The sequence below is a fragment of the Cavia porcellus genome, unplaced genomic scaffold, assembly GCF_034190915.1.
Source record: "Cavia porcellus strain 051 isolate PalLab524CR breed Dunkin Hartley unplaced genomic scaffold, mCavPor4.1 scaffold_14, whole genome shotgun sequence".
Classification (NCBI taxonomy): domain Eukaryota; kingdom Metazoa; phylum Chordata; class Mammalia; order Rodentia; family Caviidae; genus Cavia; species Cavia porcellus.
In genome coordinates this window covers 68,491,939-68,636,117 of record NW_026947497.1, presented here as the reverse complement: position 1 = coordinate 68,636,117, position 144,179 = coordinate 68,491,939, and the positions used below count along the sequence as shown (strand labels likewise).

Sequence of the window (144,179 nt, the reverse complement as noted above, 5' to 3'; positions counted from 1 at the left end):
GTGATGTTTTTCAGGCAGGAGCAATACCCTTCCAAATTTCTACATTCTAGGTAGAAGCCAAATTACTGATGTATTTATGCATGTTGAATATGGACAAATGTAGTTCTTGAGATAGTGAGAAAACCATCTGGGAAAATATCTGTTTCTTCCTAACACAGCAGTGGAGGGGGTTTGTGAAATCTTCCCTAAGCAGTAGCAAAATGAGTTCAATCTCTTCTATTTTTTAGCAGCTGATCCATCCAATTACTTAAATGAGCTCTAGTGGAAGACGTAGCGCCATATCTACTGCTGAGGTTAGATTTGTGCTTTACTCTTACAGGTAACTCCTGGCGATTTTTGAGAAAAACTTTTCAAAAAATAGTGCTCTGTCTTACAGAAAAGAAAGAAAGCTGTGTGATGCAGTAAACATTCAGCAACAGGAACATAGTTGCACGCAAATCTTGCCGTCTACTATCTGGGGGCATATTTAATTTAGGTTTCCATACACGGCACATCCCATATTGTACTTTTTATTCCAGGCATCTGGGAGCTCCAACAGTCATCACTAGTGGCTATGAGGTAGGCAGCCCAAAGGTAATGTTCTGTGTGTTACACTCTGATGAAGGCTCCAACATTTCCTCACTTAATCCTTTGAATATCTCTCAGTGCGCATGTCAGATAGACCTTCTTGATGAGAGTGTAGGTTCCGTATGTTACATCTAGCCAAGTTTGATATAGTAGAAATTGAACCAAAATCTTAAGGATAAGAAGATCCACAATTTCAACAGGTGCAAGGTTTACATGGCTGCAGATAGAATGATAATGACTAAGATTTATATAGAGTTCATTATGTGACAACGACCAGCCTAAAATTTTTACATTCATTAAAATGTTGCGTTTTCACACATATAAGCTTCCTAACAATTCCACAGTGTTAAGTGTTATTAACCACATGGTGCAGACTATAAAGCTGAGGAAAGAAAGAAGTTAACAATGTGTTTGCGATCCTATCCTATAGCTTGTGGTAGCACTGGAACTCGAGACTTGTGTGGTCTGTTTCCAGAGTTCTTTTAACCACTCTGAAAAATGTCAAATGCACAGACAAGATAAGTATGTCAATTCTCAAAATGGTAGAGAGTAAGATTTGTGTAAGTGAATAGAAGTCTTTAAAATAACACTGTGCCTTTAGGTCATGTGCTACCCAGGGATCTACAGAAGGCCCAAAAAAAGCACGCTAAGGGAAAGGATTCAGAAGACAGAAACGATGCCTTGGACCCACACGTCAACAGAGAGTAGAAACCATACAGATAGGTGTCATCATGTGATCGTGTGACCTAAAATAACAGACATGCTACAAAAACAACTTGCAAGGAGATCTCTGGTTCTGTACATAAAATGCTGGAGTACTCAGGATTGAGGATACTCAGAGGCCACTTTATACAAAAGCAGGAAGTTGTCTTACATTCTTCTTATGACAAAGTAAGTGAAGAGAAAGCCAATGAATAGTATGCATAAAAATTAGTTTAAAGGAGATATATGGATGTACGAACTCATGTGAAGCTCCATAAGATTCACAACTGACTAGGATACCCCCACAAACCTCCAAACCATTTCTCATAACCCAGATATTATGAGTACATTTGCATTTTGGTCCAGTCTGTTGGCAGAAACTGGACTGAAAAAGTTGTCATCTTCAATGGTCTCATCTTACAGGAGAGCTCTGTGGTGGGGTTTTCAAGCCCAGTAAGTATTACGCCAAAGAATAATTTATAACTCTGTGCTGGGAAGTCTCCAAATCACCAAAATCCTCTCAGTTCCTACAGAGAGACCTAGACAGCTTTACCAGCCCTTATTAAGTGGTATTCATTTACACAGGAACCTGAAAGCCTAACTGAGGCAAAAAAAAAAAAAAATGTAATAGCTATATATGAGTAGAAGGAAAATGTCTGGATAGTGCTGAAAGATAGTAATGCAGAAGTTCTTTAGTTTCTTAAGGTTATAGATTGCTTTCACTGTCATTCGTGGGATAGAAAGAGGTAATATTGTAGTCTTTAATAAGAAGATGCTATTTCACGCCTTGGTATAGGATGCTTTTTCTCAAGACAAGTGAAAATGTCAACTTCAGCTGAGATTTGTTAATTTTGAACTTTCTACTGAACCGAATCAGGATGTTATGAGGAAAAAGAGGCGAAACACTCTCCTCGCTCTGTTCCAAGGCTATGGTTATGCTTTTAAAAAGATTATTCACTTCTAAACTGAAGTAATCCCGTAAACAGGTGGGTATGAAACTCGGTGAAGAGCATTCTGTGAGTAAAGAATACGGAGTTCAGTGCAGGTGCCTTCTCCATTCTCCCCAGCTCATCCCAGGAGATGTATTTAAACTGGTAATGCAGTGTTCTGCGTGCTCAAAATAAAGAGCTTCCAATCCTCTTATATCCTCAGGTAACCTGAACAACCCACAGTGTTTGCCAAGCCATCAGTTCTGTCTTGCCACATTGCCAGCAGTAATGTGGCAATGTTACTGCTGGCAACGTAGCAAAAACAGTAATTGTTAGACATCGCACACACAGTCATTTTGCAAAAGTGTAGTGAAAAGAAGGCTGTTGGAGCAGCTGGATTCAGCTCTCTGAACTGCCAAGAGGTATAATAGGGACTGATCCAAAGCAGGTCTGGCCAGGTCTCACCACATAAACAGGAAGGCATACATGGGGGTGTGCGTCATGATGCTTCTAAATACTCCAAAGCCCAACTGCAAAATTTTTTGCCATAGCCTCAGTCAATAGCTTGCTCAAGGAAAGAAGCACTACCCTGGGGACAATGTAGTTGTGGAATACCTATCGCATACATGAAAAGGCATAAGCAGCTACTGATAAATGATTAGAACCAAAACTATAATTAACACGTGTTATAGTTGCTCCCTCGCTGAATATAGGGGACAGATTGTATAATAGGATATGTTGGTATTATGAATCAAAAATTGCAAATGTTACTAGTTATTTTTAAGTTTATAGAAGAATGTAATTCCCAGGTGAAGCTTTTGTTTGTTTGTTTTTATTGGTACATTTTAGATATACATAACAATCACATTCATCGTGGGGAGTTTATACCTGAACATGATCCTTATATACATTTTTAGCTTCTCACACCAGAGAAATAATGCAGTATTTGTGGCTGTTTCCAAGGTTAAGCTATTACAGACTGTGCTTCTATAAACATGAGTGTGCAGATATCATTGTGGTATGATGTTTTTAATTCTTTTAGGAAGATATCAAAAAGGAGAATAGTTGAGTCAAGTAGAACATCTAGCTTTTGAGGAATCTCCACTCTGATTTCCACAGTGGTTGCACCAGTCTATATTCCCATTCCCAGTCTATCTTCCCATTCCCAGTCTATATTCCCATTCCCACCAGCATTTGCTTTTGTCTATATCTTGATAATAGCCATTCTCTCCAGAGTGAGATAGAATCTCAGCGTTGTTTTAATTTGCATCTCTCAAATGACAAGAGATGTTGAACATTTTTCATATATTTATTTGCCATTTCTACTTCTTCATCTGAGAAGTGTCTATTCACTTCAGATACCCATTTTGGGATTCAGTCTTTAAATTTGAGAAGTCTGAGTTTTTGAGTTCTTTATATATTCTAGGTGTTGATCTATTGTCTGAGAAACAACTGAAAATTTTTTCACACACCATGAATTGTCTAGAAGCTTATTTTGTTGAGAGAGAGAAAAACAAGTGTATACAACTCTGATTTTATAAATGATTTTCAAGGAGTTGTGAGATTTTAAAAGCACAATCTATTAAGTTATTATGCTATTAAATTTAATGTGGTAGTTTTAAACCTTTTTGCAATGCCTGTTTTCCTACAAAAGACTTTCTATATTTTCACAAATTTAAGGGCAGGTGATCAGTGTTTTCTATTAGCCATAGGGAAGAATTAGGTAAATAAGAGTAGGATCCTATGCTTAGATCTTAGATATTTCATTTTTAGATGTATTTGGAGAGAAACAGCATGTTTGGCTTTTTGGACTAGTAAGAGGAGACTGGTAAAAGGTAAGATTTTTTTCCTTCTTTTTCAACACTGAAAAAAAAACTAAGCCAGTAATTATTTACATTGAATATTTTTTGCTACAAATTTAAGATCTTTTATTTTCCTTATGTAGATATTTTTAAAATTGGAAGTAAGAGCTGTAGTGTAGCTGCGAGTTTTTAAACTTTCTATAAATGATTTTCAGAAACTTCAAATAAATTTTCTTTCTAACATTTAAGGTTAATTTGGTGATCTAATTGAATTAGGAACTGAAATGAAAAGATACACATACACTGGAACTTTATAAACTTTCACACTTTATACCTTAAGCATCAGTTATAGAAAATGAAGTCAGTAGGACAAAAGTAAATAGGATTAGTACAATAATATTTGACTTACATGACTGAGAGGGAAAGCAAAAATGGTTATCTTATTTATGTATTAAAAATCTAAGCATATAATTTAACACCAGTGTAATCACTACCATTGTCAATAGTAAATTGTCAGCCTTGCATGAAGTGTTTGTGCCTGACCTCCAAACAGCAGCCCTTCTCCTTCCCACAGGGTATCCCCTCCCTCACCTGTACAGCAATTCTTTTTTGGTATCAGTGGTTCCCAGTGTACTCTGGTATTTTATCATCTGAGAATTTGTTAGCAAGGAAAATTTTTGGATCTTTTCCCAGCTCTGCTAGATTTATGCTTCATGGAATGCATATTTATATGGTAAACATATAAAGCAGTGATTCTCAAACTTCAGCATATATATCAGAGTGACCTGAATTCATTATTAATACACAGATGCTGTGCTCTACACCTAGAGCTTCTGAGGGTCTCTTGACCATCAAACTTGAACTTTTGATTTGAATTTTCTCATATGCTGAATATATTTGTCCATATGATACTCACTGCTCTCAATATGTCCTGTTTCCATCCTTTAATATAATGGAATAAGGGCTAAACAGTATGTCCTTGACTGTGGATAAAAACATGGTTAATTGAAGGTGTGAGATTGTGTGATGGGTTGCCTTGAATATGGAGCTTGGCCTTGATGGTGTGTGGGTTCTATCTAGGCTGGTTGTCCAGGGTGCTGGGATGCATGGGGGTGGTTTTGTCTGTTCCTGTGGATAAGGAGCCTGTCTGCCATTCTGTCACACTGCACCAGTTATAGGGAGACATTATGTGTTAGGCTGTGGGTGGGACGGCATCATATGAATGCTTATGCAATTCATTGTCTTTGATTGGGTGGGGCAGTTCAGGTGGTTCCATAAGGGTGGTTGCTGGGCTTCTCAGGGTACAGGTGCTGGTGCAGGCTGAGGTCAGATAGACATTAATGCAGCCTGAGGCTCCTTTGTTAACACAAAAGAAGGTGACTTAGGGCTGCCACCTTCTATTCCACTCCAGATAATCTTGCCAGGATGTCTCAAAGCAAAGAGATGACTTTGTCTTGATTTTTATGGGTTAAAGTCTGGCCAGATTTTGGTCAAGGAGTATGTTCAACCTCATGGCATCAATGTCAATGGGTTGGGATTAGGTTTAGAGTTATAGTTACTTCTAATTGTTTTTGAGGTGCCAGAGAAGCCCCTTCAGAGCACTCAGGAAATGGTCCTGTTTCAAAGTCTGCCATCCTCACTTATAACAGATTTTGACTTGTATATGTACCATCTTCTCCGATTGCTCTCAGCTCTCCAGTGTTATTCATGGTGACCTCCTGACAGGCTTCTATGGATTGGAATGCTCTGGTAGCCTTGTGGCTTTGTTTCTCTTTCTGTCTGGCTTCCTTTGAGTCATCATGCTTGCAATGGAACACAAGATGATGGGAGTCCTGGAGACTTGATGGTTCAGCTGAAAGTCGATGTTTTACTGCTAGCATGTGCATGACCTGGTTGTCCACCACCATAATCACTTAAGCCAAAGATCCCCTGTGTTTGGCCTCTCTGGAGGCTACACAGCTTCACTGAGCTCTTCATCTCCAACATGCAGTGCTCCTTTGATGCTTTTAGTTTCCTTGGAATTCAGTGATCTTCTCTTAATGGGAGGTTTATTCGGTGCTGTCTCAATCTCATAATCAGGAATTCTAGAAGGCTGATCTTTGTTGGACTTCTCATCCTTAAATGTGAGATCCACTTTCCATTTGCCCATATTGGTAGCTTTGCACAATTTTTTTTTTTTATCTTTTTGGAATCAGGAATAGAACTCAAGACCTCACACTTGCCAGGCAGGCAATGTGCGACTGAGTTGCGTCCCCAGCCCTGACTTTGCACAAATCTGGAAAATGCACTTTTGCTAGGGATTCATGCCCAGGAGCACCTTAACAGATGGGAACACTGTGGTGTTGCTGCCCTTGTAATGCACTCTCAGTATCGACAAACTTCTTCACCTCTTGACCAGCTACAGGAGGTAAACAGATTTGAGCTACACCTTCACTTATAAGCAAATTCATAGTCAAGAATGATGCCATTTCTGCAAGGGTAGCAATGAGTTTTAGATGAGCTATGAATACCTCACTTGTGGCCCCAGCAATCAGGTTCTTCTCCAAGCTGAAGAAGGGCAAATGGTCTCCACCTCCATCCCAGTGCTCGAAATCAACAAGGCAGTTTCCTTTGCACTGAGGCTGGGTTTCAGATCCACTGATGGAGCAGTAGCCCCAGGCTTTACAGCTGCCTATAGTGCATTAAGTCACCTTTTAACCTGCCCCTGAGGGATTTTCTGAATTCCAAATGGTATATTGAAAAGAATGTGCTTTTGACAATCTGCTTCTTTAAAGTGTCATCTAGAAAAACTGGGAAACCATGAAGCTACCTGATTTTGGCAATCAGACAGCAGGTGATCATCCTAGATGTGTGTTTGGATTTTTTTGGACCTTATCATACAGCTGAGAAAAGACAGCTAGAGCGTGGCAACAGCCACAGATATACTCCTTACAAGGGGATCTACATAGGATTGAACACAGCTGCCACTGATGCCTGCCTCACGTTCTCCATTGGAGGAAAGACTACCTGTTTATCGCTGTCATTGCATAAGTCTAACGCAGATTTCATCCTGTCCCAATAGGTCATTTTGTAGGAATAAGTGTCAGGCCTGTAATGAAGATACTTTTCTGCAAAGAGTTTCCCTTTTGCTTCTGCCAGGCACCTGCAGACACTACAAGTTTGAGACCACTGGTTTACAGTACGTTGTTTTCTGAACACTTCAGAGACTCTTACCATGCCTTTGGAATTCCCTTCAGGTTAGTCCAGTTCTTGTTCACCTTCATTCTGCGATCTCGGACCCTACATTGTTGAAAGGCAGTGTCTCCTGTTAGACTTCTCACATTCCTGCACATAGATGGATAGTTTTGTTTTATTTCTCCTCTGTACCTGAAAGGCTCTCAAAACAAAGATTTTAATTATCTGGGGAAAAGTAGCCTCAGGCCTATTTATTCCTCTAAATTCTTGACTTCTCTTTACTTTTGATCTGATAATTACTTACTACTTTGTATTCTCTCTTATGCTTTTGAAACAATTAGCCAGTTTGTGTCGTTGTTTTGCACTAGAGGATTAGTCCAAATAACCTCAACCACTATTACTAGAAACAAGAAATGGTAAATAAATTTTAAATGCACAATATTTTTTCAAAGTTCTGGCATTAAAGACATTAAAAAGCACTGGATATTTACATTGCATCCATGGAAATTTTTCTGCTTTTATTCTATAATGTTAACCACACTTGGGACATGCCAAATGGGTTTGGTACAAAAATTCTATGGAAAGATCCCCAGGGATCTGTTCAAAGAACATTTAACCACTCCAGAGTATTCTGCTACTTAATTAGTGGGTTCCAAGGAATACCTCCCACAACTTCAGAAAGCCTCCCAAAATGCAGAGATGTGCCAAGTACAAGATTCATTTTATAATTTGTGCCACTATCTATGCTCTTAATCTTTCCAGAACTTTAATCAGATTGGAAAAAATCAAATTTATGAAGCATGGATAGTATGCACTCTTATCCTTGGAAAGTTTCTAAACATTACTTATCATCAGATTCTATGCATTTCATGGGTCATATTTTAAATATCTCCCTACCATCCTGAAAAGCTATCCCACATTATCTCCTCCTTCCCTCTTTCACTACTAAGTCAGGTTAATCTCTTGTATAGATGAGGCTCTCAGTGAAACAGTAGCCCTTCTCGTCCTGTTCCTGGCAAAGGAGTATACTTTCCTTTTGGGCAGGAGGAGGAGTCCGCAGTATTCTCTCAGATCTTTTGGAGGAAAGTGGAGATGGGCATACAGAAATGCTGCATGTGTCCATTTAAAGGGTAAACTGGAAGACTTTCCAGAGACGGGCAATGAGATACCTCATTTTGAATATTTGACGCTTAACAATTAGGGTTTCTAATAAGAGCTACAGGCAAGATCTCTGGAGGGAGAGCTGGTCTGCAGATCAGGCTCTGAGAGCTATGCATGGAATCCTTTCAGGATGCTTGACAGTCACTTAATAAATGTCAGGGTCCTCTGATGGCATTAATGTTGCCTCGTGGAGTCCATGGCCTCGTACACTTCTGAGTCAACATGCCAGAATTTAATAATGACTTCACCAAGTATTAGCTTATCTCAAAGGTTATCACCAACTAGTAAGGGCAGAGGATGCCCTAGGTAGTAGAGTAGTAATTCTGAATCTAAAGGTTAAATAGGATCAGTAAAAGACAAGACTCACCATAAATCAGAGACTCAACAATTTGTCAATTCAACGATTCTGTCATTTACATTGACACCAATAAATCTATATCCAAGTACCTTGCTACCGAATATAGAAACTCATTTCAGAGTTACAAATAATAGAGGGTGCTTTTTATATAATATAGGCACTCTCCAGGCATTTTCACCCATGAATAGGTCTGCTTCTTGAATCAAAATACCATAAAAGTTGTCACATGAAGCAAAAGTTACTTGCAGCAAATAAAGTGGGCCCAATAAATCTCTTCCAAAGCAGTGACTCCTGAAGCAAAAGCAAGCTGCCACTTACAGTCAGGAAGAGGAAAGGCATCGTTGCATGGACGGACAAGGATGATGCTGCCTGTGGGAAAGCGGACAACATCCTCCTTAGCCCTCATGGAATGGAAATGAGGCTTGAGATTGTCCTTGGGTGGGGATCTCAGTATCATAATGAAGTTTAAAATATGCCTGTCAGTCACTGGCACATACTCCTTAAGGGAGCTTCTGAAACATTACTCTCAATTTCACTAATTTCTACTCTGACATTTATAATGTCTTTCCTTCTGCTAGTTTGGACTTGCATTCATTTTCTAGGATCTAGAGATACATCACTAGGTTATTTATTTAGAATTGTTCTATTCTTTTAATGTGTGCATTCACAACTATAAACTTTCTTAGGACTGCTTTTATTGTGTCCCGTAAGCTTTGGTATCTTCTTTCTCTATTGTCATTTGGCTGTAAAAATTCTGTAATTTCTTCCTGATTCCTTCTGTGATCCACTGATTATTCAGCAATGTATCATTTACTCTCCACATGGTGTGTAGTTTCTGTAGTTCATTTTGTTGCCAATTTCTAGTTTCATTCCACAGCCATCCAATAGTATGCAAGGGATCAATTTTTGTACTAATTTAGACACACTTTATAGCCTGAAATAGAGTCTATTTGAGGAAAAGCTCTGTGTACTGATGAAAAACTGTGTTTATTGTTATTGTAAGAAACATCATATAGATACCTGCTAATTCATCTGTTCAGTGGTGTAGTTTGACTTTGATATTTCTTTGCTGATTTTTCTTTTTTTTGTCAAGTAGATCTATTTGTGAGCGTAGTCCAGTAGTCTCTGTGTTAGGAAGTTGGGTGTGATAATATGCAGTGTATATATGTTTAGAACGGCTAGCTCTTTCTTTGAATTGTTCCCTTTACCCTTATGTAGTGGTCGCCTTTGTGTCTTTTATCAGTTTTAACTTGGAGTCTGAAAATAAGATAGCTACTCCTGCTTGCTTCTGGGCTCAGATTGCACAGAATACCATTTTATCCTTTTTGTTTTGGTCTGTGCTTTCTTTTGGATAAGGTCTATCTCCTAAGCCAATATATGGTCGAAATTTACTTTCATCCAATTTTCCAGTTTTCATCTTTCAACTGGAAAGCTAAGACCACTGGCACTGAGTTGCTACTGGAAGCTACTTACTTGATCTTATCATTTTTCCAGTGCTGGTTTTTTGTTTTGTTTTGCTTTGTTTTATGTAAGTACTTTCTCTGTTAAATGTACATTTTTCTTTGCTCTCATCAGTGCTGCTGGCCTCCCATCTCTGTTTAGGATTCTTTGTTTCCTGCAGTGCTAGTTCAGTGGCTGTGTATTTCTTTAGGATTTATTCATTATGAAAACTCTATTATTTCATCAATTTTGAAGATTAATTTTGCAGGATATAAAATTATGGGTTGACAATGATTCTCTTTAGGGCTTAAAAAACTTTGCTTCCAGCTTTCTTGGCCCTTAAGCTTTGTATTAAGAAATCCACTGTTATTATAAAAGGCTTCCCTTCATCAGTTACTCGCTGTTTTTCTTTAATGGATTTTAATGTTCTCTTTTTTTGTAGAATTTCTAAAATTTTGTTTATGAAATGTCACGGAGATATTCATTTCTTGGCGTAGTTATTTGGGGTTTTAGACTTTTTTTGAGGCAGGTTCTCACTACACAATTCAGGTTGATCCCAAGCTCACATTGTAACCCAGACTTGTCTCTAACTTGCAACGATCCTCCTGCCTCAGCCTCCTGAGTACTGGGGTTACAGGCATGAGCCACAATGCCCAGCTTGTTACTTGAGGTTTTATATGCCTCTCGTACTATAATTCCATACATTTGAAACTTTTTCTGCTAGTAGTTTATTGAATAATTTTAAACCTTCTTACTTTTATTTTACTCCTGTAATTCTAAGGGGAAGTTTTCACTTATGTAGCAGCTGTTGAATCCGTCTTGAACTCAGCTTGGGTGTCGGACTTGGGTGTCTCCCACAGCTGTTCCTCACCCTGACCCTGGGAGCCGCGAGGTGGAGCCAACCTGCAGCTGCTCAGAGTTCTGAGTTCAACTGGCCCTTTTCCAAACTGTCAGCTGTCCAGTTTCCATCCTGGGGAACATCTGAGCCAGAATAACTCGCCAGGCACTGCAATCCATGGTGTCTACTGCTCCATTCCACCGACGCATGTCTCTGTGGAGGCCTCCAGGGTCACCTGTAGCTGTCATGCCTCTGGGTTTGAGCTAACTCTCCCACGCTGTGAGCCGGGACTCAGGAAGGATGCCCCACTTGCCAGTTTCCTCTTCCGCTTTGAGGTCCCTCTCCTCATACTCCCTGTGGGCTCCAGTTCTTGCTTCCGATCTTTGCTGGGTCCTGGACCTCCACTTCCCTCCTTCTCTTCTTCATGTTGCTATATTCCAGTGTCTGGACTCCAAATCTCTCAGAGGCTCCCTTTGCCAGAAGACTGCAGCTGAGAGATGGTAGCATCAAGTGAGGAGAAATAGAAGAAAAAAGATTCCTCGAAGTTGCTGATCCCGCAGAGTGTCCTGGGGCTATTCATGACCTTCTCCTGAGATGCTTGTGGGATCCAGAAAAGGAAAGAGCCCTGGCTGTCACACTGCAGATGCTTTCTCATCTGCTTCCATTTCCTCATGTTACCTTACCCTAGCCTATTTAAATAATCTCTCCCTGCTCTGACCCTTAAAACTGCACCTTAGTTCATTCAATAAATGTCATAATCTGTGTATCATGCCAACTCTCCTGAGTAGTGCTAAAGATACACTGTGAGCCAATGAATTAAAATCCTTAAGAGAGAAATGGCTGCTCATCAGATCACACAGATGCATGTAGTGGAACAGAAAGGGACAAAGACCCTAAAGGAAATACAGCACAAAGAGGCTGAGTTCCTGGGCAAGCGCAGAGACCCAAGTCTGTGCACTCAGTACGTGCTCACAACTCAAGTAAAGCTGAGAGCTGCAGAATGCGAGAGTATGTGAAGATTTTTGTGGCTAGAATAAGTATTTTAGGGAGAGGAAAAAGCATGTCTGAAGACACCAAGCAGCAATGAACCTTAGTATACACTAAGGAAATGGAAGCACCCTGACTAAAGCATAAAAAGCAAAGAGAGTAACTCTAGACGAGTTGTAGGGATTAGGCATAAATCAAATTACATAGGTCGTGTACATCATAATAGGACCGGTATCTTTTTCTCCTAAGTAGTCAACAACTACTAAAAGCTTTTGGCCTGAAAAATACTTCAGTTAAGTTAGTTTTCACAGTGGCTGCAGTACAGAAAATAGATTGTCAGGAGAGACAAAAGAAGCATTAGAAGAAACAGGACACTATTAATCAAGTACAAATACCACAATAATAGCTAATAAAGGGCTAGTCACGGAGCTTGTTGTTTATATTACCTAGCCCCATTAACTAGTGGCAACGATTGCTCAGAATTTGCAATGCTGCTGCCTATTAGAGTTTGTACTTCCTACTTTTAAAATCACTAGCTTTCTTCTCTCTTTTTTCCCACCTGTGTTTCTGCATTTGCCAAAGATAAACTTCTGAATTATGGTCATGCCTGAAAATCGCAAGTTGAAAATTATAATCTTTTTGTTCTTCCCAAAGTATTGAAGCCCAGATTATGAAAAGGTTTGAGCAGGTAAGGGTGCATTATTAGATCCTCAGGTCCTCTAGTAGGTACTAACAAAAATGCTGCCCCTACCTTCACGGAACTCATTAAACTAGGAGCAAATATTAAATCTTACAAGTTTCTTGTTACAGACTGTGAGATGACCGTGCCTGTTCACCTTCCCAGCCACTAACACATGTTTGAAGGAATTAATCTCCGTGAATCCAAACCTAGAACCACAGCTGTGTGTATACCTTGGGTGTTACACCAAGATGCTTGGTAAAGTTACTTAGTGGGGACTAAAGCCTTCCAAAATCTTCTTGTGCAAGGCTACCTTTTGCAAGGCACTAAAGCACCATGCAGATCAGCACCATGTTGGCCTCTGATATTGGAACAGAATTCCCTATTCTGATATTAGAATAGAATTTTCCAATTACCTTGTGAATCTGCAGCTTGTATGCTTAAATAAAAGAATGGAGTAGAAAGAAGGCCTAGAATATGGGTATTTTTAGGGCATAGAAAACTTTTTTAATGAAACCTTCATCTGCAGGAATTAGGTCAGTGTAATAAACCAAAAAAGAGAAAAGTTCCAGTTGTGGGACAACAGAGGAAAATCCTGGGCATCCCACTGCTATGTAGTCAGACTAGAGGGTAGAATATCAAGGAAATTCTACCAGGGAAGACAGGATCCATATATAAGTCAGGTGAGTATTAATTTCTATGTCTTCAGTCTGGTTTATGGTACAAAGCTTTCTGATTTGGGGGGTGAGGTGGGGAATGGTTCCACAGACAGGAAGAATCCTGCCACTATAATCCAAAACCAAAAAGCAAAAGACTAACATTCATGTAGCTTGAATCCTGTTCTTCCTGACAGTTAATATGATGTCAGGCAACCTCTGAGTCTTAATTATTTCACCTGAAAAAGGGGGTGCTCACTTCCTCACTGAATTATGAAGCATGAATGAGAATTTGTTTTAAAAGCCTTTTTAAGCCATGAAGCAGTAAACATGTAAGTGTTCCATGAAATGTTTAGTTTCAAAGTTTCAGTGGTCTGACTGAGTTGAGTTGGACTGCTAGAGTCAGCTAAACCTCTGCACCTTAGCATGGTCACTTACTAACTGGGCATCAGGGCTGGTTTGTCTTCAGGCTGCATCAAGAACCGTGCCAACACTCTAGCAGTGAGAACTGGAAATATCTTAACGATTTGCCGTGGAGACCCAAGACAATTGATAGTTTCCTGTCTTCAAGTGGCTATGTTTTGAGCCGAAGCCAGTCATATACTAAAGGCCATAGCACTTGAATCATAAGAGCCCTGCCTCCACATTCATCATGATGGAAAAGCACTGTCTCCCAGGAAAGTGCTTCCAAAAGCACCCGGTGCTCTTGCTTTGCCTAGGTGATAACCTCACGTTTCCACAGATGGGTGGCTCAGTGCATTTGTCAGGAAGTGGCAAGCATGATGTGATTAGTGTACTCCAAGCAACGGGGAGTTATTTTGAGGGTGATCAATAGCAATGTATCTCTTACTGCAATAGAGATTTTTTAAAAAATTAAACAGACCATATTCTTCCATTAGACTCCATTTCTTCCTTGATCATCAGTGAAACCTGTATAGGTATGGTGGAGAGTGGAAAGGTGAAAACTCCCCCTAAAAAACTAAATACCACGTCTACTTGCATGCTGGGAAAGTGACTTTGTTTGAGAGTGGGTTTTTGAGGATGTAACTAAGTGATTTGACATAACATCACCCTAGATTACCCGGGCTATCCTAATTCCAAGAGCCAGTCACCTTACTAGATAAGTGAAGGAGAAAGTCAGACAGAAAAGAAAGCAATGAGATGAGCATCTATGCACAAACCAAAGAACACCGAGGGCTGCTGGGAGCCATCAGAACTGAGAAGAGGGGGCCCGAAGGGGCTGAAACGCTGCAGACACTCTGATTGCAGATCTCCAGCTCCAGATGGTGAGAGGATACATTGCTATTGTTTCATATCATGACTTGTGGAAATTTGCTAAGATAGTCCTAGGAAACTAACGAAGTAGATACCTTTTATTCTTAACTTTTTAGTTCTAGAATGATTTTTAATTTTTTTCTGACTTTTTTTCTTGAGTTCAAGAAGTTCTCTTTTAATGTCTTCCTTTTTCTTTTTCTAGGGGCATTCAGATTTTAACGTGTGATTAAAGGCGATTTTTCATTCTAAGTACCTGTTTGAGGTTACTTGATTCAGTCTGGAGGGTCATGTTTATTTATCTTTCTTGAGGTAGTCAAGGATCTCCATCACTTCAAGTGCATCGAATCTGTTTCATTCTTTTAAGTAGCTGCGAATCAACTTGCTCCATTTCTCCCGTCATATATTTTTGTAGATTTAGAATGATTTGCAGATTCTTAGTTTGATAGCGCCCCCTTCTGTCAACATGGCAAAGTACAGCTTCTTTAATGATGGTGTTTTGGTGCCCTGAGAGAGACTGTGTTCTCCATATGGATGCAATCCAAGTCCATTATATATTGAAGAACTTGACGCCCCATCTTAAGGTCCTTCCTCTGCAGTAGTTCTAATGGAAAATTAGTCCCTTCCCGGGAAGAGCTTCCAAAAGCACGCAGCGTCCTTGCTTGACCTAAGGAGTAACTTACATTTCCACTATGAATTGCTTTCTCTGACCTTCACCCTTTTTTTTTTCTCAGGTGCTCCCCTGGAAACGACTGCTTTGGAACGACCTCACAAAGCCAAGGAGGTGAAAACGAAGAAAAAGGAGTGTGTGGTGGGGAAAGAAAATTCCTGAGGTGGTGGTGACGTGAGATTGTGGAGAATAGTTTTTTAGTATAGACTAGAGATCACCAGTAGTACAGATGAGCCAGCTTCTCCATAGACCTTCTTCAGCAAGAGGGAAGCTGGCAGGATAGCTACGATTTATTAATAAATGTACTGAGAAAAAAGTTACAACCCTGTCAGAGTTTGTGGGCAACTAGTTACATTACAAAAGCACACTAAGCAAATAAAAAATAATAATTTTTAACTTGACAGTGAGGTGGGGGGGGTAAAACAGAGGAAAAACAACCACAAAATATTCATAGTGTGGCTATAAATAACATACTTAACTAACTATGTAATTGCTGAATATTGCTTTAACCAAACGACACTATTATAAATACACTAAGAGGAATTCCAATAAGGGCAATTGTGTGAATTACAACATGAACAATTTTTAAAACTGAAAATAAAATGTGGTTTTAGGCCACCTTGTGGTAATTCTCTAAGACAGCCCTCGTTACTGCAGATGTAACTTCTTAGTATTGCTGAATGTCTGAGCTATCAAAAACCGAAGCTAACACAGAATCCCAAACACGACCACTCCCGGCCCCCAGCCCTGAAGCGGCCTGAGCTGTGGCTTCTGGCCCTAACGCACCTCTTGTAAGTTTCCCCACAGAATTTCAACTGCTCAACTAAAATTTTCAAGAAGCTGCAATGAAGTAGTGAGCTTGAAGTAAGAGAAGCAAGGTCATCTGTAAGGTGTAAGATGCCGCAGACCCCCGAACCCTCCCGATCTTCTCACACCTCCTTTGGAAATTCTGTGCTTCTATTCACTTTGCTGAAAACAACTTAAACATGAAATAGTAACAGAATAGCCTCTGGGTATTGGTGCTGCCTACCTGTTCTGCTTCTGGATTGCACGTTCCTCCAACTGCAGGGAAGATCATTAGCCAACTGGGGCAGCTCAGAAGGTCAGTCTGCTGGCTCTGGGCAGGACATGTATAAAGTGTAATTTATACTCCAGTGCTCCCCAGTCTCTGCTGAGGCTGCCGCTTCACCCGATACTGCTTCTTTGCTGGCATCTTTCCCTTTGCTATCTTGACTCCATTTCTTTCTGATTTCTCTCAAGAGTACCTCCTTATCATTCCCACCCAAATCCTTAACTGAACACGGGCTTCGGGGGGAACCGAGCCTATATCATGCTCTTTGTTCTATGTGAAACATTTGGATGCATTTATCTGCAGGCTTGTGTTGATACTCAGACCTTTGGTGCAACATAAAAATTTGATATCTTACCATTCCCTATAAACTCCTTTGAAAACAGGAATTTTCTTTACTGATGTCAGCTTCCTCATCTGAATAGCAGTAATGAGATTATCATCTTATTTAATTCAGCGACTTCTTTTGGGAAGTTCAACAACTTCTCAATAGTTGCTACAAGAATTAACTGGTGATACATTAAAAGCATAAAGTGTTCCTGTACACACCAAGTTCTAAACAATGGTTTGTCATTAATGTTACGCTTGCAATTCTATCATGTAGCACCAGGACTGGGCACAATATGTATACAACAATATTTACTAGTTTAATGAACAAATAAACAGAAAGATGGGTAAGTGAGTGGATACATGAATGAGCCAATTTAGTAATTTTTAAAATTCCTCTGCCAAAGAAATGCCTGCAGTTCCGTGGTGTCTTATAACATTATTTAAAATTATAAGATATGAAAACAGCCTAGGTACTCACCAAGAAATGAAGAGGTAAAGAATATTTAGTGTATATATGCAATGAAATATTCATCTATAAAGAAAAATGAAATTGTGGCATTTACAGCAAAACTGATGAAACCAAAGGCCATCGTATTAAATGAATTAGACCAGACACAGAAAGACAAGAAATGTTTTTTCCTCTTTCACACATGGAAGCTTTAAAAAGCGATTATTAGAGGTTGCGACAGAAGGAGGGGACATGGAGATTAGATTAGATCAGTATAGTGTACCCCATTAATATACACAACTAATAGTTGTGATCAAAAATAATTTTAAAAATTCTAAGAGAGAGCTGGCAGTACGAGGAACAACAAATTCAAAGAGTCCCAAAGGTAGTTTAGATCCGGACCAGAGAAACTCATAGAAAGTTGCAGAAAGTTGCTGAGTTAGGCAATAATAAAATCTTCAGTGTAAGAACAAATTTGGAAAGCGTCACCAGTCTTGAGCCGTAGACTGGCAGCGTTGGTGTTCTTTTCATCTGGGAAACATGAAACACTGCTGTGTGGTTTCTGATCCAATTTTCCATGGTCTGGTGAGAAATAACTCACATAAGTGAGACTGATGGGTAAAAAGTAGAGATTGCTAGTTGCTGGCCAAGAGCAGCAGACAGTGAAGTCAGAGTGCTTCTTCCAGGCCAGACCTGTCCCTTCCTCTGCTTGAGGATTGCCTGGGGCTTCACAATCCACCACTGCTGGGTTATTTTATGGGGAAAGTGGCTACTCAAGTTTCTCTGTAGTTTTGCTTTCTCCTACAACCTCTAGTTAAATACACTTTATTACTCCATGCCTCCCAGAGTCCCATGCTTTCTCTGTGCAGTATGTTCCAAGAAAAGGATTGAAAAAGTACTCATACACGGTCCACACGAGTCATTTCTCTTTTGATCGCCTTCCACAGCCATTCACCAATTTGTCCTAGCTTTCTTTGTCTCCACCTGGGCTGCTGAGCTTGCTCATTTCCAGCCACTTTCTGAGGAGTGCACCCGTGTCTGAACACTGGTTCTTTCCCATTTCTGGAACCTGGTCTCCAGATATACACGCCAAGTGGTTTTCAGAGCTTCCTGATGCAGACCTTTACGTAACTTTTTTCCACGTGTGTTAAGGCTTCTGTAAGCTTTCTTTGGCACAAGTTTAGAAAGGACCCCTGGAGAAACAGCAGTGAGAGCTTTGGAAACGCCAGGTCTTGAGGTTTCAGCCCTGCCTCTGTTTATTCAGCTGGGCTGTGGGCTTCCACACAACACAGGTGTGGCAAATAGAGAAAGAAGCAAGTCCTCATCCTCACAAAAAGACAACGCAGGCTTAGTCTGATCTAATGTCTGGAAAGCTACAGTCGCTTCTTCTTACGCCCTTGTCCCAATCCTGGCTGAGCTATGTGCTTGCATGTACACACATGCGCCATGCAGTATTTTGCTTCTCAGTGCTTCCGCCTTTCAATTGGACACCAGACTCCTCAAAAGCCTACCCAGTAGGACTGAGAAGCATGGATTACAAGCGGCTTGACTTCATGACAGCTGTCACATTCATCATCTTCTGCTTCTTTCGGTGAGCACTCAGGCCAGGCACCAGCTATTTTTCTGCCTCAACTGACCACCATATTTGGTGTTAACAAAGCTGCAGACTGCTCGCGCCCCACTGAGCTTTCCATGTTCTATAGAGATTTCAAAGAATCTGAACTCACAATGAGGTAAACACAGGACTCCCAGCTCCAGTGTCTGAGTCAGGTGTGAACCATTGAAGGAATGCAGGTTCTTCTTATGTAAACGTCCTGTAATGAGTTTATTCACTTGAATTTCTAAGGGAGAGAGATCCTTAGATGTCTGGGTAAGTTGGAGTAAAAGACAGATTGTAAAATATTGAAAGAAGGTAATAACACTGATCCCTAAGAAAAGGAAACAAACTTAAGAACAAAAGGTTGCCAGCAAACTTAATTACACACCAGAACAAAGCTCCAGGTATTCACCAGAGTAGGAACAGATCTAGCACAATAGAAGAAATATTGATAATGTCCAGAATCCCATAGAAAATTTCCAGGAATACATATATGCAGAAAAATGTTTCCCATAATGAGGAGGAAAATGTATTAAGTGACAAATTTGGTATAATTAGTACTCAGGTGCATCAACACAATTGTTAAAACTGTACTGTGTATGTTAAAGAAGCTAAACAAAAGGTGAAATCTTCAATAACTCAGATGAAAACTAGTCTATGTGGCATTTGTCTTAGTCAATTTCCTCATCACTGGAATAACATATCCAACACTCACAACCTAAAGGAGGAAAGGTTTATTTTGGTTCATGGTTACAACTCATAGTGGATGGACCCAAGTTAGAAAGGCATGGTAGAAAGATCTTCCAGAGGAAAACCACTCACATCATGCCAGCCAGAAGAGAGAGAGAGAAAGAAAGGGAGAAGAGACAGAAACAGAGAGAGAGAGAGAGAGAGAGAGAGAGAGAGAGAGAGAGGTCAGGGAGGGAGATATGCCCGTCCAGGTCACACTGCTGAGACAAGCCTCTTCTGACATGACCCCACTTCATAACATCAAATCAGCCATGAACTCAGTAGTAAGCTGATCCACTGGTAAATGTAGCACTCCTATAATTCCATCATCTTCTAAACACTTGAGGTTTGGAGGGGAGACACCTCAGATTTAAACCCTAACAAAATTAATGCAGATTTGACATTGCAGAAAAAAAAAAAAAGATTACTAATATCAACACTATAGACACTACCCAAACTAAAACAAAATATAATTTTAATGGAAAAAATATCAGTGAGGAATGGAATGGCATTGAACAACCTAACAGTCGTGTCATTGCACAAAGGAAAGAAGAGAAAAGAGGAATAAGAAAATCTTTGAGGATGTTATGCATAGAGTCAAGAATGAAGCCCCTTGGAACACAAAACTCCTAACAGCCACGTACAGAGTATAAGAGGAGCAGTTTTACTCTGATCATGTTATCCCCCTTTTAAGCTGACATAATGTCACACACAGGTGATACTTCAGGATCTATGATTGTTACAAAGGGAAGAGAAATCGGATGCAACATTTATGTTCCCTACCATTATGGTTTGTGTCTTGATGCCCCGCTAAAGCCTCTTGCAGTCAGCGGGGAAGGCTTCTAGCGTTTGTGATTGACTCGTGGGCCAATGTTGGGATTATGGGTGTGAGTGCTACACCCTCCCTGGTGAGTGTAGCCTACAGACAATATGAGGAAGAGTAACAGTGTTCTTTCATGCTCCTCCCTTTTTGTCTTGCTGGTTTTGTTCTTTTTTACTGCTCTGAATGGATGCCCTGTGCCATACCACCCTGCCTTGAAGCCAGCTGATTATAGACTGAAACCTTCATGAACTGTAAGCTAAATAAACCTTTCCTTCCCTAATTTTGGGCATCGGGTATTTTGTCTCAGCAATGAGATAAAAGTGATGAACACATCTACCATTCTGGGAGCCTTTACATGAGGTGCTTCCTGCTCTTGCCTCATAGGACTCTTTAGGACATCGGTACAGCTAGACCACCTGGGAACCCTTGAAAGCAAAAAGCAGGGGTAAGTTTCACAATGACCAGTACAGGAACTTGACACTTGCTTTCCATTCAGCCCAGCAGAGACTCATCACCAGAGAAGACAGACAACAGCATCACTATGCGGGAAGCACAGGCAATGGTTCTTCCAGGTTGAAATCCCTGCCTGCCCTCTATATCTAGCCCCAGTGCTTAACCTGAAACTTCCTTAGCCCAGGTGGTCAGCCATGATGCACCAGCCCAGACCCAGTGCCAAGCAGCCAGTACACCAAGCCTTGATGCAAGAGCTAAAGTTAAGGAGGGAAGAAAGCCCGTGTCCATGCGTATGTGTGATGCAGAAACTCTGGATTTGCTCCCCACTCCCCAACCAGTTAAGTCCCAAAAATTTCAATCAGGTATGGATCCCAGGACACAGCCCTTCCCAAAAACAGATCCCAACTTGCAGTACCAGATATGCAGGGGAAACAGCACACAACAGTGACCAATCAGAAGCAACCGCAGAGCACACACAGCAGGTATGTCTTACTACAGACTCAGCCAGGGATCCGGCTGGACTGCAAAGCACAGCCAGCAGTTGAACTCATTCCCAGACTACAATTAACAGCTCAGATCAACCAGCGATAACAGTCCATCTGGCCAGGGTTGCCGCCAACCAAAATCAAAGCCAATACCAAAACTGAAGGTCTACTAACACCAAAGAACACAGCAGAGGTAGGAAGTAGGGCTATTTCCCCAAAGCATGGACACTAAGGACAGGACCCAAGAATTTGTAAACATAGTGAGCAAAACTAAAAGAACCAATAAAGTTCTAATAATGGACCCTGAATAAGTGATGAGTTATGAAATGACTGACAAGAATTCATGATAATTGTCTTATAGAAAGGCAGGAAATCAAAACACTGTATGCATAGAAAGTTAAATGGGATTTGGAAAATAATTCATGAACAATATGAGGAGAATGACAAGAAAATAAAAAAGAATTGGGAAAAATACAATAACTGAATTTTAAAATTCAATAGAAAACTACAGCAGACTCGATCCAGCAGAAGAATCAGTAAGTTTGAAAATAGGACATTTGAAATCATCCAGAAACGTTAAAAATAAAGAATGAAAAAGAATAAAGATCTATGAGAACTATGAGGCATCATGAAGACAATTTACAAACAAAATGGGAAGCATAAAGAAGAAGAAAATTTTAAAGGTTCAAGGAAGTATATAAAGATAATAAGGGAAGAAAATTTCCCAATCTGATGAAAGGAAAAAAAATCCAGTTATATAATACTCAGAGGACTCTGATAATATTCCACTCAAAAAAGAACTCACCAAGACATATTGTAATTAAATAAAAAATTAAAGATGGGGACACCCAGCTCAGTAAGAGAGTGCTTGTGTAGCATGTGTGAGGCTCTGAGATTGATGCTGGTATCACACAAAGCAAAACAAACAAACAGACAGACTATTGAAAATAGCAAGCCACCAGAGATAAGAAACATGTCAATACAGATATCAGCAGATTTCTCAGCAGAAACCCACTGGCCAGGAAAAGGTGGTATGATACGAGCTGAGAAAAAAACCCAAAAAACTGTGAACCAAACTTACATTGCCCAGAAAGCTCTCCAGAGGAAATGAAGGAAAAATAAACTTTTACAGATGATAAAAGCTAAGGAAAGCTTGATTACTAGTAGACTAACTGTAGAGGAACTGCTAAAGGAGTTGCTTAAATTGAAATTAAATTGGCTAGCTGTAAATGCAATCATATAAGTAATACATACTCATATTTTTAGAACTCTAGATTTGCAAGGATAATAAGTAGTTTTATAACTACCATAAGGATTAAAAGGACAAAACTATTAAAAACAACTGCAGTTATGATGAAATGTTTAGAAATATAAAAAAGAAAGACAAATTTTGATATCAAAAGCAAGGAAACATAAAGTTTTTATTTATGATTTTAAAGTTGTTGTTATCAGTTTAAAATAGCCTGTTTACAATTATGAATTTTTATATAAGGTTCACGGCAACTACAAAGGAAAATCCTATAACCAGTGTTCAAAATTTAAAAATAAATAATTCAATGCAGACCACACTGAAAACCATCAACTCTAAAAGGAAGACAGCAACAGAAGAGGAACCGATCTAAAAACAACCAGAAAACAAATTATAATAGCAGTAGCAATTCCTTCTTACCAATAGTTGCTTTGAATTTAAATAGGTTCAAATATCAAATAAAAAGACTGAATAGTGACTGTAAATTTTAAAGAAAAAGTAAAACAATATCTTACCATAGGCTGTCTAGAGGAGACTCACTTTACTATTAAAGACAAACATAGAGGAGAAACAAAAGAATGGAGAAAGGTATTCTACACACATACAAGACAAAAGAGCGTACAAAGTAGCTATACTTACATAAGATAAAATAAACTTTAAAAATAGACAAAGAGGGTCATTGTATAATGATAGAGGTCAATTTATCAAGAGGCCCAAACAGTTGTTAATATATACACACGCAACTCTGGAGCATTTAAATACATAAAGCAGTCATGGAATGTTCTGGAAACACAAATTGAATGCAATATTGTAATATGGAACCTCAATACTCCAGTCTCAGCAATGGATACATCATTTAGACAGCAAATCAATCAGGAAGCCCTCAGCTTAATTCACATGATAGACCAGGTAGACCTGGCAGCACATTCAACCTAACAGCACAGGAATAACCCACAGAAGACAGTCTCCATGATAGACTGTAATTCAGATCACAAAAGGAGTTTCAATAAATATAACTATCTTTACTAATCACAGTGGCATCACATTAAGAGTCAGTTAGGGGGACTGGGGATTTAGCTCAGCGGCATAAGTGCCTTGCCTTGCAAGTGCGTGGTCGTGAGTTCGATCCCCGTTACCGATTTAAAAAAAAAAAGGAATCAATTAAGAGTCAATCTTGGAAAATTCACAAATATGTGGAAATTAAACAAGATGCTTCTAAACAACCAGCAAGCTACAGAATAAGTCAAACAGGGAACCAGAACAATTACCTTGAGACCAACACAAGTGGAAACACAACATAAAAAACGTATTGGATAAAGCAAAAACAATTCTAAGAAGAAAGATCTCAAGTAGAGAATCTAGTATCACATCTCAATTAAACAAAACACAAAGGAAAAAGAAGAATGAACTAAGCCCAAAATTTGCAGAAAAATGAAATAATAAAGATCAAAATACAAGTGAATGAAACAGAGGCTAGGGAAGCAACATAACAAAAATTAGTAAAATTTAAGTGTTGGGTTTTTAAAAGATAAAATTAAAAACCCTTAGCTAGACTAAGTAGGAAAAAGAGTTTAAAAGAAACTCAAATAGATAAGAAGAGAAATGAAAATAGACACAATGCAACTGATACCACAGAAATACCAAAAAGAAAGAAATGACTACCAACAATACACCAAAAATTAGATAATCTGGAAGAAATGGGTAAATTTCTAGACATATACAACTTACCAAACAAGATCATGAAACATCAGAAAATCAAAAAAGACCAATAATGAATAATGAGACTGGATTAGTAATAAAGTTTCCTATTAAAGAAAATTCCAGACACCTCAATTCTACCAAATAGTTAAAGAGCTAATACTAGTCTTTTTCAGACTCTCCAAAAACACTGAACTCTACAATACTTCCGAAGTTTTTTTATGTATAAGTTATCACATGTACGTCATACTGAAGTATAAGTCAGTGGTTTTGACATAGGCATAAAAATCCTCAAGAAATTAGCAGAAATACTAAATTGTATTACAATTACAACATATTAAAAGGATCAACCACTATGATCAAGAGGGATTTATCGGGATACAAAGATAGTTCAACTTACAAATCAACAAGTGTGATGCACCACATTAATATTATGAAGACACATAAATCAATGAGACCAAATAGCCCCAAAGTGAACTCACATATAGTCAATTGACTTATAGTAAAGATGTCAAAAACATACAATACAGATATGCAGTCTATTCAATAAATGCTAATGGGAAATTCACACTTTATACAGAAATTGACTCACACTTGGGGAGGTGAGACAAGAGGATTTGGGAATTTGAAGCCAACCTTGTTCAAAGGCAGCCTTGACCTACATAATGAGACCTTGTTCAAAAAACCAAAAACAGACAAAAACTGAATCAATTAAAAATGATTAAAGACAATTTTAAGAACATAAACTATAAAACTGCTAGAAGAAAAACATAGGGATAAAAACTACCTGCCCCTAGTCTGGGTAGTCTTTTTTTTTTTTTTTTTAATTTGACCATAAAAGCACAGGGAACAAAAACAAAAATAATCAGGGATGGTGGTGCACACTTATAATCCCAGCACTTGGGAGGCAGGAGGATCACTGCAAGTTTGAGGCCAGTCTGGGCTACACAGTGAGTTCAAGCCCAGCCTGAATTATACAATGAGTCCCCTCACACACATACACACACACACACACACACACACACACACACACACACACACACACAAAGATTATAATAAAATTAATAAGACTTCTGCACAACAAAGGAAACAAATTAGTAATTTGCAGAGACAACCTACAAATTAGGAGAAAGTGTTCCCAAGTCATACATTTGTTAGCATTAATATCCAAACTACATAAAGAGCTCAAAAGCTGAATAGAAACAAAAACTGTAAAAATTATCAAGGGACCAGAAGAGACTTTTCTCAGAAAATATAAAAATGGCCAACATATATATGAAAAAAAAAATACTGAATATTTCTAAACACTAGGGAGATACAAATGAAAATCACAATAAGCCATCTCACACTCATCAGAATGGCTTTTATAAAAATATGGAAGGTGGCAGGTACTGGCAAGACATGGAGGAAGGGGAACAACTTAAACACTTTTGGTGGGAAATTAGTGTAGACACTATGGAACCCTCTTCCTCAAAAAATTAATAATGATACTACCATGTGATCCAGCCCTCTACTTCCCAGAGGATTTTAAGTCAGTTTGTCAAGGTTCATAATAACCAAGTTACAGGATGAACCTCAGTGTCCATCAACAGATGAATTGTAAAAAAAATATGGTATATACTTACAACAGAATATTATGCAGCTGTTAAAAAGGAAGGAACCCTGTCATTTTCAACAGCGTTGGTGAAACTGACAACATTATGTGACGTAAAGTGTGCCACAGACAGAAAGATGAAGTCTGTGCGTTCTGCTACCTGTGTATAAATCAAACACGTAAAACAGCAAAACAGTAGTGATAGAGCTTAGGGGTAGATGGGGCATTACAGGGAGATGCTGATCTGTGGATACCTGGGCCTCAGCTACACAAAAGGAATTTTTTCAGATCCGTCGCACACCCTGGCTAGAAATGGCTAAGAAAGCACATTTCAAATGTTCTCACCACCAAAAAAAAAAAACTTTATTTGAGATAAGGACCATGTCAGCTTGATTTAATTTGTCCTCATCGTGTTCTTAGTCACAACATCACCCTGTACCGTACAAGTAAATACAATTAATTATAAGTTGTCATTTACAAAAAATAAAGAGAAGTAAAAGCAGAGAGAGACAGACAGACAGAGACAGAGATAAACATAGTAACATAAAAACAGAGAATTGGAAATCAGTTGTAGGTTACCTCTGGATTTTTATTATGAGAGATGACTTCTTTCCCCCTATATTTATAACTGTTTTTTGACAACAAATATGTATTACTTTCATAATCAGAAAAAGCAGTTGTTTAAAGAAAAGGGGGAATCTAGCCCATCCCTTAAGATTGTTCCTCATTAAGGCTTCCCAAATGCCTTGTTAAAATGAGTCTCTTTCCTTTATACCATCACTATTGTACTTTGATTTAGACTATCCTTTCTTCATTTGACATTTGCATGGTATTTTTCTTGTAGGCAGTTACAAATGTATACCTATCAGCAATGGTGGTGTTGTCCAAGTTGACTTTCTGAACAGCTACAGAGGCTCAGCTCAGGCTTCCTTTTCCTGGAGGGCAGGTTCTATGAGTCTTCATTGCTGCTCCCCAATGTCAGGCACATAGCAAGTGCTCAAAGTGAAGTCAATGATTTGGAAAGCATTTCTCTTCCCAGTGAAAACTCAATTTACTATTAATCAGGCATCCAATAGGGGATTTCAAGGGTACCATGAAGGACTTTTATCCCAGTCTACCTAAATAAGCTCATTCTGGGTTAGCGTGGTCCTGACTCAGTGAGAATGGAAAATGTGCCCCCACCACACCATACTGCCCTGTAGAGGACTGCCAGGAGGCCATCAAGGAAGTGGAGACCATGGGGGGTCCATGGAGGAGAGGGAGCTGGCACTAGGTGGAGGTGGCAGTCCCGGAGAGCAGTGTGCCCTCCTCCCACCCCGGTCCTGCTCGCAGCTCTAGGGTTCCACACCCTTCTCAGATGTGAAGCATCCTCTGAGAACGGCCTCAAGATGCTGAGGGCTGAGCTCTGTCTGTGAGGAGACCCTTCCCAGTGAGGGTGAGAATGGAAGTGCAGGAAGGGACCTTTCTTTCCCCCTCCTTACCTCTTTCTTCTCGCAAGCAGCTTAGAGGCCAGGGTCCCATTGTTCACTTCCCCACTCCTGACTCACACAGAAAAGCAGCAGATGGCAGAAGCCAGGGAAGACCAATCTCTAGACCTGGACAAAGAGGGCCCAGCCCACCCGGCTCACTAGCGGGAAGACCTTAGACAAACCTGAGGCCAGGGGAAGTTAGGCCAGCACAAGTCTCAGCACCCAAGATAACTGATGTCTGTTCTAGAACTTCAATTTTGAGCTCCCTTCTATAGAAATCCAGTTAGAAACTCCACCTCATTATGGAGAGGCAGCAGTCCCAGGGAGTTTACCAAGTAAAGGATCAGGTACAGAGGTCAGGTATACAGGCTTCACAAATCTCTAGCTGCTCTGCATAACTTAGGTGCCCTGTGTTCATGATCCCACCAGGAAGGGGCTGGGCTGGCCTAGGGGGCCCATGATGATTCAACAGCAAGGACTTGCAATCTCCCAGAGCTCTGGCTGTGAAGCAGAATTCAGGGCCCTTGATAAGCCCTTCTCGTCATTGTTCTATGCAGTCCCAGTACCATTACAAAAGTGGGTGTGAATGACGTGTTGGGAAGCCCACATTACATTAGTTTTCTAGAGTTGCATTTGTGAAGGACTGCAAAACACATAACTTAAACAACAATGATTTACTAGTAGCCAGAACTCTGAGATCAGGGTATCAGCATCAGCAGGGTTAGATGTTTTTGGAAGTTGTGAGGAAGAATCCTTTGTACACCTCTGTCCTAGCTTCTGGTGGTTTTCTGGTCATCCTTGATGTTCCCTGGCTTGTACCTCATCCTGATCTCAGGCTCCGCCATCACAAGGGGTTCTCCCTATATTTCTGTCTCCAAATTTCATCTTTTTATGAGGACACCAATCCTATTGGATGAGGGGTCCACCTCACTGCAGTGTGAGCTCATCTTAACTAATTACATCTGCAGTGATTCTATTTCCAAGTGGGGTCACATTCAGAGGTATTGGAGGCTAGGAATTCAATGTATGAATTTTGGGGGACAGGTTAAACTTATATCCAGAGTGAGCAGTTTAGGAGGAAAAAATCATATGTTCTCTCCTAAATCCTGCTGTCCTTCAGAATTTTTATTCAAACAGATTAGCTGTTCTCTTTAGACATCATTCTGTTGAGAATTTTGGAAATGTCTGCTTCCTTTATCCTGTTTTCTGTCCTGTTGTATCCCTTCCCCAAGGTATGGAGTGAGCAAGAGCTCAGTTACTTGAATCCAAGAACAACAAAAGGAAGAAAAATCAGTGAACCAGCCAATATTTCCAGGACAGTATCCTTCAAAATAAGGAAGTAGTTAATTTCCTGGAGCATTCATAAGAAAGGCTGAAGTGCGGGAAAGGCGCTCCAAAGCCTGGCTGTGTCCTTTTAGGGTGTAACAATCAGCCATCTGCATTCATTCCCTGAGAGGGAGGAAAGAAAGAGAGGAAGCAAGCGTTTTAAAAATCACTTTTATTTTAAAAATGTACATAATCTTTGGGTAATTCAGGATTAGCTTAGGCATATTTCAGAAGTTTCTGAAGAGACTAAAGTCTCAACTCCAAACCAAAAGCAATAGTTTATTTGATTGGTGGAAGGATTGGAGAGGATCTCATGATACAGGAGGAAGAGATGGCTACTGAAGCCAGGACCCCACACAGACAGGCTTTTCTGCAGCATACAGACATAGTCTTAAAATTATCTGTCAAAGACATTAAACATCAGACTTACAATTATACCCAGAAATTATCTGCATTTCATCAAGGCTCCACATTTACAGAGCACAGAATTCAAAGTTCGGCAGACTTCAGAATCATAAATTAATTTAATCTCATATTAATAATAACAGTTAAAAACTAGATTCTACCCAGTGTAGTCTGTCTCCACACAGGACATGGGTCTCCTGCTGGTAGAACGTCACCTTTCTTGGCACTCTGTGATTTTGACACAGAGTTACAAGGAGCATGTCAAATCACAATGAAAAATAAGCCAGGAATTCGGGGGCCCACAGAGGGATAGGGCATCTCCTTTACAGCAGTCTGGCATCCCAAATCCTGCACTCGTTTCCAAGCGGAACTGATCTGACCTACAGGCAGTGAGGAGGGAGAGGCTCCGTACCATCCACGGATGTGGATTTTCCCAAATGTCCAAAGAGGAGCAGCTGCTGTCTCCCCATAGAGCAGCTAATTCCCTGAAGACAGGACCTCTGCTCCTCTCCCCTAGCCCATTCTTGATCACAGCAAGGTCCAGCCTAGGTGTGAGCACAGAGAAGCCCTTGATGAAGGAAGAAAGAAGGGAGGGAATGGAGCCAGTATGTGCTCAGCACCACTAATACAATTACTTTTCTGCAGTCCTCATAACCTCCCTGAAGACAGGATCATCACCTTAATTTTTTAGATGTGGAAACAGGGATGAGGACTTTCCCAAGGTGCCACAGCAATGAGGTCAGTTGTGCTCTCCAAGATTCCGACCTCTGAGAGTGATATAAATCCGAAAAAAGCACCCTCTCCACTCCCTAAGGACCTTTTTGCAAAAGATTCATGGGGTCAAAGAAAGTGAGGTCAAGATACTTTGAAAGTAATATATGATTGAAAATCATTTAGAAGGGAAGATTAAAGAGCTAAAAATGCTAGTAGTTAGGAAGAGATTTTGGGTGTAGGCATTAAAGAGAAAGAGTTGGAATAGAGTCTATAAACCTCACTAGATAAAGAGGGTCAAGCTAGGCAATCCTACAGAAATCAGGGTTCAGGGGCTCTGGTTTGTCTGGTGCCTTCCGTGGGACTGCACTGACTGCCAAAATAGGTAGCAGGCTTCCTCAAAAAAAAAAAAAAAAAAAAAAACTTGAGCCTTTGATAAGTTTTCTTGTCTTCTCCTAAGGCCCATTCCAACCTCCCAGAGTTCTATGAAGCCTTCTAGGATCCATGGATGCAGGACACAGCATGTGCCTCCTGGGCACATGGACAGAAGTCCTGTCTCTCCACAAGCCCCAGTGCTCCCATCACAGTGAATGCCAGCACACTAGTGCCCTTGGGTGTCTCTGCCCCACTACAGTGGGGACTTGAGGACCAAGACTTCCTTCTCTGCATGGAGTGGGAAAAGGGGCTGACAAATTCATTGCTCATAAACACCCAGCCAGCCAGAGTGATGACAGCATCATGTCCTGGGAGCAGAGCCATGGGAGCAACTTTGGTTTGGAGAACTGAGTTGCTTCCAACACCCCATGCTACTTCTCATCCCCACCCACCCACTCCCCAGTACCAGTCTGCACCTGGCACTGCCATGATTTTGGAGTTTCTTTAAAATATCAGTACCTAGGTAGAGATCTCAAGCAACCTGAAATGCTGGTTTGGGCAAGAAGCATCCCCAGCTTTGGCAGCCCAGATGGGAAAGGTAGAGCCTGCATATACCTACACGGAGAGAGGGGAGGATGCAGTGGAAAGCACGCGAGGTGCATGTAGCTGTAGGTGCAGCAGGAGGCTGGACTCACAGGTTCCATGGCTGTGGGGAAGGTTGGGCCTCGTTCCTCGGCCTCCAGCCATGGAAGCCCCAGACCTCCTGCTGACCAGAACCCCGAGCGTGCAATCAGCTGGCTGAGACTGCTCCTGAAAACAGTCCTATCAGGCTGCATGGCCAAGGACCAACCATGAATAACTGATGGAGAAGAATGAGGGACTGGTGCTCAGCAGCGAAGGTTCCGGAAGCCAGACAATGTGGCTTTCCCAAGCAGGTAAATGTCCTCATCTGTGCCCTCGTTGAGGTATTTTACCATATTCTTTTCAAAAAGGAGTGGGTGGTAGGCACCCATAGTGCAGGCCATATCGAAGAACTTCTGGTGGTAGTAGCACACGTCGGTCCTGCGCTTGGATGGAAGGAACTCATAAATATCCACCTGGTCACACAGTGTCATCATGATGATGATGCCTGCGGAGAGGAGCAGAGGTGAGTCCCACCTGACAGCCCATCCCATTGCCCCAGAGTTCTGCCAGGAGGTGCAGCCACTCATGACCCAAACTTTGAAGAGATGGCCACCGGAGTCTCTGTTCACACCTCTGATTCCCAGTATGAGTGTGTTAATCCCAGCAGACTGCTGCTCGGGATACAGCACTTTTATATCTTATGCACTTTAGGAAACTCTGCAGCCCATGAATCTTGACCAGGGTGGGGAACATAAGTCCTCTCTTGATGTCAGCAGACTAGAGGACCCCATCAGTCAATGAACTTATCAGTGGAATAAGCTAAACAAAAGAAAGGGGCCCAGACAACTGAGCTAACCAAGGAGACAATGCATTCTATTGTATTTAACACTCCTTGCCCTTCCTACCCTGGATTTGTATGATTTGGAAAAAGGTTAGTCCATACAATGTTTACAGGAATAGGTACAAAAGAGGGAAACTTCCCCCCATAGCTGGGAAGAGAGAAAACTAGAAGAGCAGCACCTTTTGCTCTGTATGAAACTCTGCTCATCGCTGGAGGAAAGATGGAGTCTAGGAAATGATCCCAGGCCAGTGCGCTCCAGGGAGGCTGTGCAAAACTGTGGCATGCAAGCCAGGGCAGCAGCAGAGGCAAGAGGCTCATGCTATCACCCACACTTGTCCCACCTGGCTCTGCAGAAATGTCCCCTCTTGGTTCCTCAGTTCTTTATCTGCCCCAAGGGGAAGACCTACTCCATCTTTCTATTGCAGAGGTTATTATTATGATTAAGTCAGATCACGGTGGTAAGACCCCTTTTTCCACTATTAGTATAAGAAATCTGCAGGATGAGACAATTCTCACTGATAGCAAAACTGTAAAGTGCTAGCGGCCACTTTGATTTAGAAGAATTAGATGTGGGGAAAGCCCTGCCTGCTCTCAGAGAGCTGTGCCAATGACTGATGCGGGCACAGTAGACTCTTCGAGAAGGAAGAACGCCTGGGAGAAGGCTCAAGTAATCCTGTTGAAACCCACAGCAGGGTGGACGGATGAGAGCCAGGAGGGAGCCCAGTGGGAAGGGGACAATGGCATAGGCAAAGGCAGGCCAGTGGGGCAATAGGAAACTATGCTATCAAGATGCCAATTACCCTGCAGGAAAGGCTTCAGGAGAGTCTCAAATGCATCCATCCAAAAGCTGAAGCAAAGGGCATAAAAGAAACGATACTGTGAGTTCCAGCATCTTTCTATGGGAAACTCTCTGGTGGTAAAGGTCCTCATTCATTTACCCAGGGAACATTATTAGAGGACTATCTCATGTCAGAGAAGGCAAACACAGTCACTGCCCTGAAACACTTTAGAACCTGGCAGGGGAAATAGACAGTGCAAAGTGGCCGGGACCATCCACCAGGAGAATGGTCCACTGCTGAGCTACAAGAAAGAAGCTCTCAGCCTTATGCACAGTCAGCCTGCATCCTCATGGAAATGCTTCAGTGATCCAGTCAAACAGAAAGAGAGGGGATGGCAGATGGACAGCATGGCCTGAGAAATACAGAGAAGTCTAAGAAGAAAGCCTTGGACCGGCATCCAGGAGCCTGCAAGCCCGGCCTGCTCCACTCCAGGTCCCACAGATCCACTCATCTCCACGCCCAGGGGAGCCTCCCTACACGTTCTTCTCTCCAGAATTGTCTCCCCATGTGTTTGCTAGGGTGGGCAAATAAAGACAGAAGTGTATAACTGACTTCTCCTCTGCCTCAGGCTCCAAGATGACGGCAGGGCATTGTTACTGATCTTGTCCCTATTGAAATATTTGATACTGTGTTGATCATAATTTTTGGCATGAATTATGAAGTTTAGAAACAGTGCATTAAAGTATTGCTTGATTACTAAGTTTTGAGGTAACCCCTGCCCGCATTGTAAACCGGATCTAAAAGCCTTGCTTAATCCATGCAAGGCTCAGCCCTGTTCCTCCTGTTTTTTCTGCCTCCTCTGCTTGCATGTGTACAGTGTACTCCATCTGCATCACCAAAGCCTGCCCTCTCCAAGGTCTAGTCTGGTGATCTTTCCTCCATAAAGCTCTCTGTATGTCCAGGTAAAAGGGGTCTTCTTTCTCCTGCCTGCCACCTCAGATACCTGACTGGATCCTCATAGTAGACATTCTAAAGGAGAATTGGATCGGACTTCTTTCTGTATATTAGATAGAACGTGGCATAGTGAACAAAGCAAATAATATCAGTTCATTGGTTAACAAATAAATGAATGGATAGATGAAACCCCAGAAGAAAGCTAATCTCTTCTGGAAATAACTGCATGAGGCCCCCCTCCCCCCGCCACCCCGATGCAGACTTACCGAGCATCCCAGAGGATGGGGGATTTGGCTGGATCTCTTCTGGGGAGATTTCCTGAAGAATATCCCACAGCTCCCAAGGCATCTGGGGTCTGAGGATGTAAAAGGGCTGGTTGGGATGCAGCTTGCGATAGCTCTTGTAGTTGTTAAAGAAACTGTAGTCCGGATTCTGGTACCACTGAAAAAGAAGAAAGTCGTGTTCTCAGGAAAGAAATGTGCCCGTGTCCAGCTCCCTGTAATTAGTCATTCTTTCAGAGGCTGTGGGAGGGGAAGGGCTAGGGCAGGATCCTGAGACTTAGCCCTTGCCTCAGAGCAGATCCTGATTTCTGCACCACAGAACCAAACACAAAGTCTGCACTTATGGTGACATTGAACCTGGTGACCCTGAAACATTTAAGACTTTAGGATGACAGAGCCTAGGAATGATATCAGAGCTGAATAAGCCCCTAGGCACCATCTAACCCCACCTTCTATCTATCTATCTGTCTGTCTATCTATCTGTCTGTCTGTCTGTCTATCTATCTATCTATCTATATCTCTCTCTAATTCTCTCTCTTTTCAAGATACAGCCTTGCTATGTTGCCTAGCTAGCCTTAAATATCTAGGCTCAAGTGATCTTCCTGTCTCAGCCTCTCAAGCGCTGGGACTACAGGACTAGAGATGCATGCCACTCTTGCCTGGCCATAAAGTACTCTCATTTTTAAAAAACAGAAAACCAGAGCATGAGCCACTTCTACGGGTTTAGAGTCCTTCTCCAGGCAAGGACTAAGTGAGATCAGTGCAAAACGGTTGAAACTGAAGTAGAAAGAGTGCCAGGGAAGCCAGAGACCATTGGTCACATAACTTGGTGGATCCAACTTAAGAATTAAGTGTCCCAAGAACGGTCCTGTCTGCCTTTCTGAGCTCACCACTGCCCACAACAGGTGGAGGCCAATTGGCGTGGATAACAGACTATTCCAGAAAGCCTCAGAGTCCAGCAGGCTGGTGACCCTTGGCCCCTTCACTGGAAGAGATTACTGATCTGGGCTCCCTGCTTAGGACTCAATGTCAAGGCAGAATGGGGTGTGGAGAGTGGCTGGTCCAGGACAGGTCTGAATCCACCAGTCCAGATGAAGTGGGGTGCTCTAAAACTCAAATAGTCAGGACTGGCTCCCCTCAGCCAAGATTTTAAAAACAGGAACTCAAGAAAATCAGCAGGGAAACAAGGGACTCAATCTCTCCTTCCCCTGGAAGCTCACTCACCTTTGGGATATCTGCATGGTACATGGATGGGTCCCACACAATCAGGATTCCTTCATTGTACAAACTGTCACTGAGGAAGCGCCCTTCGGTGGTGACCAGCTGCAGAAGACAGAAAGGAACTTGTCACTTGAACGTTTAGGTGTGGATGGTTGGCTCGTGATGTCAAATGACACATTATAGGCACCCCTGAGTTCCCAAGCTCTCCGTGGGTCTCTAAATTGGTGCCATAGCATCTTCAGCCTGAACCATGCTGACTTAAAAGGACATTTGTCACAAGCCATTAACCATGACTCAGAAAGGGCTCCACTCAGACTTTGGAACTCTGGGGTGGGGGGAGGCAGAGTGAAAAATGACACAGTCTCCTACTTGCTTGGCATCACATTTTAAGGAGGGTCAAGAGAGTAGTGTATTAAATTAGAATATAACATAGAGCACTTGCCTGGTAAGTGCAAAGTCATGGGTTCAATCCTTGATACCAAAAAACAAAAGCCTCAAAAGAATATAACATAGTATTGTATACTATATTAACTATTATATTTAGAATATGATGACTAGACTATAACATAACATAGTCTATAATATATGATCTCTGGAAATCCATTCCATCAGCTCTTACATCCAGTACACGGTATGTGCCCATCTCTCCCATGAGGTCCAAGACCGGCGGCAGTTTCTGCAGCACTGGAACGGATCACCAACTCTATGGCTAAGCACAGAGCAAGCCATCCACTTGTTTGGAGGAACTACAGCTTTAAACACGAGAATCTCACCATCCACATTTCACAGATGGAAAAACCAGACTGCGGATGAGGGAAGTCACCTGTCCTAAGGCTTGATTCCTAAACAGAGAGCCTAGATCAGCAACTCCACTCTTTCAGTGAAGGATCCTAGGGTCACCAGCCTGCTGGACTAACAGGTAGTCTGTTTGCTATGCATGTCAGTATCCTGTTCTGTGAGGCAACCTCTCAGGTCTCCATTTTTCTATTCAGGAATAGGAGACACTTACTCTGCTGTCTCCAGCAGGCGAGGATCAAATAGAGAAGATGGGTGAAGAAGAAAGACAGAAAAATGGCCCCAAGGGCTCACGAATGAAGGGAGTCACATCCCTCTTAGAAAGTTTGAAAGCCGAAACTGAAACATGAGGTCAGTTGTCAATCATCCAAAAGAGCAGGTGGGACAGATGTGGCCCAAGTGAGAGGGGTATGTGGCAGAAATCAAATCAAGAACTGACTGCAAAGAATCATAACCATAGTCCCTCCCACCTGGACCCTCACCACCAAGGCTGAAGTCTAGTCATTGGCACGGTGGCAGTGGCATCTGAAAATGATGCAGGGAGATTATCCAAGAGCTGCCTGAAGAACAGCAATTGCCAGGAACCTCAGAGCACTGCACTGCCCTCCCCGTCCCCACAGGTGCAGGGAGAACTTCATTCATCCAAAGCATCTCCGAGAGGAAAAACACTGCTGGTGGGTCCATCCTCACCAGGGACTATGCACTTGCACAGGTGCTAAGAAGCACAGTAGAGACAACATGTCAGTGACCCTGGGTGAGTATTAATGAGGGACAGAATGTTCCAAACTGGGAGTGAAATGTGCAGATTGCCAGATATCAGAGTGTGTGGCCGAAACTGCTAATGGTCACCTACTGCCCATTCTCTATATCTTCTCTAGTAACAAACAACTCTATCTTTTACCCTAACTTTTAACATGTGCTGACCTGAGAGGACATATAACTGCCTAACACAGAATATCTGAAATAAAAATTTCCCAGCTTCTCTTGCAGCTAATATAACTAATCCCAACCAAAGGTACATTAGCGAATATGACCTACAGGAAGTGCTCTCAGAGGCAGGGTCATGGCCTTCCTTATTTCTCCCCCCTTGATCTGGCTAAAAGGTGAATATGGTGGCTGGAGCGTGAGTGGTCACTGTGGACTGTAAAGTAGAGGCTAAGAATGACAAATGTACAAAGTAGGAAGGACCTGGGATTTTGACCCTGTGGATCATCATGAAAGCCAGAGGTAGCATGGAACGTCTACCTCAGGAACTGGAACCTCACAGATGCCAGGCAGGTGCTGTGCCACTGAGTTAAACCCCTGTCCTTATATTTTGGTGTTGTTATGTTAGTCTCGGGGATGGGTGGTGTGTTCCCTGCAGAGAAACCTAACTCTGACCGAGAAGGTGAGCGGTCTGTTGAGGAACTGCTTGGTACATCTAGGACGCAAGGAGAGAGGTGGAAGAGATCAGGAATGGGCCATGACAGCAAGCTCTTTGATGTGACAGGGAAAGTTGGAGCAGGCTTCCTAGAAGATAAGGCTTTGCAAAATTGACATGACCGAGAAAGTACCAGGGAGGACCCAGATGCAGAGGGCCACCCCCATACATCTGTAGATGTCTTCTGAGACAGAACTCTCTCCTCAACTCTGCCAGACACCGTGAAACAGCTGGCCTAGTGAAAGCACAAACTTTTCTTTAGCTATGCCTCTGTCTGTGCAGAGTGCTGATGCCCAGTGCTTTATCTACACATTACCATGAGTATCATAATAACTGGGATTTCAAAAATTGTCTCCTCCTGACAAGGCCCCTCTCCAGCAATTTTCTTAGTGTGCACTACAGGAAGTTAGTGGCAGCATCTTCCATCTCCAAGAGACATCTCCAAGATCTGTGGCTTTACTGACCTAGGAAATTTCCAGACAGGTGCACAAACCTTTCTTCATTACCATGAATGACAATGATAACGGATGTCATTTAATGATGATTATTAATATCCTTTACTTCCATATATTATCTCATATGTTGTATTCATAATAGCCCTAGGAAGTGAAAATGGAAACCCACTTAGACATTCGATACAAATTTTGTGTAAGTCAGATAGCTTGAAATTCAAGGAGTTTGATTTGAGCCTTATATCTGGCTCTAGAGGCTGGACTTCTAACCTACATGTTGCAATGGCCCCATGGAAAGAGGACAAAGTAGTCACCTATACCCTCAGGAAGAAATGTCCAAGAAAGCATTTGATGAAGTGTTTGGGAATATGAGAATTTTGCTTCTTATCTAAACTGCAGCATGCCAGAATTGGTAGATTAATAAGGACTGACCAAATCCATCATTTTCCCAGATACATAAAGTGAAGTCCAGAAAAAAAGAGAAAATTGTCTGAAGCAGAAGGTCAGTTTGAGACACAGACAAGACTAGAGCCTAAACCTGACCAGAATACTCTGGGATCTGACCAGAATACTCTGTCTTTTTCAGTCACACATACACATGCAAGCATTTAAATGAACAGCACCCGACAAACAGTAAAGCAACCCACAGTCGTCCTGGGTACAATGGGGAATGGGTTAGTTAACCCAGTTGCTTGAGAAGAATGACAAAGTAATCCAAGAAATAGGGGATGGGTGAGGTAAATGAGGGGGCACAAAAGGGGTCCCTTTTTATTCAGAGGCAGACACAAAATGGTGATGGCTGAGATCTGGTAGAAGGAAAGGAGAGAAGCCAGCAAGCATCAATCCCCCTGTCGTGCACACATGCACACATGCACAGGGGACAAGGGCTCTGAACTTACCCACAATAGTCCCCTTTGTGTGAGGCTCAAAGATTTCCTCAAAGAAAGGCTGACTCAAAGCTATGCAGGGAGCTGACAGTAGGAGACCCAGCCCCCGTCCTCAGCTAATGCTGTGGTTTCAGGTGGACTCTGTGATGCATCCAGGCTCAAACACCTTGTTAACAGAACACAACACCCTACAAGGTCATAGCAGGGAACAAAATAAGCTTCTCCAGCACACCTGTAGTTACTGCTTAGGGAAGGCATCCTGGGTCCAGAGATGCTGGGGAGAAGGGAAGTGAAGAGCTCATAATGAGGAGAATAAGTCAATTCCAGAGTAAGAGAGCCCTGGGGGACATGTGCCAGGAAAAAGCTACACCAAAGAGATGGACTGTGGCAGCCTTTCCAATTACAAGGTAACAAATGTTCACTGCAGAAATTTTGTTGAAAACGTAAGAATAGAATGTGTGTGTGACAGGGTGTGCGCACACACACACACAGGAGGAGAAAACATTCATAACTGCATTTTTCATTACCTTTTAATCTCTGTTTTGGACTGACTTGTGTCCCCACCTCTACTCCTCTGCCCACCAAATTTAAACAAAGAAGCCCTAATCCCCAGTGCAGCTCTATTTGGAGATAGTAAAGTCATTAAAGTTCAATGAGGTCAAGGGATGGAACCCTAATCCAGTAAGAGTGGTGTCCTTACAGGGAGAGGAAGAGACCACACAGTCTTTCTGTACACACAGAAGAAAAGCTACGTGACATTCTTGGCTATGAGCCTCACCAAAATCCAACCCTACTGGGACCCTGACCTTGGATCCTGGCCCCCAGAACCATGAGAAAGTAAATTTCTCTTGTTTAAGCCACCCAGTTTCTGGTATTTTATTGTGTTTACCCAAGATAAAATCTCCTCTATGTATGTGTTCTCTGTGTGCATCTGTGTGTGTGTGCATGCACACATATGTGTGTATCTTAACTGCAGAGTCTAAACTTAGTGTCTTTACTAAACTTATAGAACAATCCAGGTTAAAGACAAACACCCAAAGAAGGGGTCTAAATGCCTAAAATTTCAAAGTTACACTAAGATATGTGTATGTGTGTGTATACACAGATGTGTATACATGCATGCACAGCATGTGTGTAAACATGAACACATATGTACATACATACTGTGTATGAGTACACGTACATATGTGTGTGCCTCCACGTGTATACTTCCTAGCTCTATTTGCTCAAAGGACTAAGAATCACAGGTGGAAAAGAGTACATCTAGTGATCAGATCTTGGTTTTTAGTACCATTTCTCACTTGGAAAAATCAGAGATCTTTAGTTGATCACAGAGTGAGGCCAGAACAATATAAGGAAGCAAAGTGTCCCTGAATCTCTCAGTGTTCCTGCAAAAAGTTCTGGCCACTTCAAATTCTTCACATACGTTGACAATGAAACCTGTAGCTCTGTCACTGCCCTTGATTGAATTCAGGCAGGTCACCCTTTCTCCTTGGATTTTAGTCCTTTTATACAATGAAGCGATCAGATAAGATCTTGGGTTGCAAAAGGGCCAGGGTCCATCTGTCTCTATCTTAGTGGTGTTGGTCGCTGAAATGCCAGCACTCTCAATGTCTTGCATGGGAAAAGGACACAGAAATTCCAGAGTGAATGAATGCCTAGTTGATTTCCAAATGCCTTTTCATCTCTTGTGATTTTCAATACCATTGGAATCAACTCGAAGAAGGCAACATCATTACAGTTCCTACAGATATCAAAAGGACAACAGGCGAGTACAAAGAAAAACTTATACCAATACATCAACAACTTAACATAAGTGGGGAAATTCCTTGAAAGGTGCAAACTAACAAAGCTCAATTAAGAAGAAATAGATAACATGAATAGTCCCACAGCTTAGTAAAGAATTGAATTTTTAGCTAAAAATCTTCCCATGGAGAAACTTCTAGGTCTGGCTGGCTTTAACAGAGAATCATCCCAAACATTTAAGAAACAAACAATATCAATTCTACTCCTCCAGAATCAAGAGAATAATTCTCAATTTACTTATAAGGCACCCTGACACCAAACAGACACTGCCAGAAAGGGATTCCTCATGAGCATGGGTGCTGGCTAGTAAAGCTAGTAAAACTAGGAAAGTGTAAACAACTTGAGACTGGATAAGAGTCTGTTACAAGTACTGGTTATATGTGATAGCTGAACTGAAATAGAACATGAGGTCATTTCAGAGAAGATGTCATTTCAAAGACGGCTGGTTTCTAAACAATGGGCTTTGAAAATATTCTTCCAGGGTTCAGTGCTGTCTTCTCATGAATCTCATGCCAAAACCTGCTGTTCCTTGGTCAAACATTCAAGATCAAAGGCTACTTTGGAGCACGCCCCACTAGGCCTTGTATTTTATAGTCTCTGCATACAAGAGATTTGGTCTTTTGTCTTTAACTGAAGTCCTTGAAGGGAGGCAACTGCATTCTCCTGCTGTTCCAAACACTGGGCAAGACTTTTGTGAGAGCTTATTTGCTTGCCTGAATGGAATCTGGGGCAGCTGGCTGCACATCAGATGGGTGGACCATAAAGAAAAAACAGACTGAGAATAACTCTGACACATTAAAAACCACTTCTAACCTGGACTTTGGAATAAGAAGTCAAGCTAGATCCAATATCAAGTCACAGCCCTTTTCTGTTTCTTAAAGACATCAATGATTTAGAGTGCACCTTCTGGTCAAAATCAAGAAGCCCCAGAACTCATGATACTCACTATGATTAAATTTCAGCTTCCAGATTACAATACCAAAATCCTACGTTAAAAGGATCCCATCAAAATCACTCAACACCCTCCGACTCTCTTTAGAATTGTCATTGATGGAATCTCACCCATGCTCATAGCCCTGCTAATACCTGTTTCTATGAACCTTGAGAGAGAAAAAAAATATTCAGAGCTTAAAGAAAGTTTTGAGAATTTCAGGGGTTAGGGGCAAAAAGACCTTAGATCCTAATGCTACCTCTATCTCTTACTTTCTGAGCTATACAGTGTAATTCACTTAAATTCTCTGGCCCTCTGGATGTGTTCACGTAACATGGTGGCTGGTAATCAAGCATCCCCATGGTTGTCATGAAAATCAAAAGCAGTAAGAACAGGACGCCCATAAGCAGCTTGAGTATTTAATAAACAGCATCACTCCAGGATGAACTCCCTTGAGAAATCTGGGAATGCACTCTTTCAGCCCATCAGCATGCCCTGTTGCTAAGCAGAAAAGCTGGGTTCCCCCTACCATCAGCACAAAAACTAAGGAAGCCACTGTCCTCAGGTCCCATTATCAGCTCTTCTCTGAGGTTCACTGAGCACCTGTTGTGCTCAGTTGAGTTTCACAGAAACCTTCTCATACTTAGAGTCAAAATTGGATTTTACTTAACGACCCACATTTAGCTCTATCGGTTTCCTGTTGAATCTCATAACAACACCTGGCACAGGCCCATGAACAAGTCTACTGAGCAGACAGAATGGTGTGGTTCTCTATATAAAGCCACCTTATCAATATATAAGAAAAAGCACCTTTGTGTTTTCCACAGCCCTGTCACAGTCCAGAGGCACCGTCCCTTGCCATGTGAATGGGTGGAAGAGGAAAGCTGGACAAACACAGGCCCTGCTCAATAGAGAGCTGGTGGCAGGAAGTCTGCTCTGGCTGTGAAGAGAATAAAAAGCTTAAAGGCAGAATCCTGCCAACACCAGGGCTATCGTGATTTCTGGGAGCCAGAGGCTCTCTGTGCAATGGTGAGCTATTAGTATACCATCCACCCAAAGTATGAGGATAACTAACCAAGAAAAAAGTAGACAGGATGGGCCACTACCAGCTGCCTGGAATGCAAAGATAAGACAGGATAACAACAGAAAGGTGGCGATCACAGTTCAGTACCACCAGGACCATGTCATGGAGCTGCCCATGACTTGATTATTAAAGTAACAACCTAGACACTTGGTGCTGTCCTTGGGTGGAGATGAAGAAAGGCCACATGCCTGAGGTGGAGACCTGTGTACCCTGTGAAGGGCTGGCACAGGGCAGCACAGGGATCTAGAACTGTGAGAAAAGCTGTTAAACTTCGTGGAGACCACTGTGTTCTCCACTGTACACCCTTCCTTCCTCTCTAGCTGATTCTGGTTCTATTAGAGCTCTTCAGACCCATGTAAATTGGTAGGCTCACTCGTGGCCGCCCGCAGGAGTTCTGGTTGACTTCCTTCCTTCCTCTGCCCAACCTCATAAAAAAAGGTTAATTCCCTCACTCTAAATCTGTGCCATGATGACAAATTTCTGAACTACTTGTAACACCTGCTTGGCTCCCTCCTACAAGTAAACTAAAAGCTGTGTCACAGGGTTAGTTTGGATTTGTATAAGAGCCATGTTCTTACTTCTTTTCTGAAAATTATTTTTTAACAGAATTCTTGCCTGCCTACTGTTGGGCACCTCCCAAATGGCCCCAGGTTGGCTCACCATTTGTGCTGGGCAAAGACAGGAGCCAATCTGTCTAGCACTGGGAAGGTACTGGCATTTTAAACAGGCAGAGACAGGCATGACAGCTCCAAGAGTGACCATCACCACAACTTACTGTATACCAGCTTGTGATACAATGCTCTTCACTCTGGATCTCATTGGATCCTACCAAAGAACACACACGGTACCTCTTCCTGAGCCTGTTTTACCAATAAGGGAACTGAAGTCCAGAATGGTAGGCAGCCTGCTCAAGCCAGTCATGCAAGAAGTGGTGAAAGAGGAATTTGAACACTCTGACTCCTATATTTTTCATTTCCAGGCAATCATGCCTTGCCTTTGAGTAAAGTTCTAGAATCTTTGCAGGAGTTGGAATTAGTTCTTCAAAACAAGAATGACCAAAACACCAGGAAGGAGAGCGATAGCCTACCTTCACACTCCTCTTCATGGCTGCACCTACTGACCTCCAGGTCACACCACCCAGGCATCAGGAGGAAACTGGTTTCTCTCTCTAAATTCACGTTCTTCAATCTCACAGCGACTCTGCATGGCCTGGACATCCACCTCCATTCCCAGAGCGCACTTGACTCTCCCATTGTTCCCCAAAGACAAGTCCTAACCATCACTTAAACCTGCTCTGCTAGACAGTTTTTCTCCTTCACTTTCCTTCCAAGGCAGCTTTGTCTCTGACGCTACATCTTAACCTGTCTCCAGTCACATTTTCCATTCTACTTCCCGCTGACACCCTTCTGCCGGGGTTAATCCTCCTCCGGGCTGTGCTCAACCATTGTCAAGCCTCAAAAATTATTTATCTCTCTGTATTATACTGTATTCAATTTTTCCCTTTATCAACAGGTTTCTCCCATGGATTTTTAAAAAAAGTATTGCAATAAAATGCACATTAACAAAATATGTTTTATCCATTTTTATGTATTCAACTCAGTAGCATTAAGTGTATTCATCTTATTGTACAATCAGCAACACTCTCCACCTCCAGAATTTTATAATCTTCACAGATTAAAACACAGTATCTATTAATCAACTTCTAGTCCTTCCAGTGGGTCTTATCCACCCTCATTCTACTTCCTGTCTCTATGCGTAGTCACTCCAAAGTACTCAGAGAAGGGGAATCATGCTGCAATTGCCCTTTTGTGATAATCTCCCCCACTGACATCTTTTTTCATTTTCTTAGTACAGTAAAAACATATGAATAAAATCGTCTATTTTAAGCACTTTTAAGTGTGTAGTTCAATAGCATTAAGTACGTTAATATTGTTTATCAATGTGCACCAATCATCTGTCTCCAGAAGTCTTTTCAGTCTTGCAAAAATGAAACCCTGTACCCAATAAACAATCCCACTCTATTCCTCCTAGCTCCTAACAGAAAAGGTCATATGATGTGCTGCCAGATTCATTAAAATCACTCAATGGAAAAAAGTCTTTTCAAGACATAATGCTGGGAAAACTGTACTTTTTGGCTCCATGATTTTGACTATACCAAATGAGTCACATAAAAATAATCACATGCTATTTTTCTTTTTGTGACTGGATGATTTCATTTAATATTATGTTCTCAGAGCTCATCCATGTTGTGACATGTGTCTGACCTCCTTTTTTAAGGTTGAGTAACATTTGATTGTATGAATATACCAGGTTTTCTTATCCATTCATCTATCCATCACCATTTGATTTTTGGCTCACATTCTAGGTATTGTGAGTAACTCCACTCTGAGCATGGTTATACATGTTAAAGATCCTGCTCTCAATTCTTTGAAATATATGCCAAAAAGTGGAATTGCTAGATTAAATGATAATTATATTTTTAAGTTTTTTGATACTGTTTTTTCACAGTAGCTAACCATTTTACACTATGCACAGGGGTTCCAATTTTTCCTCATAGAAGCCATCCTACTGTGTGAAGTTTTGATTTATATTTCCTTAGTGACTGTGGTGTTGAGTCATGTGTTTGATGGCTATTTCTATTGCACATCTTCTTTGGAAAAATATCAATTCAATTTTTTTGACTTATTTTTGAATTGCATTTTTGTTGGAGTTTTATACATATTCTATTTATTAATCCTTATCAGACATATCACTCACAAATGTCTTCTCCCATTTTGTGGGATTCTTTTCATCTTTTGTAGAGGATCTGTTGACACACATTTTAAAATATTTCATTAAGTTCAATATGTATTTTTTCCCTTTGTATCCTCTGCCTTTGATGTCGTAACCATAAAATCATTGCCAAAACTTAAGTCACAAAATTTTGTCCTATGCTGTCTTCTGGTAGTTTTATACAGTTTTAGGTATGACATTTAGATCATGGATTTATTTTGAATTAATTTGTCTTTATAGTGATAGATAACAGTCCAATTTCATGCTTTTGCACCTGGACAACTCATTTTCCCAGCATTATTTCTTGAAAAGACTTTTCTTCCATTGACAGATTTTAATGAATCTGACATCATTCAACCATTTCTGTAAAGGTTTGCTTGTGAACTTGCTATTCTATTTCATTGTTCTAAGTCTCTCTTCAAATCAGTACCACACTGTTTTGACTATAGAAGCACTAGAGTAAGTTTTCAAGTCAGAAATGTAGGTTCTCCAGCTTTATACTTCTTTCTCGGTACTGTTCTGGCTATTTGTGATCCTTATGCATTTTAGGGTTTTCCTATTTCTGAAAAAAAAAAAAAACATTGGGCTCTTCATAGGAACTGCACTAAATCTGTAGATGTTTGGGATAGTACTGACATCTTGAAAATACAAACCAAAGGGGCTGGGGTTTAGCTCAGCGGCATAAGCACCTGCCTTGCAAGTGTGCAGTCCTGAGTTCAATCCCTGGTACTGATAAAAAAGGAAAAAGGAAAAAGACCAAAAAAAAAAAAAAAAAGAAAGAAAGAAAAGAAAATACAAGCTGAGTGCTTTTATTTAAAGTGCTTAAAACCAGAAATGTTTCCGTTTCAGAATCCTTTTTCATAAGTTGGAATATTTACATAGACATAATGAGATAGTTTGGGTGTGAAACCCAACTCTACAAACAAAATTTATCTTGGTTTTATATACACTTTCTAAACATAAGCTAATGGTAATTCTGCACAATATTTTACTGTACCTGAGCTCAGGTGTGGAATTTCTCATTGTGGCATCATGTCAATGATCAAAAAGTTAGATCCTGGAACATTCTAAATGGAGGGTGCTTAACTTGCATTAAGTCTCCTAACTTGTGAAAACTTAGTATTGTATTAAATATTATTAATATTAATTATAGTATAGAACTGATATTGGCTATTTTGTACTTACATCTTCTTAATTTCTGATAGAAATGTTTGCAGGTTTCATTGTATAAATCTTTTGTTGAATTTAAATTTCTAACTCTTCTGATGCCATTAGAAATGAAATTTTTTCCTAATTTCCTGCTTGGATTATTCATTGCTGGTCTACACATTGTATAAACAATAATCTGCTTCCTTTGTATGAACTTGAGAGCCTGCCACTTCACTGAACTCCTGATTAGTTCCAACAAGATTTGGGGGGGGGGGGACTCTATTTAGAATTTCTATAAAGAAGATCATACCACTTGTGAACACAGGTACTTTAACTTCTTCCTTTCCAACTTAGGTACATTTTTTCCTCACCTAACTTGCTCTCTTTTTTTTTCCTGCCATCTAGTATTTAAACCTAATTTGCTCTTGTCAGGACTTCCAGTAACAAGCTCAATGACAATGACAAATAGGTATCCTCACCTTCCTAATAAATTTAGAGGAAAGATGTCAACCTTTCATCCCTGAATATGTTTGTCTCTTGTTTTTCATATTCAGCTTCAACATCCAGGAATGTCCTTCTATTTCTAGTTCATTTAATGTTTTTGTCATGAAAAGGTGTTGGCTTTTGTCAAATGCTTTTGAGTCAGCTGAAATGATCATGTTGTTTCCCTCTCCATTCTGTGCTCCCAGCGACATCATATCCTCCCCTCCCGGTGCAAGCTCTGCATATCTAAACAGCACTGGTAACCGTGAATAGCGTATGTCTTAGGTACTATGCTAAGAGCTTTGCGCAGGTTTTTCTCATTTGCAGCTCACAAAAAGGTTGTGAGGAAAATCATTCAGTATTCTTTACTGATAAGGAAGCTGCAACGTACCTAAGCCGGACATGAAATTTAACTCTAAGAGACAGGGCTTGTCTCCACCCCAGACAGGCTAACTGAAGAGACTATGTACTGACTGCTACACTGTGCGTACCTGCAGAATGAATGGATGAATGAAATGAACGGTGAGAAACCCTCCCCCAGACATTCAGGTGCAGATCACACAAAAGTGGAAGCCAAGTGTTTATGTTCCCTAATGTACTCTTTAGCGCTGGGGTCTCCGTGACTGGGGCATGAGAAGAAAAAGAAGAAAGGGCAATCTTAACTCCACTGTGTGAATTTCCAGAAACGCTGAGCAGCCATAAAGGACCAGCCTCGGCGCCCCCTAGAGGGCACTATGAATCCCACCCAGCGGCCACCTCTGCCCAGCCGGCGTTGTGCGAATGCCAGCCCCACTTTCTGGAACACCTCCCTATTGCAATTTCTCAAACCCTGCCCACCTCTCAAATCAGGCTCAAATGGGTTGTTTGCTCCAGAGTCTCTTGCTAATCAAAGCATTTCTTTTAAACCTCTCTCTTTCTAGTAATAAAAGAAAATACATTAAAACTCCAAATCTGAGGCAAAGCAGCACACAGGCCCTGGAAGCACCTAGAGGTTATTTACGGGCAGAAAATCACTATCTCACAAGAGCAAAAAGGTCTTAGAGGAAGAAAAACAAACAGATGGTGGCCCTCGCACAGAAGTTAAGTCCTACCCTCCCTATGCCATCATAAACAAGACTCTCAGGGTGTGGATTTCCAGTGAAAAGTCTACTGTACAGGAAGTAGCTCGTCTTAGCTGGTGAGTTCCTGGAAGCGAGGGCGTAAAGAGAAAGAAAGAAATAGAGTCACACACCTGCCACAGGGAGTGAGATATGCACATTCTACCAGGAACGTGTAGACGTGGCATTTTGATCAGTTCCAGGATTCTGACCCTATCTGGGAGTCATGGGGAGAGGTCTATAGAGATTAAACATTTACGTAACAACACATAAGGTTCATATGTTTGGTTAGGAAAAGGCAAACATCAGTGGTTGTGAGCAAGATGACTAGATTTACAATTTTTTTTTTTTTGAGGTGCAATATTTTTTGAGGTGAGGCCTTTCTCTGTTGCCATGGTAAGCACAAACCCTTGGCATCAAGGGATCCTCCCAATCAGTCTTCCACACAGCTAGGACTACAGGTGAGGGCCATTGTGCCTGCAAGCACACAGTTTTTCAATGTATGCAATTCCGTTTTCCTACTCATTAAATCCATTAACAGAACTTTGTGGCAATAATATTGCTCCATTTTCTGTTAGTATTGAGAAATCAGCTTGGGCCACCTACAGTGAATTATCCAGGGGAATCCATTGAGTGACACCTGAATTCTCATGTGTGTTACACACAACAAAATGGTAATGATATAGCAGTAGCTGTGTATCATTTTACAGCACACAGAGCACTTTCACATCCACTTCCTCATTTACTTTTCACAATGCTCCTCACCCTTTCCTGGATCCTCTGCACTTCCTGGACCCTCACACTACATCCGGGTATGACCTCTTGACTTCAAGAACAGCAGAACTCTGATTTCCTGGGGCCTAGAAACTACCAGCATTGCAGACCAATAGCATATGACCTTTTTTTCTTAAGGAACACACGGCAAGGTTGGGGAGAGACTCACATCCACTTTCTCCAATGGAAAGTCAGGATCTAAGAAGGGTCAGGAGGCCTAATGTAGCAGCTTCAATACACTTTTGGTAGGTACATTCCACTTTGGAGTGCACACTGGGATTGTCCTCTTGATCCATGTTATGGTTGGGGCAAATGTCCTCTAAAATTCTCAAGTATATGGGAGATGATTGGGTCATGAGGGTGCTATACTAAGTCAGTGTTTAGTCTGCTGAGGAGTTCAGAGCTGACCTGCTGCATATCCCCCTCCAGGCCTCCTCTTTCCTCTCTAGGCTTCCTGCTGAGCATATTTGTCTCCACCAGGCCCTTCTACCATCCTGTTTCTCGGAGCCCACCAACCAAGGGTGATACTGTGAGCCACAATTAACTTCTCCTCTTTTAAACCGTGGGTGTTGGGCATCCTGTCTCAGCAATAGGATGCTGACTAAGACATACTATCTGCACAGAAAAAACCTTACCTGCGAGTTCATCAGGCGGATGGTAGTCTTCGTGCCCACGTCTTGTTGGAAGTTGGCCGTGGGTGCCCCATTGAATCTCAGGACTGCATCGTGATCATCTATAAACCACAAGGAAATATAAGAGAAGTGATGGATGAATGCTGACAACACACAGCAAGGCAGAAAGGGCAGGAGGGGAAAGAGGCAGATGGAAAGGGAGAGAACAAGATAAAGTCCTTTCTTATATTTACCCGATTGTGATACAAAAGAAAAAAATGCGTGTCTCAGTTGCTCAGGTAGAACTCAGAGACCAAAATGACCATCTGTCTGTCAGCTACTGCATAAGCTAAAGGGCGTCCAGATCATGCATCCCTGAAACTCATTCAAAGGCACCAGTGTACCAAAGCACAGCAGCAAAGTGACCAAAGCCAGTGCGCAACTTGCGGAGGAATAGCTACTCGATTATCAAAGGAACAAACCAAATGTGTTGTCAGTGTCACAGTATATTAGATGTCTATTCCTGTCAGAAAAATCAAGACAATGTCATATGCTCAGTCTACTTTACAAGCACAGTGCTTGGCAAATGAAAAGACTCACCATGGTATCCAAGACCAACATAAGTGTTCCATTTAAGGGTCACAAACCTGGTGTGATAGAAATGGAGCAAGAGGTCACAGTGGTAAACTAAATGCCACGATTCCTCATTTTTTTAAAATAAGCATTTTGTCAGAAAAAATATACAGTGGAGGCTGAAACAGGAGGATTACTGTGAGTCCAAGGCCAGCCTGGGCCACATAATGAGTTCAAGGGTAACCTGACTGTATGGCAAGACCCTGTCTCAAAAAACAAAACAAAACAAAAACAAAATATAGATATAGTATTAAATCTAATCAATATCAGTTATATTGTCTCTAATATATATAATTACTTCTTGGGCTCACCGTCCTTCTGGCTACTTAAAGAAGAGTTTGAGGGATGGAGAAGTTTTCTACTTATATTGAGCAACCTGATGGATGACGTCATGACCTTCAAGTACCATCCCACTCTGGGACCTTTGTGATTCTATGACAGGTCAGCCCAACTTTCTACTACCAAGGAAGTTTAGAGTTCACCACCAAAATCTATTTGAAGCTAAGGCAAATAATCTAGCATCCTGTATGCCTCCATGTGGGTATGTTTTTGTTGTTCTTTATTCACACAAATCACAGATAGGATGGAGGGGAAACAAAAAGGCATTTGGTTCAACATAAGATGATCTGGAAGGGGAAATTAAAGGATGAAATCTTTCTTCTATTTAATTCCAGAATAACCTCATGCATGAATCCTGGCACCCCATTCACAAAAACAACATAGCCGTGTCCTCAGTCCTAGGACAAAACATCACTGAAACGGTCTCAGAGTCATATGAGATGAGCACAGTCCAAGTATTTTCAGTTTGAGGGGCAGGCAGGCTGACCTGCAAATAGAGCAGGAAGTGCCTCTTTACACAACTCAGAATTACAAGATCTGTCATGGGAAAATGCAGATCTATGGAAAATGCCCTTGGCCAACTTTCTCGTTTTATGAATGAGTGAATGAATGAATGATCACTGCAAATCTCTGTAGAAAAGAGATGAAAGCTCCAATGTAGCAACTAATAGTTTCATTAAAGGACTCCCAACTACTGGGGTTACACGTGTGCATTACCATTACCTGGGCCTCATCTTTATCAATTTTTACTGGAATAAACACACACGTGCATTCTTTACTACTGCTCTTTCTGACTGTTTTTGCATTACAGCTACTAAGTTGAGCACTTCTTATAGAGACTCTATGGCCCTCAGCACTAAAACTAGTCTCTATCAGGCCTTTTACAATAAAAGTTCTGTGCCCTCTGCCATAACCAATCATGTTCTTCAAGCTGCTGCATCCATAGGCGCCCTCTCAGTCCACCTTCTGCTTAAACACATATCCCAGCTCTGCAGTCTGTGATGCCCAAAGCTGCCACCCCCAACAAAACCCCCCTCTGCTTTCTATACAGTCTGAATGTTTCTGCTTGTTCTTGTTCTGTTTTCAGGTTTGCTAACTGGTTTTCCCTTCCACTGTAACATAACCTCACCTCAACGCAAATGACTTCTAAATCTGATCTCCAGATCTGACCCTTTTTCAGAATCAAACACCCAACCACCCAGACAACTACGGAAGGAAACCCACAAACATTTCAGACTCTGAGCACCCAAAACAGAATCTGCCTCCTCCAGAATCACGCTCACCATCACCAGGACGCAGGCTGTTCCTGGGCTAGAAACTCTGGCTCCTACCTCTCACTCTAGGGCATTTCTAGTTAGACACTAAGTTCTGACCTTTTTTCTCCACCACCACCAGGCCCAGTGCTGGATAGCCTGGCACAGCTGGATGTGGTAATAGTGCCTAACGATGGAGACATTATACGAGAGTCCCCAGGGAGACATGGCTCTTGGAAAAATGAGAGATCTCCTCAAAGCGCGCACCGACCAGAACCTCTAGGGAACTCTGTGGCTTAAAGAACAAAACCCAGGATCCTTATGGACTGCTACCATTCTCTAAGAGCTGAACCTTCCTTCCCATTCTGGTCTCATTGTTCACCACTCCTCGCCCACTGGGCCCCATTGCCAGCCAAAAGAGGATTCTAAAAGACTCAAACACACTAAGCACTTTCTTCTATGCAGCCCCTGCTTCTTCCCTTTGCCTCAACTCATAACATCCTCCTCTTTTCCCCAACAAAAGATGAACCCTACTACATTTTTTATGAAATAATAACCATCACAAAGCAGAAGAGCTAAGCAGAGAGGCCTAGGAGGCAAACCACAGCTTCCAAACCCCAGTCTGCTCCCAACGAGTTGTGTGAACCTCCAAGACTGTGAGTTTGTACATCAGCAAATGGCAGCAATGACCTGATCCAGCTCAGAGGACGGGTGGGAAAACTCAAAGCTTAAGTACACTAGACACACCGTAGGTGCATAGTAAGCATCACTCCTGTTGGCCATGATGTTCTTCATTATGAGCTACTGTTTGAAATGAAGCTCCCAACAAATCTAAAATACTTTCTATGCATAAGTAAGCTACCAAATATTGTCGAAAATTACTCAGTCCAGCCTTGGCTGGCTTGTGTTGCTGTCAGAGGTACATTATGCATACTCTGTATACTTTCTTTGGTAAATAGTCTTGCCATGGCTGAAAATATAGCCATAAAATCTTTCTCTTTAGGGCTTTTAACCCCATCCTTGAGGATATTTCCCCCTTTGAAGGGCAGCAGTATTACATAAATTATCTGCCAGCCATGGTGGCACAGTCCTATAATCCCAGCCTTCTAGGTGGCTGCAATAGGAGGATTATAAATTTTAGCCCAGCCTGGAAAAGAGACTAAATGAGACCCTGACTCAAAAGCTAAAGTAAAATAAAATAAAATAGGATGCAGCTCAATGCAAAGGACCTGGGTTCAAACCCTAGTAATAAATAAAACTCTAAATAACATTATCTGCGTAATAAACCTTCCTAGCAGTACATGTTATAAAACTAAACAATTTGAAGACATCTTGCATGCTCAATCATTGGGAACAGACTCAACAGATTTCTTTGTGGTGGGAAGTCCGTGGGCCTGGCATTCTTCCTGGAGCTGGAGGGAACCGCCGTTCCCTTCCTTTCGGTCCTTTGTATCCAACCTCTTATTTTGTGTGGTTGATGAATTCATGAATGAATAAAAGGAGATGAATGAATGTCTTAAAATATTTGTTAGACCCAATGCCCAGAGGGTATGCCCTATAAAATTTAGAACACTTGAAGTTTAACATGTAAATTTTATATCTCAAGATCAAAGTCCTTCCACAGTACTTTTTGTCTGAAGTTTGTAACTGCAGTGTACTGAAAAAGATCATTTCCATTCACATTTATTTAAATCACTCCTACTTTTAGGGAGTGCATAAAAATAAAGGTGTATTAAAAATAATTCACAAAAGGATGTTGCCTCGACCTCAGACTTCAGCATAATTTCAGCCAGGCTGGCAGGAAGAAGGCGGTACTAATACCTGGAAGAACTACACACCGCCATGTTTGGCAAAAATAGAAAAGAAAGAAAAAGCTTAGTTTTATTATAGATGAACAAAATCCAGGCCCATTTAGTTTCCAGCAAACAAAGTCCCAAAGAAACTACAAGGCAAAAATCAAAGTTGAGGTGCAGCCCTGGTAGTTCTTATTAGTAAGCACTGCTCATTTGGGGAGCTAAAAAGTGATCTCACCACTTTTCTTATGGCCCATTCACATCTACGTTTCTTTGAGAGCATGTGCTTGGCTTCAGGTCATTTTTCCTGGCAGTCACAAGAAGGAAATAAAAAAGGAGACATATGACCTCACCTGCTCCGATACCTCCAGCCTGACAGAAGAGTGAGCCTTCCCGTGCTCTGCTTTCTCTACTGCCAGATTGACTTCCCAATAATGGAAAATATATTTCTCCCCATGCAAGCGAAGCAAAGGGCCTCAAGCAAATCAGTAGCTGTTGATTGGATTAGCTCATATATGTACAGACAGCCTTTATTAGATGCAAAGGACTTTAAGAAAAGCAAATTGATCTCTTTTGCCCGATGACTAAAATCTTATTTGGACCACAGACTCCTCTGAGAATCAACTACATTATAAATTTTCATTGGAAAAATGCACAATATTACACAATATTACATATTATACATACCGAATCCACAAGTATTTTTGATTATAAGGAATAATTAACCCCTTGAAATTAGCCCACAGCCTCTAAGTTAAGAATCCATGCTCTAATTTTTTCAAGGGAAAAATGTGATTACTCAGGGAGTTAAGGCTAAAAGAGTCCCTCTTGTATTCTACTAAAATAACAGAATATTAGAACATGACAATGAAGTAAAAATCTATGTTTCAAATATTTTCTAAGGTCAAATGTAGTTTTTTGCTTTGGGGTAGCAGGAGAACTTTCTTTTTCAAATGAAATTATTCTGCAGGATCTCAATAGTTGAAAGAGACAAAAATGAAGCTAAGTTCATTGATAAAGATGCGGGGGTCCCAGATTCCCATCCTTTCACCCATCTGCATAGCGGATCTGACACTGAGGAAGAAGCAGCAAACATCATTCTGCAGCGAGCCACGCTAAGTCCTGTGTGCAGGACCCTCAACACGTCCAGCTGCTTCCTGAGAGCAGTGGCCACTCAGGGAACAATGGCACGTACCTATTTCTTGGCCCAGTTGTGAGGATTTCAGAGACCCCGCCGAGGAGACAACAGCACACCTACGCCACGGCCCAGCCTTGGTCCTAATGTTCTCCCTGGGCAGGTAACCCTCCCATTCAGAGGTATTGAAGGGATAGTCCGTGGTGTCTACCATAGACACATTCACATGGTCCCGGAGGTGGCAGAGCAGGGCATCCACACTGAACTTGACGCCTGGTCCTGGTCCCTTGTAGGATACTTTATACTTGTTCATGCGCACATAATTCTTCCAGATCTTTTGCAGCCTGGGTACGAGGTTTTTGGATGAGCTGTCCTTGTTCCACACCTGGAAGGTGGGCTGAGGTTTGGTCTTGTGTGGGACCCTGGGACTGAGTGTCCGGCTGAGCTGGTGGGGGACCTGGGTACTTCTTGATGACACATGCTGGGAACCAGACCCTGTGGTCAACTTCTCAAGGTTCTTTGGCTCCTGGAATTCGTTGGTTTGCAGTTTAAGAGAACCATAGTAACTCCCTTTCTTCCTTTCCTTCCACACACAGATGGCTGCGAACAGGACAAAGGCCAGCACACAGTAGCTGAATTTTTTCCTCAGGCTGGTGTGAATCATAATGAAAGCTGTGTATAGCTCTGTTTTAAGCAGGAAAACAAACCTACAAGGAGCAGGACAAGGGGAAAAAATGATGTGAAGAACATTCGAAATGACATGCAATGGAGCAATGAGCCGAGCAATTAATTTAAAATGAGGAGCTTAGAAATTCAGCCTTGGTCCGCCTCCTACCAGCTATGTAGGGTCAAGCAACTCTCAGAAAAATCCAGCCTTAATTTGTGCCATCTAGATATTCCCTCAGACATTCTCTTCTTCCATACAGACCACTGAATACTATCTGTATCTTTCCGCCATGATTTTTGTACTCTGAATCTTAGTTTCTGGTTGTCTTCGACTAGCTCCCTCAAGGAGCTGCATGCTGAGCCTATAAGGTCAAAACCTGTATCTGACTGTATTTGGTCTCTAGAGCCTTGTATTCTCTGAGAAATAAAAGCACACATGCTTAGAAAACTGAAACAAAAAGGAAGAACTTGTCTATAGCACAAAATCCAGACTCTCTAGAATCCTAAGCCACTTAAAATACTCAAAGAGAGATCCCCTTGTCATGGCTGCTGCCACCGACTTACGATGCAACTCCCTAAGAGCTGTGATGTCCAACCCCTACATGACAATAAAACCAAGCTCGGATTCACAGCACAGCATTCTGTTTCAAGTCATGCACTGTAAGAAAAGCACTCTTAAGACAGGAAACCAGCTCATCTCATGACAGCTAGGAAATCCTAATGAGAGAAGAGATATGGCCAATTAAAGGAATGAAAAAACTTTATTAAGTACACCAGATGTTGTTATTTTATTTAATTTCCTGGCATAACCAGGGTCATGATGATGCATAGCTCCAGGAAGCACCACACACATCACAGACTAATATCGAGGGCATCTCTTGAGATGTGCAGATAAGCCCTATCACTATGGAAGGTGTTAGGGCCTCCATTTTAGTATTTCAGGAACCAGAAGCTCTGAGAGGCTAAAGGATGTAGCAGAGATTACAGAGCTAAGTCAAGGGCTACACTAAAGTTCAAAACTCTGTACACTCTGTGCTCTTGATTCTGTAATCCAAAGCCTTTCAACTATATGGAACCATGAAAGTTCTGGGAAATGGACTTCGTTAAGCAAATAAAGCTTGACTAGGCCCCTTTATATCTGGGTAAAGACCTACTTTGTTCTCTGGGAATTTATTGTGTAACCAAAATGAAGGGTGGAAGAAGCACTTTGAACTCAAACAAGGTCTGTATCTTTTGAAAAACATTAAATTCTTTTCTACACCACTGGATTTTTTTTTTTTAATAAAGCAAAGCAATACATGTTGGGTCTTTACCCCGTAGAAGTCCGAAGGCCTTTCTCATGAAGTTTGCTCCTAAAGATTGGTGGAAGAAAGTATGAGGAGTACTGGATTGAGCATTCATGAAACCTGAGTTCTCATCCCCATTTTGGTAACCATGGGCAAATGAGTATCTCTGCCCTAAGTCTCTGTGGAATATTGAGAAACAAGAGGCTGTGTTGATGGGACTGGCAATGGGTAGGAACGGAGCCAGGGTATTGTACTCTAAACAGAGATGGAAGAGCAGCCCCTCAGCAAAAGAGCCACGCAGAGGTGACGTGGCCAGTGAAGGTGCAGGAGTGGAGCACAGACCATGACTCAGTTGCCTGAACTTCAGGCTGCCCATCCAAAGGTCTTCAGTTCACTGACATCAAGATCACTCTTGGAATCCAAGGACAGTATCAGCCAAAGCCATATTTTCTCCTCTCCCAGGGCTTACAAACCAGTGTCTCTAAGGATGATGAGTTCCTAACTTGGGTGATTAGAATTTTGTATCAAAATATACTCAGAGACAGACAAACTCTGACAGGAGATCATGAAACGGGAACTAGGGTCCTTGTGACATCATTAGGAAACCAAGGGTGGAAATTTCCCCAGAATGAGGAAAACAACTAATCATGTGATCACATGACAACTCAAAAAGAATGAAAGAGGAGCAACATTGAGGAGACACGACTACGTGATAGGCACTTCATCTGCAATATCTCATTGAATCATCACTGGATTGATAGGAATACTTTAGAAGACAGAGAAAAAGCCTCATCAGGGTTACAGGGTTTCCTCAAGGTCAGTAACTTATTAGTGTTAGAAACAAGACACTAACCCAGCTATTTCTGACTCTAGAGATTCATGGACAAGAATCTGTGATTAGAAGCATGAAGATTTGGCGTTGGTCATCAGGACTCAGAAATCAGGTGCCAAGAAGCAACTCAATCTGTCAGACCATGAAAGAAAAATCACCTTTATCATAAGCAATGCACCAACCACCAAGGTGGGCACTGATCACCCTCTGGGGAGCCCTTCACTTTAGGTATGTTTTATAAGACCCGTTGACATAAGCAGGGCAGATTTGATGAGCTCTATCTGTAGTTGAAAAAAGTTGAGATTTGGGAAAAGTAATTAATTTTCAAAAGTTGCACAAGTGGTTTGGAAATGGTAGACTTTAAACTTGACCTTTCCACATATGAGTGAAAGGGGACTCCAGGGAGGGGCCTAAACCCTTGTCTTAGGAGCCAGGCCTGGTGGTGGATTTTCCTGGATTCTCAAGAACAAAGATTCCCACACACTTCCAGACTCAAGCACAGTCCTGCAATGCTCAGCTGGCCTCAGCCTTGGAGGTCTGCGCCAGTCATGGCCTGAAGTGCTCATCTGAACTCTGACATCAGCACTCCCGCACAGGGTCCCCAACACAACCCTGGTGCTAGGCTCAGCATCCACCAGCCAGGTGAAGTTTCCAGCTGTGGCACTGGGCATTGAAAGTCCCTCTCTCACCTCTCAAGCTGTTTTAACAAGACTGAGAAAGGAGGAAGCTCCCTCTCAGCAGCCCGCAGAGCAGGAAGGAAGAGTAACCTGGTCTCCACAAATGCTTGGGATTTCTTTATCACACCCAAATGATTTCTTAAGCCTGTGTCACCTGCACTGCTGCATTCTCTGCCCTTGACCTTGAGTGAAGCTCACCTCCACTTCATCACTATCCCTGCACCCTGCTGCTTGCTTTTAATGCTTGCTTTTCATGCCAACTCTGGTGCTAGACAGGAAAACTTCTCCTCTCATTGTTTGTGAACTATAGGATCCAGCAAAATGGATTACCAAAAAAGAATTATTGAACCGATGTGACTGTACCAGTGAATCCTTACAATTACCACACCGCTTCCAGAACACAATAACGACTCATTATCACCCACAGACACCAAGCCCACACTGATGCATCAGGAAGAAAATCTCTGTCAAAGTAAGAAATTCTGCCTTGAGCTAGTCCTCAAAGCATATTCAGCATCAAATGCCATACTTGGGACATAGTGGGTGCTCACAAAAGGCCGAGTGAATGATAGAATAACTTAAATCCTATTTATAGCTTACAGACATGGGTAAGCCACCTAATTACCCTTCCCCCATCCTGCCCCAGATCACTGAAAGAGAACAAAGGAGGGAAAACCAGCAGAGCTGCAGTCCGGTACTCTGACCCTCAGACATGGCCAGAGCAGTCTGGGCCATGCCATTTTTATTGGGGAACGGATCCCTTTGCTAGGGCTCTTACCTGCTTCTGGCTAATCCCCCTGGGGCTGCAGGCCGCCCAGGTCCTCAGGGACTAGCACTATTCTCCATGGGTGGAAACGTTGCTTTAATGTGTCTGGAGGCCAAGGCTCATTTTTCTCAGGATGATTAAAAAACATCTGCAAATGGGAAAAAAATAGAGAAACAGACAGAGAGATAAGAGTGATTTCTAGCACAGTGCAGTTAAACATTAATAACCCTGATGAGGCTTCGCTAGGCCTCTGTCCTGAAAGCCCTGTGGGCTCAGAAAATACTGAAGAGCTTATTATAGGTGCAATGATGTGGCTCGGTGACCAGCATAGAGTGCCCAGGAACACGGCCACCACAGAGAGGAGTGTCCTAGGGAACTAAGTGGGCACCACCAGCTCACCTGGGAAGAAAGAGGATTGACTCATCTCTACTTAGAAATAAGCAGAAAGTAGCTTCAAAATAAACTCCAGACAGATTTTCAAAACCTTAATTATTTCCAAACAATACTTCATGATATCTGAAAGTTCCACCAGCATATTTTTAACAAAAAACTAGGTCCTCAAACTGGAAATACTACCTAAATTCAAATGTAATTTTAAAGATATTCATGAATGTGTGAGAAAGATAAAGTATTAGAAAAAAGTACATGCAAGACAGTAGAATATTTCCTTGTTTTGTAATTTTATGTATGTTACAAAATTTCTAAAATGTGCATTTGTTGCTTAAAAAATATATGTGTAAGTGCTTTTACTTTTGGTACAATATAAAAAATAGCAAAGGAAAAGTTTAATAGCTTTAAATGCGAGGAAATTCCAATTCTCACACAATGAAAAATATACTACACAATGAAGAATACTGGCAAGAATCAAAGCATAAAGCAAGTTCAATACAATAAAAATGTCTCAAAATAAAGATGCCATTAACACAAAGGACAAATCACAAAATAAAAGCACAATTAGCAAGCATATGACATTATGGCAAATTCTGAGAGAACCTCAAAGGAAGAACCCTTAACACTACGAGACTACTTCATAAAATTTATATTGCTCAGCAGTTTTCAAAATGATCATACTCATTGCTGGACAGATGACAAGGAAATCTGTAAACACGGAAAGGAGAACTGTAAATTAGTTTAACCTTTCTAGAAAGTCTGTGAGTTGAAAGGGTTTTGGCCCAGGCCAGATACTGTAGCCAGTAAAGCCAAGGAGCTCCTATCTCCCCCACCCTTAGGAATCTACCTCTGGTGCCAAACTAAGACCAGTGGACTACCTGTGCATCCCTAATGGCCCCCTTAGGTTCCACCCCAGGCCGAGGCTACTTAGGTGCCCCACTCCACGTGTTCCACGGAGAGATCGCCGACCCCAGGGTGGAGATGGTGTGTCCCGGGGGGTCGTGGGTGTCTCTCCCTGCATTCTCAAAATAAAGGTTATTTATATTTTATACTTCTTATCTTTTCAGCCACCGCCAGTCCTCCCCCACAGTTCTATCATACGGTTCCCTGACCGGGAACGGCAGATGAGAGACTCCTGGGGCTGTTTCCCAGTTTGAGTCCCATGCCGTTCAGGACCAGGACCGGACTGCATCCTGCATTAATTCCTCACTACTACACTCGGGAGCTATAAGTTTGTCGCTGCTGGTTCGCAAACAACACCCACCAATTTACCACAGGTGAGCAACTCCCCGGAGACAGCCACTGAGCCAGGCTCAGGCGATTTTCTTCCCTCTTTGCATGGGTTCATGACGCTTTCATGTCCTTTGGACAGCCCAAAATAGGGTTTTTCTGGGCAAGCCTGTGTCCACTCTGGACCACCCACACTGAGAGACGCTCACAGTTCTCACGGCAGAGCGGTTACACATAAAGTCCACTCATAATATTGGTGACAGCCAATTATTAGGAGTTTGGAGCCATATAACCAACCCATCAGTCTGGGGTGCAAAGTGACGACTCTAATCCTGACAGACCACGGTCCGTTGCTTCATCTGATTATAATCCCGTGGGCTAGACCCCACACTAGTTTTTATCTCGGGGACCACTTCCTGTCCCCCCCCCCCAGAAACCATACATATCTATGGCTTATCACACTGCCGACAAGCTTTCTCAGTGTCTCCTTTACTCCCTGCTTCCCCTCCCCGCCACCACGCTGCCAGCATCCCTTTGTTTCCCGTTCGTGTCAACCCATTCCCCGCATAGATAAAAAAAAAAAAAATGAGACCAAACAACGTTAAGAGATACACATAAAACTGCTTTAGATTTTAAACAGCTTTTTGGCTTTCACGCCACGCCCCAACTCTGTGCAGTATCTCGGCTCTCATGCGGTGCTCCAGGTCCACACGGGGTCAGCGCTAATGCTGTGCCCTAATCCGTGTGCCCCGAGAGCAGTTCCAGCTCCACATAGCAGCTCAGCTCCACGTCCAACCCATTCCCCGCCGCGCCGGCCCATTTGTGCCAGCCCATTCCCCGCCAGGGTAGAGGACGAGCCCAGACAGTGTTGAGAGATACACGCGGGATTGTTTTAAGCTGCTTTTTAAGCAGCTTTGGGCTCTCGCGCGCCACAGCCCCCAACTCTGCGCACAGTGTTTCGGCCCTCATGCGGCCAGGTCCACACATGCAATTCGGCTTTAACGCCACACCCTGGGCCACGCGCCCGGCAAGTGGCCCCTCCAAGTGGCGATTCGGTGGCTGCCAGCTGCACGCCTCCAGGAGCGGCAGCCAGCTTCAAGCTGTGTTGCGTCTCCCAGACCCACCACCACCACCGCCACTGCCCCTGCTGCCACTGCCCCCGCCGTCGCCGCCCTTCGCGTCACATGCTGCCAGCTCCATCACCAGCAGTGAGCCCCTGCCACTGCCACCGATGCAAGCCTCCAAGCCCTGCCCCCATGCGCCGTCACAGCTGCACTGCATGTTTCCGGGCACTGTCCCAGCCCCTCCCTTCCCCGTGCACGCGTTTCCATGTTCGATCTCAGCCCACCCCTGCGCACTGTGTCCAAGCGCTCACCCCGCCTACTCTGTGTGTTCCACCTACGCGATGCATGCCAGATAATCTCGGCCCTGCCCCCAAACAGGAGTATGCTCTCTCTACAGGTGCGCTCTGTCTGTCTCAGAGTTCCAAACTGCCTTAGACACTGAGCATTTCCCAGACAGGTTCCTCCCAAACACAAGCGCCCCTTTAAACACAGGCACAGATAGACAATGCCTCGGCAGCTCCGCTCAGACATGCTATTTTTTTTTACAATTCGGCTCCTCTCAGAGATACTATTTTTATTATTATTACAATTCTCAAACTATTTAATCAAGGTTAATGGCCATCTTGTAATTTTACCAGCCGTGTTTATCAATTAAAGCCTTTACTAATTTCCTGTTTTAACAACTAAAATTAAGAGATATTTATCAATTCCTTTTGCTGTGGACCACCAGTAATGTTCTAAACTTATTGCCTCTACTGTACTGTGTTGTCACCAATCTCCTGTTTAACAACTAAGGTTATAAATTCCTTTTTGCTGGAAACCACTAGCTCTGTTCCAAGGTAAGGGTTTTGTTAAAAGTTTTAATGTTGTCTGACAAACAAAAAGAAAGATAATTGACTGGTAACTTGAGAGTATATAGTAAGTTATAATAACTTGAGGGTATATTTGTCTTGGTTAAGACTTGAGGGTATATAGAAAGTTATGGAGGGCTCAAGAGGATGTAAGTTATGGAAGGCTTGAAAGGATGTGAATTTTATGTCTTGGTCTATAGTACTGCAAATAACAGGTTTAAAAAGAAGTAAATGTATTCAGAATTTGACAGTATTAGATCAGTTTTGTTAGATTTATTCATAAGATTGGTAAACCTTTACTGCAAATGTTTCCATTAAGATTTTACTCCAAAATGCAAAAGGCAAACTAAAGCCTTTTATGGGCAGACTAAAGCCTTTTTTGTTAATTCCACCCAACACCCTAAAAGCAGTATGCCATCCAGATAGAGCCTACTCTCTAATCTAAAATGCAAATATTAAACTCCTGCATACTACTGTAATCTAAGTCTCAAACAAAAAGGCAAAACTTGACCTCTAAGCTCCACAGAGATCTTGATATGGTTTTTCATATTTTAACACTTATAACACTTGCAGTTCTGAGATAGACAAACTGACACAAGATGGAGCTACCTGCCCCCCCCCCACCACGGAAAGACATCAGGCAAGAGAGTGCCTCATCCTGGCGTCCTTTGAGACCTTACTCCAGGGCTGCTGGGCTGTCCTAGCCACCAGAGAGTAGATAAGCCATCCTAACCTCTAGCCCTCACAGGAAATGCCAACACTGCCAGATTTGTCGCCCACAGATGAAATTGCTGCCGAAGACTCAGGGGGTTCAGGGCCAACATAGCCCCCTTTATGGGTGTCCATCTCAGAATCCAAGTCACATCAAACTCTCAGGTAAAATGTTCTCTGTATTTACGGACATAAAGCCCATATATACAGAGTTCTTCCTGGATTTTCAGGCTGCTATATTAAGTCCTCAATTTCTATGATGGGGTCAACCTATGCCATTTACAAACAGGGTCTATTTTGTGCAGGTCCCAGTCCTAAATCTTAAAATGCTTTTATTCCCTTTTATACAGGCTGACAGATACATTTTGTCTTCTCTCTTTGTTTATACTTTTTCAGGATACATAAAAAGCCTTTCCCACACCCAGGAAAACTGCTGATATACTTGCCAAAGTTCTGTTACAACAAATCATTCCAAGGACTAAGTTGCTAGACTGCCATCCTGGTTTCGCATCACTCAGGCCCTAGATCTGACCATCCTTTTCCTACTCATCCTCACGGCCATGACTCACAGGTTGCCATGTTTTGTTATCCACTTTGATTCCTAATTTCTTACGTTCTATTAATGATCATTTTTACAGCAGGACTCTTTAACAGTATTGCCTACAGACTCCAACGTCATGCATACCAGAGACAAGCCTTACTGACCTACCCTTCAACTTTTATACTTTCAGATGAGGAGTAAGCACCTCTCATAACTTCACTCCTCCTAACCCCATGTTTAATTTTCAGAATTCTGCCTTACTGTGGAAATGTTTCTACCTCAACATGGTCCTGATAGAATGACATGTCTAAATCAAAGGCACCTTTCCTTCTACCTCACCTGGGTCCTTAAATATGACAGTGCCATGTCTCCTCATAACATCTTGTCTCTTTGTTTTTCCAGTCTAACATACGTGCATTCACCAGTGAAGTTGTCCTGGCTAAAACACCTGGCACCAGCTTCTACCTAGACATCAACCGTCATCCCGTCAACTCCCCTAGACCCCAGTACAGCACCCTCAGCCAGCAGGAAGTAGTTAAAGAGAGAAATCTTTGCCCCTTTTCATAATAATCATAAGATGGGATATGAAAGGGTTTTGGCCCAGGCCGGATACTGTAGCCAGTAAAGCCAAGGAGCTCCTATCTCCCCCACCCTTAGCAATCTACCTCTGGTGCCAAACTAAGACTAATGGGCTACCTGTGCATCCCTAATGGCCCCCTTAGGTTCAACCCCAAGCCGAGGCTACTTATGTGCCCCACTCCACGTGTTCCACGGAGAGATCGCTGACCCCGGGGTGGAGCTGTCGCACCCCGGGGGTGTCTCTCCCCGCATTCTCAAAATAAAGGTCATTTATATTTCATACTTCTTATCTTTTCAGCCACTGCCGGTCCTCCCCCACAGTTCTATCAGTGAGCAATGAAACTAGGAGCTTGTGTCTATTGACCAATTTACTATACATCGAGAAATCAGATTGCAAAAATAATTCAAAAGAAGAGATTATACGTTTCAGTTTCTTCATGCATGAAATGACTCCCTATCTTACATAATTGTGGTGCAGACTGATAGAGACCGAGATAAAAATGTGACTTCTATAAAGCAATACATGTGTTAAAAAAGAAAAAAAAATTTTTTTAATTTAAACTTATGGTGAAAACCTGTGAACAACTAAACTTCCAGCAACAGCTAAACTATGGTACATCCACCTGAAAGAGTACAAACAATTGGTAAATTGAGGAAGTTATATGGAAGAAAATATTTAATATATTATAATGAAGAAAGCAGAATAGAAAGTTATCTGGGTGTACATTATTGCAAATAAAAGTCAGTGTCCAAGTAACTAGAGAAAACATATAAACAGTTAAGACCTGAAAACTGATAAAATGGAAGGTTAGTTTTTAGTTTCACTTTGACATCATTATTCTTATTATGTTAACTGAATAAGTAGAGCAAGCTATTAGAGACAATATACAAAACACACTTCAACTTTGTGTATCAATTTGATGCACAAAATCATACTGGCCTTGAAGCCTGTCCTAGGAGATTTGACATTATGAAGGAGCAATATGATTACAACCATAAGAATCAGGAAAATTTCTCCTTTAAAGATGAGGTGCAGGTTGGGAGAACCCCAGATTTCATTACCAGAAGACAGGCAGGTGGGATCTGGGCATAACTCATAGGGCTAAAGCAAGAGTCACCATGTCAAAAACGTCAATGCTCTTGTTAACAATTCAGAAAAGAATAGCACTGGGCACAAGTTCCTGGGAGAATCAAGATATGACTCAGGGAGTTTGCATGCTATGGTATATTACCTCCATGACATCAGGGTTTATGCAGGCATTTGTATTATTAATTGATCACTGTCTCCCTCCAACATTATTATAAGTACTTTTTAAATTTTTTTTATTTTAAAGAGATTAAGACAAAAGAGGACATAACAAAGCTACTGTAAGTTCTGAAAGCAGGTATCTTGTGACCTTCTTTGCTAATGTCACCATGGATGTCTCCAGATACAGGATGAGTGCTGAGCGCATTACGGGTGCAAGTTTTTGCTTTGTGAAGCAGCTCTTTTCAGAGCTCTGCCTCTTTCCGTCACCACTGATGGAAGAGGTTCTTTTATTTAGCTCCCTACAGAGAACACTGAGGCTGGTGATATGACCGCCACACAACACCTCTTGCTTGTGGAAGATGGTTCACTTCCATCTCCTCATGTATGGGCTTCATCTGAGTCCTGCCCTCAGACCTCAGAAGAGTATTTCAGTCTGAGCTCTTTCTCACATCAACTGCACCTGCTCAGAAAGACATGCCTTCTTAGAAGATGAAAATCACAGCCACTCCTAATTTCCAAATATTAGCCAAATATTTCAAAAATACACATGGTGCAACTGTCTATGAGAGCTATAGTAGGCAGTGAGGGCCTTCCAAAAATAGTTACTGCTGCTGGAAACAGGGGCATTGGCAACTGTAAGCCAGCTCCAGAAGTAAGGACAGAACCTTCAACTCTAATTGACAAACTAGCAATCATGATAATGATAACTACTATTTATTTAGCACTAGCTATATGCTTGCACCAATTATAGCTTAAGGATGAAGCATACAAGTTTTGGCATGATATAAATTCAACACACAAAAATCAACAGAGCACCTCTATACCAAGAATGAACCCATCAAGAAAGGAATTAAGAAAAATTACTGTTCATAGGAATTAACAAAGGAAGTGAAGTATCTCTATAATAAAATCTATAGTAGTCTAAAAAATGATTGAAGAGGACATCAGAAAATGGAAAGATATCCTGTGTACCTACACAGGTAAAGCCAGTAGTTTCAAAATGACCATATACCAAAACTGATACATAGATTCAATGCAATCCCAATCAAAATACCAACATTGTTCATGATAGAACTAGAAAAAAAAATCTTAAAATTCATGTGGAATTAGAAGAGACCCAGAACAGCAAAAACAATCCTAGTGACAAGAAGAGGTATTACAATCCTGGATTTCAAGTTATATTACAAAGCTACAGTGAAACAAACAGTATAGTACTGGCACAAAAACACAAATGTGGACCAATAAACAGAAATAGAAGTTGCATAAATAGAAATCTCAGGCATATTCAATCATCCAGTCTTTGAAAAGGGGACCAAAAATAAGGTGGAGGAAAGATATCCTCTTCTGCAAATGATGCTGTGAAAGCTGGCTATACAAGTGCAGAAGACTGAGTCTAGGTATCTCACACTATGTACTAAAATATAATCAACATGTATCAGAGATCTAAACACTAAAATAGAAACACGGAATCTACTAGAAGATGAAAAATGTACAACTCTTGAAGATAAGGCATAGGCAAGGACTTTCTGAGCAGAACTCCAATTGCACAAGAAATAAAATCAAGAATCAACAAACAAGATTATATCAAATTTAAAAAGCTTCAGCAAGCACAAAGGAGACAGAGTGAAGAGACAACCTACAGAATGGGAAAAAATTTTCTGCCAGCTATTCCTCAGACAGAGGACCAATATGTATAACACATAAGAAAACTCAATAAATTAGACTCCCAAAATAAAAAACCCAATCAAAAAATGAGCAGCTGAAATGAACAGACACATCTCAGAAGTACAAATGGCCACAAATACATGCAGAAATGTTCAACATCTCTGGTCATCAGAGAAATGCAAATTAAAATAACTCTAAGCTTCTATCAAATCCAGAAAGAATAGCTATCATCAATAAATCTAATAATAAGTGCTTATGAGGCTACAGGAGAAAAGGAAAATTTCCACATTGTTGGTGGGGGTATAAACTTGTATAACCATCATAGAAATCAAATGGAAAGTCTTCAAAAAACTAAAAGTAGGAATTTCACTTGACCCAGCTATTCCCCTTCTAGGTATTGTCCCAGCAGAGTTAAGACACTGTATCATGCTACAGTGATACATGCATATCCATGTTTATAACTGCACAATTCTTATCCACCAATGGATAAGTGGATAAAGTGGTATTTATACACCATGGAATAATACTCTTCCATAAGGAGAGATACATTTGAGTCATTTGTAGAAAAATGGATGCACCTGAGAAAATCATGTTACGTGTAACATGATTACCAATATATTAATAACATTATTGATTAATAAATCAGACACAAGCTTAAATATCACATGGTTTCTCTTATATGAGAAACTTAAAAGTGTAAACAATTTAAAGAGCAAAATAAAAGATAGGTAACAGGAAATAGGGAGACAGATGCTTTGTAAATGGAGGAGGATAAAGTGGGGTGAAGAAAGAGTAGAGGAAGGAGAAGTAGAAGCACTAAGATGCACACTAAGTGTACCAACTTCCCATGGTGAGTGTATTTGTCATGTACTACAAATACAAATACAAAAGTGTGTAAATCTTTGACTCAGACTAATCTTCCTGTCACCAGTTTCATGATATCAGGTTACTGAATCCTCGAGTCTCAGCAAATTTACCTGTAAAGTGGAAATAATCACAGATCCTATCTCACAGGACTATTTACAAAGTACAGTAAGCTAATACACCCATGGGATTGCACCAGTGGCAAGTATTATCCACATCACTTCATTTGCTCTTCACTTTCTCCTACTCTGTCGATACCACTACTATCCCCACCTTACAAATAGGGAAACTGAGATACAGAGGGTAAGTCATTTGCCCAAAGCAACTCAGTGGCACTTGAAATAATCCAGGCTCTTTCATGCTCTTTCTGGAATGCTTGTAAAGCTCCTTCTGCGTGGACACTCTTTCCTGCCCTATTCACAGGGGCCACACCCACTCAGTCTCCAACACACGCTCGATTGTACCTTGGCTTCTAAGCCTTCCTCTGTCCCACGGGGATCCACATGACTGTGTTTGTTCCAGCTCTCATCAAACTATGTGGCACCTACCTGAAGAAGGACCTGTCCCAAACATAACGAGACCTCCTTCCTTTAAGACATCTCAGGTCTCCAGCATCTACAGCCAGTTTCTAGACCACCGCTCACAAACGTTCAGTGGTGTTTGAGTGGAAGAATGAAACTAACTCTGTCACAGTCTTTCCTCCTCCCCACTACTCTGACTACCACCATCTGCCCCCTTAGATGTACTTTAATGCCCTTTAGAGTACCATCATGCAGATGTTCAGCTAGTCTGTTACACACACTGATGACAGGGAAATTACCACCTACCCAGATCACACAGGGCTCCGCAAGAAGCATTGCCCCTCAGAAAGACCTTCAAATGAAAGAAAATCAACTTCCCTGTAAAAATAAGCCCACAGTTTAAGCTCCGCTCCCCAGAGTCACATTAACCCAAATGGAGAACAGCTAACACTCGTGTTTAGCGCATGCTGCATAAGATGCAGTGGGCAGAAGCCAATGTGCATCCAACGCCTTTCATTCCTGCAGCAACCCTGTGTAGCCTGCACTACCTACTGTTACCCCACCTTGCTTGCTGTGGTCATCTTTCCTCCAGCCAAAACACACCCCTTCATTTTATGAATATTTTAGCTCCTTGCTCATTTTCTTTTCCCCATTACTATGTCTGTCACGAGTCTTAGTAATACTAGTAATATGCATATCCACCTACAGGATATTCTAACCCCTGGAATTCTTTGATCTCCTCTACCCCCATGATTGTGATTTCAGTTGCTCTTTCGCAGAATCATAGCTCTGATCTTCTTATTGCTAAAAAATGTGCCTTTCACAGAATTTCAATAGTAGACATCAATTCTCCAATCATCACTCCTATCTTTGTAGCTTATTCCAACTGTACCCCGACTTTAAGATTCTTCTGCGGCTCATCCTGCCACTTTCTTGCAGCCCTCCTCTTCCGTCATGATCTCACTTCCCTTCTTACCCACCCTAAATTCCATGGTCCATCCCTTACTCTCTTTCTTCACAGATGGCCAGCTAAAACTCAATCCTGGGTACATGCAACCTCTGTCTTCCTCCATACCTACAGCCATTCAACTGAAGTTAACTGCAAAATACTCATGCACAGTACTGATTTCATGTCACAGTATTGATTACTAACTGCCCACAGGTCTTCAGTGCTGCCAACAATAACATGCTGCTTTTCTGGTGTATGTATTCACCTGCCACTCTCCTAGAGTTCTGTTTGACCTCCATCCACTGATTCCCCCTCCCTCATGATAAACCTGCTATTTTTCCATGGAGATAGAAGAAGGTACCAATGGAGAACTTCCTCAAGCCCCCTATTTCAAACCACATGATCTGTATTGATGGCCATGGGTCTCTGTTTTCATAAGTGAACTGGCTGTGTCCAACATTGTGATGACTAACACTTATCCACTAATTCTACATACCCTTCTCACCTTAAGGAAATTGTTTCACAACATCTCCCCCTTTTCCTTCTGCAGCACAAGTATCACCTTTTCAAAGGTCTTATCTATCAAAAACCTAAACTCTAAACTCCTCTCATGATTCAGGCACCTCCACGGGACCCTCATCAGCCTTAGCTCACTAACTAACAATGAGACACCCACACAGTCTGCACCTCCCGATGTGAGACAACGTGATGAACGTAATCAAGTCTTTATACACAATTCCAGGTTTTGGAAAACATTTTAAAAAAGAAGTCCAAATTAAGGAACACAAATAGGGAAGTTACCACACAGATTCAGAAAGTAGGATTTTCTAAAGAACAGTTGACTGGTTTCATGAACAAGTCAAGGGGCAACAAAACCAAACAGTTTAAATGACAGAGGCATAACAAGAGATACAGACCTTGCTTGCTTCTTAATTTGAACAAAACATCTTTGAAGACAAATGAGATCTGAATATACGTTGGGTGCTGTACAATAAAATTATTCATAGTTAATTTCATTAGGTGTAATAATAGTACTATGGTTGTGTAAAAAAAATTATAAGACATGAAATTTACTTTAAAATACTTTAGCCAAATAATAAAGGAAACACAAAAATTGCAATTCAGTTTTTCAGATGTATTTATACACAGCTTTGTAAGGAACAAGAGAGGTGCACAAACTATTTTCTTCTCAACCAATGACAATGTTTAAGAGTGGAGAGAGTTTAAAAGAGCTTGAAAGAAAAAGTTACAATAAGCAATCATTTCTGCTGTACTGAAGGCATGAATAAAATATAACTGACTTTACAAAAGTTTACATATTAAGCCAATGTTTAAGTTCTAAATAACATTTCTCTGACCCTCCCTATAAATCTTTTGACCTGATTTCACCTTCGAGCTCCAGTCCTATTTCTCTAAAATCAAAATCTTTGCAATCAAACTCTTTGAAAGACTGACCATAGTTACTGTTTCCAATTCTTATCTTCCGATTTTCATTTAAACCCCCTCGAATCAGGCCCCTTTCCACCAGTCTCCATGAACCTGTGCTTGTCAAATTCATCAAAAACCTCCATGGTGCTGACCAGGGTTAGTACTCAGCCTTCATCTTTCAGCAGTCTTTTACCTAGTCAGTCACTTCTTTCATCTTGATACACATCCTCTTTACTTGCCTTCCAAAACCTATACTTCTGATTTTTCTCATGCCTCAGTAGTGCCTGTGATTGGTTTGTCGTCATCTCACCCCATATCTGTACACTGAGCTTCTACATGGCAATTCATCTGCATTTGTTCTCAACTTACTGTACCTTGTGGTTTGTCCTTCTCTATCCCACCTGCAGCCTGTACTCCATACATATTCACTGAAGTGCCCTATGTGATTTCAGAAAGCAGGTTCTCCCCATCAGTTTCTAGAGGAAGGGAAGAAAGGAGGGGCAAAATGAGGAATAGAATTGGGTGAGGATGGGAGAGCTGGAATAAAGTAGTGTGCTTGCTTTGTTAGTACTGACCCTTCCATCCGGTAGCTTAGAGAGAAGACAACATTGTAAAGAACAATGATTCTCAGACTTAGCACATCAGAACTATTAAAATTATTGTTCAATTGTATGTTTCTGGATTCTGTCTCACTTACTCTGATCTAAGGAGTCCTAGGTAGGGCTGAGTAAGTGTCAAGTGCTAAATTCCTGGATTGTGGAAAAGCTCTCTTAATTCCTGTAGTGACAATAGAGTCTAGGACTAAATGGTGAGACTCATGCTTCTCAGAGTCCTCAAAGAAACTCACCTAGTCTTTTGGGCTCTGATATCTAGCCACTAAGTTCTATCTGGTGGGTGCCATCATGGGTTAAGACATGTTGTTTGAAGGAAAATGGATGAAAGTTGAGACCATGTTAAGTAAAATAAGACAGACACGGAAAGTCAAATATTGCATGATTTCTCTTAGATGATAAACCTAAAACATAAACACATAAAAGAATAAAATCAAGGAGAGATGGTAGGAACCAAGAGACTTGTTGGAGACAGTGAAGGGCTGGGGAGGAAGGAGGAAAGGGAACTGAAAAAGTTCTGTGAAAGTTTAAGATACTACATTACAATGATTCATGCACACCAATTTTAATTTACAGCAGCACAATTAATCATAGCTCAGTCTTAGAAGCAGGCTTTATGTCAATCAACAAATGAATGGATAAGAAAAATATGCTATTTATACACAATGGAGCACTACTCTGCATAAGGAAAGATAAATTGGAGACAGTTGTAGGAAAATGGGTGCATTCTGAACCATGTTAGATGAAATATATCAGGTACATAACCTTAAATAGTGCAAGGTTTCTCTTATAAGAGAAACCCAAAGTATAAATAAAGAGCAAAATAAAAGACAAGTAGGCAGTAGGGAGAAAGATATTTCTTAAATGATAAGGAAACCAAGAAATGGAAGGAAGAGGGAGGAAAGGAAAGGGATGGAAAAAAAAATCACCTAACGCATGTTAAATACAAGTACCAGTTCCACACAGGGAATGTAAACATTAGGTACTACAAACATACCCAATAAAAAATGAATAAATGATCAAAATATGCTATATATATGGATCAGTCCCCTAAAATGGGGAAAAACCAGGAAGAGGAGGAAGAAGGAAAGACAGAGAGAAGAAAATATCAAAAATGATCAAGCTGTGCTGTGTACTTATACTAGCTGTGTACTTATACTAGTGAATGCAAACATATGCTAATAAAATAAAAATAATCTGATGTTACTATTTTACTCAAAAGGGCATCAAAAGACCAGAAACATGATAAACAATAGGAGATGATTTGCAAGTGAGGGATGAGTCTAAGAAGCCGTGAGAAATTTAGTCTGAGAAGCTGCTGCCTTTACCAGTCTGAGGATTCACCTAATGGAAGGGCAGTGGAGGTTCCTCTCCATATCAAAGCTCTAAGATAAAGGGGCTTTTTCATTCCCACCTAACCTAGCTGTTCCAGTCTTGGGCTGCAAAAAAAATTTTAAAAAGGGTCTCTTACCAGAGACTGGATCTTTTCCCAACTGGGCAGGCACTGATGGAGAAGGTGAGGAAGTCCTCTGACACACCTAAGTACATTCCCACAGAGGTTGTCTAAGAACCCAAAGAACAGAACTTGCTGGGGTGGACTGAGTCCTTACCACCTATGGACAGTGGCTCCTGGCCACAGCCAGCCACCCAGTACATATAAGCCAAAAATTTCCAGCTATCTGCTATTGTCTCCAACCTTGTGCCCCACAGACAAATAAACCCATGTTTGCAGAAATATTTGCATTTCTATCTGACAGGTGCCTGGCCAAAAATAGAGCCTTTATATCTCAGTAGCTTTCCTTCCATACAATTCCCATCCCCCAGTGCAGTACAGTACAGTACAGTAGAAGCATCAGCCCCTGCAGACATCTCCCCCAGTCTTACCACACTCAGTACCAATCTGTACTCTGCCTCCAAACTAAGCAGAGGAGGAAGGAGCAAAAGGAGCTATAAATAATTTTAAAAACACATCACCTGTCCCAAGCAATGTGACCACACCTCTTTCCTCCACCCACCCATCCCCACTATACCACACCACCATACTGTAAAGACAAAGTAGAAAGAAAGAATAGGCCTGCCTGGGCCTCAGAAAGAGGAAATGCTCAACCTCTTCCTCCTCCTCCTTCTCCCCCTCCTCACTACATTGATTTTTTTCCTGGAACACTTCAAATCAAATGTCAGATTTCACATGAGTTTCCCTCCACTAGTTCTTTTCCACAGAATTCCATGAGATAATTAAGCCCCAATGCTGTAAGATACCCATTGCACCGAATTTTTTTACTCCCAAGAATCTAGCGATGCACTCTCCTTGAGAGAATTTTCAATTTTTTACCAAGGTCAATTCTCCAGATTCTTCCAGAGAATATATCAATCTACACATGACCATTATCTATGACCACAAAGCAACCAATGCCTAAAATCCAATCTGCTCGCACATTTTTGCCAGCCCTTTCAAGTCTACCATTTACTCCCAATTGCTCAAATGAAGAGCTTAACAAGCCTGGCACACTTTGGAAGATAAAGCCCTTTCGACTCTCTTCATCTATAACAACTCCCCACTCCATGATTTCCTTTCTCTTTGGCAGAGGTAACTATGTCATTGTCCTCTGGAATATCTCGTGCTCTGCCTCTGACTGATGACTTCCTTATGGTGTTGTTTAACCATCTCTTCTGCTCTGTGTCCTGCTGAGTGTTAGCTTTCAAGGCTGGTTGAGATTCAGTGATTTCAAGGTTAATGGCTCGCTTAGTTGGTTCTTTGGGAGGATGTTTTGTTTTAATATCTAAACAGATCTAAGCCCCATAGTGTAAGAGCTTTTGGAGAAAGAGAAATGAATAGCAAGGACTTGATCTCCTCCCCTTTGCAGTGACCCCAAAACCTGGAGGAAAACACACACCAATACTCATAATGGGCTCATTCATCCAGCAAAATGCTCATTGTCTACTATGAACCAGACTAGAGAAAAGGAGTTGAAAAACCAGGAAGAAATCCCTAAAACCCGCCTTCCCAGCTCTTGCCTTTTAATGAGGATAAAAGGAATCAACCAAAATACATATGTATGTGGTGCTTTGGAAGGGAATAACTGCTGGAAATTTTGAAGTAGGCAGAATGGAGGTGGACAGCATGGGATAAGGAGGAGAAGGAAGATTTAAATTGCATACTCAGAGAAAGCCTTGCTGAGAAGGAATCTGAGCAAAGACAGGAGGGAGGTGGGGGAAAGGTCTGGCAGCTCTGTGAGGGCAGAGGGCTCCAGGTAGAGGGAACAGTTAAATTCCTGGGCAAGGGTTCCTGACCTTCATCCAATCCAGTACTAAGGCCTGGAGTAGAGTGGACCAGGAGCAGGGTGATGGGACAGGAACCCAGGAGATGTTATTAACAGCCAGATAAATAAGGGCTTTAGATGAGTATAAAATTTGGGGATTTTCTCTACATGAGTTGGCTGACAAATGGTGTGAAAAGGATCAAGGATCCTGTGATCAGAGGTTGTTATTTCAATAGCCCAGATGAGGAGAACTCACAAGTCTCATTTACAAGGTGCTAGCATTTTATCTTGCTAACACATTATCCTGACTATCACCCTGGGGGGGGGGGCATTAGTTTCCTTTTCTATAAATGACAAAACTGAAGCTCAGAGAGTCTGTTTGCTCAAAATGTCACCATAAATAGTCAGGCTGGAGTGTGACCTAGGTTATTCTAACTCCAAAATTGGCTGTGCTGTCTAGCATGTTCCCCTAACGCAGGCCTTCCAGGGGGCCACCAAGTCACCCACAGCTGCTGGCCACCACTTTGATCTTCCGGTGACTTCAATTTCTTCTACCCTGGTCGTCATTGCCTTAAAGTCTCACCATCATCTGGACCTCAGCACTCAAACTTCCTGCTCCTAGAGATGCTGACAGAGGACTCTCTCCCCTCCCAGGGGGCCTCAAAGCAGCAGGCCATGGTGCTGGCTCCAGAAACTCTCTGACACCATGGGCTCATCTTTGATGCCTTACCTTGTGCCCCTGAGCAGCCGTGTGATCCTGTAAGGACTCCTTTTTCCATCTCCTCATGTTAAGCACTTGCCATACACTTGTTCCTTCCACCAGACAGGAAAGATGTTTTCTAGCAATTGTACATAACACCTAAACATCAGGATGTGGGACACCTTACCAGGCATCAGCTACAAAACATCAGCAAAGATAACATATGTCATTTCTGAATCAAGGTGACATACAAAATGAGTATGCAGTAGCAGTCAAGATTGCTCCAACCAGTTTGTGGTAGTACCTAGCATTACACTGATAGGGCTACGCGTGGAAGCTTCCTGAACATTTATCTCTACTGATCTGAGAACATCAACGAAATTCTCAACTTTTTATTTTTCTTCCCCGTAACATTTCACTAGCACCACAGAATAACAAATGCTCCTTTCAAGTTAATCAAAGTCAACGGTTCCTAAGCAAGTACCCAAGCAAGTACCTCTCGTATTTTGCTTCCCTCTGATTTGATTCTCAGATTTTAAATGATGCTGTCCACTAAGAATTTCCCTTCTCATGTGTTATCAGATGAACCAAGTTACTGCTGCCAATAAGAGGTCAGGTCAGAATGAGATTGTCGGTTGTTAACAAATTAGTTGTTAAATTCAGCAAGACACACTGCAACTTGCTTTCTTTGGTTATACAGATTTGTTGTAGTGAATGGGTCTCTACAGACCATGGGCAAGAAATTCTGGTTGGGAGCTAGGGATTTAGCTCAGCGGCATAAGCGCCTGCCTTGCAAGCAGGTAGTCGTGGGTTCAATCCCTGGTACCAATAAAAAAGGAAAAAGACAAAAAAAAAAAAAAAGAAAGAAAGAAATTCTGGTTGGTACTGCTTAGCCTATTTTAATCATAACTTCTGGTCCCAGCAATAAACACAATTATTATTCAACATATCTCGGGGGGGGGCGGGGGGGAGACAGAATCTACTAGTGGGCGGAATACAGGTAGGTACTTAGAAAACTCCCCTTCGTAGCCCCCCAACTTGGCAAAACTAAGTCTTTCTAAGCGTATCCAGAAGAATATAGCTTCAAGGACTTGGAAATCAAGAGAAGAGCAATAACCAGAGTTTCACTGATAGCCAGGTGAGAGGTAAGCTTTTCTCCCTAGTTCACCACTCAGCCTGTAAATGCAAAGTAATGCTAGAGCACAAAGATGTCTTCTCTTAAAACAGACACCACAGCTGATACAACCCAGAATGGTGGTAAGGTGATCATGGGACCCAGAATCCCCACATGCTGCATCGCAAAGCAGGTCCAAATGGCCGCCACATAGGAGGGAAAGATTTCCACAGAAATATCAGAGACGAGCAAATCCTGCTAACAATGTCTGATGACCTAAGTGTCTCTCTTGGAACATCAGGTTAGCTGTGTCTCTAGTGAGAATGATCATGTCTGGTAATGTTGTCTCAAATATTTCCTGCAGGACTCCAGGACGGTGGGTTGCATCAGGGTTGTTTTCTTTCCCTTCCACGGTGGTTTTACCCATCTAGGTGGCAGGAAAATCAGAGCCAGTGTTTCCTGACATCTCCCAGATGCCAGAATCACTGAAGGGCAACTATTCCTCCTTAAAGTTACCAATGTAACAGCTGTTTACTTCTCAGTTTAGCAACCTGATATCTTTGTGAGGATCAGGTCAAGGCCAAATGGGCCACCATGCAAGAGGAAGAGGAAGCAAGCTCAACAGAAAGCTGTAACAAGAGTCAGCCCCTTGGTACATATACTGCAGTGGAGACCCCGGAGGCCGGTGCCCCTGTGCCCACCACATCAGGAAGCAAGAGACAGAACTGTTTGCTTGTGAACTGCGGCTTCCAAAGAGCTCAAACAGCTCACGTTAAGAAAAGTTTACTCCACAATGAATTTCTTTTAATGGATTCCAAAACCCTTGTAGCCCTTTATTAATGGAATCAATAAAGGATAGAAATCATTTAAATCTTCAATTATGCTTGGCTGCATATAGGGGAAAGTATATGCATGATTTTCTTGCCTGCCAAAAGTCTTTCCATAGGGCTGTTACGCAGAAGAAGGGAGAGGGTGGTCGTGATGATGCAGAATTGATCTGAGAAAGCTCTCTCACATGTCAACGAGAGCCTACTGTTTTAACATTTTATATACGAGTGTGAAACCAAGGGAGGTAAGATTTGCCCAGGAATGCCTGGCATAAAGCCAGTGTTGGTCCCTCCTTATGACACAACAAGAAGTCACCAAAATAGCTCCAATGCTTGCATGCTGACCCATATGTGACTCATGAGAACTCTGACTAATGGGTGGAGGGGTCCCGTGTGAGCACAGCTGTAGCAAGAAAGCACACTACGTACGGCCCGTGGCCCTCACAGTGTCCCTTCTGCATGCCCCGAAAGGCAGTGACTGCAAACAAGAAACCACCGCTGCTTTTAGACACCTACTAAGCACCAGGCACCTCTGTGACCTGCAAGCCACTCACCCAGGCCAAGGCATTGTTAAGTCTATTTGAGAAACCAGGAGATTTAGAGAGATTCTGGAGTTTTCCCACCATCACCCCACTGCAGACCCATGCAGAGCCAGGGTCTCCATCAGACCTGATTCAAGGTTCACAGGCTTTATGACCCAGGTAACCCCAGGACTGAGGAGGGCAGAGTCCCTCAGACAGGCGGTATCTGGAAGGCAAATGCTGGATTGCATTTGAGTCATATTTTGCTGTCTGAAAAACTTAAATTTGAATCTGGGCTTTATTATTCAGTGGCTGTAGGGTCTTAGGCAAATGGCGAGCACGTTTAAGCCTCTGTTTTCCCTTCTGCTGGAAGTGTACATGTAATAAGTGGCAGGTTGTACACCTAGATCTGACAGGAATAGGGACAGAGGGACAGAAAGGTGGTACCTGGCTCAGCTGCTGAGGGGTGAAGAGGTCCTAATTTCTGAAAGAGTGAGATGACCTTCCTGAGAGTGTCATGAATCAATATTTCTCTTTGGCTTAACCCAGGATCTTGATGTTTATCTCAATAAAGCCGATGCTTGCCACCCTCGGTGTTAAGTACTGCTTCACCGCAAAGAGAATAGAACTGTGGAATTCTCAGGAGAGCTGGAGAAGAGGGTGATGCTGAAATGAACAGAAAATTGACCAGCAGAAAAACCCACCACAGATGTAAGGTCTCCTAACTCCCCAACAAAGTCGCTGTGTGTGCTTAGGAAAATCACCAGCCCTGTCTGAGTCACTGCTTCCTCAAGACAAAAAGGAAATAATTCCTATTTCAAAGCCACACATGTGGATGCGTGCCCCACCCACTGTACCCAGAAAGCTGAAGCAGGATGAATGCGTGAGCCCAAAAGATAAAGACCACCCTAGGCGACTGAGCAAAACTTTGTCCCAAAATAACAGAAACAAGCGCAATGTCACAGAATCCTAGTAACCCACAGGGAAATAATAGGTGAGAAGGAGCTTTGAAAATGTGCAGACGGGATCCATGTTGTTTTAAATTTCTCCAAGATGGTGTTGTTATTTCCACACTTCTATTTCAATGATTTCATAAAGCCATGGGAAGCAAAGTTTATAGATGAAACATTGTTTTATTTTAAAGAGGACAAAGACACATTCACTGTTTGAGAAACTCTTGCTTAGGACACTCAGAGTTTCCTATTATGAAAGGAAATGAATCATTACCATGAAAGAATCAGATCTCTGATCCTCAAGATGAAACAGTAATGCTGCTAACCGAGGAGCTGGCGCCCAGCTGCCAGCCCTTGGCAGATGGCGGGGGAGAGATCCTGCTCCACCTCCGCCCTACACACCCAAGACGCAGAAGCTGGTGGACCCAACAGCTCCCAGAAAAACCTACCAAATCTCTGGATTTTCCTTGGGCTTAGGAAATAAACCAGTCTCCCACTCCTGCCGCCTCCACCTTCACCCTGCTGTACCTGAACGCACCCAGGGAAAAACAGGGACCCAGCAAGGGCCCCAGAGCGGCGTACCAAGGCCTGGCAGGCAGCGGTGAGGCCTGGCATTTAGTCTTAATTTCCAGAGAATTCTGCATCCAAGCAGCTCAGCCCTGGGTTTGCTGGCTCATTCACTTGGTGTTTATAGAATGCCCACTGGCCCCTGCCGATCGAAACACCGTAAACAGAAAAAAACACTTTCAGTTCTCTTGAACTGCAAGCAAGCATGTTATTTAGAGGCACTGACCCTTTCTGTTTTAGCTATTCTCAGCGTTTAGGAAGGAGTGTGTGCGTGTGTGTGCGTGTGTGTGTGTGTGTGTGTGAGTGTGTGTGTGTGTGTGTGTAGCAAGATGTTCAACCTGGAGGCTCTGAGTCCAGCCAGAGACAGAGTGAGGTGGGAGGAAGATAAAGGATAGTAAAGGGTAGTGGGGGGAAGGCTGATCAATCAAGGCAGCGACCCCAGCTAAGGTGAGCTGCTCTGGAAAGATGATGCCCCAGGTGTGAGTCCAACTCTGGAAAGTGAATGAGACATTATCAAAAGGACCCACCTGACATTCAGCTCCATCTTCCAACCCACCTACTGCAAGGTGCATCGCCACAGGAGGCTACAAGTACCATCAGCAGTCAGAACTCACTTTCCAAGACCCAGCTGGGTTTCCTGGTTCAGTCCAGCTGCCGCCCCGATGCCGGACAGTGAATGAAAGGTCGCAGAACTGCGAGGCTGTGAAAGACGAAAGGTGGACAGGCAGAGACCACTCTGAGCCCGTCCCTGTCCCTGCACAGAAGAACAGAAGGTCATTTTATATCTAAGACTCAGATTCCCAAGGACAGCAAAAGCTATCATTTCCAGATTTTTCTCCCTCAGTCTCTATTACCACATAGCTCATGAAGGCCAGCATGACTGCCCTTTTTCCATGAAAAATCTGACAGGCAGAGAGATCCAACTTGTACAAAATCCACAACCAGTAAGCAGCAGGGCTTAGATCTGATCCCAGGGCTACCTGTGTCTGGGCTCTGGGTTTGCTTCTCATCCTCAAAGCTAAGAAGCAGAGGATACCACTGAATCTGTTTTCTCTTTAACTGTTCTGCCCGACTCCCTCCCTAAGCCCATGAGAATCAATTCTGTGGCAGGGTGGGATTCAGTGTCACTGGGGAGTTTTAAAAACACACTTTAAAATAAGACACATTTCCCTGAAGCACTGAGAAGGGCACTCTCCTTCCTCTTGTGTGAAAGTCACATGGATCATCTCTTCTGGAGGGCAACTTTATGACAGGAAGAAAGCATTGGATGTGTCCATTCTCTTTTAATCCAGTACACCCATCTCCAACAAGGAAATAACAGAAGTTGTCAAACACTACAGTCTTGTCTCAGCCCCCAAATAACCAGAAACAACCCCAATTACCAACAACAGAAAGTAGTTACACACACTGTGGAATGTCCACAGGATGGGGTATGATTAAACAATTTAAAAATCACATTTATGAAGATTTTTTTAAAAAATGAAAAAAATTACACACAAAAACCACAGAAAGTAGGAGAATGAACCACAGTGCTCCCCTTCCCCAGAACCAATTCACGGCAAACCCTGTTTCCTTAGGATGTTACCTAAGTCCCAGCCGTGATTTCACTGCAACCATAAATATGTCATGTGATTCTTTTTCAAAATATAACCGCAAGCCAGTGATGGGTGCCTGTTATTCCGGTACTTAAGAGACTGAAGCAGAAAGATTACAAGTTCAAGGCCAGCCTAGGCAACTTCACAAGACCCTGCCTCAAAATAAAGAATTTACTTTTTTAAAAAAAGATATAACAGTGCAATGGAAGGTTAGATTTCCAGTACCACCAATGATGGCAGTAATAATAAAGATAACACACCATTTCCAGCCAAACTTCTTAAATTTATTAGGATTTTTTAATAGAATCAAACAAAGTTTCACAGTACAGTGTAAATAAATATTTTTATTATATGGAAAAAAGATAAAATTTCATAGCAAAATAATAAGAGAATAATACATTATATATTGCTATCTTTAAAGGGGTTGGTTGGGGTATAAGAAGATACAGGCATAAAAATTTCTCCAATCAATATTAGCACAAACCTTCCTTTATAATGAACTTAGAGACACTAATAGTATCTCTGAACTGCAGTTTTTCCCTTTTCCCTTCTGTCCTTTCCCCTTTCACCCACCCTAGTTCCTTTTTCCTTTTGAACAACTTCTTCCCATTGCACAGTATCTGTGGTACATTTTATACGTTATTTACTGTTTCAGTTTCTCACAGCAAGGAGACAAGATGATGTTTACACATGTGAGTCTGATTTATTTCACTTGAGTATGGTCTCAAGTTGCATCCATTTATCTATAAAAGCCTTAAGTTCATCCTTCCTCGTGGCTGAGTAGTACACCATTGAATAAAAATCCCACATCTTTTTTATCCATTCCTTGATGGATGGGCATTTGGATTGTTTCCAAGATTTAGCTATTACAAATTGAGCTGTTATAAACATGGGTGCACATATATCACTGTGGTATGAGATTTTTAATTCTTCTGGGAAGATGCCCAGAAGGAGAATAGCTAAGTTCAACGGAACCTCTATCCTATATTTTTAAGAATCTCCACACTGATTTCCATGGTGGTTACACCAGTCTACACTCCCGCCAACGCTCGAGAAAGGCTCCTCCCACTAGCATTTGTTATTGGTTGATTTCTTGATGCTAGCCATTCTTTCCCGGGTGAGATGGAATCTCAGTGTTGTTTTAATTTGTATCTCTAGAATGACCAATGATGTTGAACATTGTTTCATATATTTATTTGCCGTTTGTTTTTCTTCACCTGAGAAGTGTGTATCATTTCAGATGTTCATTGTTTAATCAGGTCTTGGAATTCTGGGTATCTGACTTTTTTTCGATTCTTTATATGTTCTAGAAAGATAAATAAATAATATCTCCACTGAAAGAAAAAAGGAAAGAAGAAAGAGAGACAGAAAAGGAGAGTAAGAGAGAAAGAAGGGAAAAAGGAGAGGGAGTGAGAGGAACCAAAATACCAAGAAACAATGAAATCAAGAAACAGAGAAAAATAATGATTCAGATAAAAGTTACATAAACAAATATATCTAAAATATTTCCACTAGTCTACAGGTGCCCCTGCATCATAGAATCAGGGGTAATTTTTGTTCAATTTTGTATTTTTTGTACATGCAGTTTTACTCGGGGAAATATATTAACACATTATTTATCATTTCTCCTGCTCATCTTTTGCTAAAGTTTCAACTTTCCTCCTGGTGTGGCTTGCTTTTGAGCTGAAAAAGTTCTTTTAGTATTTCTTTAAGAGGAGATCTGCTAAAAGTAGTCTCAAAAGTGGACCTAATGGCACACAGCTGTAATCTCACACTCAGGAGACTGAAGCAGGAGGATTGCTACATATGGCAAGACCTTATTATAATAGATAGATAGATAGATAGATAGATAGATAGATAGATAGATAGATAGTAGTCTTAAGGTTTTCATTCATCTGAAAATTCTAGGTTGACAATTTTTTCCCCCAGCACTTTAAAGCATTTGAATAGGAGTTCATTACATGTAATGCACTATGCTTCCCTGGAAGCTCTTGAGATTTTTTAGTCTTTAGTGTTCAGAAGTTTGATTGTGAAGCGACTGAGTGGTTAGCATTGAGTTACTCCTGTTTGAGATTACTGAGCTTCTTCATTTTGTAATTTTATGTCTCTCTTAAATTTGTGACATTTTCAGCCATTCTTTCATCAAATATTTTTCTCTGCAACAATATCTTTACATTCACCTTCTGGGATGAGACGCCTATCACATGAGTTTTTGGACTTTTGATACTGCTCCACAGTACCATATGCCCTCACTCATTTTTCCAGTTTTTTCCCGCATTTCCTACTGTATCATTTCTATTGATCTGCCAGAGAGTTCACTGACTTTCTCTGTCTTCTCCATTTTGCACCTAAACTACCCGGTGAATTTGGGATGTTGGGCATCATCTTTTCAGTTTCCAATTTCAGTATTCCCAGTGGCTACTGGCACCACTTTCTATTGCTGGGCTGAGAAGTTTAATCTTCCTATTAATTTTAAGATCAGCAAATGGAAAAGCAACTGTTGTAGGCTTCTGTCTGATAACTCTACCACCTGCCTCATCGCAAGCTCAGCACTTGCTGCTTTTCTCTGCCTTAAGCACTGCTTGGGTTTTCCTGTTTCTTTTCCTGTGCACACTCTGACTCTGGTAGCCTCTCTACCTGCTCTTGTTTCCCTGCGTTCTCATGTCATTGCTATCTGCAGACTCTTAGGATATAAAGGGAAAAACAAACTCAGCTTCTCCTACGGTACTGTCACAACACAGATCCCTGTGATTCCAAACGTGTGGGCTCCTCCTCACACACACCAAGCACACAGACAGTTCTACAGCAGACCCCTAATGGGTGTTCCCCAAACTGACCTGGAGACGGCATCAGATCCCACCACCTGAAGGCCCCAAGTTTGTCCTCCAACTTCAGATGCTAGCCGCAAGCCCCCCACTGTTTTCCCTGGATTTCTGGCAGACTGGCTATACACTGGGGTTTAATTAGTTTGCTATAGGGGTGCAGATGTGACTCAGGGGTAGAGTGCTTGCCTAGCTTGCACATAACCCTGCCTTCAAATCCCACATTTCCATAAAAATTTTTTTAAAAATACAATTCATATGCTATAGCAGCTCACAGAACTCAAGCTTACCCTACAGCTCATTATAAAAAGCACTGCTAATGCTGCAGATGGAAGAGATACGTGAGGCAGGCCGTGTGGAGAGAAGCACAGAGCTCCCACGTCCTCCCTGGGCAGTCCCTCTCTCAGGAATCTCCTTATGTGCAGCTGACCAGCAGACACCTGAAGTCTGTCTTTTCGGAGTTCTGTGGAGATTTCATCACCTACGCTTAAACTGAACTGTGGAAAACCATGTAAACATGTGATCAGACAAATAAAAGCGTCTTCTCTAATGCTACGGCCTGAGTGAGGAAGCCCAGCAGGACCTGTCTGATTGTTCTTGGCCTCTCTGTGCAACATTCCTTTCTCCTACAGGACCCCTTCTGAAATTATGGGTCTTAAAATCTACTTTAGGACGCAGTAGGTTAGAGCATTCCTTGATGGCATGTGCCAGGACAAAAAGTCAGGGAAAATGAGTTTCTGTGACCCACACTGGGGAAAAGGAATCCCCCATTTTGATGGCCTGCATTGGGGGTAAAAGGAGTCAATGAAAAGAGGGTGGGAAAAGACCGAGGAGAGACAGACTTTCCGAGGCCTATAGCGCCTTAGTATTACTCCACCCACTGAGGAAACAATAAGGGCTGTAGAAGTTATGAGTCAAGGACTGTGGCTGATATAGTGTATTAGAGAGAGAGAGAGTATCAAAGGCTCTGCCCAGCTTTCCACTGTAAACCCTGGTAGAGAAGGGCTGCCATCCAAGCACTCCATCTTGCCTGGCATGACCAATCCTTCCAGCCTTCTCAACAATTTCCACTTTCCAAAAGTCCCCTCCTCTCTCCTAGTTCCACGACAATGGCGCTTCCTTCTAAGAAAATTCTCTTTCTGTCTCCTAGAAAAATGTGTTCCTTGAATTAGGGGAGATTCAGATTTGATGATATTGCAAAGCTTAAAGCCAAATCTTCTTGTGACTCTGACTAGAAAGAAATCAATCCCATTTCCCATTGTCTATGTTTTATTTTGCTCTTTTATTTATATTTAGAGTTCTCATATTAGAGGAATCATGTGAGATTTAAGCTGATATATCTGATTCATAGATCTTTAGCAAAAGGGAAGAGCTGAAAGGAGGAGGAGACGAGGGAAAGGAGATGAAGGAAGAATTAAGAAGTATCTGCACAGGAATCCACTTCTCATGAGGAAGATAATCATTCCTACTACAAACAGTAGTACGCGTTACTACTATAAACATGCACTAATAAATAAAAATTTAAAAAAGAACAAAGAAATCAAACCTAATTAAGAAGTGAACAGTGGTTAAGAGCAAGCATTGGAGTCAGACTGGCTGAATCCCAATTCTCCTAATTGCTGGATATGTGTATCAAGCAACTTACTGCTTCTGTGTACTTTATAGTTTTCTCATCTATGCAATGAAAATAATGATAATACCACACAGACTTGTTAGGAAAATACAGCAAGTTAACAGTTGCAAAGCACCTAGAACTACCTAAGTGATTGGCATGATCCTCTCATAGGTGAGCACAGCCTTATTCTGCAGATGAGAGAATCTTGTAGAGGGAAAAGAAGAGTGTACAAATAATTGCCTCTGTTCTCTCCCTTCCCTCTATCCCGAAGGTGACTGTCTTTTTTGTTTTGGTTAATATTTGGAAAAGCCCAACACGTGCCCGTGCAAAGCTTCACGGAGTGGAAAGTAACTAGGTGGGGTGGATCAGGAGAGCTGGCTTCCAGACCAATTCTCCTTGGGGGCTGAGTTTCCTGTTCCAAGTCATGATGACATAGACCAGCCCTCCTACACATGGCTGATAGTGATTGTAAAATGCCAAGGACCTGCCAGTGGAACCAAGGTCACCTCTCAGTTCATCCTCCAAAGGCTGCGCTGGGCCACAGGACAGATGTGACTTTCATCGCTGCTAATCTGTAACTGCATCTCCTGTGACTCCCTGACAGCCTTCATATTCTAGCCCTACTGAGCTAAGATTGATTTTTTGACATTTTCTGCCTGAACCACTTCCTTTATCCTTATGAACCCACATATTTATTCCCACTATCTAATCAAATTTGCTGATGTCTTTTCTTACAGTTAAGGACTTCTCCGAAGCTTTCTCAAACTTCCCAGAACCTTGTCCCGCCCTCTCTGTACTCACACAGCCCTCCACATGCCCTAGGAGTACTTCCTGCAGGGTGACAATCACTTATGTCACAGGTCCCTTTCTCCCTCACCACACCAACATTTTTCAAAACATGTATTATTTTATTGATCTCGACATCAATTTGGACTGTAATGATCAACTGTATTAAAACACAGTAAACCAGATTTCTAAGTAACAGACTTCACTACACATAAGGGCAAGTAGTATTACAAGAAAATTTTGTTTAAAATAGATAACTAGAAAGACAGATATAAATGGATGACAGAGGGGCTGGGGATTTAGCTCAGCGGCATAAGCACCTGCCTTGCAAGCAGGCGGTCGTGAGTTCGACCCCTGGTACCGATAAAAATGAAAAAGACAAATAAAAAAACTAAATGGATGTCAGATAATGAGCCTCCATGGTCCCAGGCCAAAGATTCAATAATTATCAACTCATAACCAATCTTATTTTGCTTACTCCCCACCCACTCCTAAGTATTCTAGGTTATTCTGAAACAAATCAACATCATATCATTTCATTCCTAAACAGATCTATAGGTGTTTCTTTAAAAAGACTTTTCAAAGCAATAGTAACACCATAAAACGTATTAATAGTCAGTGGCCATTACAAATGTTTGTAAGGCTTAAAAACTCCTACAGAGAGATGCTATCTCACTTATTTCTGTGTTTTCAAGGCCCAAAATTTACTGAGTAACAAAACAAAAAAGGAAAAGCAAAGAAAAAACATAGAAGGAAAAAGTTGTAAAGAAGAGAGAGAACCAATGGTTTTTCCTCATTTAGCTTTGAACCACCTTGAAAGTACTTCTGGTGAGTTTCTAAAAGGAAAGAAACAAAATACCAGTTGAGGTTTCCCATCCTTAGTTTATCCTGAAGTAGTAAGGTTTCTGTATTTGCTGTTTTCCCTCCAGAATGTTATGATTATGTGACGTGTTCATCGCATAAGGGCCCTGGGTCCCAGCGCAAAGGCACTTCTTCCTCGCTGACATGTAAGTCTAACAATGACCCTTTTTCTTCCCTACTCCATAGTCTGATATTTATCTTGGTTTACTTTGCTCCCTCCCTGTCTTCTCCCCTTCCTTCCTGCATGGTCTATAGAGGCTACAGACAAGGAAATCTCCATGAAACTAGGTTTCTGTGGGATACATTTGCAATGAAAATCATAAAAGGCTATCTTTATAGAGAACAGGCTTCTTATTAGGGAACAGGCTCTCTGTCTTAGGAAAAGTCCTGAATTCTGAGGCTTGCTGTCAGTTGCCGGTCACAGGACTTTTAGATCATATCTTTAAAGCAGAATTGCCTTATAGGAAAGCAGGAATGATCATAGCTCCTCTGCCTCATTCTGAGAGCCTCTATGAATGTTGTAGGCAGCTAAGTTAGATAGAAATATTATAGGCAGTCAGGCAGGGCTGGGTCCTCAAAAAGCCAGTGCAAAAAACCAGACATCTTGGAACTGTGGGGAACACAGACCCCTCCCACTGTGGGCCAGATCTCAAGACAAAAGGCAAAACAAATGCAAACCCATCCTAAGTATAAACATCAGGGATTGATGTTCAGTAGGTATCAATCTCCCTGAGGAAGCCAGGAGCCATTAACCCAAGCCCTTACCAGCCAAGGCCCTATTCTGTGTTCATGCCCACTTGTTATATGACTCGCCTCCCCATTTGATCCCAATTTAATCAATTTTACCTGAGTAACCACACTCATAATCTTACTGGTTGACCACAGTTCTGTCCCACCTCAAGCCCGCCTGCCTTTTCTCATTTTTTCCTACCATGGACCCACTTCACCTCATGGTTTTACTCTATAAAAATCCCTTGAAAATAGTCTTTGGCAGCCCATTTGGTACCCCTTCTGTCTCAAACAGAAGCTTTCTTTCTCTCAATAAATATATTCTGTTCCTTACCTCTCTTGTTCCTAAAATTCATTCTTTGATTTTAGAGAACACAAACTCATACTGGACATCTAGTAGGTTGGGAGTTTCTTTCCCCTGTATAATGAGGACCAAGGAAGAAAATGCTAATGATGATTTATGGTTAAATTCAGAATGGTATGTCCTGTCTGGGACACTAGTAATTATCCTTCTCCCAAAAATTCTGGATCTTTAGAAGTACAAGTTTACAAATACTTGGGAAATACACTTTATAGTTCATTTTCAAAAGGAAAACAGCAGATACCATGCATTATTATTAAACATCAATTTTTCAAATCAAATACCAGGAAGAGATTTAATTAAAATAAGCAAATTTTGTTATTCAAAATTATAAAACATTACTGAGAGAAGCTATAGAGTTCCTAAATCGGTATGTATACCATGTTCATGAACTGGAAAGTTTGATTTGGTTAAAATGTTAACTTTGCCCCACCCCAGATTAGGCCAGCTAATTTTTTGTGTCAGCTTGACTGATGGATCTATAGTTGTGCCCCGATATCTGGACAAACATTTTTCTGAGTGTGTCTATGACGGTGCTTTGGATAAGATTATCATTTGAATGAACATTTGATTAACATTAGAAGGATATGATATTCCTTCCTTAATGTGACAGGGCTTCATCCAATCAAAGGCCTGGAGAGAACAAAGTTGACTCTCTTATAAGGAAAAGGGCACTCCTTCCACTGGACTGCCTAGAGTGAGGACACCACGGGAAGGGGGTGTCCTCCTGCCTTAAGATCCCAATCAAAATGCCAGCTCTCCCTGGGTTTAACACCAGCAGCTCTCCAGGTTCTCAGACCTTGGGACTCAGGAGAAAAGCTGTAAGTTCTGTTTTAGAGAACTTTGCCTAACACTTTGATTGATCAATACCTTCAGTACAATCAAAATCAAAATCCCAGCAGCTATTTTGTAGAAATTCACAAACTGATCCTAAGAAGTATAAGCAAATACAAATAAAATAGCAAGGTATCCTATAAAACCACAGTAACCAGGAGGCTGTGTTACTGGTGGAAGGACAACAGATCCATGAAAAATAACAGCATCAAGAAATACCCACAGCCTGGGGATTTAGCTCAGTGGCTCAAGCACTTGCTTGGTAAGTGCAAAGTTGGGAGTTTGATCACTGGTTAAAAAGAAAAGAAAAGAAAAAAAAAAAGAAAAGAAAGACCCATACAGGGTACATTCACTTAATTTCTTAGGTTGTATCAATCGGATTTGGTGGGAGGAAAAAAGTCGTCTTAGTAAATGGTTCTAGAATATCTGGATATTTATTCAGAAAAAGTAAAGAGTCTTGATCTTCACCTTATTTTATCCATAAATTTGAGGTGAATCCTGTATGCAAAAGTAAAAGCAATAATACTTCTAGAGAAAGTACAGGAAAATGTCTCCATGAACTCAACACACAAGAAGATTTCTTAATCAGGACGCAAAAAGCACTAACAATAAAAGAAGGAAACAGATGAATAAGCAGCCGCGTATCATGCTGACATAGTGGGCCAAGCTAGGAAGCACTGAAGACAGCAAGTGAGATCTTTGCTGCTGGCCCAGGAGAGAATCGCTAGAAGGTGAGACTCATTCGGGACACACGGGGCTTCTAACTGTGCCATTCTGACCTGCAATGCAAGAGGAACTTAGAGGCAGAGAGCAGTTGAGGTTGAGGTAGATGCATGGGTGTCATGAAATAGACGGGAATTGCAGGGGACCAGGGAATTACACAGCATCAGCTCTAATTCTGCTCATTGCTGTCTCACAGACGAGAAGACAGGTACACAAGGTCACATTGCTCGTTTGTGACACAGCTAAGTGCAGTCCTGGGTTCTTGGCTCCTTCTCTTCTGTCACTGAATCATGTCCTGGCTTTTGCATCTGGCCAAGATTCTCAGAGAATGTTGGGGACTCACACTGATTCAAAAAGTACAATCACTTGACACATAACCCTGACATTCTGCCACAGTGAAGGACCTGTATTATTTAGATTCAGCTTCCCAGATGAGCAGTAAAGGCAGAAGGGCAGGAGGTTCATCTGTGGATATCAAAGCTGCTTTGGACCAAGAGTATGCTCACCCCTGCTAGAGGCCTATCCTTCCAACTCCTGCACCCAAGGACAGCCAGGGACCCTAGCTCTTCTCTGACCCAAAGATCATGAGTGCTGAAAAAGAAAATGTTCATAGCTTCTGCTGAAATGCCCAAAATTCAGATTTTTCCCCCAGAAAACAGAAATGAAGACATTCTAGAATATTCCCCAGCTGAAACCCCAAGCAAGGGTAATTGGCACAGACAGAGAATGGTGAAGCAGAAGGAGAAGCTGCTAGGGGAGGAAAGAGCTGGGACAAGGGGATGACAGATGTTTCACAGAGGGCAAGGCCATGCAAGCAAGGAAAGTCCTTGGCATTCTCTGAACATAATTACCGCATTCACTTATCCTCAGCCTGAGCAGACCATGGCACTTTACTTTCCACTGGCCTCACCTTGCAGATGCGCCTGTCATTATCACACACACACACACACACACGTACCTGCACACACATGCACATGCACGCACGCACATGTTTCAGCATCATGAGTAGATCTCTGCAGATTCACCCATTTGTCTGGCAAACACTCATTACCTGAACATCACAGCACTACTCCATGTCTCGACCTCTCAAAGAGAGCAGTGGAGAAGAGAGAATTATAACTGCAGAGGGGCTTGCTCTTGGGGGAAAGGAGTGCCTCCTCTGGAAGGCCCAGGAGGCTGTCTGCACAGGTCCCAGCTCACCCAGACTCAAAGACGGGGAGGAGCCCACAATGAGAGGAGGGAGTAGGTGAGCCGCCCTCAAGGTCCCCTCACCCAGTTCTCTGCATTTCCTCCAGAATGTGCCTTTTACTTTCCCTTTCAGACAACTTTGACCTGTGTGACTAATCGCAAAGAAACAGTTGATCCGTCCCATAAACCTATCAGTTTCTTCTGCTACCAACTGTAGGAGAAGTTGCTGAATTAATCAGGATCATTTCATTCCATGAAATTATCTACTCGCCAATCTCAAAAACAAGACTTTGTTGCCTCTTCTTTGTTTTCATGATGGTCCCAAACTTACAATGTGGATTTAAAAATAGATCCCAACAGCAAATGTGGTCAAAATCAAAGAGCTAATCCTAACAGAACCACAGCTGAGATCATATAGAACAAAACTCTCTCATTTGTAGAGCGTAAAATAAACTAAAAAACAATGTCTTACTTTCTGTGGCATTTTGCTGCCCTGTGTTCAGGGCTCTATACCGAATGCTCAAACCCCTAGAACTTTTGTGAGGGAAGCTGGTGTGACCACCCCATTTTATAGATGAGGATGCTAGAGTCCAATAAGGCCGTATTTTGCCCAAAGGAAGCTATAAGAAAGTGCAAGGAGTGAATACAAGCCTGCATTTTCACTGTTTATGGGACGTAAATCCTTTACCAGCTAGCACTTTTCAAGTATTAACACACGTAGCACTCACAGAAATATTACAGGGAGATTTGCTGTCATCCCTACTTCAGATAAAGAGATGAGACAAAGATCAATTAAAGAACTTGTCCCACAACCCTCCTCCTTCTATTTGCAAAGTGTGACACAGCCATGTGCAGCAGGGATGTAGAAGCAGACAGACAGACAGAGAGAGCACCTGTTCCTTAGTGCACACACAAGGATGATAAAAAATACAATAATTGTTTAAGGTTTTCTAAAAAACACACTACTACAGAAAAATAAAAAGTTATATTAAATTTTAAAATTATTGCAGTAAAAGACACTTTGCGACTAATTGCCCTTGCCCAGAACACACTTATCACTTCTCCCATTGTTCTTGCCACTCTCTGAAGCAAGTCTGAAAGTCTTCTTTCACTAGTGTCTTCACAAGGTGTGATCAAAAAGCAACGACAAACGCTGCCAAGGGCCATCCAGGGGAAAGGCAGGCTCACAAAGACATTAAGCTGTGCCCTCCCCCACTTTGTTCAGCAGATTTGGCACCACACAACTTCTGACTCTTCCCCAAGGCCGAAATGACCACGAAAGGTAGCCTGCCTTGAAACAATTCAGGATGTGGAGGCAGTCATGACTGAGCCTCCGTGAGGAGGATTAATGACAAGATGTCTTTGACTGTAGTGTTTTTTTTAATTTAATATACATTTATTTTTGGTCACACCTCATACAACTCAGCATGGAACTCTTGGCTGCTTTGGCAGCTGCGGGAGGTTGAGACTTGACTTAGGGAAACATTACAGCCAGCTTGAAAACTGAACATCTCTGGAATTGGCCATAGCCATCAGCCTGCAAAGAAAAGCTATTCAAACTACCTTCCTCCCCAAAAGGCCTCCCTGCAGCTTACTGTGTCGTCTCCTGCCAGTCTGGTCAGTTATATAAGTGATGTTCTAAGAGGCATGTGGGGAAATACACAAAAATTCTTGACACATTTTTACTTTGGTTAATTTTAGCAAAACTTTGCATAACCGTTCATCCCCAACACTGGTGATTTGTGGTAAAACTAGGGCACTCACATACCACTTAAGGCTGGGAAAACAGATGCGATACCTCAGAACCACCAACGCGTTTAAAAATATAATGGCTTTCTAGGTGAGAAATTTAAAGGCTGGGGTATTTATTATAAACATCCAGTGCAAAAGTAAAAGAAGGCCTAAGCTTGTCATTCCATGCTGTTGCATCACACATGTCAAAGAACTTTGAAACAACTCAGAAATATAGCAAATTATGATCAGAACTCTATGATAGTCTATGAAGCTATAATATGCACTCTAAACATAGGGGAAATGCTTATGATAAAGGAAGAAATGAAAGGAACATTTCAGGAACATTCAAATTATAATTCCATACTTTTTTTTTCCTCCCACAACAGATAATAATTGCAGGGGAACACTGTAATACGAAAAGCAACACATCAGAGTGCCAGGATTTTGCAGTGTATCTTTGCTTTACAGACTGTGTTGTCATGTTTATAAACTAAGGGAAGCAAACTCAGAACCAAGTCAGCCCCCAAGAGAGCAGACACACGGCCCTCGTGGTCCAGTTCTCCTCCAGTTCAACAAAGCAGTGTTCTTGAGAGGAGCATTCAGGGCCCTGTCTGTGGAATTTCCCATGAGAAACATTCATGCAACACCAACCATGCACAGCTCCCACTAGATGCTACAACTATGAATGTCATGTAACTTCCAACAAGAAAGTGGTTATCAGTGGTCTCAGGTTCCGACCTGTCTGTGCCTTTCACACGTTTAAGGACTGCTTGGTCTGTGACAGTCCTTTTCCACAGCATACAATAGCAGCAAGAGCAGGAGCACCTCAAATCCTCAGGGGAAACATCACAGCATCAAGTTCACTGCTTATTTCCACCTATTCAAATTCTCCACATCCTTCCAGCTCTGGATCAAACACGGCTCTTCCCAGGTCCGGATAAAACCCTGCACTGCAGCTCACTAGTATAATGTTTGTCCGGCCTACATGAGACCGGGATTCAATCTCTACCACTGCTAAGGAAAAACAAACACTGCTCCCTCCTCAAGGGCTCCCAGTCTCCGAGAGTGGGGACAGAAGGACAACTCTGGTGAAAATCCAGTCCTGGCACTTCCCGCTTTGCTTCATGATCCCAGGCAAGTGACCTAACCTCACCGGACTTGGTTTCCATACCAACTCAGTGATCTTATGATCTCAGTTTACATGATTGTTGAAGCATGAGAAATCGTATGCATAACATTCTTAGGAGCCAGTGGCCATGCAAGGTTGCCACAGTGGAGCTGGACTGCCAGTTTAAAGACACACGACAGAATGCAAAGATTGCATGTGAGAAAAAAGGCTGTAAAAAGTCTGCATAATAATTTTATATTAGACAAACAATATTTTCACTATACTGGGTGAAATAAAACATCATTAAGTTAATTTTATGCTCCTTTTTTAATGCACCTATTACAAAACAGAACATTATGGGCACAGTCAAACTTTGAGACTTATTTACGTTTCCACCAGACAGCACTGGCTAGGATCAGAATAACAGCCTGTTTTTGTTCTTTGTCTATTTCTCTCTCCTTGTCACTGGCCACTCAGGGACTCAGCACTGACAGCACTGTCTGAGAGCCCAGACCAGTGTTTCTCCTTTCCAAGCCCTGGGTCACCATCCACAACAGGGGATGAGGAATCCAGAGGAAATTACACTTAGATTCCAAAGACAGACTTTCAGCCGAGAATCCACCTGGCTAACAAGGTGACTTCCGGCAAGGCATTTCATGTTCTCTGAGGCACGGGTTCTGACATTTACAAAAGAGGGACTGACACATGCATGAGAGACTGCATGGAACAGTGCTTGACAAACTACAAAAGGCTGCAGATGACAGAGCAGAAAGCATTATTTGCAGAGAGGAAGTTGGGCGGCCCTGCTTGTCTCTTCTGATATTCTATGTCTTCCATTGCATACTGTTCTTTAACTACTGTCCATGTTTTGTCTCTCCAAAAAACAAGTTATCTCCAACAATTCATTTTCTCCTTCCTTTCTGCCCTCCCTCCAACACAGCCCAAGCCCAGTGCTGCTGTGGAAGATCCCTCAAAACACCACACAGGTCAGGCAAGTCTGTTGCAGGAGGCAGGCATGCAGGAGTCCACAGTGACACGGCCTTGCAGGTGTGTAGTGCTAGTGTGAGGGAGGAATCAAGTGTGACGGGGTTGAGCCCACAGGGCTGCAGAGATGGGGCAAGGGGATATACATGAAATGCCAACAAGGAAGACTCCAGAGTGCAGACAATTGCAAAACAGGAAGGTATAAAGGTCTAAGAAAGCATGGAATTCTACTACATTTGCTGCAAAGCAAATATTACCATGGGATGTATCGTTGGTCACTTGATGGGAAGCGTGGCACAGGACACTGCTGGCTGCAGGGTCTTCCCACAGAAGAGGATGCCATTGCTTTTCTGCCTTTGCTGCTTCAGGTTCTTCCAGGTCACTCCACAGCCTGCTCAAGGCAGCAGGTTGCAAGCAGCTAAGAGCTGCCTTTGGCAACTGCATACACCTCAGCAGCTTCTACAGAGGAACTTGTGTAAGCAGGAGCCCCTGTCTCAAAACATCCTGTGCCTGTTATTGGCCAGGAAATGCTTCCTTAAACCCAACACCCTACCTACCTCTTCCTACCAGCAAGAAGTATGAAAGCACAAAGCTGCGTACAGGTGGCCAGCCGGGCTTTTCTGCATCATATCATGTTTCTTCCCAATTCCAAAAGAGAACCCAGATTATTTCCAGTTATGCTAACAGCAGATTCTTGTTGTATTTTTTTTTAAATGATTGTCTATCTCCTAGGCCCCCAAAAAGCAAAACTGCACAGATCTTTGGGGAAGATGTAAAGTTGAATTTCTACATCTGACTTGTCCAGCTGGTATTCCAACCCTGGCAAAAGGGAAAAACTAAAAATAAGAGATCAATCAGTGGGCAAAGGACACTTGTCAAAATAGGTAAACATGGCCATAAATATATGGAAAAATGTTCAGCCATTGAGGAATACAGATTAAAACTCCACCGAGGTTCTCATCCCATCGTAATGATTATCACTGAGAAAACAAAAAAATACTGCTGGTGGAAATGTAGGAGGGGAAATGAACCTTTGTACATTATGGGTAGGAATATAAATTAATAAATTAATGAATTAAGATAGCTTCTATAGAAATATGCATGGAGTTCCCTCATAAAACTAAAAATAGATCTAATTATATCACTTTTTTGTATATTCTCAGAAAAATTAAAGTCAGCATACTATAAAGATACCTGCACATCCATGTTTATCACAATAGTTAAGCTGTGAACACAGCATTAATGACTGGCCACTGATGAGTGAATAAAGAAAAAATGGAAAAAATGTGGCTTATGTATATTATATGTATTTCATATGCAAATTATATACATATGTGCTTTATATGTAGCATATGCGTATATAAAGAAGTATTTTTCAGCCATAAAGCACAATGAAATGGTGTTATTTGTAGGAAAACGCATGAAACTACAGGTAGCATATTAACCAAAATAAGCCAGACTCAAAAAACAAATACCACACATTTTCTCTTACGTAGAATGTAAAAGTGAAAGAAAAAAAAGACAGATATAACATGAAAATAGATGCATGGATAAAATAAAGAACATTGAAAACAGTGGGAGAAAAATCTCAACAGATCATGTTTTCATTGAAGAATAAAAAAGCAAACAATTAGGCAATGATTCTTTCGAAAGGGAGAGCATGAGCGATGAAAATCACCGAGCTCCCACGCAGAGGAACCCGGAGGCCGGGTCCCCTCCTGCAAACACAGACAACGGAGCCGCGCTCCTTCCCCGACGCCTTGTCCCAAACTCAGGGCTCTGGATGAAAACTCTTCCTGCCTTGACAAACGCTTCATCAAGGGAGATCTTTTTCAAGTGGGAAGGGAACAAAAGATGAAGGGTGGGTGGAGAGACAGAGGGAAAGGGGATTTTTAAAAAAGAATTGCAAGAAAAAATGAAAATCGAGCTTTTGTAGATGAGGACCAAGAGATAGAAGGAATGGGGAGGAATGGGACGGTGAGAAGCCAAAGAGTCAGATGCGCTGTGAGAGCGAACCAGCTCCCCACGGTTAACGTAACCATCATGCACTGCAGACGTACACTAATTTAAAAAAGTGTTGTAAGAGTCTTGAAGTTCACATCAACCTATTGCAAAGTAGGGACTTTATCTTGACCCTGATTTGAATAAACCAGCTTTTAAAATTTTTATATACAAACACATATGCATCCATACCAATTGGGGGAATTTAAATATCTACTGCAATAAAAGACTAATTCACGCAGAAATATAATAATAGTGTAATGTTGGTAAGGTTTTTCTTTTTCTATTTTTTATGAGTCACTACCTTTTAAACATACATGCTGAAATATTTACAGGTAAAATTTAAAAAATAAACAAACTGAATCCAAAGTCGGTTAAGATCTTTCTTTGTACACTTATCCATGTGCAGTAAGTTAAACAGAAAGCTCCACTTTGGGGTTTATTTTAAAAACCAACAAAATACATATAACAGAGTCTTTTTATATTAGAGACCCTAGGCCTCTAATATTAGAGTCAGTATTCAGGGGTAGAGATCATCACGTCATAGCACACGGGAACATGTGACAGCTCCCTTCCACCCTACTGACAGATTGGGAAACATGCCAAACGGCTCAGGTCGCAAACGTCCTCTGATGAGAAAGCACAGCTGTGTCCACACACGACAGAACCTCGCGCCCAGCTGTCAATATCGTGAGGTTTATTATCGTCATTATCATCATTGTTATTGTTAGTAGCACTTCTACAAAGTAGTACTTCAGACGCTTTCTTTATTTTAAATTTTCTGGATACCTCTGCGAGTAGATCATTCTATGAAACAGAGGCTCAGATCATTGAGTGAGTTTTCCGAAGAGCACACAGCTGGCAAGCGAAAGAACCAAGAATCAACTGTAATCCCCAGGCCTGCCCTTTTCCTTCCTCCCATGCTGCTATTCCTGGGTAAAAGCAGGCTTCTAAGTATGGTTATTTTAAGTAGATCTCTTTTGTTCTCTAAAATAAAACAGACAACACCAAGTGATCCAAGTTGCAGAGACCAGCCCCTCTCTGTGACCTTGAAGGACAACTTCTGCATATTTACGACATTGTTCCGCTTCCCTTCCAGTCTCCCAGCCACCATTCCATCTCCCTTCCACCCCTACTGACAGATTGGAGACAGCAGGACAGGAAATGACCTTTTTGTTTAGATCGAAATAAGTACAAGGCATGATCAAAACATACAGTGATGGCTCAGATACAAAATTTTATTGCAGTAAAAGACGCACGGCTATTCATTTCCCTCAGAATACTCCCGTTTGCTTCAAAAAGGCTAGTCTCATCATTCTGGTTACTTCCTGGAGGTCCTCTTTCACGGTTCTGTTTACCAGGTGTGATCAAAGTTATGATAAATATCACTGCCACGTGCAATCCAATGGAAAGGCAGACTCGGAAGACTATTCCAGTGCATCCTCAGCACCTTATTCACCAGATCAGGCACTGGACAACTTCTTGCTCTTCCCCAAACCCCAAGTGACGGGGAAAGGTAAGTGTTTGAATCGATTCTGGACATCAAAGCAGCCAGGACAGTGCATAGAAGACTCACAAAAGGGGATGTCAGAACTGCTTCATGGAGTGGTGAGAACGGTGGGATAGGGTGTTCGAAGCCAGGTGTGGTATGTGGAGTGTCGTAAATGCCAATGTGTCTTTTATTGCGATAAAATGTTCAAAATTTAAACACAGAGCCTATTTTTTTTTTATCAAACCATGTTTAAGTAGCAGTAACTTACTTAGTGACCAAAAAAAGAAAAGAAGATAACTATCTTAGCTTAGAACCTCAAGTCCACCACATTAGTATGGCCATTTAGTAATTGACTCAGACTGGCTGTTCTGGTGGGAGAACCACATCAGAGGTGTCATGCCAAGCACTAAGCAAATAGCGACTATGGGGACCCACCGGGAGTTTGACCTACGCATCTATTCCTTTATGAATTTGTTGCTGGGATTCCTCTTGGGACATTAATCATATACCTGCAAAGGGCTGGCTTCACCCCAAGTGGAAAGCTAGAGGAACACAGATACTCAAGCCAGAGGCCCAGCCCACAGATGGCTCCAAGTGTCGGAGCAGGGAGTTCTGTGGAGAAAATAGCATCTCTATCACAAGCCCTACCTCCTGTCATCCCAGGAATTCAATAGGACGGATGAGTGGAGGGTTTACCTAGCTGCCCAGCCCTGGAGCCGCCTGGCTTGCAGAAATAGTGGACTGTAAACTCCTTATAGGCAGAGAATCTAGCCAATCTGCCTTTACATCCTTCAGAAAAGTAGGCTTCAAATGTTTGTTGATTTTGTCTTTGTATTGTATTGTTTTGCTCATGATCATGTGCTAGGTAATGAATTTTAAAAGATGTTTACGGTTGAATATTGAAAGTGTCCCCCAGTGCCACAGCACATTCTGAGGGCTTGGTTTGAATGAGCCATCTGCTGTTATCAGGATAGACCTGACCACCTGGGAGGCACCTGGGTGCAGGAGATGGGAGATGGCAGGATTAGGGTTAAACCTAACCCTAACCCTAACCATAACCCTAACCCTAATCAAAAGGCCTCTCAGAGCATGGGACCCACTTATATTCCAAAGGAATATGGGCACATCACCTTCTCTTCCTAAAGGAAGGAAGTGGATGGGGAGGGAAGATCTCTCGGGCTTCTGTCACAGGAAGGTCAACACAGTAAGGCTGTGTGTCTCAGTGGAACTCACTTCTGGCTACATCCTGCCCTTACCCCAGCAGCAGAGTTCTGGGAGCAAAGGAAACAAGATGAACAGAGACCATCATGACACTCCTTGCCCAGCATAGGATAAGGCCACCAGCTGAGTAACGAGCTTCCCAGAAACCCAGGTTACAGAGCAGATATTTCACTGTTGAAAGCTAGTGAGGCTGGAGGAGACAACCCCTTGGATAGAAAAACTGAAAGACCTGTAACAGGCTGCCCACAGAGGAGTTGCAGGGTCTCTGGATGCAATGCGTTAGAAGAACCAGTAGGACCCACATAACTATGTCGAATTGGAAGTCATCCAGTATGGGAGCCAGAAAATCCCTGAGCTGGGTCTGAGCTCCCCGCTGATGTCTAGGATGGGAGCTCCCCTCCCCGCTACACTCCTACACACCCTGGGCTGAGCAGGACACAGCTCCTGTCTCGCTGCCTCCGCATCTCTTTCCTCTACAGTTATGCTCATGCAGAGTTTAGCACCACCCTAGACTTCTCTGAAGCCCACAAACCCAATAGACTGCTACACCCAGGCTCAGAAATGACTTCGGTGCATCTGAAGCACAAGTGAGGACATGTGGAAAAATCGCATTCCATGCAAGAGAAAGCAAATATGTGCTATGGCTGAAAAGTTAAATCACAGCGAGTGCCAAAAAGGCAAGTATCTGGGTACTCTCTATTTGTCCTAAGTCATCAACTAGAGGCCTCAATGGAAAGGTCTTGCCTACTTGAGAAAAGGAAAGAATGCACAAAGGGTTGCCAAATGATTTGAGTAAATACCTTGAAACCCTGCCCAGCCACTGGCACATGCCTTGGAAGCAGGGGTACAGGAGATGGGGAGGCAGGTAACCATGACAGTCAGTGATGGGGAACTCACTGGAACAATGGTCTTGAGGCAGCTGCTTTAGGATGAAGCCAGGGTCTAGTTTAGATAGTTGTCCCTGGGAAGAATCCATGAGGAACTGGTTCTAGGACCCATTCAGTTACCAAAGTCTGTGACAGCTCAAGTCCTTTATATGAAAGGGTAGATTTGTAGTGTAATATATTTAAACCATTTCTAGATTATCTATCATATCTAATTGCTATATTGCATTGTTTCTACACTGCATTATCTGGGAAATAATGACAGGAGTACTACACATGTTTTCCAAAAAAGCTTGTTTTCTCCAAATATTTTGAGCCACAGTTGATGAATCCATGGCTAAGGAATATGCAGATAAAAAGGGCCACCTGTAGCATTAATGGGGTTTTTTAAAAAATCAGAGAAGGGAAATTCTGAGGGGAAACACTGCAATTGCATAAGAGAGAAAGCAATGCTGTGAGCCTCACCCAACTCCAGCCAAGGAATTCTGCTTATCACAGTAGCTACCCACAGGAGCTGAAATACAGATGTCACTTCTGATGTATACCAATAACCATCCCAAACATCAGTCCCATTGACTGAACATGAGCAACGTGCCAAGTGCTACATTGCTAGGCAGTTTGTCCCTTTTAGTTGTCATATGGAACCTACGAGACAAAGACAAACCCTGCTTTCACACCTATAATGATGGCAGTCTGTTCTTCTAAGATAGCCCACCCAGAGAAATTATGGAAAGTTTTACTGACACTGAACGGAACTCCCTCCCCGCAGTCCACAGCTTTTTACGTGCTGGTTCTACCTCTGCTCTCTGTCCTTTAAAAATGATGTCCCTCTCCTAAACCTTCTCTTTTTCAAGCTAAATGTTCTGAGTCCTTGAAGCATCACCTTATAAAATCTGGATCCTCAGTGAACAATTTAACCTTTTATTACTCTTCTCTGGGCCTACTCCCATTTGGCCACATCACTATTTAAAGAACTAAACACATTTTTTATGGTGCGACCCAACTAGCATAGAAGAGGAGAATGAATATACTTCTGCAAAACAGATGTTAAGATATTTTGGTTCATTTATAGTGGGCTCATGCTAATGGCTTTCTCTTACTTGAACATCCACTGAAATCAAGCTCACTAGCCTTTCTTACAAAGTCCCGCTCGTCAGCTATACCACCCTGCTGTTTTTCTTTGCTGTGGTATTTGGAGCCTTCCAGGAGATCTTCATACTCATCCTGGAGCTTTCTTCATCCAGTTCCTCTAACCTGTGAAGTTAACAGAGTCTTGGTCCTGGCATATATAGCATTTGCCATCCCTCTTGGCTTTACAGCCATAAATGTGATCAGCAAACACTCCATGCCTTCCTTAAACCCATGGGTTAGAGCTAAGCAAAGGCAGGATCTCCATGAGCAACAAAATGCAGACCCTTTAATGACACTGAAGCATTGCACTAAGGCACATTTAAGTCACCTAAGCTATTACCCCTTCTACATCTCTCATCCTGTTTATGAAAATATAACTCCAGCAATCCCCAACTAACGAACTCTTCCTATCAAGGAAGTTACTTCAGTTACTGAGGCACAAAGATTGTTTAGAAGGAGTGTTTTCAGTTAGTGTCGTCATCCAAGGTTCTCTGTATTTCCGTATTTTACAGCAGCATCTGCACACTGATGGGATTCCTGGGATGGTCTTTAAAAAACAATGAGACTGAATACAAATTTCACTGTGCAAATACCAAAAAAGAAGTGAAAAGCATGGTACATGAGGCTGGGGTTGAGGGCCAACTGGGAAAGCTCTTATCTTATATAAAAATATAGTCAGCGAAAGGTTATCATGCTTTCCAATGTGATCTCAAATTGAATGTTTCAGGGCATTACTCTTGTGTCTCATGTCCTAGGATGTGAAGAGTAAGTCAACCTATATGTACTTAATGATAATGAATAATTCCCTTACGTATCAAAGTTATCACTACTGAGTACAACTGTAAGCTTTGCATTCACATAGATCATCTCCAGTGTTGCCTCATGCCCATGGTTTATAATTATCCCTTATTCCTCTGTTTCTAGGTTTATCCCACTTTCCATAAGATTCTGGGGATCTCCAATGGTACTTCAGCAAAAAAAAAATATATCTAAGTTTCCTCAGGGCCCTGCTGACTCATTGAACCAACCATCCAATCGTCCCCTTGATAAATAAATACTTCTAAAGATTTTCCTGGGCTGGGGATTTAGCTCAGCAGCATAAGTACCTGCCTTGCAAGTGCGCAGTTGTGAGCTCGATCCCCAGTACCAAAAAAAAAAACTTTTCCTAAGAACAAGACACTGTGCTGGGTGCTATGGAATCTGATTGGCATTTCTCAATTTCTCACATTCTTAGATAAGCTCTTTGGTTATAGCCTTTAATTCTCTTTCCCCATGGTGTGCCCTCCTTAGCTGTGTGACCTTTACTTAAAACCCCGGCATAATGCCATTCACCTGATAGGGTGGTTTAGGGTACATGTGTGCCTAGCATAATCCTGGGGATGTAGGATAGTTAATAAACATTCGAGGGTTCCCTCACCCCTTCTTATACTCTTTTTCATGCCATCTGCTAGTCTGCCCCTTTTCTGAGGAGGTATGAATAAAATAGGAGTTGAATATTTTTACTCTCTTCCAAGAGTTCTGTAAACATTATAACATTTGCCAACATCAGGGAACTAAGATTGCATTCTTTGCATATTATTTATTTAAGAAGGAAATGAAAAAACTTGGTTCTAGATATCTTTTGCAAGTCATGATTCCTTTTAATTTCTTCCTTTCCTGGTACTATTCTGTTCATGAAACCCAAAGGAAACGCCCTCAGACCATTTCAGTCTAACCTGCAGAGAGGCGGCTCCTCGTGGTGTATGATCCAGCTAACGTGGCTCCAGTCCCAAATGTCTTCTCACCAGGTCCAGCCAACCCTTCCTGAGATTAATCATTGTTCTCCTTTGCATGCACGCAGAGCTCTTTGGTGAAATGTCATCCAGTCACCCAAGTAAGGTCGCCTGAAGATTTATTTCTTGAGAACATAACCACCATGCAGTGAAGAGGAAACCAAAATATAACCACAGAAAGCTGCTTAAAGCAGGAAAGAGTGTGCTGCTGAAAAGACATCCCCAACCAACAGCCAGTAAGTCAAAATCCAAGCCTCCTCCATTAGATGGTATTTTGTTTCCATGTTATTTTGCTTCCCTAGCTACAGCAAACTGCCCCTAAGTTTTATGGGACTTAATATTGTATTCAACACATATTTACTGTAAACCTTTTAGGTGTGAGGCACTACAATAGGTCCTTCCGAGGGGAACAATTCTTTAGCATGGACCAAATGTAAGTTTTATGTTGTTTCATATCCCACGTTGGATGTTATTAGTACAGAACCGTTTTCTCACCACCCCTCACCCTCCCACACCAAAAATTATTTTTTTTTACAGTTTAAAAAAAAATAATTCTCAAACCACTTCCTCAAACAGCAGCCTAATTCTCTTTTTCTTTGTGGCACGGTTTCTTGCATTGCTGACAACTTCCCCCTTTTCACCTTGTTCCCCAAATGATTGAAAACAGCCTATATCACTCCACTGACATTACTTTTCTAGTTGCAAAGTCAAAATTACCTTCCAATTCCGATTTCAGTCAGGTCATCTTCAGGCTCTTTTCCCAAATGCCTTACAGGCACCAGCCCCATGTCCCACTTCCCCACTCCCCGGTTTCCCCTGGTGCTCAACTTCCTGCCAGCACTGAGATAAGCTGTCCTCATGACCCAGTCCCCGATATGGGATCCCCAACTCTGTTCCATGAAGATTTCTGCATCCACCCGCCCACGCCCATCTGCCCCCAGACTCCAGATAACAGCCTTAAAAAATATCTCAACTGACACTTGCATAAAAATTTTACTTTCTACATTTACTCATTTTTAACAGATAATAACTATTCTCTACAGGCTAAGCAGACATCTTAGTTCTTAGGCATACTGCAGGGACTAAAGCAGAGAACTGTCATTGCTCTTACTCCTTTACTTCCTAGCAGAGGCAGAAAAAGCCATGTATGTAAAAAGCAAGTAAATTATTTAATGTCCTAAAAGATGTTAAGTGCTCTGAGAAGCAAACAGAGCAAGACATGAGGAAAGGAGGGGTAGGGAGTGCTGGGTGAAGGCAGGGAAGGAACTGGGCCAATTCCCGGGGCGAGATCACCAGGATGTAGAGGCTGGATGGTAAGGAGCACAGCAGGAGCACAGGGAGAGGGGCCTGAGAGAACACAGGGGAGTGGAGGAGATGCAGGAGTCTTGGTGGGGTCTCAGAGGTCATCGTAGGGACGGTGGCCTTTCCTGCAAAGGTGTCAACACAGAACAGCCCAACTGACTTCATGTCAACAGAGTCATTCTTGTTGCTGTGTGGTGACAGAAATAAGATGTCCAGGAGGCCACCGTACTAATTACAATGACAGATGCTCAGGGGTTAGACCAAGAGTCTGTAGCAGAGGCCATGGATGACGCTATTACTGTCACCTTGATTGCTGTGGGAAATGCCTAACTTTGGGTCCCCAAGGCATGACTTGGAGGACTATGTGTGATTCCCCTGCTCTCTGCCTCCAAGAGCCCATGCATTAAACAGCTTATCTCAGGCATGTCTTCCTCCATCAAGTGATAATTAGCTCTATCTATCCCTACCACCTTTACATCCAGGGCCCAGGCTAGGAGAAGTATGCAATAAACACATGCTGAATGAATGAAAAAAGTTTCACTGGCTCCCTGTTAGACATGGTGTGAAGTTCAATACAGTCATCACTACCTCTATACAAACTGCAATCCCCAGCCCTGAGTAGTTTTAGTACACATAAGACAGGAAACAAGGCAGCTGAATAAGAATAATTGATGCTGTGATCCATGCAGCCAGCAGGGTCCTGAGAGGGAGTGATAGGAGAGTAAGAAAACTCAAGACACAGAAAGAAAAAAGCTGGGACTGGGTGGGACCTGACCTCTCTGATGGAGAAGCAGTAACAACCCAGCATAGTCTTCATTTTTATTTATACACAGTAAAGAAGGAAAAAGTACAACACCACCAGAAGTGCAAGGGCTCAGGGTTTTGCTGAGAACACTGAAAGGGAAACATTCTCAGAGCTGTCTGTGCTACAGGAACACCAAGGCCAGACACCTGCTGGACTGGCTTTGCTCTAGCTGACCTCCAGCTCTGTCATGCTTCAACATCTCCCCACAAAAAAAAAAAAAAAAAAAAAAACACTATCACAGAAGAGCAAGCTATGTATTACTGACCACATTTACAGAAGGCGATCCAAGAGAGATCATCTGGCTGGGATATGAAGATAGGGACTATTCTTAGAAGGGCTGACTACCATCAGAAGACTTGAAAAGAGCAGCCAAATTCCTGTCCCTCCACCGCATTGACACAGAGCCCTGGGAACTCTCAAACGCCTTCCCCAATATCATTAGCAGTAACAGAGCCTCAGCAAGAATCATGAACACCCAGTAACCGTAACCACCAGAAATGGCTTGGCCAACATCACAACAGCCACATTGAAAAAGATTAGGGTCCATTTCCAGTGTGAACATAGGAATCTCCCATCATTTTAGGGCAGTCTCTACGGAGCATCATCCTTTATCATCCTAAGCTTTTCCTCACCAAAGAAGCAGGAATTACCAATATTCCGATGAGATAAAATGACACAGGCATAAATTCTCAGTTCTGACCCACACAGACCTAGTTGGAGGTCCAGCTTCATTGCTTAGGTGTGACCTATCTGCTCAACAATTTGATTCCATCAGTTATTCATTCTGTGACCCAAGGCAAATTAGCACCTCTGAAATTTAGTCATGTGACTGTGATTTCAGAATGATGATAGCATCTATTTATAGGGTTTGAGAGGAATAAATGAGATAATGGTCATAAACCAATCTGTACAATGCCTGGCACACAGAAAGTTCTCAGAAGAATCATCATCATCTCTAATCCTAATGACCTTACCAAAGCAGCATCCCTATGGTTTTTCTCAGTCATACACAATTAGCAATTAAATTGTCTGAGACGGGGCTGGGGATTTAGCTCAGCGGCCTAAGCGCCTGCCTTGCAAGCAGGCAGTCGTGAGTTCAATCCTCAGTACCGATAAAAAGGAAAAAGACAAAAAAAAAAAAAAATTGCCTGAGACTAGAATTTAAACCCATATCTGACCATAAACACCAAGTGCTTATACCTAGCAACTTCTCAGCAGCAGGGAAAAGAGAAAGTAAATGGGCAGGAGGTCCAGTGGCACAGAATGTGCTATAGAAGTAGGATTTGGCGCCAAATGTAGTCTTGGACCAGCTCATGTTGCATCCTCAGGAACTGCCATTAGGCAGGAGCTTCTGCCATCGAGATGCCCTCAAGCACCGCAGCAAGGAGGAAAAGCTTGCCTTGGACTTTCTCCAACCTCTGTTACTACTCCTGCTCTGCAGAACCCTCCTGCATGTCCTTCTGGGACCAACCAGCATCTCCACTTTCTCTGGGGCTGTACTCAGCCCTGCCCTCCAGAGCTTCTCTCCCGGGAGGCAGGCCAGAGTTGAGTCTTGCCTGAGACAGTGAGAGTTCCTCTGTCTCACTTCCTACTGACAAAGGCGCCCATTGCTACTGCACCTCTCCAGGTCCTCTCTGTCTGTTACAGGGATCTTTGCAATAATGCCATCAGCACACATCACAGCCCACTGACCAGTTAATCTCTAGCCTATCACTTCTTCTTTCCCTGAATTCCCCTGAACAGCTATCCTGGTTGAAGTAGACCAAGCACATAGTATGGCTTAGTACATAGGATATTTTATGAATGAGGTTCGTTTAGTCATAAAGACACTGGCCACGTTCAGGTGACGCAGGAATAAATATGGTCCACCCCCTGCTCCTGAGGCCTCAGGAGAAAAGAAAGAACATAAAGCCATGCAAGGTATGAAGAACCAAAGGTCAAGGTGATGCTATCTCTGCTAGAGGAAGACAGAAAAGGAAAGTTTATCTTCAGCGTTGAAGGATAAATAGGACATACCAGGCAAAGCAAAGCATATCCAACTGGGGGAGTAGAATTGCAAAGGCTCAATTATGAAAGTGGGCTTCCTGGGTTCAGGAATAGTGAGAAGCTGAGAGGTGGGTAAAAAATATCAGGGCTGCAGTGACAGGAAATGAGTTTCAGTGGGATATCTGCTCTGAGCATATTTATAGCCTCAATTCAATTCTCTAGAAACTGAGGTTGGTGGAGGGAGACATCATACTGTTTGCACTGAACTCTGTAGTGAGATCCTGACACTAAAAGGGGGCATTAATGGGGCATGAGGAGGTGAAGAGGGGAGCCCTTCACTACTGGGCTTCACCCCATGAATCCTGCACCCCACTAACCCGGGCCCAGCGGATGCTAAATTCTGATCAAATCCCAAGCTTGGAATAGCAAACTCCCCCCAAAATGTTTCAACATAGGATAGACAAAGATGAGAGCTAAAGAGACTAGAAAGAACCAATAGCAGGATGCCTTGGAATGCAACATTATGTCTAGTGGTTTACGGAGTCCTCAAAGAGCTACATACCTGCTCGGGATTCAGCTCAGTGGCAAAAGCACATGTCTGGCAAGCATGCAGTTGGGAGTTGGATCCCTGATACAGATTAAAAAGATTTTCATACTTTTGGCCAGACCGAACTGGGTTTGAATTTCACATCCAGTCTTTACTACATTCAGGTCTTTGGGTGATCATATGATCTCTCTGAAGCTCTTTTCCTGTCCACTGAAAGGATAACAAGTCCCAGCCACCACCAAGGCTTGCCCTAAAGTGGTGAGGACCACGCCCGCTGTAAGGAGTGTCAGCTCTCTGATCCTACACTGGTTATTATATTTATTTTTACCTTGCTATGGGGCTTCAGACTTTCAAAAATAACAGCCTGCACTGAGGCGCTAGAACAGACTCAGCCCTCCAGGGATGCTCCCAGGGTTTCGGGGTCCACGTGAGACTCCCTGGGTCTCCTCCAAGTGCTTCTGCCTCCTTGGCTGTTTGCAGATCTGTGGGATCACATTTCCCACCTGACCCAGTGGGCCCAGGAGAGCTGCCGGCCTTGTAGCATGGGGCTCTGCAGAGGTCTCACATGACAACCTGGCAGGGCGCAGCTGTTCCCAGCAAGGGCATTAATAATACAGGCCTTTTTCCGCAAACTCTGGCAAAGAGTCTAACATGATAAGTGAAAACACAAGCTCCAAACTCTCACTGGGGCTCAGGGGCAGAGGAGGCCAAAATAATTCACCTTTATCAGGGCTACACCATAGACGTGAGTTGTAGCTATGCCAGGGGAAACCACAGGAGAGAAAACAGAGAAATGAGTGCATCCAAGGGAGGAGAGAGCGGTGTCACAAGTGTCACAGAATGTCTGGCTGTGGACAGGCAGAGACAGAGGGATCTCTTGGAGTAGCACAGGTCGGTGGACAAGGCAGGCTGCCAGCTGCCTGCAGATGTGGGGCACGTGTCGCTCTGTCTGCTCAGTCAGTAACCCAGTATGATACCAGGTGTGGTTAAAAACAAGGGCCTTGCCTGGCTTCCAGTGAGAGTCACAAGGGAGAAAACAAACCGTTGCCCTGCAGCTACCACATGCCACAGGCACGCACACACTGCACCTTCCATAAGACGCCCCCTATTTCTCTCCTTTGGAAGCACAGAACCAATACTATAAAACTGAAAATAATTCTCTTCCTTTGCATGTAAAGATAACCCAACCAACCACAGCAATGTCGCCAAACTGGATGGCAGTTCTAGTTGCACAACCCAGAAAATTTCCTTCTTAGAAGTTCACTGTGTTATTCTCTGAAGGTGGGCTAATCTCATGGGATATAAATTGTGCCCCCAAAAAGTAGTTCTAAAAAGTCTTTTTGATCATCAAAACCCACCAGACCTGTGAGGTGTGGGTTCTGAGCATCCCCTAGGTGTCTGGACCAGCACACACATCTCTGAAAGGCTGGATCAGGGCAGCATCATAGAGCAGTCTGGGCTGACTTCATCAGCTGCCCAAAGCTGAGGCACCAAGCTCCTGGTCTCAATCACTTCCTGAGGAAGCATCCTTGGCATTGGACTGTGCTTCACTTTCCTGACATCAGAGCTCTCTGCTTTGCAACCCTTGCAACCCATGATTTAGCACCTGACTGTGATACTATTTCCTTAATAATATTTGTTGCTCTCTTTGGATCACATGTTATGGGACACCTAGGACCATAGGTACCCAGCACAGAAACGAAGACCTAAGTGCTCTTTGAAAAGTGGGTCAAATGCTAAAGAAGTAGCCAGACATTCTTCACTGTTGGCAACACTCAGTTTTCCTCCAGTGCAGCTCTGCTTTGTAGCCAGGTGTCCCTGAGAGAAGAGGAGAGGCAAAGACTGAGTTGAGCAAGACAACACTCCTGAGGGCGCATCCCTGTAGCACCCCACTTTGCCCTCACAGCAGTCTAGAAAGTAGATAGCTGTCTTACTCTCCCTGTAGGCAAAGAAACTGAATCTCTGCTACTGACACTCAGAACTGTCAGGGTAGAAGGTTTATGCTCCTTTCCAGTCATTCATCATGGACAAAGGTAGGATGGGTGGGATGGGATGGGATGGAATGGGATGGGGTGGAGTGGGATGGAATGGGGTGGGGTGGGAGTGGGGTGGGGGTGGGGTGGGGGTGGGGTGGGATGGGGTGAGATGCAGTCAGGTGGGATGACACAGGATGAGATGGGAGAGGAGTCCCTAATGCACACAGCCAAGGTGACTCTGATGTGCTCCCTGGAAATGCTCATGCTTCCACCTACTCTGTGTCCCACCTCAGCATCCCAAACTGCTCCTGCTGCAGAAAAAGCTCATGGCAAATCCTCCTCACTCCTGTGCTCCTCCAGGGGAGGACCAGAGATGCTCCAAACATAGCAAGATGCCTTCTCTCCCCCTTGCACACTGGAATCCAGAGAGAATAGCATAAAGACTGTGAGCACAGATGTGGCTGTCAGATCTGCTAACTCCAGTGTCATCTCCATTAGTTCTCAGACTGATCTGTGTCCCTGTTTCCTCCCATATAAAATGAAGATGGAAACAGTGCTCAACTTTTATGATCATTATGGGGATTAAAGACTCTGTGAATTTACAGACACGAAACCTTGGTTCCACTGTAGTCACTGAAGCTGCTTCTCTATCTCCATGCAGGAAGAGTGGAAGATGCTGAGTCTAGGAAGGGCCTGGGCCAGGGCAGCCACCCTTGGCACGGCCAGACCTCCCAACCATCCTTTTGGGCCAACTCCAGAGGTTTCTTCTCTCTGCTGCCAGTAAGTCCAGATGTTGGTACACCAGTACCACAGCGGGATGGGGTGGAGAGCACAGTAAAGTCAGCATGTAGGGATTATTTGCTCATCTGTTTTAAAAAGGAAAAAAAAAATACCTTCTCTGGAAAAATACACAGCTTTATGATGCTTCGCCATCTCAGGCCACCAAGGGCATAAAGAAGGATCTCTCATCACTGGAGAATAGGGTCAGGCATAAGGAAGTCATTCTTCAGGGGGAGAATCATCACGGGGAGGAGCAGTGGGCTGGAGATTCAGACAGCCAGACTGGGAGGAGAAAGAGAGGCACCCAACCTGTCCCTGGGGAAGCATAAATGAAGACCACAAAGAGTCTTCACTACTCTATTCCGACAGTTGAAGTAAAAAGAGTACTTATTCAACTCAGCTCTAATGATTAGTTTACTTCTTCATATCTCCTGTGGCACACAAGGTACAGAAACTGAGATAACATGTACAAAACATATTCCTTCTGTATTCTATAGAACATACGAAAAACTCTTCCAACCCAATCATAGGAAGACAACCCAATTATTTTTTTAAAAGAACAAAAGATCTGAATGGACACTTTTTTAAAAAGAGATATGCAGATGTTAAATAAGCACATGAAAAAGATGCTGAACACTTTTAATCTCCAGGGAGATGTAAATAACACCACAGTGAGATCTTCCCCTATACCTACCTACCAGAGTGGCTAAAATTAAAAAGATTCAGCACATCAAGTATTGGCAAGATGACTGAGACCTGAAGCTCTAACACACAGCTGTTGGCAAAGGAAATCGGCAAAATCACTCTAGGAAACAATCTGACATCTTAGAAAGCTAATATTCACCTCACCGGTGAATATTAGCTTTCTAAGACCCGGCATCTCTGTTTCGGCATATGTACCCAAGAGAAATGCAAGCTTGTGTCCCCACAAATTATTTTTTCATAAATGTTTGCTGGCTTTTTTTTCTTGGTACTGAGGACTAAATCTAGCAGGCTACCACAAACTACATCCTCAGCCCTTTTTACTTTTTGAGACAGGGTCTCACAGAGTTTTCCAGGCTGGACTCGAACTTTGGATCCTTCTGCCTCTTTGAAGAAGCCGAGCCTGCAGACATGGCCACCATGCCCAGCTGAGAGGTCCAAAACAACTTGAATATTTATCAACAGATGGAAAAACAAATGGCGGTACATCATAGCACGAGACACCATCTAACAACAGAGGAACATACTACTGACACACAAAGCAACATGGCTGAACAATAATTAAGTCAGCAACAGAGGAGTGCATGCTACATAATCACAGTGACACAAAGTTCTGAAAACTCCACACTAATCTACACTGAGAGGAAGCAGATTAGCAGTTGCTGAGGTGGAAGGAAACAAAGGGAGGAGGGCTAAGATAGGAGAAAGTAGAGAGATCCATCACTGTGATTGTGAGAGAGATCCATGAGTATGTACATCCATCAAAACTCATCACGTTGTACAATTTACACATATGCAGGTTTTTGTCTGTCAGTTATACTTGCTGTAACAGTACAGGAAAAACAATAATGGATACCATTTCATGGGCAGCTCCTTTAGAGGGAAAAACATATTATTATTATTAACCTTCACTCCAGGTAGGGGTTACTGAGCCCATTTTACAGATGAGGAATCTGGGTCTGAGAGTCCAGGACTCAGGGGTAGCGAACCTGTGGCGCATGTGCTGCAGCGGGCTGTTTGGATCATTGAAAGCCCTGAAAAGCTCACCATTACTGGCCCAGGTGGTCCTGCAGCTATGGTCAAGTCAGGCAACTCCCAAGCTCAGGCACTTCTGCCTGAACTGTGACACCTGCCCACAATGGCAAATTCCCAGCCAAAGGTGATGGCTCCTCATCTAAGCAAGACCCTCAGGAGGAGGACAAAAGGCTAGGACTACAGAAGATCCCTGGATTCCTGAGATGACACTTGTGCCCACCACCACATGTACCTCTACCAGCAATCAAACAGGCTGAAACAGAAGTGGTTGTGCTGAGGCTCAGACAACCTTCAGTCTTCAGCCGCAGTGGACTGGTAGACCGACACTGATCAGTCGGGGAATCAGGCTCATTTCCCAAGGCCCTTCTCCTTGCTGGGCTCCTCTGTCATAAGGGGGAAGGCCACCCAGTGAGCCTTCCCTTCCTAGGGACTCTCAGCCCACATCACATGCTCTGCAGAACTAAGCGTGTCCTCCTCGTGAAGCTGATCAGCATGAGAAGGATTCCTGATTACCTGGGACAGCACCCTCAGCAATGCTATCAGCCCCACTGCAGAGTGAGCCCCCATTCCCACTGAGCAACGCTTTCCTAGTGGGAATCTGCTCCCTGAGCCACCCAACCTCCTCCCCCTCAGTCTTGCCCTTCTGCAAAGCCTCCTCCAAAGCCCCTGCTCCTGGGTTGCTGTCTTCAGGCTCCACATTTAAAACTGTGCTCAGGGAACTGGGAAACCAACTCAAGCACAACTCAAGATAGCAGAGAAGCCTGAGGTAGGATTTCTTTCTTGCAGGTTCTTGCAGAACACATGGGAGGTCCTTGTGGTTACAGAAGATTGGGAGAAGACACAGGAAAGGGAAGGAGAACCTATGGGCTGTCCAGTCTTGGTGCGGGGAAGCTCCTCCCCTTGTTCCTGGTCAGATTTGTATGCACAGGGCTAAGCCAGAATTTCTCACACAAACAAGCTGATCTATTTGGCTGGACACACAGGAAGCACTCAGTATCTGCAGAACTGAATTAAAGTTTTCTTGCCAGAAGGATAATCTCTTGCTCAGCCATGGAAGAAAAGGAGACATAACTATCTAGGTATGTCCCCCTGCAGAGAGCTCTGAGAGCCTGAAGGTGAAGAGGGTACCTGCTTCTAGCTGATGAGAAAGCCAGGGCCCAGAAACACTGCATCCCAGCTGCTGGGACATCAGCTGGGCAAGAGGACTCTGCTATAGGCTCTGTGGGTGCTTTCAGCTCTGATGCTGTCTTACACAACTGGGAAGACAGCCCTCAGAATCTGAAAGAACAGAGCAGCATTCTGCAAAGCTTCAATCACTTTAGACCACAGCTGCTCACATGGCTTCAGAGATGAAGAGATATTCCCTCAGGGGAGGAACCCTGTCTGTTGGAACCTGATTCAGAGCTCCTACAAGGGTGACCGTGCCCTGGAGAGCACTTGACTTAGCGTTGAGAAGCGGAAGTGGTCACAAACAGGCCTAGCTGACAACTCTGCCACTTACGAGTGTTGAAACCTGGGGTTAAGTCTCTACCTCTCTAAGACTCCATTGCCACATCCAAGATAGGGGGACAGATCCCCTTTTTAGATTACTGCAGAATTAAAACAAGTAGCACAGACAGAGCACAGAACTCATGCCTGGAACCATCTTGAGCTTTATCGATCTCCTGCCTTTCCCTTCCCTTCCTCATAAACACCCTTGATTTCTTCAGAATAAGGTCTTCTTAGGATGCCTTCACTGCGGGAGAAAACCAAGACCCTGATGAAGAAAGGGACTTAACTCCAAGAAAACTAGAGGGCACTCAAGAGCAGAGGGACCATGGCAGCAGATATAGCAAAAGGCCTGGGGAGGGCAGAGGCAAGGCTAGCACCAGGTCACCAGCATGTCCCCTTGCCAAGTGCACGCAAAAGCCCCAGGTCTATGCTCACTTCCCCCCCCCCCCAGGGGAAAACCCATTTCCAGCCCAGGCCTGGGCCGCCACCAGCTGCTCTGGGACTTGGCTCCTCAAAATGAGGGCGATGGACCAGATGACTTCCGTAACTCTTTCTACTCTTACAATTTCCTGAACCTACAAGTCTATGGAGATAAACTGGTGCCTCATTGATGCCCACCCTCTCCCCCCACCATCCCCTCTCTTTGGGGGAAACAGGCAGAAGAAAGCAAGAGATTCAGAACGTACAAAGAGGAGGGCTGAGGCTGGAGCTCCATTATGCTTATTTAATTAGCTCTAATCTGCTTCAACAGCAGAGCCTTGAAGAAAGAAGCTTTTGTTGAAATTTCACATTTGGCAGGAAGTCCCCCCTCACACCCCTTACCCCAAGGAGAGAGTAGAGATTATGAGTCAAAAGCTCTGATTGCATCCTGGCTCGCACATCCAGTACTGCTGAGGCTTCGTTTTCACACTTCCCTGACTAACTTCTTGACTTTTCCAGGAAGGAAATGCGCCCCAGATGTTGGTCAGTAAACAGAGGCTTTTCATCTGCCTTTATGAAAGGATGTTAATAATTCATAGGCCACCCACGGAGCAAGAGCCAAGAAAGGGGGAAATACAGCCACCTTCTCCCTGTTGATCAACTAAAGGTCTCCCAATCAGCTAAACCCCCTGCAAGTGTAAGGCATTCTCTTTACCTAATGGGACTCTCACAGCTGTCTTATGAGATAACAAGGAACCCTCACTCATATCCACCTAAACGGTGCATGGGTGAGGAAGCCAGGGGGCGTGCAGGTGAAGGTGATGGCCCAGTGCCTTACCACATGGTAATGGTGTAGGTGCGGGAAGTTTCGTAGCTCGGCATAAAGCCATCTTGTGCCCTGTATTTGACCCAGAAGAGTGAAAAATTACTCAGGTTACAAGTCCCATGAGAAAAGCAGAATGAGCTACACCTACAAGAGAAAAATTAACCTGCTCAACAAAGAAGCAGGATATAGGTGTCAACCAAAATTAATGTAAGATTCTAGCTAAACTGTTTCCAACAGGATGTCTTGCTTTGTGGTTTTTTTGCTTTAAATGCCCTGTGACCTTTCAAGTTCAGGGCCACTTGTTTTGACTGAAACAGAGGTCTACGGGTAGTCACTGAGCTCAGCTAAGAAAATTCCAAATTTATCAGTTTGACTGCTTGGATTCCTATATTGTTTACAAACCCACTTCAGAACCAGTGGTGTTCTGATGTGATCTGAATGTGCAAAACACAAAAAGCTCCAGGTAGAGATTTCAGTTCATTTCCATGACATAAATTTTTCCACCGTGGTCAATTTTAAGTTGCCAATGGTTTCTTAACAAAATTCCTAGATATTTAAAAATCAACTCTGGAGACTGCAGACTAGAGGTGAGATTCCCCCCAGGCCCTCCTTGGGGGTCTCTCTGCTGCATCACTCCACCTTCCTGCTGAAACAATCACATCCGGTAGCTGGCTGGGAGTAACCATAAGGAAAAGCATCCAACAGGACTGCCAACAGAGGGAGGCTTTCCGAATGGTTTATTTTCTTCCACAGGGGCATTTTTCCAAATGTCCTAGAGAACACATTATTTATAATCAGAACATATCTAGGTAATTAAAATCATTTCTAGTAGGCTCACTGGAATGTTTTGCAATAAGCTTCCTGAAAATGTTGTTTCTGTCTCCCTTGAATTGGCGTGTTTGGGTACATGTAGGTGTGTACATTTGCGTGTGTGTATGCATGTTTCCGTAGGAACTCAACTGGTCTTGCAAGACAGAGCAGGTACACCTAAGCACGTACCTGAATCTGTGCTGTCTTTCTTAGCTGGAGGATAAGTTTATTGCCTTTGGAGTTCAAATTTCATCAGCAGTTGAGAAAATACAACCCTTTGTCAAGATTTCAAAATACCTGCCCTCAACCCAAACTTGTTTGGCTACCAAGTGACCTTGCCTCCCAAGGGCTGAAAGGGAAGCAGATGGTCTGACGAAGTCACAAACAACTGGTTCTTCTTTGCAGAGCCCCAGAGGAAGTTTCTACCCACCCCACCACCAAAGAGGCATTCTGTTTCTCTTTCCCTTAGCTGGGATTCAAGGGGTCTTACCTCAGCGCTGGGATGAAACCTGGCAGCTGGGCTTGGGACAGGCTCAGGGGAGCCAGTTCATTTCAGCTGGGCTCCAAGATACCCGTGGCTTCTTCTCCCTGAGCTGCTCACTGCAGAGATCTACACAGTCCGCTCTACCGCTGCAACGAGGAGAAAGAAGCAACGTTTGAGGGGAACAGCAGAAGCACCTGGGTTAACACACCAAGCAGCTGCTGTCCCTCCGGGCCTCCTCCCAGCCCCCATCACTCCAACCACCTCAGAGCCCCTTTCAGAATCACAGTCCCTCTCACCCTCCAGAACGAACCAGCCTCCTTGCAGGGCCCAAACTGGCCCTGTGTTCGCCAGTACCCACTCCCTTGGGTGCAGCGCAACCTCAGGATGAGCTGCAGATTAGGGAAAGCAAACCCTACGACAGCCACTGAGCCCCGGGCTATTCCATGTTAATGTTTAAGAAAAGCAAGGTAAGGGGCTGGAGATTTAGCTCAGTGGCATAAGTGCCTGCCTTGCAAGCAGGCAGTCGTGAGTTCGATCCCTGGTACCGATAAAAAGGAAAAAGGAAAAAAAAAAAAAAAAAAGCAAGGTAAGGGTCGAAGATACAGCTCAGCAGCACAAGTGGCTGCTTGGCAAACATAAGATCCTGAGTTCAATTCCTGGTACCAAAAAAATTCAAAAGAAATACACGAAAAGCAAGGTAAGAAAACGACACACCTCCAGCGCAGTCTCGCATTCCCACAAGACTCACAGATTGTTGATTTCAATTAACAAACACAGCAGACTTGCTTGCATTCCCTTTTGACCTGCAGTATGCTGTTACACATGTGAGTGCAATTGCACATTCACTTTAAAAGCACTTTTACCCAAGCCTAAATTCTCAACCCACGTGTTATTATTTTTAGAGGTCTGAGTAGAGAGCATTTGTTTTAAAAGTATTTTTTATGTGCCAGAGAAATCTATGTCCCATGCATACATTTTAACAAATGAACTGAACAGGACAGAAGTGACTCATTCTTGCTCTGCTCAAGATAATGACAGGTAACACATGCTTCCTCGTGTTTGTTTTGTTTTACTTTGTGTGGCGTAGATTTTTTTTTTTTTTTAATAAAGCTGTGGAGGCTCTGCACGGCTTAGTGCAAGTCTTTTTGAGTTGTCTTCTGCTGTGCTTTTTCAGTGGTTGCCTCACATGCATGTATCCCGGGTCCCCTACAGTCCATGTGTGGTCAGGTCCCCTACATAGTGCCCCGTAAATTGCACCCAGTTACTAAAGGCTGGACATTTAAGTCATCTCCAACTCTTTCTGTGCTAATTGAAATTAGCATTTGAAACTACATCTTTGGGGAAAACCTGGTGTTACTGCCTGAAAACACAGACTTAGAAAACAAATTTCTGTGTCAAAGAGCTTCCGGATTTCTCAGGTTTGGGACCAGCCCACCATGTTCTACTTCCCGGAGCACCGGGCCATAGATGCTCCTCCCGGAAATGGAGAAATGTGCCCATTCCTCACTCCCCCCTGACCTTCTGGGCCCACCTCCCCGCTCAACTATGGAAATGAATGGGGAGTCCCAGGTGTCTGCCTTATCCATTTTTAATGCTCACGACTCATTTTTCATACATCTCTTAATCCTGATCTAAGGTAAGATCCACGATGCTAAAATGTTCCCGTTCATCAAGGCGTGCATGCGGAAGAACTGGCAGAGAGGAAAACAGAAAAGCCACCGGGGAACAGAAGAGTGGCGGGTACCCAAGGACGGTGTCCAGATTAAAGAAAGGATTAAAACAGAGACACAAAACTGGCTAAGCCATGCGAGAGGTGGAAATGCCAAGGTCTTCAGGACTCTGGACAGAACACAGCCAACAACAAAGGCATCAGGTGAAGTAGAAAAAAGAAAAAGCTGCTCAAGCCCTCCCCCCCAGCATTTGGTGGCTGTCTGTAATTAATGTCAACAAAACACCAGGAGCCAGCATCACCTTGGGGACAGGCGAGCAGTCAGGAAGAGATTTCTTAAGCTCATGGCTGAGATTTGGTAGATAATAGTTACCAGATAGGATCAACCCAGATTGCTTAAGCTACAGCTGGGTGATTCTGCTAAAGTCTAAAGCTTTTTCTATTAGTAGATTATACAAACACCTGTCATCCTGCTCCACACTACACATGCAAGTCCCCCTGCACGACCCTTGTCCCCAAGCCACTAAATATGTACGTGCTTCCCCCACAGTCTTCATGCAGCTCCTGTTTCATCCACGCCCCTCCACAGCCTGTGTCCACCAGCTCCCCTGGCTCTCAGTCTCTCAAGTCTCTCAAGGGTCACCGGATTTAACACATGGATTTGGTTTCCTACTTTCCCCCAGACCCAGCAGCCAAGGTTGCTGCTCAAACAAAACCTGTTAGTTTGGCCCTGCTTGAGGGGCTGGGCCTGTTCTCTGCTTGATCCCAATGTCCTGTCCCTCACCTTACAGCTCTGGTAGCACCTGGGCTGCTCCTTCCTCTCACCCTCCAACCCAAACACAGAAGATGGCTCAGGGGAAGCAAGCAGCTAAACAAGCAGCTACCCAGGCCTCACCAACAGCCTTCTCCTGTCCCCGGCAAGGCGTCCTTCAGACACCAAGGGTACCTTACCGCAGCCCTGCACCAGAGCCCTGGGCCAGGAGTCAGAACGCACAGCAGGAGCCAAGTCATCCACAAAGTTCAAACTTTGAACCTGGATACTCTGAGAATTTCAGCGCCCAACAGTGGGTCAACCTGTCACAGGAAAGAGACCCGAGGCCAGGTCCCTAGCTTCAAAGGGCCCCCACCACCAGGCATGGGAGAGCCTTTGGGTGAAAGACATCCTCATTAGCACTGGGCCAATGGTTCCACTTTATATAAGAGATGAGCAATTGTTCCAATTGTGTTTGGAAGTAGAAGTTTGTTAAGAGCACTAGAAAAGCTACATGTGCATTGGACAAGATTTATTTCCATCCTTCTTTCCCCACCCAGGACTCTACTCCTTGAAGCTCCCACTGTGGAGCCTGGGTTTGATACTATGGGGCTCCTGAGCTTTAGTACTGTTGCTTAAGCACAAAGCTACAAAGTAACTAACTGGAATCTCTCTCTCCCTCTCTCTCTCTCTTTCTCTCTCTCTCTCTCTCTCTCTCTCTCTCTCTCTCTCTCTCTCTCACACACACACACACACATACACACACACACACACACACACACCAGCCTACCCAAATAATCTTCATCCCCTCAGTGCCAGGATAAAGCTGGGCCAAGAGATCTCCACCAAGAGCTGAAATTAAATTTGAGTCAAACACTGAATTCAGGAGAGAGCCCAAAGGACAAATGATTTCTGGCAGAAAGAGAAATACTATATGCATTTATATTCAGAGAACCAGAAAAGGGAGGTTCTTCTCCCACAGCCGCCTGGAAGACATCCAGAGGACAGTGTCCCTGCACATCTGCTTGACCGTGTGGTTCATGAATCTTCTACAGCAGCTGCTCAGTGCTCACTGGCCCCGTGTGAGGTGCCACTCAGGATACGAGGAAACCACTGAGCCCCCTCTTAATCAGAGCAATACACATAGTAAGTCCAGGAGCACTGCAGGGCACCCCTCATGTCCTTAATTTCTGCCACTAAAGGCAAAAACTTTCAACTCTTTTATGTATTTCTAGAGTTATCTCAGTATATATAAACAGTGTGCTTTTATAGCATGTTATTTTTTTAATGCAGGATGTTACCCCGTGAATCCTGTTACTTCCTACTATAGAAAATACCACCTTAGCGCTCCTACCATTATCCCACAGGATACTTCTCCCTACATTCTCCCAATAGTCACAGCATTTTTATCATTTTATTTTATTTTATTATTTAACATCAGAACTTACATTACTGCTCACAGCTGAGCCATGGGATTTATTACCATTAGCACCTTTCATGTGGATTCCTTGGTTGTCCTTTCTGGAGTCCATTATTGCCTCTTATTCGTCTGCTTAATGTTCTATGTGACGCCAATTTAATTCTCAACTTTGCAACAAAAATCTAAAATTCACTGCAGGGCAGTCAAATACGGTCTCTTTTGTTTGCTTTTAATTTTATGAAGCTCTCCCTTCTTGACTCTTTCATCTTCCTCCATTGCTGGTCTGAAGTGGAGGGTTTCTGGGCTTAAAAGCAAAAACCCTGTTTGCACTTTCTTGTTTTCTTCTTAGTTTTGAGGAACATCAGAAAGATGTGTGAGAGGTAAAATAGTTGTGATTTCTCACTCCGGATGCCACTATTCCACCTGCACATTTGATTAATAATTTGCCTAGATAGAATTACTCAGTTGGAAATAATAACCCCTTGGGATTTTAAAGGTATCCCTTCATTGTTACCTAGCTGCAGATGTTACCCAGAGAAACCTCACATCAGACATTTATTCTTGTAATCTTTAGGGTTTTATTTATTTTTCTGCCTGCAAGCTTTTCTTCTAGTATCTTTTTCTACTCATACCCTAGGTACTCCAGTGGGCTTTTCAATTTAGAACCTATGTTCTTCGGTTTCAATTTTTTCTTTTATTATTTCTACGATGCTTTTCTCTCTTCACTGTCTCTATTCTCTGTTTCTTTAAGTTTTTCTATTTAAATGTCAGACTTCTTAAAATAATGATTTATTTTTCATTTCATTAACTTTTTCTGATTGCACTTTCTGCAAGATTTTTCAACTTTATATCTCAACATCTGTGCTGATAGATTTCTGCTCTCACATTATGAATTTCCCAGACTTCTTTCTTTTCTGAGTACTCCTTTTTGTTGCTTACTGTTCTTATTTGTGCATTGTCTTTCTGTGACTAGCGATTAGAGTCTGATGAAGTTTTCTTCTGCACCCTATACTGCCACCATGCTGGTGAGTTTCTCTTTATTTTTGTTACCGATCATGTCTTTTCGTTTCTGTCTTCCCTGTTGGAAACTCTCTCATACCTAGAGTTCCTTAATTCTCTTATTAAACTTACAAGTCAGATGCTGAAAAGTTGAGGAATGTTCTGTGTTATGCGAGGGTTGCTGACTGAATGGATGATACCACGAGTGACAGACCCCAATCTGTAAATTTTTCTTTTTCTTGTTGTACCCTCTACATATACAGAATGATAGCTTTTATCATAGGGATTTTTATCTGTACATGATATATCTTGCTTCTTGTTTTTTCCCATTCCCCTCCTCTCCCTTCAACCCCTCTTTTACTTCTTATTTATAGAAGTTTTGCCTCCATTCTTTCTTTCTGTTCTTTTTCCTTGTCCCTTTCTTCCCCTTCCCCCTCCCTCGGTCTCCTCATTTGAATATTTTCTTCCCATTTCCCAACATCTATTATACATTGGATCCTTATTTATACTTTCAGTTTCTCATACCAGAGAAATAATGCAGTATGTAAATATGTGTGTCTGATTCATTTCACTTAAGAAAATGGGCTTCGGGTGCATCCATTTAGTTACAAATGTCTCAAGCTTATCCATCCATTTTATGGCATAATAATATTCTTTTTCCTTAAAGCCATATCTTCTTTATCCATTCATCAGCTGATGGACATTTCAGCTGTTTCCAAGATTTAACTATTACAAACTGTGCTGCTATAATCATGCATGGACATATATCACTATGGTATGATGTTTTTAATTCTTCTGGGGAAATACCCAGAAGAGGAATAGCTGGATTAAATTGGACCTCCGGTCCTAGTTTTCTGAGGAATCTCCACACTGATTTCCACAATGCTTGCACCAGTCTACACTCCCACCAACAGTGGAAAAGAGTTCCTTTTGCCCCACATTCCCACCAGCATTTGTTATCAGTTGATTTATTATAATAGCCATTCTTCCTGAAATGAGATGAAATCATTTTCTTGGGGTTCATGAAGTCTCTTTCTAGACTGTCCTTCAGAACGTTTTGGAGTTCTGCTTTGATGGTCATGAATTTCTTCAGGTGTTATTTGTCATGGAAGAATCTCATTTCCCCATCAAGTTTGAAAGGTAGTTTTTGGGGGTACATCAATCTGAGTTTTCTTTTAGGGCTTAAAATACTTTTTTCCAAGCTCTCCTTGACTTGAGATTTTGTATTGAGAAGTCTGCTGTGATTATTCCTTTATAGATGATTTGTTTCTTTTCTCTAATGACTTTTAGTAGTCTGTTCTTGTGTTGACTTTGACTTGACTATTATATGGCTTGCTGTCGACTTTTTTTAATCATGGCTAATTAAAGTTCTGTATTTCTCACCTTGCTGTATGTTAAATGCTTTATCCATACTTGAAAATTTTTCTGCCATTTCTTCTGTGAACAGGTTTTTTGTGTTGTTTGTTTTATCTTCTCCTTTTTCACTGACTCCAATCAATCTTATGTTATTCTTCTTTATATCATCTAGCAGCTGTTGGATTAATTTTTTTGTGGCCCTTTGCTTTTTTTTAAGATATCTTTCTTTTCAGGAAGACACCAAATCCTGTCTGCTTGATCTGATATTCTGTTCTCACAGTGGCTCATTCTGTTGTATATACTTTCAGTAGAACTTTTCATCTCCAGGCTGGCTGTTTGAAGCTGTTTCATGGATTCCATTTCTTTCTTATGTTGGGTGTTCATGATTTTTATCATTTTCCCTTGCTCTTCTATTTTTTTTTTTTTTTATCTATATCTGCTCTAGGGTCACTACGTATGTCTTTCGTCATGGTCACTGTCTCCACAGTTATCTGAGAGTTGTTGTTGTTTTCTAGAGCTTTATTCACCTGCTTTGTTACTTTCATTGCTAGCACTTCAGAGAGTACAAGTGGGTGACTTTCAAACTGTCACCTCACTGCCCCCTTTGGTAAGCTCAAGCAAGGTTATACCTTGCTTAAATGTCCTGTCATTTTCTTTCCTTCTTTCTTTCTTTCTTTCTTTCTTTTTTTCATTTAATTTCTGGGTTGATGCTTATAAATTGCTTATGGCAGGTAGCTTTATTGCTAGCACTGAAAGCCCATAAGAATTGACTACTTCTAAGAGATATATCTTCCAGATATAACCAGCTTTTGGGTTTTGAGGCCGTTGCAATAATCTGCATCTTCAATTTACTGGGGATTAGGTGTTGCTTCCTATTTGTCACTGACCTCTAGTAATTTTTTATGCCTCTTAGACAATCTCAGTCTTGGTATACCAGGAAGAACAACTGGTTAGAACAGTTATGTCACTTTGCTTAAAGTATGATCAGCAATAACAACAGCATCAAACACAACCTAGGAAATGACAAAGTGTGGCAACTATTAATTTGCCTCTGTGTGAATTTGTGATTATATAACAAAATCAAAAACAAACTAGAAAACTGAATACAGTAAGTATGCCCTCAATATGGCAATTTTACAGGCATGAGAAAATTTTTAAAAAGGAATAGGGAAAAAATAAAGAAACAGAAAGGGAAGAAGAGATTAGAAGTGAAACTAGACAAAGGGAGATTGCGCAAACTTTAGGAAACTGATGAAAAAGACAGGAGGAAAAGAAAGCAAGACGAAATAAAAAATAGAACAGCAAGAAAACTAAAGATGCTGTACACACATATAAAAATAAGAGCTAACAATCAAGGAAAATGAAGAAAACAAATGTCAACTTCAGGATATGTGTCTGCTGTCACCCATGGACCAAGTAGAGAGAGCCCAGATCCATGTGGATTAATCCCAGAAAGTCAGTCATAGATTTATGGCAGGGTACTGGATAACCCCAGCAAGCCTGCACCCCTAGTTCCACTGTAGATCAGGCTGGTCTCTGACTGTGAGGTCTGAACCTGATTTGCTCAGCCTGCAATGCTCTGTGTACCTTCTATTAGCTTGGACTCAGATCCTGCTGATTTGAACGCAGTTCTGCCTTACCCCAACATTTGGAGCCACTAAGTGGAGAAGGCAGCAGCTGCTCAGAGTTCAGAGCTCATTTGTCCTCTCTCCAAACTGGTCACCAGCCAATGGCCCTCTCCTGGGGGACATCTGGACCTCAATAATTCACCAGCCACTGCAGTCCACTATACCCACTGCTCTGTGTGTTTCTCCATGGATGCTTCTGGGGGTCACCAGCAGTCACGGTGCATCTCCAAGTTTGAGTCTCCCCTCCCACATGGCGAGTCAGGGAAAAAGCACCACTTGCCACCTCCTTCCTCTGTGCTGAGGTCTCTCTCTCCACTTCTGTGGGATTCAGTTCTCACTTCAGATCCTTCCTGGGTCCCAGGAACCCATTTCCTTCCTTCTTATTTCCCTCATATTCCAGTGTCTGGACACCAAATCTCAGAGAGGCTGTTTCTCTGCTGTTCGCCACTCTTCCATCTTCCCAGAAGTTGATAATCCATACATTTTATTTGGAGAGCCCTAGAGATCAACATTTTTAGGACTTTTCTCTTGGCTGTAAATTTTGATAAAGACTTCTCTAACCTCAGGGCTAAGGAAAGCCAAGTCCAACCTTAGCTTGCCAGCACTGAGTAAACGAAGCAGAAAAGGAGGGCCGGGGATAGAGGAAGGTCAGAGTACTAAGTCTGCAACCTGCACTCACTCCCTGTGGTGTAGAAAAGCTTGCCACACACGCCATTTTGGGCTTTGACCTGCTATGCTTGATCTTCACCAGTTCTTAAAAGTTAGCATGTTCCTGGAAAGATCTTTAAAAGAAGTATTAGCCACCAAGAAAATGGTGGAGGGGGAAGAGTCCTTTTTGTTTTATTTTTAGACAAGGTCTCACTAAATCACTGTTATTCAGGCTGTGCTTAAACTTGTAATCCTCTTGCCTCAGCCTCCCAGAAGTGGGATGGAAGACATGGGCCATAACATCTGATTGGAAAAAGAAATATTGTAAATAGAACTCTGCATTCTTTCCAAATCAGGTGCAAATCCAAATGAGTCAAAAATAAAACTTGTTTTTCAGGAATTTTTGGATTCAGAAAATAGAGATATAATATTCAGTATGCATTTCCTACACCACCAGTCACATTTGGGACATTTTTCCACAGGAATTTTCTCGTTCTGTGGAGATATTTGCTGCCAACAAGATGGGAAAAAATGAGACAGTTTGTTGTATGAATCCTGAGAGGAGCCAGGTCCAAGAGGGACCTAGCGTAATAGCATGGGTACTAGGAGCTGTGATTCCCAGTTCAACCCCAGCAAGCTGCGTCACTTTGAGAAATTTAATTAACTTCTCTGAGCTTCCATTCCTTCATCTGTACACTGTGAGTTACTCCAGCTAATTCTGTCACTGCATGAATTTAGTTAAATTCAACTAACAAGGATGGTGTGCTTCTGAGCCACTACTGCTGGTCTTAGGTAAACAATTCTGTACAAAAAATATGAAGTCCCTGGATCCCTGGAAACAACTTCCTAATGAAAAGAGAGAAAGGAGCAGCCAGTAAGCTGGGTGGCTTCACATGCTCGTGAAGGACCACAGGTAGGGTAAAAGGGAAAGATGGAGCTGGTTTAAGAACAGAAGACATCAGGTGAGGAATTATTGCCTTAGACAAAGTAGCCAACTGGCCTCTCTGTAAAGGTAACATAGAAGCCTGAAGGAAGAGGTGAACAAGCTGTGAACGGTAGGTGCAAAGGCACGAGGATAAATGTGCTTCTTGTTTGAGGTGCAAGCTCAGGGAGAAGACCTGAAATGAAGAGGCAGGACAGTGGGAGGAGGGGACATCTGTGAGGATTTAAAGGCAGGTCACGTGGAACCTCGTAGGTCCTTTTAAGACCTTGGGTGAAATAGGAAAGCTTTGTTAGTTTTTGAGCAGAAACATGTGACAGCAGTTTTCAAAAATGATCTGGGGTCCAACTACTGATGTGCATATAGACCTACCTAAAAGCAAAGTATAAAACAATCCTTAAAATTAAAATGTGGGATGGACCTGTCACAGGCCAGCCTGAATTTTTAGTCAGAATGCAGTCACTTTCCTGAATTGTTACACAAGCACAGTTGACCCGGTTTGCTAGATTGAGTAGAGCAGGAAAGAAGGAGATTGAATGGGATTCTGAAGTTGTAGCAAACAGAAAGGTCGACTGGGCCAGGAGCAGCTGTTTTAGAAAGAAACAGTTCCCTGGTTTGGACATGGCACATTTGTGATGTCTGCTAGCGATGCAAGGAGACACACTTGAGATCGTTGGACAGCTGAGCTAGGAGAAAGGTCTAGGGGGAGGAAACAAATGAAGGTTCATCGGCATACAAGTGGAAGGAGATCGCCTGGGATGGAGGGGACAGAAATAAGGCCAAATCCAAGGGTCACTCCCGTGGACATTCTAGAGAGAACAAACGAAGATGAGCCAACAAAGGAGACCAAACAGGAGACGGAAGTTGAAGAGGACCAAGAAGAGTGATGTTCCAGAAGTCAAGAGAAGACAACTTTTCAAGAGGGATGGAAGGACCAGTTGTATCAGGTGCTGCTCACAATTCAGGATGAGGCCATGGGATTTGACCAGACTGGGTTTTGGCAAGCCTGAACAGAAGAGCTTCAGTGTAGCAGTGGTGGAAAAAGACTGATCAGACCAGGTTTAAAGGGGAATAAGAGAGGAAGAATCTCAGTCAGCAAGTGCAGGCAACTCTTTCTGGGAGCAGCAAAAATGAAGCCATAGCAAAAAGAGTTGTTGAAGAATTTAGGAGAAGACGTAACCAGGGAAATGTGCATGAGTCAAATTCCGTAAGAGACACAATCATCATTCAGATACATAGAGATACAGGGAGGTGGGAAGGATCCAGTAGAGGCAAGGACAGTGGAAATAGAAGGGAGAATTTCTGGAGTCAACCCTTAATTAGGAGGGAGTAAGGGACCAGGGATGTAGCTCAGTATTACAGCGCCTGCCTGGCAAGGGTGAGGTAATGATTTCGATCCCCAGTACCAAAAACAAAAACAAAAAAACACATCTCTTCTAAGAGGGGATAAAACGCCTAAGTGAAGGGCTTGGTCTTAAATAGGAACAGAAACAACTAACCATCCATAGTAACAAGCAAAAGATAGAATTCACGGGCACAGATCTGGCAGTAGGAAGGTGCTATGGTCAGAATGTTTTATCCTGCCGAGATACATTATGTGGAAACCCTAACCTTCAACATGATGGTTTTAGGAGCTGGACTGATTACATCTCAAAGGTTTCACCTTGATTAATAAGATCAGTGTCCTTGTTAAAAGAGAGTGAGAGCTAAGCCTTCCTCACACCAGGGCACAGTGAGGAGGAGCCCTCTGTGAACTAAGAAGTGGGCTCTCCTAAGGCACCAAAACTGCCAGCACCTCCTGGATCTTGGACCTTGGTTGCACCAAGTTGTGTGTGTCCCTTCATGCATTTGACTTTGGTTGTAGCATCTTGAATGGATTAAGCTTGTCATTCTTTTCTCAGGAAAGGGTGAAATAAGGGCATTGACTGTGAATAAAAATGTTGAAACAAGTGTTAGAGGCTGGATGTAAAAGTAGGAAACAGTCACCTAGGTTAGACAGCGGCAGGGGTTTTCAACCATCTGGCTGCTCACTGGAATTTGAGAAAAAGACATGGATGCCCAGGTCCACACAACAGAGATTTTGATTTCATTAGCGTGGATCAGATTCAGAAAGCAATTACACTACTGGCAGCCTGAGTCTGAGTAAAACCCTCTAGGCTGAGGAAATGCCACCGCAGAGCCTAATGACCAACACAAATGCCCACTAGGAGCCCTGGACACGCCCTTTGCCTCAGGAGGTAGACTTCTCAGACCCGTGGGGTGGGTGTGGCCTAGAATGACAGCCGGGCTTAATCAGGATTAAAGGAGAGCCTTGCAAAGTTCACAACATGCCTCGACTTGGTAAGAGTTCAGGAAGTGAAAGCTCTCACGCTTATTTTTATCCCCAGCTAAGTCACACACACACACACACACACACACACACACACACCAAATATAATTGTTTATCTCACTCAAATCATTCACCAAGATGTGAATAATTTGTGGATTTGGATTTTACAGTGTCTTGAAGTCATGTACGCAGAGTCACCACCAGTGTATACCGTGGCCACCAGGGACGTTTCCGCTGGTTCTTCTGCTTGCACCTGAGGCCCTGGGCTTTACCACTTGCAGAAGCTGCTGTTCTCCCTGCCCCTGCCCTGCCCAATCTGATAATAACAGCTCTAGGCTTCTGCTCCTGACATTGCCCCAGCCACACCACCTAAAACCTGCTTTTGGAAGGCTCTGCATCTGTGATTCCTGCCCAGTAATCTGTTCCACCCCCTCCGGGAGGGCCTTTCCTGATCCTAACCCTCAGTCTGGGTTATGGACAGAGGTACCACCTCGGTGTCCTCTTCCCCAGTCAAGCCCAGCTGGATCCCAGCCTGTATCCACAGCTGCTGGAGGAAGACTCAGGCTCTATCTTGACCCAAACAGAGTGAGCTTCAATGCCAGCTGGAGGAGAGACCTACAGGCTCACTCGCCCAAGGATCCTGCACTGTGAGGTCCTCCCTTTCCTTGGGCATCAAGGCCCAAATCACAGGTGTGGAGCTCCTTCCATCTGATCTTGCTCTTCTAAGACAGCGCCCATCCTAACTGCCTGGAAAACTCCTCTTCATCTCTTAAAACCTTTGGGGCAGGAGGGCTGGGGATTTAGCCCAGCGGCATAAGCACCTGCCTTGCAAGCATGGGATCGTGAGATTCCTGGTACCGCTAAAAAAAAAAAAAACTTTTTGAGAACAGGGGGTCCCATCTCTCTCAACAGGTACAGTGAACCCCCTCCTCCTCCTGCAGCTCAATCCTTCAGCAATGTGTGCAACTCCCTTCACACACCTGTGCTCTGTGACACAGGCTGGATCCCCCCAGTCTGACAGCTCCCCAGGGAGAGGGGAGGCTGTGTCTCATCTGCCTTTATATTCCCAGTGCCTGGCAGAGTGTCTAGCCCATGAAGTGACCAATAACTGACAATAACCACTCGCAAGTGCTGGGATAGTCAGACTGCTATTAGTCAATTTCAGTGACGAACCAAGCACTAGGTTAAGTACGCACACCAATGCTGGGAGGTAGGAATGATTCGTGGTGCTTAAAATGAGAAATGAGAGTTGGATGTAGTGGTGCATGCCTAATTCTGGCACTCTGGGAAGCTGAGGCAAGAGGATCGCCAACTCAAGGCCCAAGTGAGAAACTTAGCAACTTAGTAAGACCCAGTCTCAAAATAAAAGACTTAGAGAGGGCTGGGAATGCAAGTGTAGAAACGTCTTGGATTCAATACCCAGTATCACAGTAAAAGAAAAAGAAGAAGGAAAAGGAGGAGGGGGAGAGGGAGGGAGAAGGGGAGGTGGAGGTGGAGGAGGAAGAAGAAAAAGGGAGAGAAAGGGAAAAGTTCTGAGGATCAGAAAAGATAAATTCCTACTGTTAAGAAACAGCACATGAGGAATTTAAACCCAAGTGTACCTGGCTGAAAACCATGTGATTTTTTTCCAGAAAGGCAAGGACTTTCTGAGGACGGCTCCCAGCCCTCAGTGTTCCTGCAGAAGGCAGAGAGGCGAGTCGCCAGGCCTGGCTGGGGAGACCAGGGCAGGACTCTTCAGGTACAGGGCCGTTCCCAGGCGAGGCCTTGGGTCCCCTTCCTCCTTGCCTGTTCTTTCCCTTCCAGATTTACAGCCCGGAATAAGATGTTCATTGTGTAGAGCAAAGAGGAGCCTCTGCCAGCCCTCCGGCAGGAAGCATCTTCAGGGAATTTATTCCTAACACTGTCATTAACCACCTCCAGCTCAGGCCCTGGGCCAGTAGCACCAGCACCAGACAATCAACAAAAGCAATCCTTGCAGCACACAGACAGATAGACAATGACTCAGCTTCACCGCTACTGTCAGAGCTCCCTGGCTGCCTTCCTCCACTCTCACTTGGGACAAACTCCCACGAATGACCCTGGACCCCAAAAAGATAAGACAAAGATGAACAAGGTCTCAAGCCTGGCTCCCCACCAGGATTCTGACCCCCGAGCCATGGCGGAGAATTCTCCCTCTTTCATCTCGCTGCTGGCCTCTCTCCCAAGGACAGAAGCACAGGTAGAACTAAAGACCATTTTGTGAAGCAGGTGGGCCTCACCACCAGCACGCAAACCTTGACCTCAGCTGCAGAGCACCCCGTTGGTTGTGACACTGAAGGTTGTGTTGTGATCGCTCTCAGTGGACAGTCACAGCCCCAGGGAGGCCTGAGCTCACCCCAGCAGGCCTTCCAGGCTGGGCAGTGTGCTGAGAGTGGGGTAGCACAGAGCAGCTAGCTACCTTCGCCGTATCCTGGAACCCATAGTTCACCTAACTTCAGGTAATACAGCACAGTGCAGGAGAGTAGAGACCTCCTACTCCTTCAGGATCTTGACTTCAGGAGCGGAGGCTGAGCTACAGGGCCTGAGTCTGTAAAGCAGAGAAACAGGTGGGTAAGGAAGGGGGATCTCTGCAGCAATACAGAGTAGCATGGGTCTCTCACACCATGGCCACCTCCACACACACACACACACTCACATGCACTCACATTAAGACTTTGGGACCTCCAGAGAATGCCAGGCCTCATCTCATCCCAGACCCTCAAACCATCCTGATTCTTCCTGGGGCAAATGTAAGGTGCCCCGGGCCACATTAGCTCAGTGCTAAGGCCTGGCTGCCAGCCCACCCGGATGTGTTTTGTCAACAGCTCAATTTCTCCAAGGCCACGGCCTGCTCTGTCCTCATCAGTAGTCCTGCAGAATAAATATTGCCACCAGAGTCCCCTCAGAACCCTGTCCTTCCTGTCCCTTTCCAGACTAGCAGCTTTTCCCAGTCTGGCAGGGGCTTGTGACCTGGCAGCTCCTGCATTCCTTCCTGTAGCCTGGCACGTCTGGACATCCCCTCCACCCTCGCCAAGCTGCTGACAGCCATGGGACCAACTCCCCAACCCAGACATTCCCCAGCAACCAGGAAGGCAGAGAGCACATTCTCACCCAGGCAGGGGCAGAGCCAGCCCAACCCTCTCTGCTGCCTCCCACCCTCCGCAGCCCCCAGCTGGTTATCTGAGTCAGATTCTTGCCCTACTGCAGGGACTGTAGCCTTGGCTGTGCATGTTTTTACAGACACCTGTGGGTGTAACAGATGTACACTCTCAGAAGACCAATGGACGTGTCGGCAATAACAAACCTGAACATAAGAACTCATGGGAGGCTGGGCAGTGGCACAATCATTATCCCTACTTATGGATAAAGAAATCAAAGTTATGATTAAGTAGCCTGGGGCCACACAGCTGCTGGATTCTGAAGCCACACTGTATTTATTTACATAATTATTTAGGAGCATTGAGGACCAAGCCCAGAGCTTGTACACACTAAACAGGTTCTCCACCCCTGAGTTACAGTCCCAGTCCCTGGCTCATCCTTTAGATTCTGATATTTACCTTAAATGTTATCTATAAAATGTACATCTAAAGTAACTTCTATATCATAATACATAACATACATCTATTAGTCAAACATTAGCCTATTAAATGTTTTCTCTCATATATATACAATAAACGCCTCTGTGTATTTTCATTGTGATGGTGGCTTCAGTGGATTCTGCACAGATCGCAGCAGAGTAGAAGAGTGGGAACCCTGCAGTGCTCAGGTCACAGTCTCAGAGCCGTGTGACTCTGGGTAAATAAACCTAATCACTCTTGCTTCCATTTCCTTGTCTGCCAATGAGGATAACCTACCCATTCTGGGGGTCACTGGGCACTCGGCCTGGAAACACCAGCACATGCTACCTGGTATGCTGAGGGCCCAGAATGAATGGGGACTATTCTTAGACCCAGTCTTTGCTCTCTAGCCACAACATAGTTACCCAGACATGCCGCGGAGGTTTTCACTTCTCCGCACAGGGTGTTCCTGCTACTTCCTAAGCCAGCAACGTCTCTCTCACACTCTGCACCCAGGCCCTCGCCACCCTCCCCAGCCAGGCCACACTGTTCCCTGTGAAGCCATCTCCCTCTCCACCACCTCCTGGCTACCAGTGCTCATTGGTACATCTGCTCTACAACACGCTTTGTTCTGCCTAGACTCCCAAATCTAGGAAAAGACAATGTCGTATCCATTTCCTACCCTACCTGTCCCACCCTACTTCCTGAGCACCACTAATTAAGGAAGCCTTTTAGAATCATTTCTGAGATCTGATTCAAAACAGACCAGCTCGCTATTTCTAAGACATCAGTCAATACACAAAACTACTAGAGCAGGATCATGCAGGATCCTTCTATCCAGAAAAAGAAAGCATGAATGTCACTGCTCCCACAGCTCTGAATTTACATATGGGTAGAAGTGCAGAGAATGGAAGGAAAAATGCGTGAGAGAAGAATAGGTGGAGCCTGCTTTTTAGAAGAGCTGTTTTTTAAAGCTATCACTTTAACACCCCAATTAGAGAGTGTGAGAGCCGAGAAGTTGGCACTTACACCTCCTCCACTCTTCTCCCAGCTCGGTTTCTAGTACATTCCTTCTATTTCTTCATCTTCCATCCCTTAGCCTTAACTGCCTGGCTCTGCTTAACTTCGCTTCTCTGCATGGAGTAAGGATTCACTTGGTCAGCTTCTCCCAGTGCTTCCATGAATGAGAATGTCCACCTGTCTTATACTTGCAGTTATTAACAGAGTGGAGAGCCTCAGCCTGCTGCCTGTCTCTCTCAGAACTCCAGCACCATTTCTATGCAGTGTCTGTCTTCTACTGCAGGTCAAATCTGGAGTCAACCAGACTCTTCCCCTGTGGCAGAGATGAATTGCTCCCAATATCCAGATTTTCCTTCCGTCGGTAGAAAGCCTTCCCCACCCTGAGTTTTAAGAGGTCACATGATTCCCAGATGGAGATTTCTGGTGCCCCTGTGACCATGCATTTGTCTGTGGACCATGAGCAGAAGCAGATTCTGTATCTTCGCAGATTCCCCAGTACCCCTTTCAGAGGATCGCCTCTGTACAAGGCTTAGATCTGAGACATTTTTATTCTTTTTCTCTCAGCATATGCTGTGACCTCCCTCACACCTTCCTTCTCCCAGTTAACAACTTAAGTTTTCAATGAATTCCATGTTATTCCTCTATTAGTTTTCTCTGTTGATGATCTATGTAGTCTGTGTCTTCAGTTCTTTTCCTCAGCTCTGTAGTCACCCTTGAATTTCATTCTGTAATTTCATCACCTTATATCTAAATCCTCAATTTATTGGTTTTCAATACACTTTACGTTGATGAGTGAACCAGGACCCACACTGTCTTTCCATCCAGGAGCACAAACCTGCAGCTGTCTTGTAGGGCTGGGAGATTGGTGCTCACTGTCGGGTTCCCTGTCAGGTGAGGCGGAGTGATCTCCTCACTGTGATGCTTCCCAACTTCCCCAATCCCACCCCTCCTGAAAGGACAGCTGGAGGCCCACTTGTCCCTAGCCCTGTAGCCTGTCCTGGCTGCCCCCATCCCAGTCCCAGAGGGGGCTGCCTGCTGCTCTGAAACAGAGATCTCACAAGTACCGTACAGACCCCAAAGGGACCCGAGACTTTTGCGAAAAAGTTAAATCTTCTCCTTTGTCACACATCAGTAAGCATTTAAAGTTTTCCTTTCAAGATTTTTGATCAAAAGGAGGGTAAAACCCAAGCCTATGACTCAGGAGTGGCCGTCCACATCAGATGCATGGATCCCAGTTTAGTGAAGCAACTAAAAGCGACACAAAGCAGGAGGAAGGAAGAGAACCCAGCAAAAGGCGCTGCCCCTGAAAGGCGGAGAGAGGGGAAGCATCCAGGCAGCAAGCCAGACCTTCGCAGCCCAGCCCGACCCCGCTGGCTCTGGGGCCTGATGAAGGGGCCAAGGGTGTGGATCCTAGCTCCTGATCTCATCTCACTCAGCGGCCTCTCTCTGAACAAGCTGCCAAACCTCCCCCAGCCTCTGTGTTCTCATGGATTAAATTAAGACATTAATTTATGCCTTATAAGGAGGCTGTGAAAAACATACTAGGTAATAAAGATTCTAACTTCTTCTCTCCTTCCTGTTTCACAGGTTCCTCCCAGGATCAACTGTTAGTGTTTTCCTAAACCAGCCCTCCCTTCCCACCTTGAAACTTTTTGGCCTTTCTCAGAGGCTAATAGCTGCTGCCTTCCAAGACCAAGCTTAGGTACTGCTTCTCATGGAAAGTTTCTCCCAGCTCACCTGTGCATACTGGAATCATGACATGTGTCATACTAGGTTGTAATTAATATGTGCATGCCTACCATCAACAGAGTTCTGGAAGGAACACAACTGTGGGGATTTTTTTTTTTTTTTGAGGGATTTACTTTCTAAAACTGAGCTCCATGAATAGCCTGCACCAGGCATTCAGTGGTTGTTCGATGATGAACAAAGAAAGGACTCCACAAAGAAGGCGATGTGGAAATTTGTCTGCCACTAACTTCCAAGGCCATGTGAGCTCTGAATACATGTGTATGCGTATCTACAGGGTGTGTTCTTTATCTAGGTACCCTAGTACAGAAGCAATAATAGGCATTTAATAAATATTTGATGAACAAATTAATGTTGAATATACTTCACAAGAGAACAAAGTGTGGAAGAACCTAGAAGCACAGCTGCAAGATAAGCCCTCAACAGCACTGATACTGAGTCGCATTTACTAGCTAAGAAGGTATTTAAGGCCACCTGACGGTGGTACCCTCCAATCTGCAGTCATGGTCACTAACAGAGTTTATTCCCAGTCATAACTAGATAATGAACACAAGCGGGTATCAGAACCTTAAAGAAGGGGAAACAAACCAAGCTTGGCACAAATAACTCTAAGCAAAAAGGAAAATAAAAATATATATATACTGGATCCAAAAGTCACACTATTCACACAACTGTCTCCTAAATTCTTTGAGCCATTCTTAAAGGAATAACAGAAAGCATCTATAGGGCCTCTTAGGAGAAATTGTTTGACTAAAGCCCCCCATAAATGACAGGGCTAAGGATTCTCAGGCTCAAGAAACTGGGAAACATTAGCAATGGACAGACCTATAACATGATACATACAGGAAAAGAAACCAACAGGACCGTCCTCAGTCCCAGTTCTAAGATCCATCATCCAGTAGAACTGTGCATAAGTCTCCAGTCCTCTAGGAACCCAGTTTTCTCATCTTCAAAATGCAGCTAATGATGCCAAGACCCAAGTCTTGCTATGAGCACTGGATGACGGAACACACAGAATCAGGACCAGGCACACACAACCCAAGCCCAGAAGATGCTGATGATTGCCTCATCACGGACTCTACTCAGATAGTCAGGAGGCCCCTTCCACCTCACACTCAGGGAAGACAGACCCAGGCTGGCTCATCTCGATTCCAGCTCCGGAAACCTTCAGGATCTGCGAACAGGAGCGCATTCCCAACATGAAAGCTGGCTAATGTCTCAGCATTGTACTAGGGAGAAAATTCTCCAACCAGGAGACAGATGCATATTTAGAAAATCTGTAAGAAACAGAAAATTTATGATCTTCCTCCTGGGACATGTAGTTCTTTTCCAGCTGCCAGATTTCCTGGTCATCTAAAGTGTATGTGATCTATTTATTCCTGTGGAAATAATTTATGAATGTAAGGTCAAGCAGCTCCAAAGCCAAGGACAGATTGGGGGAGGGCTGCCAAGATCCAAGGGAAAAAATACTAAACTCCCTTTGAAGGTGCCCATTATTATACCTTTGCAGAGCAGGTAAACATTGCCCAGTTACATTGTCCATAACTTGCTCCACCTCTCCAGTCTGTAGTTAGCATCTTTCTGCTTCTTGCCTCATAGTCACAGATTTTCAAAGTTGGAGACGCCACAGTAAACAGTCAGAACAACCCTGAGGCCCATGGCAGAGTCCTCAGTGGGAAACAAGTTTGCTTGTAGCTTTTGCTCAGACATCCTCATGATACAGAGGTACTGCTTTAGAGCACAGCTTGCCCCAGGGCTGGACAGTTCCACTTTCTCCTTTTCCTGCCTGTGCAAGTCTCCCCCAAGGCTCCCCGCCATCTAGATGGTGGTTTTCCTTTCCACAGCAGCCCACTCAGTGTGACTGTAATCTTTCTTCCGCATGAAAAAGATACCTCTAATTTTGAAAGATCCAGTTTTCCATATTCAACCCAACTCCAACACAGTGTCCTAAACACCTGTCCTCAAAGCAGCTCGTTTTTAAGTGGGATCATTTTATCATAGCCTACATGGGACCCAAGGGAGCAGAGGGACCCAAGGGACACCCCAGATGGTTCCAAACAACCCGACAGAGTAGTGTGACACTGTTACATTGCCACCTCAGAACCTGAGCTCAAACGCTCCTCTCCTCTCTTCCTTCTTCAGTGTCCAATACTGACCCTGGGAGAAGAAACAAACTCTGGAGGCCCACAGAATGGCAGAAGGTGATGATGCCACTGGGTTTCTGCACTGGTGACCAAGGGCATCAGCCAGATTGCTATAATCTGTTGTCCAGTCAACCTCCTGTAGCCTGTCAGGAGCCCTGAAGACCAGCCTGGTTCTCAGCATTTCACTCTCTTATTGCTCTTCTCGGAGTCAACTTCACATAACCCACTGTCACTTACAGGCAACTTGCTACATACTCAAGGTCTAACTATATTCCTATGAAAACAGATAAATATCCATCCATCCAAAGGTTACATAAACACTCTCAAAACACAGAACACAATGCACGTGTAAAAAGAGAATATGCACACTGGTATAGAAAGATCTCCAAAATATGCAGTAAAATGAAAAAAGCCAGTTTGTAAAGCAGAAGGAGTAATGTGATCCATTATCTTAGTTATCTTCTCATTACTGAGCCACAATACCCGACACCCACCAGTCAAAGGAGGAAAGATCTCTTTTGTCTCACAGTTCGAGACGTGTCAGTCCATAGCCAGCTGGCTCCAAGGTAGGCCAACAGGGGAGAACCACACAGGACATGGTGGCAGGAAGCAGGGAGAGAGGGATCAAGGGAGAAGGGGAGCACATACACCCTTCCATGCCACACCCCAGTGACCCACCTCTGCCAATCGGGCTTCGCCTGGCAGCCTCACATGTAGCTATGAACTACAATGGACTAATCCACCCCACAGTCCCAGCCACTACCCCAGAGCAGTGCCCCTGTGAACCCATGAGGCTGTAGTGGGACATCTATACATAATCTAAAAGTTCCAGTGTTTGAATTTGTAAAATAAACTTGTCTGTAATCATATAAAGGCTGACAAAAGGGGCTAGAAGACCCCTCTCGTCTGTAAACAGGAGTCACTGCACAGAAGTGAATGAAGAAGCAATAGCCTAAAGCAGAGGAAATAATCTTTTTACCCTGTTGGAATAAGCTAGGAGACTACATACAACTACTATGAAAAGGCCTCTCATGCTTACACACACCTTTCGTGTGATGGCATCAGAGTTGACAGGGGCTGGAGGACTGAGAGTTAAGTCCCTGGGTCCAGGGTGGCTGCTAGCTAGTGACAGCCAGGTCACAAGTCACAAGGCAAGCCTTGAACTAGTGGGAACTCCAGAGGATTGGGAGAGGGCCTCAATGTGTTTCGAGCCGCTCCTCTTTCTGGTGAGTCCACAATTCCTCCCTGCGCTAACAGTGGGTTAGAGCTGACCCTGGGGCATCACAACTGGGGTGAAAAGAGATCCCATCGCTTTGCATGGAGCAAAGGGGTCTGAGAGAGGCCTATTACTCATGGCCAGACTGGCAAGACCTGGTTAGAAAGCAGAGACACTGAGCTGAGAAACGCAGTAAAAGGGGAATTTGCAGGACGGGTGCTCTGTGTATCCAGTGCTCAACTCAGGCCCAGGGGGGTGGGGTGGAAGCAATACTCCCTGAGTGCTTTCTGGGGGTGCAAACCCTCAGTCTGAGGGCTTCAGACCACAGGGAAATCTTCCCCTGGGAGGAAGGCTGGGACCGAGTCTCTCGCTTTAGGCCTAACTAACGTTGAGCCACTAGGACTGTCACATGGGTTTCCTCACTCAATGGTCAACAAATTTTTATCAATGTGCCCTAAATATTTCAAACATCACTTGCCAAAAGCATAGGCCTGATAAGGGATGGGATCTTATTTCAAGTCAGGCCCCCAACTTTAAATCCAGCATTCTTTCTTTGGGGCATGGCAAAGCTCCTTGAGCAAAAAAGGGTAAGAAGGCCCAAGGATTCTCTCTCTCTCTGTCTTGCTCTCTCTGTCTCTCGCTTTCTCTGTGTCCCTCTCTCTTTTTCCCCCTCTCTGCCTCTGACTCTGTCTCTTTCTCTATCTGAACATACAGACACTCACACACACACACACACACACACACACACACACACACACACACAACACACCAGCAACAGCAACTGAGCCAGAACAGCTCAGTGCCTCAAATATGTATCATAGGATCCAGTGAAATATTTATGGCCAGGCTGATAAGATGTCTGGGACGTTCATTAGAATAATGTAGGGTTCAGCATGAGGTTACAGATCAGCCATGGGTTTTGATAAGAGCTAAAGCTGGGTGATATGATAAGTTCATTGCACTGTCTTTTCTATCTTTGTATGTCCGCATTTTTCCATAAAAAGTTTTATGCCTCACACAAAGGATCATTTCTCTCCCCATTTTTCACCTGGTAGGAGGCTCCATTTTAATTAACTTTCTACTTCTCTCAGCACAGAAAGACATAATGGCCTGCTGTCATGCTAAGAGAGACTAGAGAAACAGAAGTTTCTGCAGCTTGTGAAAACCCCAATTATAAGAAGCATAACTACCACTTACTTGGCGTTTCTTGTGTGCGCAGCACTATGTTCAACCTTTCTGGCTATGCCGTCACCTGAGCCTTACAATTGCTCTATGAGACAGGGTCTGTATCTCCATTTTACTCAGCAGGAAATTAAACTTAGTACCGGAATGTAGCTCATCCCCATCTACCCAGGTGGAAATTGGGAAGCACAGAAACCCAATGCTGAATTTCACATGCTCTTAAGTTTTACAGTTTCCACAATCCATACTAATTCTCTACCTTACCACTTTACGTGCAAATCTATGAACCTGTATCTAAACCCATGAAGTTTTTTAAATGACCATGTCCTTTAAAGGGTGCCCCAGTGATTCCAACTTTAGGACTAGATCCCATAGAAGTTATCTGGGAAATTCATAGATGACTTTGTGTGCACATTCATCGCAATGACAATTACAACAGGGAACAGTGAGGAGTGGCAGGACCATCCAGGGGTGGCCCTCATCCTGAAGTCCTTCCCACCTCTCCGGGCTAGGGAGACAGGTGCTCCTCTGTGATCACACAACACCCTGAACTAATTTCTCATCGCCGCGTCTCCTCTTCAGCCTGTCATTCACTTCTCAAAAGCAGAGCTCTTTTTACTGTTCTTTGGTTTAGAGTAGGCACTGAGGTATCTGATGAAGCTAAAAACCTGGGGCTCAAAAGGACAGAACTCGAAGTCAGGGCCACACACGGATTCTCTCCTGGCTACTGCACTGCCGGAACTCCTGGATCTCTGAACAGCCTACACTGATGGGTAAAGGCTTGAGGCTGGGCAGGAAAGGCAGAAGGTCCCTGCTTGACAGGCTCCTACAAGCCCTCTCTGAAAGGAGCACTGACGCTATCAGAGCCACTGATTCTGCCAGGATGTGACTGCCAAGATGAACTACCAAGCAGCTGATATGAATGGCAAATGGAAGGGTGCAGCTTTAAGGTGGATAAATGCCAGAAATGCATATGTGAGAAGGTTACTCTGGAAATGCAAGAGACACAATCTACACGTAAGGTACATTCTCAGCCTTTAGAAAAAACAGCCCTCTTTAGAGAGAAAGAGACCAGAAGAAAAATAGCCAAACATTAACAACAGTTGTCTTCAGATTGTGGCATTCTTTTTTTTGGTCTTTTTCGTTTTTTATCAGTACCAGGGATCGAACTCACGACTGCCTGCTTGCAAGGCAGGCGCTTATGCTGCTGAGCTACATCCCCAGCCCCTTGTGGCATTCTTTTGTTTCTCCATTTTTTTTTTAGTACTTTCTTTACTTTTATAATCAAAACATAAATAAATTTAAATCACTGTTCTGATTCTATAGGCTTACTGACCCTTCTAGCAAGAACTTTGAAGAAAAAAATCAACTTTCTCTAATATAGTTCTTATCAAACAAATTTCTGGTAACAGATCTAAGCAAGAAACTCCCCCATTTGAATTTTCAGGACCTTCTTATTCCAGCAGTTGCTGTGGGTTCCATTAATGAACTATTCCTGGCATTTTTCAGGCCAGCCACATCCTCACATTCTCTTTGAAGCCTTCCCTCTTGCAGGCTCTCATTTCCTACTGGTCTTGCCTTTACTCATGAAGAAAAGGGAACCCCCAGAAGTCTATTGAGAAGAGCTAATTTTTTGTGGGCTTCAGAGGGCACTTCGTAAGGGATTCAAATGTATTCTGGGCAAGGGTGTTCAAGCAGGGGCTGGGGCTTCCTGAAAAACTGGAATTCTCTCAGGCCAAAGAATAGGTCTGTTTGTTCTTTGTGACCCTGGACTGAGCACAAGACTTATCCCACCTCCACTGCCTAGTTTTCAGTAAACAGGGAAGGAATAGGTAACATGGCACACAGGTGTGAAAGTTTTTGTTTTGTCTTTGGTCTTTCTTTTTCACTAAATCTATTTACCTTCGAGACCCACTGATTTCTAGATTATCCTGGTTATCGCCTAGCAGGCATTTGCACTTCTTTGTGATTAGGTGTGGCCACCTAATCCCAGCACTTGGGTTTACCTGATGAGGCCTTTTGGCCCCCAGAATTCTCCACCACTTTAAAGGCTGGGGAGCACCTGAGTTTGCCAGGAGGTCTGAACATACACATGTCACGTGACCAGGAGCCCTAGGACACCAGGACTTCCATTCTCTGTCTTCCCTTCCCATACCCAGGGTGGGCAGCCTGCCTGTTCTAAAAGAAGATATAGAGGAGAGGAAGGAGGAGCCAACTCCCCCCTCTAACTCTAAAGCTTAAGCAACTTTTTTACTCCACTAGAGCAGCAGATCCAGACACTGGGCCAAGAGCTTAAGGACAGTGAACTCACTGCCCTCTGCTATATAATTATACAAAAAGCAGCCTCATAACTGGGGAATCATAGAGAAAGGAGCAGGGAAACCCAGGAGAAGAACAAAGTAAGCATTGAAGAAAACTGGTCCCCAGTGATAACTGCAATACTCCTTCCTCTATCTACCATTGGGATCCATGGCTTTGTATAATAATCAAACCCATGTAAGGCCTTAAGGAATTCATTCTCTGACTTACAAGGCAGGCATTGTTATGGCAACCATCACAACTTTGACTTTACTCTGGGGGATCAACAACAACTCATTTGATGCAACAGTTTCCATTTTATGCAAAAAAAAAAAAAAAAAGAAGAAGAAGAAGAAGAAGCACTAAAAGTTTGCTGGGCATTGTTGCTGCCCATCATTGAGCAGGTAATTTCCCTTTAGAAAATAAAAGGATCCAGGGTCTGGGTAGAGAATCCTCAGGTTCTGTAGCACCCTGAAGAAAACATATTCTCCAGCCCAAGGGGAATTACTGAGGGAGTAAAACACCTAGAAATTCTCAGAAAAGCAGCAAGTGAGGCTCCGAGATAAACAGGGCCAGGAGGAACCACCAACCATGAGTTAACTTTGGGGAAACCCAGCCTCACATGGTCTTCGGTTTGTTCAACTTCTCCACGGCCAAACATAAAAATAAGCAGCTACTTCCACGGGACTCATTTTAAAAAATAAATTCATTAAATAAACTCAATGAAAACAATGCTTGGTTCTCCCGTGAGGGGCTGAGGAGCAGCCGGCTAAGACACACTTCCCTCCCTGCAAGACTGATGTCAACAGCCCCTGCCTTTCCCCAGACAAAAGGCTCCTGGCACAGGGCTCAGAGGCATCATCTAAGTTGGTCCGATTCCAATTGGGAGGGAGGGGGCAGCCAGGAGAGAAAAATAACTGCACTTAGGAATTACTGACTGTGCTTCCCTCCGCCGAGTAAAGGCTCTGTGGAGAGGGACAGTGGAAGGGCGCAGCTTTCCCTGTAAATTACTTTCTTTGTCTAACTCCGCACCACCTAAGGCCGCTGCCTCTTTTGTCACTGCCGACCACAGAATCTCGGCTCCGTCTTTACTTGCCCGCAGGGCGCTGCAGGAGCAGAGCTGGAAGACCCGCCTTCGGGTCCCTGTCTCCATCGCCCGCAGTCACCCAGTTTGAACTTGAACCCGTGGCCTAACGAACGCCCGGAACTCAGTTTCTCGCCTATGAAAACGAGAGCTTCGGCAGGACGGGCTCTCAACCCTTTCAGCAGCAGTGGTACCACCCTGGAAAGTTGTCTGCTCTCCTGGGGACAGCTTCGTCTCCGGCAGCACCCGGGGCCCGAAGACTCAACAAGTCCAAGTCAGGCAGCGCCCGGCGAGTGCACAGCCGCGCTCCCGGCCCAGCACCGCCCCCTGAGAGGCCGGTTTCTTCCCCAAGCCCTCGCGCTGCTGCCGGCGCAAATCTGATAAAGTCATATCTGCAGAGCTCAGCTGTGCACATGCAGCAAAGAAAAACAAGAGGCCTCTGCCTGCCTCTCTCCCTCTCTCCCGTTCTCTCTGCATCTTGGAATTTCAGACTATGCCTCAAATCGCAGTCTCCACCTAAAACAAAACCAGGGGCTCGGCTGGCCTCGCTGGGAACACACAGAAGCCAGGAAGGACCAGTGACACCTGGGGTCTCAGCAGAGGCGGGCGGGGGCCCAGGGTCCGGATGGTTCTTTCTGCAGGCGCGGGAGGCGCTCGCGATTTCTCAGCAGGGGCAGTCGCCAGGGTTGGGGACCATCGTGTTCAGAGCACGGTCCTTCTTGCAAGGCAACTCAAAGATCCTGAGTTCAACCTCTGCGAGTAGCAGGCGAGGGCTGTGCAGTTTACCCCCCAGGAAAGCGCCGGAAGCCGGCGAAAGCCTCTCGTCCGGGGATGCTCTTTTTGCTTCCTTGTCCGTCCCCCCACCCACCCACCCACCACCACCCCTTTTCAAGTCCGTGGCTGCTGAGTCGGATGGGCTCCCATGGTGGCACCGTCACAGGGTCCCCCGCCCTCCTCCTCCAGCCCTGGCGGAGACAATGGCCCGGTCCCGCGGGGCGCGCAGCGGGGATCCCCGCGCGGGGCGCACGTGCATTTGTTGTGGTGCCCGTGCCCCTCGTCCCGCCGCTGGCCTCGGTTTCCCCATCTGCAAATCCAGCAGGCCAGGTCTGCAGGAGCCCGGGCCGGGCAGGACGTGCTCCTCGAACAATGCAAAAGGCGCGGCGGAAAGAGGGGGTTCCCAAGGCCGGCGCGCACGTGGGTTTGTTGTGGGTCTGCGAGCTGGTAGAGCGGAAGAGAAACCGGAGCGGCCCCTCGGGCTGGACGGAACCGCGGACACCCCACACACCCCCATCCCCACCTCCTTCCACCTTGGCTGGAAGGCGGCCGCCCAGGCTGCGCTGGGCACCGCTGTCCTGAGCCCCGGACGCGCGCGCGCCCGCCCGCGGCTCCGCTCGGCTCCGTGCCCCTCCGCATCCGGCTGCCCGCGCCCCGCCGCGCCGCCCCCGCCGCACCCCTACTCACTCGCCGCGCCCCGCCGCCGCTGAGCCTGCGGCTGCTGCGCCCCAGCTCCGCGCCCGCGCGGGCAGCCAGCCAGCTCCCTTTGTTAGCGCCGGGCCCTGCCCATAACTCCCTCTTCCAGGTGCCCGTGGACTCCGCGCGGGCGCCAGAGGGACAGCGGGGCGCTGGCGCTCCAGAGAGGACTCCCGGGAGAAGGGGCCTGCTCGGGAGCAGCCGGGGATCCGGGATGCCGGGTGGAGGCAGCGAGGGAAAAAGGAGCGCAGCGGAGGGGCGGGGAGGAAGCGAGACAAGCCGTCTCCGTTATGCAAATAGAGTCGATAAGACTGGGGAAGCGCCCAGCCGCCCCGCGCCCTGAAGCAGCCCGGCCCTGCGGAGGTCGCTAGGGAGCCAGCGGGCTCTGCGTCGGGGATGCCTGACTCGGGCGCCTCCGTGGTGCTGGGACACTCTTAGGCTGCGCCGGCCGAGGGGGAGGGGCACTGCGTCGAGCAAGGACACCCAAAAGCTGCCTTCACCTCCCAGCCCCACCCCTCATGTCCAAGAGGGTGCAATTTTAGGACCTTGCAGGTTTGCGCCCTAACTTCGGTTAGGCGCTGCGCATCATAGCTCTGCTATCTGATTAGTATGACCCTAATCGAGTCACTTCACCTCTCTGAAAACTTGCATCATTCTTATGGAGGGTAGGAAAAAACAAAATCTATGGCGCAGGTTTCACAAGAGTTTTCTAACTTTGACCTCGCATGTTGGTCCATGTCTAATTCCAGCTACTTGGGAGACGGAAG

The 144,179-nt window shown here is 43.3% G+C and overlaps 1 protein-coding gene across 7 annotated transcripts; it reads right to left on the bottom strand.

The window, feature by feature from the left end:
• Positions 1-28,662: 28,662 nt before the first annotated feature.
• Positions 28,663-143,790, bottom strand: St6gal1 (ST6 beta-galactoside alpha-2,6-sialyltransferase 1). 7 transcript variants are annotated; one of them, XM_063261216.1, is made up of 9 exons: positions 143,404-143,790; positions 115,944-116,083; positions 102,717-102,898; positions 58,350-58,485; positions 54,171-54,817; positions 48,982-49,079; positions 34,700-34,798; positions 33,461-33,635; positions 28,663-31,125 (listed from the first exon to the last, which is right to left on the bottom strand). In XM_063261216.1, the coding sequence occupies exons 5-9, from the start codon at positions 54,772-54,774 to the stop codon at positions 30,884-30,886; spliced, it is 1,218 nt and encodes a 405-aa protein (XP_063117286.1). In that variant the 5' UTR covers positions 54,775-54,817; positions 58,350-58,485; positions 102,717-102,898; positions 115,944-116,083; positions 143,404-143,790; the 3' UTR covers positions 28,663-30,883. The 7 variants fall into 7 exon arrangements, with proteins under 7 accessions (XP_063117286.1, XP_063117285.1, XP_063117284.1 ...); XM_063261215.1 differs by lacking the exon at positions 102,717-102,898 and adding an exon at positions 79,460-79,686; XM_063261214.1 differs by lacking the exon at positions 102,717-102,898.
• Between the last annotated feature and the right edge of the window lie 389 nt (positions 143,791-144,179).

What these genes read in the sequence shown, in the direction of transcription:
- St6gal1 (XM_063261216.1), bottom strand. Translation starts at nt 54,774, where the DNA reads ATGATTCACACCAGCCTGAGGAAAAAATTCAGCTACTGTGTGCTGGCC. An exon ending in ACCATGCAGATATCCCAAAG is followed by an intron (nt 33,636 to 34,699) that starts GTGAGTGAGCTT and finishes CTTCTTTTTCAG; the next exon opens with TGGTACCAGAATCCGGACTA. An exon ending in CCCATCCTCTGGGATGCTCG is followed by an intron (nt 31,126 to 33,460) that starts GTAAGTCTGCAT and finishes TCCTCTCCGCAG; the next exon opens with GCATCATCATCATGATGACA.